The sequence below is a fragment of the Triturus cristatus genome, chromosome 7, assembly GCF_964204655.1.
Source record: "Triturus cristatus chromosome 7, aTriCri1.1, whole genome shotgun sequence".
NCBI lineage: Eukaryota > Metazoa > Chordata > Amphibia > Caudata > Salamandridae > Triturus > Triturus cristatus.
This window is the reverse complement of record NC_140590.1, coordinates 768,174,657-768,318,835: the sequence shown is the minus strand read 5'-3', so window position 1 is coordinate 768,318,835 and position 144,179 is coordinate 768,174,657. Positions and strand designations below refer to the sequence as shown.

Here is a 144,179-nt window from a genome sequence, read left to right as displayed (position 1 = left end):
CTTCCTCACACTCATTTATTCATGGCAAGGCTATAATGAAGGGAAAGACCAGAGCCCCTTATTATGTGTGTACTGGTAGAAACAGAGCTGCCCGAAAGAACTTTAGGAAAAAACGGGTTGCTGTGTTCATTGGCCTCACACAGCGTATCATGCCACGGTTCAGAGACACCCTAATTCCTTGAATTATAGATTCCACCCTAAGTCTTTTGAACACGGTTACGTCACCGCGAGCGGAATGCACTTCCCCAATGTACGAAAGAAAGCGTAGCCCACACTCCTCCTGGAGTAATGTCTCGGACCAGGCTTGGAAGTATGTACTGTTCAACTACACCCCATGGGACCAGCGGGCCACCGGGATACTCCAGACATAACAAAGAAAATTACGAGACGCTCCCCGCCTCAAGCAAGGACCACACTTATCTGTTAGGTCCCCTCGGGATTCTCCTGGAACTCTAGAGCCCTGACGTCTTCCGACACAGGAACGGGGTCCAACCCCAGGACGTGCTCCTTAAAAGCGGCAGAGACTGGAACCAGCTTAGTCTCTCTAAGCCACGAAGAAACACCGACGAACTCTCCTCTCCTCCGATCTCCGGAACGAACTCTCACGCCGGAATTACGCACAACGATCCGTGCGAACGTCGCTCCTTATGACAGCGCGACTCCTCCCCTTTTTAGTCCCTGAGCATTCTGGGGCTTGTAGTCCATGCAGGCGCGCGCTACCCGATCCTTACAGTAGGTCCCCCTCCCACGCGCCTCCTAGACCCAGGCTTGTCCGGGTGTCTCCTATGAAAGGCCCGAATACGGGCCGGGGCATGCACGTTGTCGCTGGGTTCCCAGGAATCCTCTTCTGCTGTGTACCCCTTCCAGGAGATTAGGTACCACAACCGACCCCTCCGATACTTGGAGTCCACAATGCGACGCACTTCATACTCCTGTCCCATCTCCTTATCCATCTCTGGTGGCCGCCTCTTCTGTCCACCCACCGCTGGCTTCAAAAGACTACAATGAAAGACCGGGTGGATCCGAAGAGAGCCCGGAAGTCGCAATTTGTACGCCACTGGATTGATCTTCTTTACCACCTGATAAGGGCCAATAAATCTGGGATGGAACACACTACGCAGTTTGAAGCGTATATTCTTGGTGGACAACCACACCTTGTCCCCTTCTCGGTACTGTGGGCCCTCTGCTCGGTGCCTGTCTGCCCATTGCTTGTAAGTCAACTTGGACTTGAGCAGATGATTCCTTACTGCAGCGTGACCCTTACGGAGCGCTTGCATGTGTGCCTGAACCGAGGGTTGAGTGCTCGATACTTGTGGCACAGCTATTGGCAAGATCCTGGCACTGAAACCATAATTGGCCAAAAAAGGAGAAACACCTATGGAACTGTGCGTCGCGTTGTTATAGGCCAATTCGGCCATCCATAACAGGGCAACCCAAGATTCCCTTGCCTCCTCCGCGTAACATCTCAAATATTTCTTCAACGTTTGGTTCAAACGTTCTGTTTGTCCATCCGTCTGCGGATGGAAGCTGGTGGACACTGCAGATTCAATGTGGAGAGCTCGACACCACCCTTTCCAAAAGCTGGCTATGAATTGGGGGCCTCTGTCTGACACTATAACTCTTGGCACTCCATGTAACCGTACCACATGTTGCAACAATAGTTGCGCTGTTTGGCTTGCTGTAGGCAGATTTGTACATGGAATGAAATGTCCCATCTTGGTCAGACTGTCCACCACCACCAGAACCGCTGCATACCCCTGATCCACCGGAAGTCCGGTAACGAAATCCAGACTGATGGTTTGCCACGGTGCCTGAGGTGTGGGCATGGGAACTAACTTGCCCCTGGGTTTAGATGTATCTGATTTACCTCGGGCACAGTTCTCACAAGACATCACCCATTTCCTAACGTCAGGTACCAGCGAGACCCACCAAAAATAACGTTGTACCAAAAGGGTGGTTTTGTGTATGCCGGGATGCCCGGCTACTGGAGACTCATGACACCACGCAAAAGCCTTTTTCCTCAAAGCCTTTGTAGGTAGATACAATCTTTGATCCAGGAAAGGAAGCCCCTGGCGTATCGACCGTTCAGTATCACGATCAGCCCACCTATTCCAGTTTTCCATACTCTTGTGATCTCTTATGGTATCCAGATATTTCTCAGCCTGTATCCCACAGACCACCTTGGAGGACGGAATGATCGCCGTCTCTGATACTTCGTCTTCCTCTCCGGTGCTTAGCATCCTGGACAGGGAATCCGCCTTCCTATTGTCCGCTCCCGGTCTGAAGGTAATAAAGAAGTTATACTCTTCGAAGAAAAGCATCCATCTCATTTGTCTGGGGGATAGCCGTCTGGCTGTTCTTAGGTACTGCAAATTTCGATGATCGGAGTACACAGTGATCGGAAACCGAGCCCCCCATAAGTAAGGACGCCACTCCTGGAAAGCCTTCTTGATAGATAGTAACTCCTTTTCAGCTATGTTGTAATTTCTTTCTGCGGGGAGAAGTTTCCTGGAGAGATAGGCCACAGGATGCAGCTGTCCAGTGTCCTTGTCCCTTTGTGACAATATGGCCCCAACTGCTTCGTCTGAGGCATCAGCCTCCACTATGAAAGGAGTATCCAACTTAGGATGGCGTAACACGGGGGCTGAAGTAAACGCCGTTTTTAGGACCTCAAAAGCCTTGCCTGCTGCAGGAGTCCAAGCAAACGGCACCCCCTTTCTGAGGAGACGGGTGATAGGAAGGGCCTGTTGCGAGAACCCATGTATGAAGCGTCTGTAATAATTAGCGAAACCCAGAAAGCACTGCGTTTCTCTAACGTTGCTTGGAACCGGCCACTCTTGCACCGCTTGAATCTTTCTTTCTGACATACTCAAACCCTCCGGGCGAAGTATCACCCCCAAGAATTCCACTTCTGTCACACCAAACTCACACTTGCTCAGTTTGCAGAATAATCGCTGCTCTCTCAAAACTCGTAATACTTGATTCACATGTTCTGTGTGACTTCTCACCGAATCCGAAAATATCAGTATATCGTCTATGTAGACCACAACTGTCTTATCCACATATTCCTTTAGCACATCATTTAAGAAGTACTGGAATGCCGCGGGGGCATTGCATAACCCAAACGGCATTACCAAATACTCAAAAAGACCATAGCGGGTCTTGAACGCCGTCTTCCACTCATCCCCTTCGCGCACTCGCACCAAATGATATGCGCCTCTAAGATCTAACCTTGTATATATCTTGGCCTCGCGCACTTGATCCAATAAAACTGGAATGAGAGGCAGTGGATACCTATTGCGAACGGTGTTCTTGTTCAGCATGCGGTAGTCACAACACGCTCTCAACTCCCCTTTGGCCTTAGATATAAAAAACAAAGGAGATGCTGCAGGAGATCTGGAAGGACGAATAAACCCTATCTCCAAGAAGTGATCCAGATAAGCCCTGAGGTATTTGGTCTCAGGCTCAGAGAGAGCATAGACTCTACACACCGGAATGGTGGCTCCTTCCACTAAGTCTATTTGACAGTCATATGGCCTGTGGGGTGGTAGCGACTCTGCCTGCGTCTTGCTGAACACCTCGGCAAAACAAGAATATTCAGGAGGAAGGCATACCTCTTTCTCCGCTGCAGTGGCTGCTACGAACGGGCAAGCCAAGACGGACGCCCCCAACCCCCATCCTGGAACCAAATGCTCCTGACACTCCTCCGATAAGAACAGGACCTGTCTCTTTCTCCAGTCTATGGTCGGGTTGTGTACCCGAAACCAGGGCATTCCTAGAATCACCTCATACTGAGGAGCTTCTATGATGTTTAATGCCACTGATTCTATGTGTCTTCCTTCTCCTACTCTGGTAATCAACCTGAGTTGTTCGGTTTGTTCGATGAGGAGACCGGAGGTGAGTGGTTTTCCATCTACCGCAAGCACTTCCTCTGGGATATTGCGAGACACCTTCCTGAGGTCCAGTTGAGCTACCAACCCCCTGTGTATAAAGTTTCCTGTAGCTCCAGAATCCAACATGGCCTTAATCTGATGAGACTGGTGGTCGTTCTCTAACCACATAACCATCTCTATATGTTTTTCTGTGTCACCCTGATGGGTAGTGGCAAGCGAAGGGATCCTCCAAAGCTGCTCTCCTGTCGCCTCTGTTTTTTCTTGCGATCCTTCATGCGGATCCGGACTCTGGACTGTGGCTATTGTCTTTCTATTCCGGTTATTCCCCCCCAGACGCTTGGGTCGAGAGGGACATTCCCGGACATAATGCCCCTTCTTACCGCAATACATGCAAAGCCCCTGAGTTCTTCTGCTCTCCCTTTCCACTCTGGATAGTGGAGCCCGAATGGCTCCCACCTCCATGGGCTCTGATACCACCGTGTTGCTGGTGGCTTCATTTCTGGGCCTATCACCTCTAAACCTCTCACCACCTCTATCTGCTAGGCGTCCATCCAACCGCAAGGCTAAACTGACCAAATCGTTGCACGTCTGAGGTTGAGGATCTATTCTGGCTATGACATCTTTAAGCTCGTCACATAACCCTTGGTAGAAAAGTGACATCCTCTTTTCTTCGGGCCATGCTGCTTCCGCCACCAACCTATTGAAGGTGGTCAGATACGTCACTAATTCAGTCTTTCCTTGCTTTAAGGTCAAAAGCTCTTTGTCTGCGCTGAATGACGTAGTGCGTCGGTCAAATACCCCCTCCAGGGCTGCTCTAAACTCGTCCCAATCATACAACACATGGTCATTATGTCGTACTAGCGGAACCGCCCAATTTGCTGCGTCGCCCGCCAAATAAGAAATGGCGAATGCCACTCTGGAGTGGTTAGTCGGGAACGAGGACGGCCTACAAGAAAAATGCATCAGGATTTGAGTCAAAAATACCTGTATCTTATGGGGATCCCCAGTGTACCTTTCGGGATTTGCTAACGGAATGGGTGGGGGCACAGTGACCTGAATGGGATTAGGGCCAGTGCTAGCTTCAAAAGGGTTTCGTGACAACCGGTCTACTTTCTCCCGTAAGGCCGCTGTTTCCGTCCTAGACGCCACCAATTCCTGTTGAACAGCCGCTAGTGCTTGTAAAACATCATCCATACTAGTTCCCTAATGTACCCCAAACCAGAACCGGGAGGAGATTTAATACTTGGGTGCGTAATTCTGTCAAGATTCCGTTCCCCAGATCAACTCTCCTCAGGATTCTGGCGATGCAATAAGGGTTCCACCTCTCGACACCCCCAACTCCTGCACTAATGGCACGGAAGGTTAGGGTGATCAAGCGAGGGAAGGGAAGGAAGGGAACAGCAGGGAGTAGAACCTGTAAAGCAATAAAAACATATACATACAAAGATTAGCAAAACAAAGTCATATAGACTACTCTCGTAAATTCTCACTAATGGCACTACTCGTGCATTTTCTTGCTACAAACAAACTCCCCTCCAGGAAGAAGCCTCCTTTGCCTCCTTAATAAAGTAATCACTCACACCTGTATGTTCTTTCCGATATACATAGACCTACAACCACGCACACACCCCTCTTCCTCACACTCATTTATTCATGGCAAGGCTATAATGAAGGGAAAGACCAGAGCCCCTTATTATGTGTGTACTGGTAGAAACAGAGCTGCCCGAAAGAACTTTAGGAAAAAACGGGTTGCTGTGTTCATTGGCCTCACACAGCGTATCATGCCATGGTTCAGAGACACCCTAATTCCTTGAATTATAGATTCCACCCTAAGTCTTTTGAACACGGTTACGTCACCGCGAGCGGAATGCACTTCCCCAATGTACGAAAGAAAGCGTAGCCCACACTCCTCCTGGAGTAATGTCTCGGACCAGGCTTGGAAGTATGTACTGTTCAACTACACCCCATGGGACCAGCGGGCCACCGGGATACTCCAGACATAACAAAGAAAATTACGAGACGCTCCCCGCCTCAAGCAAGGACCACACTTATCTGTTAGGTCCCCTCGGGATTCTCCTGGAACTCTAGAGCCCTGACGTCTTCCGACACAGGAACGGGGTCCAACCCCAGGACGTGCTCCTTAAAAGCGGCAGAGACTGGAACCAGCTTAGTCTCTCTAAGCCACGAAGAAACACCGACGAACTCTCCTCTCCTCCGATCTCCGGAACGAACTCTCACGCCGGAATTACGCACAACGATCCGTGCGAACGTCGCTCCTTATGACAGCGCGACTCCTCCCCTTTTTAGTCCCTGAGCATTCTGGGGCTTGTAGTCCATGCAGGCGCGCGCTACCCGATCCTTACACTCCTAGATATGCTCCTCTAGGCGATAGAGCAGGGCCTCCTCCCGCCAAACATAGATTTAGCTACCATTGTGGTTGTGTTAAAGCAAAGCTCCAGACATATGAGCCTCGTACTGGCCAATCTCTCTCATCAATGCTAATGTTAAAATATACCCTAAACTTCTGGGGGAGCGCCTGACCAATGTGCTGGGCCACTTGGTCCATCCAGACAAATATAGATTCCTCCCTCAGCTGAAGCACTAGACACTGCATCTATAGGGTCCACCTTGCCCTGGCCAGACTCCGGGAACTACACTGTGCTACAGCACTAATGCTCTGGGATTTCGAGAAGGCATTTGATTCCCTGGACTGGGCCTTACCCCAGGATGTTCTAACTAAGGTGAAGCTGAGACCCGGATTCCAGGCCTACATCTGTATCTTGCACACCAGGCCGCAGGAACAAGTGGTGAACGGCATGCTCTCCCCTAGATTTCCAATTTGTTGATGCACCAGGGAGGGAGGCCCCTTCTCATCACTTAATTTCACCCTAGCCATGGAACCCCTGGCCTCATTGATACAATATGACACCCAGGTGTGGCGGTTTGTTTGGGGGATGGCACTGGAAGACAGAATAGCTCTCTATGCCAATGAAGTCCTTCTATTTATGGCCCATCTGGAGGGAACGGGCCCCACCTTTTTTATATTCTTGAAGCCTTCGGAGACGCGTCTAGACTGGCCCAAATCCCTGCTGACCCCTTTTTGATGATACCGGGCACGGCTCTGACGATCGGTGTCTCACCTTCCGTTACCCAGGGATTCATATGTTGTGGGAGCTGCACCTGGCCTAGAGCCTCAATATTCACTCCCTCACCCAGAATGTTTAGACAGACTTCGACAGATGAACCAAACTCCTGCTTAATGAGGTTGGCAGGGTGGCCCTGTATAAAATTATGGTCCTCCTGTGCCTCCTTTACGTCCTTCAGAATTTTCCCTTTACTATTCCTTTGCAGCCATAACTTCCCGAGCATGGAAATTCCAATGGGACAATAAACCTCCCAGGATCTCCTTTGATAAATTTGTCCGCTCTACATATGATGGAGGCCTAGTAATGGCCGACATCTCTCTCTATTACTGAGCAGCACATACCGTTGTGATGAATAACTGGATGAGTGGAGGGTGGGCAGACCCAACCTTTTGACTGGAGGTCTCCCTCATAGGTTTTGACAATCTTTTGGGCGTCTCGTACTGCACACTGATCCCTCCTTCGCTCTCAGAAATCACTAAAGTGGTCTTCCTGACCTGGAGGGCTGCCCTGCAATGGAGGGATGGGATCAGAGGATGACCCTGGAGACACTATTATGGACCGGCAGATACTGGACCAGGTGACACGAAGGTTTTAAGGGATGAGACACTATTGGCAACTCCCAACTAGAGGACATATGGGAGAGCGACCACATAAAGTCCTTTCAAGAGCTTGAAACAGCGCTCTGCCTCTACAAATCACAATCAATCTTTCAGTTACCTCCAACCCCATCATGCACTCTCTGGATACCGGGAGGCACCCAAAGTCCTGTTGGTGTGTCTGGACCTGGGGGGCACTAAGGGAGATCACACTTTAGCGGGACTGGGCGCACTGCTGGCAAAAAAAGATACGGCCAAGTATTGGATATCACCTGAGGCCTGAAGGAGTGGAGTGCGGGCATGGACCGCTCCGCAAAGTTGGAGGAACCAATATACCAGGCCCGAGGATGTCCCAGGAAACATTAGAAGATAGAGGGGAAATAGTGATCGTACAATGGGCTAGACATTGTGGCTGTATTTATTCTAGGAGGTGAGGTGAGCTAAGAGTTGGTACTGTCAGAGAATGGAAAAGTGATCCCCTGTGCGGATCGGCATTGTGTGTGTTGCTCTGTACTTCAAAGAAAACCAATAAAGTGTTGTTAAATAAAATAAAAAACATCTCAGACAAACTGGGTCTTGTTACAAAATAAATTAAGAAACAAGCCCTAGGCTTCATGGTACACCAGAAATCTCAATGCTGGTAAGTAATAAATAGGAAACCTGGAGAAATGACAAATGCAGGAAGTATACTAAGCACTAATGTAACAGAGAAAACACACAAAGACCTTATACTACCTTACTAAAACAAACTATTCAAAACCAGATCAGTGAAGATGGAAACTGATCTAAGTCTCCCTTCCAAACTATATCACATTGCACCAACACATTCCAAAAAAACTAAATTCCCCAGCTTAAGTACCATCACAACAGTGGCAATTTCTTCTCTGGGAAAGCGCAAACTTACCCCACTGAACTCAAAACCAACTCTGTCAGTACATACAAATACCAAATAAATCACCCCAAAATGGCTATCCTTCCTGCAACTAGACTGCATCTCTACTACATTATAATTTCCACTAATCTTTTATGATAGGACAAAACCCTTTCCTGAAATCTTAATCAAATTAGTGCCCAGGATGTCATCCTCTAATTTCCAAAATGATCAACTCCTCATTAGAGGAAGCTATATTCTCTTTATTGCTACACAATGGACAAACCTATCACTTACTCAATAAACACAAACCTAGATTATAGCGATTTCCAAAACAAAAGACCAGTCTCCAAGCTCCCATTAACAGGAAACTGTTATGATGGTACCTCATCCATTCTAATTCCGATCCTAGAAAGTGAGGCGGCCAACACTCCAAGTGAGTCAGTTGTGCCTGGCTCCTTGAAGTGGATTGATGCCAGTTTGTGTTCCCGAATAAATTTCCAGTTTTAATACAGATCGTGTCCTGTGGTTCCTGCGAAGCTTCTTCGCAACATTTTGGTGACGATTTCATCTGAAAACACAACTGGCGGCACATTATTGAGAAACCTGTTGCAACACAACCTTTTAATCACATCTCTAACAATAACTTGCTGAATTTCTTTAAATCTAGGTTTCATCTTAATTTGGCACAGAAACTGCAACCCTCCAGATACTCAGCAATTGTCTACAGATTACTGACAAAAGTGACATATGTCTCATTGTAGCGTTAGACCTGTTGGCAGCAGCTGACACAGTCGACCATAACACTCAACTCTCTACATAATATCCTCTCCTCCAGGGTGGGAATAGAAGGCAATGTCATGAAATGGTTTCAGTCCTTCTTCATGTCATGATCTTCATTTGCAAAAATTCACTGCCTCTAAACTGTGGCGTTGCAAAAGGATCTATACTTTTGTCTTACCTATTCAGTGTACACATAGAGCTGCTAGCACTTTGCAGTGAGACAAGAACATTTATGTTAATCGATACACAGACAATACCTAAATTTACCTAGCACTGTTTAGAGATTCAAACATAACATCTATGGAAAAGGACCATGAAAAATGAAAGCTTTGAATTAAACTGTTCTTCCTGAAATTAGATCCAATTAAAGTAGAATTTCTGCACCTCTGCTCCAATTAATCTCCACTCTAAGTATTCAACTGGCAAGATATCTTCATCCCTCTAGGTTTAGCTTCCTCGCGTACCCATTTTGCTAAATTGCTAGGCTTCATGATCGAGCAGAATCTTTCCCTGATATATCTTAAGTCCAAATGTACAAATACTGAAACAATCCAGCTTCACATGTAAGATTATTCAACCCTTTATCCCTCCTTTGAACTTCGCAACAGATATTCAACTTTTAGTTTTATGATTTCTTAAGAGTGTCAGTCCAGTGCTAGCTGACCCCCTGACATTTTCTCGTGCCCCTTTCAAGGTAATCTTGACTGCAGTGACTGGACTGGACTCGGCACAAAGAAGTCAGAACATTCCATGCTATTTCCACTTTGACTGGCTTCTCTTGGAGGTCAGAATGTGGACTGTATCACAAAAAAATAAATATTTAGCTGTATACCCAAACTGTGAACCACCGGAGGTTGCAAAACCATAAGAAGCAAATCCTACTTACACTTTGAAATCCTAAAAACAAACAAAAAATCCTAACTTTGAAGAGGCATTAAAATCGAGTCCAAACTGTTATCTTTAAAAAAAAAACTCACTTCTCACTTTCAATATTAACATGTTATATTGCAAGCTATTTCTCACAGATATTTCTGTAAATGTCAAAATGTTACTTTTCTAATTATAATGAAGCAATTTGCTCCGCTTGTAGCTAGGTATACACAATAAAAAATATTGCTATTAAATATTACAGAAATAAATACTCAAAACTCTAGATGTGACTTACAGAACTGGACCCATTTGTTAGCGGTTACCCATAACTTAACACTGTCCAACCCAATATTGGACACAATATCAAAGAAGCTGCCTCCATAATTAATAAAAAAACTGCAGATTAGGCCTTTAGATTTACACACTCTACCACTAAGCAGGATTTTTCAAATGAAAATTGGACACAAGATATCACCTGTGACACAATAAACTGTTTGTTATATTCTGAAATAGATGCCGTATGCCTGATAAAGCCTCCAGAGCTGGACACGTTCCAGACATGACCTTCAGAAATGGGAGTCAAAGCTCCAGGTAATACCTTCAGAACTGGACACTGTAGTGTGTCACCCTTAGTGGCAGAGGGTATGCCCAAATGTGGGTCCCGTGCACAGTGTGTCACTGGAACCAAGCTGTACTGGGGTGATGAACCCATAACGAGTGCGAAACCAGTCCTGGGATTGCTCAAAGAGGACCTGGCCGAGCAGTTTGGGCTGGCTGGTTCCGATTGGAGAAGGCAAAAGACAGATCTCTTGACTGGTTTCACCCCTCTTTAGCCAGGATAGCTTGATTCCAGTGGCACAGTGAACCCAGGACCCACATCTGGGCATACCTGGCGCACTTAGGGCGAGAAAGCAAAAGACACACAAGTGATGGACGGAATGCAGAACAAATCAAAACCTTCACCCCCAGTCAAGATATATGGGTTAAATCCATCATTCTTTTGCTCACCATGCCACCCCAGTTTAGACCTGGCCATATGCAAATCAACCTTGACCCTGTACTTCATGGAAACAGTCCAGCCCAAACTGCCAAGCCAGGTCCTCCCTGATCCGGAAACAAGCATCCTAGGACCGGTTTCAGGGTTTCACCCCTCTTCAGCCAAGATTGCTTGATTCCAGTGGCACAGTGAACCCAGGACCCATGTCTGGGCATACCTGGCGCACTTAGGGCGAGAAAGCAAAAGACACACAATTGATGGACGGAATGCAGACCAAATCAAAGCATTCACCCCCAGTCAAGAGATCTGGGTTAAATCCATCATTCTTTTGCTCACCATGCCACCCCAGTTTAGACCTGGCCATATGTGTCACGGCTTCCAGGGTCTCCTCGGGATCTGGGCGATGCTCAAAGGGGTCCACCTCCTGACATCCCCAAACTCTGACTAAATACACTCCAGAGTGTTGAGGCGATCAGGCGAGGGAAAGGGTAGGGTAGGTGCAGCGTGGGAAGGGAAACCTGAAAGACAAAGAACATGCAATTAACATCCTCACCCAGGCTGACTACTCTCATATAGTCTCACTATTCCTTTCTCCTACCTGCCAAGATATCTCCCTGACGATGGTGCCTCTATCAAGTATCATCCGACTCTCAATGACGGCTGAGCAACCATCTATATCAAAACCCAAAACACAGAAGGTTAATGTTTCATCACCTGGCCATTCAGCCCCTCAAACTCTCACCACTTCCTTTTCCTCATACGTACCCAACACCATACCCCCTTGAAATTGTAAAAGGAAATAGGAAGATCAAACGTGAGCCTCCAAGTACTGATGCGAGAGAACCCTTACTGTCAGGGCTCCCCTCTCTTTCTTGCGGAAGAAGCACTTCCTAAAGGTACTGTTTGGTTCCAAATCAAAAGAAACAAAGGGAAGTCTTGTAAATGGTATGTTGGGCCAGGCTCCAACTACATGGCTGCCAGATGGCCTGAGAAGTCAATCTAATAAAGTAAAGTAGTGGCCGGCTCCACCCACATGGCTGCCAGATGGCCTTAATAGTTAAACGTGTAAACCAAAGTTAAACAAATAGCAGAATTTTGACACCTGCCAAGTTCCAGGCCGCAGTGCTTAACACCACGGCTTACCTGCCCGGGTTCGCAGGATTCGCAGTTCCGATTTCCAGCAGCGAGGTTGCGGTGATTGGAATCCCCGCCGCCTTTACCTCGCCCGCTCCTTCAAGCTCCTCCGAATCCCGGAAGAGACCGGCTTCTCTCCATTATCCCCGGGAATCCTCCCGATCATCCATAGCCAGACCTGAACCGCTCAAGTCTCGAAGGCTCACCACGAACCTCTCCGTAGCGGAATCGAGCAGACGCGCAGTTGTCCAGCGCTGCTCCCGAGTTCAAAATCACGAACAACGCCCTTGCGCGTTGTGCGTGTCCATAAAGACGTTAGTCCCGCCCCTCGCCTGGGGTTCCTGGGACTTGTAGTTCCGCCGGGAATTTCAGGCGCAGCTACGTAGGCGCCCTGGCCCTCAACCCCTGACAGTACACCCCCCTCCCATGCGCCTCCTTGATCCCGGTTTCCCCGGATTGCGTGCATGGAACAGGCGCACCGCCTGCGGGGCGTGTACGTTCGAGCTCGGCTCCCAAGAATCATCTTCGGACGGGTACCCCTTCCAGGAGATCAGGTACCACAATCGTCCTTGTCGATATCTTGAGTCCAGGATGCGTTTCACCTCGTACTCCAGCTGACCATCCCTAACAACCGGAGGTGTAGCTCTACTCCTGACGTTCTTGGCTGGTTTCAATAGCCCACAGTGGAATACGGGATGTGTCCGCAATGAAGCAGGCAGTTTCAGCTGGTACGCCACGGGGTTGACTCTCCGTACCACGGTATAAGGCCCTATAAACCTGGGATGAAAGATACTGCGACAACGTAAGCGTATGTTCTTCGTGGAGAGCCATACTCGATCCCCCACCTGGTAGCTAGGCCCCTCTTGCCTATGTCGATCGGCCCATTTCTTATATTGTCTTTTGGCTTGCATAAGGTTAGCCCGTAGTTTTTTGTGCATTTGTACGAGGCGTTCGACTTGTGCCATCACTGTCGGTTGGTTTTGTACTTCTCTCGGAATTACCAGAGGCAGGGTTGTGGCATGAAAGCCATGATTGGCTCTGAACGGAGTTTCGTTAATTGAGCTATGCCAGGTGTTGTTGTACAACAGCTCCGCCAACCATAACAAGGAAACCCATGATTCCGTGGCGTCCACCGAAAAACATCGCAAGTACTTCTTCAGAGTTTGGTTTAAACGCTCGGTCTGCCCATCAGTCTGCGGGTGAAAACTGGTGGACAGAGCGGCGCTCACTTGGAGGGCCTTGCACCACATGCGCCAGAAGCGTGCCACGAATTGAGGGCCCCTGTCGGAAACGATAACCCTCGGAAGGCCATGTAAACGCACCACTTGTGCCAAAAGCATCTGAGCTGTTTGCCCCGCCGTGGGTAGGTTCTTGCAAGGGATGAAATGTCCCATTTTCGTCAGGCTGTCTACCACCACGAGGATAGCCGTATACCCTTGATCATCCGGAGGTAGGCCTAAGACGAAATCCAAACTGATCGTGTGCCAGGGTTGGGGTGGCGTGGGTAATGGCTGCAATTTCCCTCTAGCCTTGTTGTGTTCTCCCTTAGCCCGCGCACAGGTCTCGCATTGGGAAACCCAGCGTTCTACATCAGAGACCAGGCCTTCCCACCAGAAATGTTGTTGCACCAAATGGATCGTCTTCTTATTTCCTGGGTGCCCCGCCAGCACCGTATTATGGCACCAATTGAAGGCCTGTACTCGTAGCTCCTGTGTGGGCAGATACAGCTTGTTCTTGTGTAACGGTATTCCGTGTGTCAAGACCCGACAGGGGTCTTGCTTCACCCAGCTCTGCCACCGCGTAGGAGAGCGGCTGTCTTTTACCTGGTCCACGAACTTCTCCGCCGAGATCACACAAAGGACCTTCTCAGGATTCACGATTGCTTCTTGAGGTCTTTGTTGCGTTGCTTCGCTCTCCCCGAGTCTCGACAACGAGTCCGCTTTCCGATTGTCTGACCCTGGCCGAAAGGTAACCACAAACTCGTACTCCGCGAAAAACAACATCCATCGCATCTGTCTCTGCGAGAGAAGCCTAGCTGTCTTCATATATTGAAGGTTCTTGTGGTCGGTGTACACGGTGATAGGATGATGGGCCCCCCACAAGTAGTGTCTCCACTCCTGGAAGGCTTTCTTGATGGCCAACAGTTCTTTTTCTGCGACCGAGTAATTGAGTTCAGCAGAGTTTAGCTTTTTCGACAGGAACGCCACCGGATGTAACTGTCCGGTTTGTTTGTCTCTTTGCGACAATACCGCCCCAACAGCGACATTGGAGGCATCAGCCTCTACGATGAATGGGATTTCGGTTTGTGGGTGTCGTAGAATGGGGGCTGTACAGAAGGCTTTTTTCAAAAGGAGGAACGCCTCCATTGCTTCGGGCGTCCACCGGAAGAGTGTCCCCTTTCTCAACAACCTAGTGATGGGAGAAGCTAGTTGTGAAAAATGAGAGATGAATCTCCGATAGTAGTTGGAGAACCCAAGAAAGCACTGTACATCTCTCACACTGTGGGGCACCGGCCATTCCTTTACAGCCTCCACCTTTCTCTCAGCCATCCTAAAACCCCACAGACTCAAGATCACCCCTAGGAACTCAACCTCCTTGACCCCAAACTCGCACTTGCTTAGCTTGCAATATAAGCACTGTTCTTGCAATCTCTTTAGAATCATTAAGACATGGCTCACGTGTTGTTCTGGAGACTCAGAGAAAACCAATATGTCATCAATATATACGATGACAAATTTGTCAATGTATTCTTTCAACACATCGTTCAAGAAATATTGGAACGCCGCCGGGGCGTTACAGAGCCCGAACGGCATAACGAGGTATTCGAAGAGGCCGTATCGGGTCTTGAACGCGGTCTTCCATACAGAGCCCGAACGGCATAACGAGGTATTCGAAGAGGCCGTATCGGGTCTTGAACGCGGTCTTCCATTCATCCCCTTTGCGGACTCGGACCAGATGATAAGCCCCTCGTAGATCGAGTCGGGTGTAAATGGTGGCCTCCTTCACCTGGTCCAGCAACACCGGGATGAGCGGCAGTGGGTAACGATTTCTTACTGTGTTCTTATTCAGCATGCGATAATCGATACACGTTCGGAGATCGCCGTTCGCTTTCGCGATAAAAAAAAGCGGAGAAGCGGCGGGGGAGCGGGACGGGTGAATAAACCCCAATGCACAAAACTTGTCCAAATACTCCCTCAGGTGTTTGGTCTCGGGCTCGGATAACGCATACACACGACAGGAGGGCATAACCGCCCCATCCACCAAGCCAATGCGACAATCGTATTCGCGATGGGGCGGCAAGGTCTCTGCCTCTCTCTCGCAAAATACTCCACGATACGATGCGTATTCCTGAGGTAGCTCGGTCTCTTTTTCGACTGCCGTGGCCACCTGAAATATCTGTGCTAGAGCGAGAGTGTGTGAGACTAACACCCTATCTTTCATGCACTGCTCTCTGCAGTCTGGGGAGTTGAAACATATAGTTTTGTTTCTCCAATCCACGATAGGATTATGTCGCCATAACCACGGCATCCCCAAGATAATCTCGTATTGAGGTGCGTCAATTATATTCAGAGCGATGTTTTCCACGTGATCTTGGGAATCGCCTTGGAGAACCAATTCTATAGCCTCCGTCTGTTCGGTGATGGGACCGGAGGTCAAAGGCGTCCCATCCACAGCTAACACTGTTTCTGGCTTGCCAACAGGTACCCGAGCCAATCCTAAACGTTGAACCAAGCCGTCATCCATAAAATTACCTGTGGCTCCTGAATCTATCATCGCGAGTATCTGATGTGTTACTGGACCGTTCTTAAGGAGCATGGGGAGGACTATATGGTTTTCCGTCTTTTTTTGCTCGCCCACCGCCAACGACGGTAACCTCCACTCTCTCTCGGTTACCTCAATATCTGTTTTTTTTGTCAGTGGTGAGTCTCCGTTAGCAGCGAGTTCCACTGACGTGATTGCCACTCGTTTCCCCGAAAAACTGGTAGTTCTTTTCTTGGGCTTCAGAGGACACTCCCTCACGTAGTGTCCCTTCTTCCCACAGTACATAGAGTCCCTGGACTCTGCGGCTCTCCCTCTCGGTTTGAGATAATGGGGGTCGAATCGCTCCCACTTCCATAGGTTCAGGACCCGAATCTCTTAAGGCATTCGAGGCACGGCTTTCTGCTTCCCCTCCGGCCACGGACCTCTCGCCTTTTCTCCGATCCCCACCCCTCTCCGAAAGTCTGTGATCCAAGCGTAACGTTAAATTGATTAGGTCCGTGCAGGTCGTGGGTTGGGGGTCTATTTGTGCCAACACGTCCTTGAGTTCATCCTTCAAACCTTGATAGTACAAGGACATTCTTTTTTCTTCGGGCCACGCTGTCTCGACCACCAGACGGTTAAACGCCGTCATATACGTGACCAAGTCTTTTTTGCCCTGGCGCAACTCCAGCAGCTCTCTATCTGCGCTGAGTCTGGTGGCCCTGCGGTCGAACACCCTTTCGAATTCTCTCCGAAAGGCGTTCCAGTCGGTCAGTAGCGGATCGTCATTTCTAACCAAAGGAACTGCCCAATTGGCGGCATCCCCGGTTAGATAAGAAATAGCAAAAGCCACTCTAGAAAGATTAGTGGGGAATGACGACGGACGACAAGAGAAGTGAAGCGTGATCTGGGTAAGGAACGTCTGGATCTTTAATGGGTCGCCCGCATACCTCTCGGGACTAGCCAAAGGAATGGGCGGGGGAACGGTCACCTGTATTTGGGGAGGACCAGCAGCAGCGTCAAAAGGGTTCCTAGCCTGTCTCTCCACCCTCTCCCGTAACGCTGCCGTCTCAGCTCGGTATGCAACCAACTCTTGTTGAACTGCTGCCAAGGCTTGCAGCACATCCTCTAACGTTGCCATCTTTGCGAATGGCCCAGACCGGGAGGAGAATATAACGTGGGTTCGTGATTTTGTCACAGCTTCCAGGGTCTTCTCGGGATCTGGGCGATACTCAAAGGGGTCCACCTCCTGACATCCCCAAACTCTGACTAAATACACTCCAGAGTGTTGAGGCGATCAGGCGAGGGAAAGGGTAGGGTAGGTGCAGCGTGGGAAGGGAAACCTGAAAGACAAAGAACATGCAATTAACATCCTCACCCAGGCTGACTACTCTCATATAGTCTCACTATTCCTTTCTCCTACCTGCCAAGATATCTCCCTGACGATGGTGCCTCTATGAAGTATCATCCGACTCTCAATGACGGCTGAGCAACCATCTATATCAAAACCCAAAACACAGAAGGTTAATGTTTCATCACCTGGCCATTCAGCCCCTCAAACTCTCACCACTTCCTTTTCCTCATACATACCCAACACCATACCCCCTTGAAATTGTAAAAGGAAACAGGAAGATCAAACGTGAGCCTCCAAGTACTGATGCGAGAGAACCCTTACTGTCAGGGCTCCCCTCTCTTTCTTGCGGAAGAAGCACTTCCTAAAGATACTGTTTGGTTCCAAATCAAAAGAAACAAAAGGAAGTCTCGTAAGTGGTACGTTGGGCCAGGCTCCACCTACATGGCTGCCAGATGGCCTGAGAAGTCAATCTAATAAAGTAAAGTAGTGGCCGGCTCCACCCACATGGCTGCTAGATGGCCTTAATAGTTAAACGTGTAAACCAAAGTTAAACAAATAGCAGAATTTTGACACCTGCCAAGTTCCAGGCCGCAGTGCTTAACACCACGGCTTACCTGCCCGGGTTCGCAGGATTCGCAGCTCCGATTTCCAGCAGCGAGGTTGCGGTGATTGGAATCCCCGCCGCCTTTACCTCGCCCGCTCCTTCAAGCTCCTCCGAATCCCGGAAGAGACCGGCTCCTCTCCATTATCCCCGGGAATCCTCCTGATCATCCATAGCCACACCTGAACCGCTCAAGTCTCGAAGGCTCACCACGAACCTCTCCGTAGCGGAATCGAGCAGACGCGCAGTTGTCCAGCGCTGCTCCCGAGTTCAAAATCACGAACAACGCCCTTGCACGTTGTGCGTGTCCATAAAGACGTTAGTCCCGCCCCTCGCCTGGGGTTCCTGGGACTTGTAGTTCCACCGGGAATTTCAGGCGCAGCTACGTAGGCGCCCTGGCCCTCAACCCCTGACAATATGCAAATCAGTCTTCACCCTGTGCCTCATGGGAACAGTCTAGCCCGAACTGCAAGCCCGGTCCTCCCTGAACCGGAAACAAGCATCCTAGGTCCGGTTTCGGGGTTTCACCCCTCTTCAGCCAGGATAGCTTGATTCCAGTGGCACAGTGAACCCAGGACCCACGTCTGGGCATACCTGGCGCACTTAGGACGAGAAAGCAAAAGACACACAATTGATGGATGGAATGCAGAACAAATCAAAACATTCACCCCCAGTCAAGAGATCTGGGTTAAATCCATCATTCTTTTGCTCACCATGCCACCCCAGTTTAGACCTGGCCATATGCAAATCAGTCTTCACCCTGTGCCTCATGGGAACAGTCCAGCCCGAACTGCCAAGCCAGATCCTCCCTGAACCGGAAACAAGCATCCTAGGTCCGGTTTCGGGGTTTCACCCCTCTTCAGCCAGGATAGCTTGATTCCAGTGTCACAGTGAACCCAGGACCCATGTCTGGGCATACCTGGCGCACTTAGGGCGAGATAGCAAAAGACACACAATTGATGGACGGAATGCAGACCAAATCAAAACATTCACCCCCAGTCAAGAGATCTGGGTTAAATCCATCATTCTTTTGCTCACCAATACACCCCAGTTTAGACGATGTTATGCAAATCAGTCTTGACCCTGTGCCTCATGGGAACAGTCCAGCCCGAACTGCCAGACCAGGTCCTCCCTGAACCGTAAACAAGCATCCTAGGTCCGGTTTCGGGGTTTCACCCCTCTTCAGCCATGATAGCTTGATTCCAGTGGCACAGTGAACCCAGGACCCATGTCTGGGCATACCTGGCGCACTTAGGGTGAGAAAGCAAAAGACACACAATTGATGGACGGAATGCAGAACAAATCAAAACATTCACCCCCAGTCAAGAGATCTGGGTTAAATCCATCATTCTTTTGCTCACCATGCCACCCCAGTTTAGACCTGGCCATATGCAAATCAGTCTTCACCCTGTGCCTCATGGGAACAGTCCAGCCCGAACTGCCAAGCCAGGTCCTCCCTGAACCGGAAACAAGCATCCTAGGTCCGGTTTCGGGGTTTCACCCCTCTTCAGCCAGGATAGCTTGATTCCAGTGGCACAGTGAACCCAGGACCCATGTCTGGGCATACCTGGCGCACTTAGGGCGAGATAGCAAAAGACACACAATTGATGGACGGAATGCAGAACAAATCAAAACATTCACCCCCAGTCAAGAGATCTGGGCTAAATCCATCATTCTTTTGCTCACCATGCCACCCCAGTTTAGACCTGGCCATATGCAAATCAGTCTTGACCCTGTGCCTCATGAGAACAGTCTAGCCCGAACTGCCAAGCCAGGTCCTCCCTGAACCGGAAACAAGCATCCTAGGTCCGGTTTCGGGGTTTCACCCCTCTTCAGCCAGGATAGCTTGATTCCAGTGGCACAGTGAACCCAGGACCCACGTCTGGGCATACCTGGCGCACTTAGGGCGAGAAAGCAAAAAATACACAATTGATGGACGGAATGCAGAACAAACCTAAACATTCACCCCCGTCAAGAGATCTGGGTTAAATCCATCATTCTTTTGCTCACCATGCCACCCCAGTTTAGACCTGGCCATATGCAAATCAGTCTTGACCCTGTACCTCATGGGAACAGTCCAGCCCGAACTGCCAAGCCAGGTCCTCTCTGAACCGGAAACAAGCATCCTGGGACCGGTTTGGGGGTTTCACCCCTCTTCAGCCAGGATAGCTTGATTCCAGTGGCACAGTGAACCCAGGACCCACGTCTGGGCATACCTGGCGCACTTAGGGCGAGAAAGCAAAAGACACACAATTGATGGACGGACTGCAGAACAAATCAAAACATTCACCCCCAGTCAAGAGATCTGGGTTAAATCCATCATTCTTTTGCTCACCATGCCACCCCAGTTTAGACCTGGCCATATGCAAATCAGTCTTCACCCTGTGACTCATGGGAACAGTCCAGCCCGAACTGACAAGCCAGGTCCTCCCTGAACCGGAAACAAGCATCCTAGGTCTGGTTTCGGGGTGTCACCCCTCTTCAGCCAGGATAGCTTGATTCCAGTGGCACAGTGAACCCAGGACCCATGTCTAGGCATACCTGGCGCACTTAGGGCGAGATAGCAAAAGACACACAATTGATGGACGGAATGCAGAACAAATCAAAACATTCACCCCCAGTCAAGAGATCTGGGTTAAATCCATCATTCTTTTGCTCACCATGCCACCCCAGTTTAGACCTGGCCATATGCAAATCAGTCTTGACCCTGTGCCTCATGGGAACAGTCTAGCCTGAACTGCCAAGCCAGGTCCTCCCTGAACCGGAAACAAGCATCCTGGGACCGGTTTGGGGGTTTCACCCCTCTTCAGCCAGGATAGCTTGATTCCAGTGGCACAGTGAACCCAGGACCCACGTCTGGGCATACCTGGCGCACTCAGGGCGAGAAAGCAAAAGATACACAATTGATGGACGGAATGCAGAACAAATCTAAACATTCACCCCCTGTCAAGAGATCTGGGTTAAATCCATCATTCTTTTGCTCACCATGCCACCCCAGTTAAGACCTGGCCATATGCAAATCAGTCTTGACCCTGTGCCTCATGGGAACAGTCCAGCCCACACTGCCAAGCCAGGGCCTTCCTGAACCGGAAACAAGCATCCTAGGACCGGTTTCGGGGTTTTACCCCTCTTCAGCCAGGATAGCTTGATTCCAATGGCACAGTGAACCCCGGACCCACGTCTGGGCATACCTGGCGCACTTAGGGCGAGAAAGCAAAAGACACACAATTGATGGACGGAATGCAGAACAAATCAAAACATTCACCCCCAGTCAAGATATCTGGGTTAAATCCATCATTCTTTTGCTCACCAATACACCCCAGTTTAGACCATGCCATATGCAAATCAGTCTTGACCCTGTGCCTCATGGGAACAGTCCAGCCCGAACTGCCAAGCCAGGCCCTCCCTGAACCGGAAACAAGCATCCTAGGACCAGTTTCGGGGTTTCACCCCTCTTCAGCCAGGATAGCTTGATTCCAATGGCACAGTGAACCCCGGACCCACGTCTGGGCATACCTGGCGCACTTAGGGCGAGAAAGCAAAAGACACACAATTGATGGACGGAATGCAGAACAAATCAAAACATTCACCCCCAGTCAAGATATCTGGGTTAAATCCATCATTCTTTTGCTCACCATGCCACCCCAGTTTAGACCTGGCCATATGCAAATCAGTCTTGACCCTGTGCCTCATGGGAACAGTTCAGCCCAAACTGCCAAGCCAGGTCCTCCCTGAACCGGAAACAAGCATCCTGGGACCGGTTTGGGGGTTTCACCCCTCTTCAGCCAGGATAGCTTGATTCCAGTGGCACAGTGAACCCAGGACCCACGTCTGGGCATACCTGGCGCACTCAGGGCGAGAAAGCAAAAGATACACAATTGATGGACGGAATGCAGAACAAATCTAAACATTCACCCCCTGTCAAGAGATCTGGGTTAAATCCATCATTCTTTTGCTCACCATGCCACCCCAGTTTAGACCTGGCCATCTGCAAATCAGTCTTCACCCTGTGCCTCATGGGAACAGTCCAGCCCGAACTGCCAAGCCAGGTCCTCCCTGAACCGGAAACAAGCATCCTAGGTCCGGTTTCGGGGTTTCACCCCTCTTCAGCCAGGATAGCTTGATTCCAGTGGCACAGTGAACCCAGGACCCATGTCTGGGCATACCTGGCGCACTTAGGGCGAGATAGCAAAAGACACACAATTGATGGACGGAATGCAGAACAAATCAAAACATTCACCCCCGGTCAAGAGATCTGGGTTAAATCCATCATTCTTTTGCTCACCATGCCACCCCAGTTTAGACCTGGCCATATGCAAATCAGTCTTCACCCTGTGCCTCATGGGAACAGTCCAGCCCGAACTGCCAAGCCAGGTCCTCCCTGAACCTGAAACAAGCATCCTAGGTCCGGTTTCGGGGTTTCACACCTCTTCAGCCAGGATTGCTTGATTCCAGTGGCACAGTGAACCCAGGACCCATGTCTGGGCATACCTGGCGCACTTAGGGCGAGATAGCAAAAGACACACAATTGATGGACGGAATGTAGAACAAATATAAACATTCACCCCCAGTCAAGAGATCTGGGTTAAATCCATCATTCTTTTGCTCACCATGCCACCCCAGTTTAGACCTGGCCATATGCAAATCAGTCTTGACCCTGTGCCTCATGGGAACAGTATAGCCCGAACTGCCAAGCCAGGTCCTCCCTGAACCGGAAACAAGCATCCTAGGTCCGTTTTCGGGGTTTCACCCCTCTTCAGCCAGGATAGCTTGATTCCAGTGGCACAGTGAACCCAGGACCCCCGTCTGGGCATACCTGGCGCACTTAGGGTGAGAAAGCAAAAGACACACAATTGATGGACGGAATGCAGAACAAATCAAATCATTCACCCCCAGTCAAGAGATCTGGGTTAAATCCATCATTCTTTTGCTCACCATGCCACACCAGTTTAGACCTGGCCATATGCAAATCAGTCTTGACCCTGTGCCTCATTGAAACAGTTCAGCCCGAACTGCCAAGCCAGGTCCTCCCTGAACCGGAAACAAGAATCCTGGGACCGGTTTCGGGGTTTCACCCCTCTTCAGCCAGGATAGCTTGTTTCCAGTGGCACACTGAACCCAGGACCCACGTCTGGGCATACCTGGCGCACTTAGGGCGCGAAAGCAAAAGATACACAATTGATGGACGGAATGCAGAACAAATCTAAACATTCACCCCCTGTCAAGAGATCTGGGTTAAATCCATCATTCTTTTGCTCACCATGCCACCCCAGTTTAGACCTGGCCATATGCAAATCAGTCTTCACCCTGTGCCTCATGGGAACAGTCCAGCCCGAACTGCCAAGCCAGGTCCTCCCTGAACCGGAAACAAGCATCCTAGGTCCGGTTTCGGGGTTTCACCCCTCTTCAGCCAGGATAGCTTGATTCCAGTGGCACAGTGAACCCAGGACCCATGTCTGGGCATACCTGGCGCACTTAGGGCGAGATAGCAAAAGACACACAATTGATGGACGGAATGCAGAACAAATCAAAACATTCACCCCCAGTCAAGAGATCTGGGCTAAATCCATCATTCTTTTGCTCACCATGCCACCCCAGTTTAGACCTGGCCATATGCAAATCAGTCTTGACCCTGTGCCTCATGAGAACAGTCTAGCCCGAACTGCCAAGCCAGGTCCTCCCTGAACCGGAAACAAGCATCCTAGGTCCGGTTTCGGGGTTTCACCCCTCTTCAGCCAGGATAGCTTGATTCCAGTGGCACAGTGAACCCAGGACCCACGTCTGGGCATACCTGGCGCACTTAGGGCGAGAAAGCAAAAAATACACAATTGATGGACGGAATGCAGAACAAACCTAAACATTCACCCCCGTCAAGAGATCTGGGTTAAATCCATCATTCTTTTGCTCACCATGCCACCCCAGTTTAGACCTGGCCATATGCAAATCAGTCTTGACCCTGTACCTCATGGGAACAGTCCAGCCCGAACTGCCAAGCCAGGTCCTCTCTGAACCGGAAACAAGCATCCTGGGACCGGTTTGGGGGTTTCACCCCTCTTCAGCCAGGATAGCTTGATTCCAGTGGCACAGTGAACCCAGGACCCACGTCTGGGCATACCTGGCGCACTTAGGGCGAGAAAGCAAAAGACACACAATTGATGGACGGACTGCAGAACAAATCAAAACATTCACCCCCAGTCAAGAGATCTGGGTTAAATCCATCATTCTTTTGCTCACCATGCCACCCCAGTTTAGACCTGGCCATATGCAAATCAGTCTTCACCCTGTGACTCATGGGAACAGTCCAGCCCGAACTGACAAGCCAGGTCCTCCCTGAACCGGAAACAAGCATCCTAGGTCTGGTTTCGGGGTGTCACCCCTCTTCAGCCAGGATAGCTTGATTCCAGTGGCACAGTGAACCCAGGACCCATGTCTAGGCATACCTGGCGCACTTAGGGCGAGATAGCAAAAGACACACAATTGATGGACGGAATGCAGAACAAATCAAAACATTCACCCCCAGTCAAGAGATCTGGGTTAAATCCATCATTCTTTTGCTCACCATGCCACCCCAGTTTAGACCTGGCCATATGCAAATCAGTCTTGACCCTGTGCCTCATGGGAACAGTCTAGCCTGAACTGCCAAGCCAGGTCCTCCCTGAACCGGAAACAAGCATCCTGGGACCGGTTTGGGGGTTTCACCCCTCTTCAGCCAGGATAGCTTGATTCCAGTGGCACAGTGAACCCAGGACCCACGTCTGGGCATACCTGGCGCACTCAGGGCGAGAAAGCAAAAGATACACAATTGATGGACGGAATGCAGAACAAATCTAAACATTCACCCCCTGTCAAGAGATCTGGGTTAAATCCATCATTCTTTTGCTCACCATGCCACCCCAGTTAAGACCTGGCCATATGCAAATCAGTCTTGACCCTGTGCCTCATGGGAACAGTCCAGCCCACACTGCCAAGCCAGGGCCTTCCTGAACCGGAAACAAGCATCCTAGGACCGGTTTCGGGGTTTTACCCCTCTTCAGCCAGGATAGCTTGATTCCAATGGCACAGTGAACCCCGGACCCACGTCTGGGCATACCTGGCGCACTTAGGGCGAGAAAGCAAAAGACACACAATTGATGGACGGAATGCAGAACAAATCAAAACATTCACCCCCAGTCAAGATATCTGGGTTAAATCCATCATTCTTTTGCTCACCAATACACCCCAGTTTAGACCATGCCATATGCAAATCAGTCTTGACCCTGTGCCTCATGGGAACAGTCCAGCCCGAACTGCCAAGCCAGGCCCTCCCTGAACCGGAAACAAGCATCCTAGGACCAGTTTCGGGGTTTCACCCCTCTTCAGCCAGGATAGCTTGATTCCAATGGCACAGTGAACCCCGGACCCACGTCTGGGCATACCTGGCGCACTTAGGGCGAGAAAGCAAAAGACACACAATTGATGGACGGAATGCAGAACAAATCAAAACATTCACCCCCAGTCAAGATATCTGGGTTAAATCCATCATTCTTTTGCTCACCATGCCACCCCAGTTTAGACCTGGCCATATGCAAATCAGTCTTGACCCTGTGCCTCATGGGAACAGTTCAGCCCAAACTGCCAAGCCAGGTCCTCCCTGAACCGGAAACAAGCATCCTGGGACCGGTTTGGGGGTTTCACCCCTCTTCAGCCAGGATAGCTTGATTCCAGTGGCACAGTGAACCCAGGACCCACGTCTGGGCATACCTGGCGCACTCAGGGCGAGAAAGCAAAAGATACACAATTGATGGACGGAATGCAGAACAAATCTAAACATTCACCCCCTGTCAAGAGATCTGGGTTAAATCCATCATTCTTTTGCTCACCATGCCACCCCAGTTTAGACCTGGCCATCTGCAAATCAGTCTTCACCCTGTGCCTCATGGGAACAGTCCAGCCCGAACTGCCAAGCCAGGTCCTCCCTGAACCGGAAACAAGCATCCTAGGTCCGGTTTCGGGGTTTCACCCCTCTTCAGCCAGGATAGCTTGATTCCAGTGGCACAGTGAACCCAGGACCCATGTCTGGGCATACCTGGCGCACTTAGGGCGAGATAGCAAAAGACACACAATTGATGGACGGAATGCAGAACAAATCAAAACATTCACCCCCGGTCAAGAGATCTGGGTTAAATCCATCATTCTTTTGCTCACCATGCCACCCCAGTTTAGACCTGGCCATATGCAAATCAGTCTTCACCCTGTGCCTCATGGGAACAGTCCAGCCCGAACTGCCAAGCCAGGTCCTCCCTGAACCTGAAACAAGCATCCTAGGTCCGGTTTCGGGGTTTCACACCTCTTCAGCCAGGATTGCTTGATTCCAGTGGCACAGTGAACCCAGGACCCATGTCTGGGCATACCTGGCGCACTTAGGGCGAGATAGCAAAAGACACACAATTGATGGACGGAATGTAGAACAAATATAAACATTCACCCCCAGTCAAGAGATCTGGGTTAAATCCATCATTCTTTTGCTCACCATGCCACCCCAGTTTAGACCTGGCCATATGCAAATCAGTCTTGACCCTGTGCCTCATGGGAACAGTATAGCCCGAACTGCCAAGCCAGGTCCTCCCTGAACCGGAAACAAGCATCCTAGGTCCGTTTTCGGGGTTTCACCCCTCTTCAGCCAGGATAGCTTGATTCCAGTGGCACAGTGAACCCAGGACCCCCGTCTGGGCATACCTGGCGCACTTAGGGTGAGAAAGCAAAAGACACACAATTGATGGACGGAATGCAGAACAAATCAAATCATTCACCCCCAGTCAAGAGATCTGGGTTAAATCCATCATTCTTTTGCTCACCATGCCACACCAGTTTAGACCTGGCCATATGCAAATCAGTCTTGACCCTGTGCCTCATTGAAACAGTTCAGCCCGAACTGCCAAGCCAGGTCCTCCCTGAACCGGAAACAAGAATCCTGGGACCGGTTTCGGGGTTTCACCCCTCTTCAGCCAGGATAGCTTGTTTCCAGTGGCACACTGAACCCAGGACCCACGTCTGGGCATACCTGGCGCACTTAGGGCGCGAAAGCAAAAGATACACAATTGATGGACGGAATGCAGAACAAATCTAAACATTCACCCCCTGTCAAGAGATCTGGGTTAAATCCATCATTCTTTTGCTCACCATGCCACCCCAGTTTAGACCTGGCCATATGCAAATCAGTCTTGACCCTGTGCCTCATGGGAACAGTCCAGCCCGAACTGCCAAGCCAGGGCCTTCCTGAACCGGAAACAAGCATCCTAGGACCGGTTTCGGGGTTTCACCCCTCTTCAGGATACCACATATTCGACCTATAGATAGACACAGAACCTGACTTACTTTTCATAAATGAATCATGGGTGGGAGAAGATATTGTGAGAAGTTGGCCTGGTATATGCTGACCACTAATTAAAGTGGGCACCTTGTACCAGTCCAAACAACACTTATTGATGATTAGGTTAAAGACAACCTTTATTGAAAGCTATCCTAGTGTTAGCTATGGAGAGCAGCCTTCAGGCTAAGTCTCGAAGGAATGTAAAGCAGCTTGTTTTACCAGATCAGAACATCCTGAATGACCAAATGAAAGGAGAACCACACAAGAGATATATAAAATATATGTATTTATTTCTAAACACTCTCTACGAACCTCTTTATGAGATTAGAGCACAAAGCACACAATATTAATTCATTAGAACGACAGTAAATTACACAATATACAGTGGGCTCCAGGGGGTGACCAAACCATATACTAAGAAAGTGGTGTAACAACCACGACTTGATTAGACACAGTGCCTAGAGCACGTAGAATCGCTGGGACCCCAAGGAACCGCCCAAAGTAGTGACACAGGGGACACACGGAGGACGGGTGCAGTGTGTGAACACAGGCGCGAGCTCCGTACAATCCTATGAGAAAGTCGCGGTTGGAATTTTAAAGATTAAGGACACTTCGGAGAGGACTTAAAGCAAACCTAGTTAAACATAGAAGGTTCTAAGGCCAGCACCCTTGAGAGTACCGAGATACCCGTGTTACCTATCCCAGAGGAGCCGGGTGCATAGGGGTCAAGTGATGTCGGAAACATTCGTCGTTTTCAATGGCGTGATGTGAAAAAGTGCTGCTGCCGGGAAGATGAAAAGAGTCCGGTGGAATTCAAGCAGGGATCCGAGGTGAGAAGATTCTGAAAGTAGAGGGGACAGAGTCTGGGTAACTTCACAGTGACCAGGGACACGATAGACGAATGACCACCGATGTTGGGTGCTTCAGGTGAGAAGAGGTGAAGCTTGACTCTGCAGCCACGGGGACCAGGAGACGTCGACGACAACCATAGTCTGGAGCTCAGCTGTCCCACGAAGGATGTTGAGTGCTGGGGGGTCAGTGTCCAGATTGAACACCAACAAGCTTTGGCAACTGCAAGCCACGCAGGCAGAGGAAAGATGCTTCGTTGAGGACCAGCAAGGTCCTGGAGACTCTCCAAGCTATGGAGAGTCAGGGCACGTCTGGCGCAACCAGGAAAGCCCACAGAAAGTTAAAGCTACCTTCACAGGGACCCACAGGCCAACAGACCAGGGATGGCATCGGGACCTCGAGCTGAATCACAAAATACCAGCCCACGGAACTCTTGTGGAGTGTAGGCCGGAAATCTTCAGTGGAATTACTGCTCGGGGTCAGGACTACAAGTAGCCCAAAGCACAGCCTCAGATATTGCCAAAAAGCATATGCTGCTGCATAAGTACGAGGTGCACAGGAGTTCAGGTTGCACGGTCCCCACGAGGGACACGGGCCCCAGAATTGCTGAGAGCGCAGATCAACCTCAGAGACCTTGGGAAGCCACCTCCCGTGTTGCAGAAATCTTTGGAGTCCTCAGGAGCTCGGGAGATGCAAACCGGTCAGATGGGTTTAGGTGCCTGCCTGGTAGGGAAGTAACTTCTTTACTCCAAGGAAGATTCTTCTGTCATCCTGCGCCGTGCAGATCGTCAAAGTACTTGGTTTCTGTAGCAGAGTTTTGTCCAGGTAAAATCTAAAGTCCTGTAGTCAGGGCTTCCTACTTTATACCCAAGGAAGGGGTGGGACAAACTCTTGGGACCCACCTCTGGGAGGGTCAGGACCGAGGCGTGGCTACACCCATGTCCTTTGTCCAGTTTCGCACCAGAGCAGGAGCAAATGACTCCTGCAACCCGTTTGAGCTGGACTATGCACAGGGACACAAAATGTGCCCCCAGTGCAGACATCAAAGCACTCTCAGAATGCACCCACCCAGCCACAATACACTAAATCCTGTCTGGGAGGTGGTCACACCTCCCTGTGACAGGAATCCTATGGTCAAGCCTTCCCCTGCTCGAGCTTGGCTCAGCAGCAGGAGGGCAGACTGTGATGCCCAGGTCGAGAAAGCTGGTACCGGGGGTACCGGTGTGTCGCATATGTCCCTTTAGGAGGGTGGAATCATACCTCCCCCACCAGTTACTGGCGGAGAGGTATGATTCCAAGGTGTTTGACACCAAACATGACATGTTTCTATGCAGCCGTTTTAAAGGTAGCATTTACCGCGAGGTTATAATGTACTTAAATATATATGGTTAGCTGCATCACAAACAACCCTGGAAAATAGGTTCCGAAGGCTGCAGAGGGGCTCTGCTCATGCAGGTTCACCCTCTCACATAAAACCCAGCACCCTGCCTTCAGGATTGATAAGGCCTGCCATAGGGGTGACTGATATGTTTATATGTGCAGTGATATAGAATAGATATAATGAACCTATATCTAAATAAGGGGTGCATGCAGCACCTTACACAGGCTGCTGTAGCAGACCTGTGGTGTCATTTTGAATGGTCTCTCAGGGGTAGCACAATACATGGTGCAGCCCCTTGGAGGCCTCTTGGGTGCCTAGGCCCTGGGTACATAGTATACAATATACTAGGGACTTATACGGGTACCCCGGAATCCAATCTGGAGTGTACCTAAAGTACATGTAATCAATTTAAGGGAGAAAGCAGATAAGCTGGGGTCCTGATTCGCAGGATCCCAGTCAGACTAGTCAAAAACCAGGAACACCAGGAAAAAAGTGGGGTTAACCATGCAGTCAGATTCCACCTTCCTACAGATATGGCACCGGTATTGCATGAAACTTTTTCACCAGAACATCAAACTGTGAAATAAAATAACATTGGCAAAAGAGGACATGGCTTAACCATCATATTTAAAGAAACAACAAATGTGACCAAAGCTGAGGATGTTTCTTTACAATGCTGTGAGGCCCTCATTGTCAGATGCAACCCTACACCAACATTTTCATGTCATTTTCTCTTCTCCACAGACCACCGCCTAGCAATGCTACATTCTCGGATGCATTTCTAGACACAATCTCAAACCTTCTTACAGTATACCCGAACTTAAGTATTAATGGTAACATCCACATATGGTTTGACAAACCTAGTATGCTACACACCAGAGCCATAGACACAAACAACCTTCAAAAGCCAACACACATCGCAGGACACACATTAGATTCCATCTTTGCCACCCCAGACCTACTCACATTCCAAAGGATTGCTCCAGTCATTATGTGGTTAGACCATTACCATGTTGCTTTTCAACACAAGACAACACAGCTCACACCAGCTAAAATCATCTTACCCACAACTACATATCAACCCGGGAACAAGTTGGATTTGGAGTAACTAGAGAACATGCTTACCTCTAGCACAAATCTGGTCACAGTAAATTCTGTACCAACACTTTAAAGATGGCTCATATCAAGTAAGTATTTGATCTCTTAAATTCTCTGAAATAAGCTACACATAACAAAAGAAAACACACCCCTTGGATGAATGCATAATTGAAAAGATCAAAAAACAAATAGCTAATCTTTACGGCAACTGGCTCAAAACAAACGACCCTCAAGACAAGATACGCCTTCATAGACATAACAGAATATACAAGTCAACATTTAAAAAAAAGAAAAACTATACTATTGCAGCCAAATCCACAATGCAAAGTGTATCAATGTTATAAAATACTCACAGGATCCCGCAAGCCAAAAGGCACAGAAGCTGCTGATCCCAATTATCAAGATTTTTATGACAAACTCAACTAAAGCAAACATGTTGGATTCCTAATTATCCAACAAAACAACCAACAAACTCAATCTGCTTTAAACAAAATCCTCCAGTGGAAAGCAAATACAACCTCTACACTCCTTCAAAGGATTATTAACCAAATGAATTTCTGGATCTGGTCAAAGTGAGCAAACCAGCCAGCTTGCCCTGACTCATCTCAAATCTTCAAAAACAGTATTTTAACAGATTCCGAAACCTTCCCAGTTAGAACACTCATGAACAACTCTTTAACAACAGGAGTTTTCCCAGAAGACTTAAAAAACATACATATGCCTGTTATTTAAAAAAAAAAATCTAACGTAGGAAAACAAGACCCTGACAACTACAGACATGTAGGGGAGAGTTATAGAAGGAGCAGCCTTTTCCCAGGATTTCCCAATGTATTTAAGACAATTCCATACTTTCCGAATTCCAAACTGGATTCCAACCAGGAAGAGGCACTGAATCAGCCACAATTTCAATCTGGGATGACTTTAAATACACACTAGACCAGAACAGGGTTGCTGCCATTGTTCTCTGGGACCTTTCAACTGCCTTTGACACAGTGGATCATGGCACACTAATACAAAGACTGGAATAAAGGGCTGAACGCTCGCTTGGTTCACATCATACCAATGCAATAGAACAAATATTATCCATACTCTTCCTTTCTCTTTTAAACCACACAGAGTTAAAACAGGAGTCTCTGAAGGCTCATTCATCGAATCCATGTTTTTTAACATCTACATGAAATCATGGTTTTGACTACACCTGCTATAACTACACAGATGACAGGCAGATACTTTTGAAATTGGAAAACCCAAAGGACATTGAAACATCCAAAATCTTCAGTTACCTCTGGGCCATGGACCGAAGAATAACATGGAGCGACCTCAAATTGAATGTGTCTAAAACTGAAATACTCAGCTGTGGTGACTGGTAAACTTATGACTCTCTTTGTGCCTGGCCTGACAATCTAGGATCACCGCAAAAACAAATCTAAGGAGGTATGAAACCTCAGAATTACCATGGATGTGAAGCTGTCAGTGAATGCCCAAGTCGATAAGGTAGTCAAATCAAGCTTTCTTACCATGAAAATGTGGCAACACATCTTCCCGCACTTAGGATTTCCCCACAGGGTTCAAGCACCCATCTCTCTTGTCTTTTCGGAACTGGACTATGCTAATGGTCTCTATATCACGGTTCACCTTTCTCAATTATGAGAAAATTACAGAAAATTCAGAATGCTGCTAGAGGATACTTCTACATGCAAAGCCACAAGCACACATATGCCCTTCCTTGAGGGCCCTACACTGGTTACCAGTTGCCAGAAGTTCAACCTTTACCCTGCATTGTATCACCCGCAAAGCAATACATGGCAAAGAACCACTTTTCATCAGGAAGAAAATCATCAAATACATATAACAAAGGAACCTATGCTCAAGAATGGCTCCCCACCTAAAAATACCTCCACACAAAAAAAACATGAATAATGGAACAGCTTCCTCTGTTCAAACAGCCAAACTATTAAATGTGTTACCCACACACATAAAATCCACTGACAACAATCTCAGCTTCGGAAGATTAGTCGAGCTGAATCTTTCCCACATTACCTCCATACTCAACACAACAGTGTACCACAGCAGTACATACAAGACATTAAAGTCTCTGTTGTATGTATTGTCTGTGTGTAATATATATAATGTGCATGTGTGTTTGTTTATGTGTGTATATCTGTATGCAATATGCGTACATGTCTACACACTTGCATGCATAAATAAATATTTATCTGCAGATACCTCATTATGTGTATGTGCATATATACGTATATGGAAATATATGGATCTACACTTCTTTCAGGGGTGGCTCTGTTATATGTATGTAAAATATTAGCATGTGTATCTTTTTTCTATGTCTACATTTATTTCAATAAACTAAATCTCAACTTCTCCGTATATATCACAAGACTTATGTACATACATTATATCCTTCACTATCTCATTGTACATAACAAATATATAATGTAGATGAATTTTCACATATCGTTTTCTACTGCTTTCTAGGTTAATACATACACATAAGAGTAGAGTATGTAAATGTGATTAGAGGGAAAAGTAACTATAGTAGAAGTGTATCACACTATATTTTACCTTAAAAAATGAAATAGATTTACAAAGAAAATATATATACAAAAATTCAAAAAAATTACTGTATAAACAGTGATTGGTATATCTGAACATGAAACTACTATTACAATTATGTACATATGACTTGGATGCAGAGACATAGGAATTTAATCCATGTACATCAGTGGTAGGTATATATATTTCTGTAAACATCATTAGATCTAGATGTGTGGGTATGCCAGAATACATGTTTATATGTATTTTAATTTATTTACAGCCAGGGCCACTGGAATTATGTGATACTGTGGCTACAGCTTTTTTGCATAATTTTGGATTCACCTCATTTGCCACCTAATCCTTGATCTGCTGCATAATCTGCAGATTTTAACAAAACAAATTTTGTTTGTAGCTTAGATGGGCCAAAAGTTACATAAAAAGTTTGCAACGTGTGTTCGCAGGCAGTGGAAGACCATTTGCCAAGGTTAACTGGTCATCCTTTAGTTGCTTATTTCTGTATTTGATTTTCAAACCTCCCCTCCCACATAATTCCATTGACCCTGGCTACAGCACAAAGGCAGAAAAAACACATGTAAAAATAAATGTATATATTTAGCACAAAAATATATATATATATATATATCATAGTACATAATAAATACATCTTATTTACTTATCACATAAGTAGAGGAGTCAGTGTAAATGGCTTTAGGCCTCTTTTCTATCAAAGATATATATATATATATATATATGTCACAGTATGTAAAAATGAGTCTAAGGAACTATTAAAATATATTTAGATTAGGAAATATACTATATGTCTTTCTGTATATCTGTAGATAGATAGATAGATAGATAGATAGATAGATAGATAGATAGATAGATAGATAGATATGGCCAGTGTATACATATTTAGACACAACAAACTATTCTTCTCCTGGCATGGAGATGAGGTTGTTGTTATACCTGTGTCATTGTACATTGAACTATGCTTCTTGTTATAAGCAGATATATTAATATCAGGGGGAAAATTGTATATTAAATCACAAGATACATGCGCATATCAGACCTTGTTGATACTGCTGCTTCTATGTACACATGGATGTATATATAGAGGTGTTTTGACTAGTTACTAAAACTTTACTAATTGTCATGTGTACATGTGTATGTATAGGTTAATATCAGTTATTTGGTGTAAAAATAAAATGTGCATAGTTGACCACAAGATCCATGTGCATATCAGAACATGTAAATATTCCTCTTTCTTTGTACTTATGGGTATATATACATATAGGGGGGTTTACTCCAGCCATTTCAATTTTACTAAGTGTCATGTGCATATATGTAGGTATAAGTTAATTTTGTTTTTGTTAAAAACAATTAAACTCCCTACAACCGTTGTCCCATCCCTCCTCTGACTCAATCCAAATGTTTTGACTTCTATGAACTCCCAAGCATCCTTTTCAAACTTCTCCCTCCTTTTCAGCCAATTCTTCCAACTAACAGGCACATATGCACTACACCCGAACATCGTTTTCAAACTCTCCCCTCCTTTTTTCATCAAACTCACTCATCTAACAGGCACACATGTCCACCTTTCCCGATAACAACTTACTACTTCCCCTTTTGAATCCTTTCCCATCATTCTCTCCCCACTCAAAACACTATTACACACAAGAGAACTCAGTAGCACAAACTTAACCCAAATAATTCACAAGGAAAAAACACATATTACTAATCTACTACTTAACTCTAATCTTGGGTTGCAAAGTAGTGTGCTACTCACTGCAAAGTGATTCAATGCCTCATCAGGGGTAGTAAGCACCATATAAATACAGTGCTCAAGTTGGGGGGTACACACGGGTAGACGGCTTCCACCCACAAATATCTCTGCAGTAGGTGCCTTAAACCCATAAAATATTTTAAAATGCAGACCTAACAGCCAATTAACAGAATAGATTTACTGCCATGTTACATACTCCTTGTTGCCAATTTCTTTGTGGCAGAGTTAAAAAAAAAATTATACGTTGAGGCCCACATTGTTGTGTCGGGTTTCAACACTTATTTTTGGCAAAGCCATGTTGCAAGATCTCATTTGCTAACTCTCGTACTGCACTCAAATATAATGATGGACCTGCGAAACATATGTGCAAGGTGTTAAGATCTGATGTCACTTCTTGTGATGTCACTTCCTCTGAGGTAATACGTTGTGATGCCAATTCCTGTGATGCAGCGCTGCGATGTCACATGCCATTATGTCACTTGCTGACTGCCTAGCTTGTTTAATTCCCCCACTTCTCTTTTTACGTCTCGCCTGAGCCAGCGCATGCGCTGCATTGGCGAGACATTTAGTAGCTGGGTTTTAAAAGTGCTACCCACAGGATTTTGCCGGCCACCAGCTTAATGTTACACGCACAAGCATGCGCGACGTGCACAGCTGCCATCTGGCATTCTGTAAGTGCTCATTAACCCTTAAAGCGTGCGCGTGAGTCCCCTCCCCACCCCTACCCCCTCCCTTCTCCCACTTCCTCCTCGTCAGCTTCATTTTCCTTTCACTTTCGTCACCTTACACATGCAGTATTTTATAAGTGTAGCAGCCAGTGAGTTTGCTTGCCACTCCATTTTTGTGTGTTTTATTTTTTTTAAATTCTCCTTCTCTCATGTTGCATGTATGGCTTATGATATGCTCCAGTAATAGGACCTTTTGTAATGATCAGGTTTCCTTTCTACTCGAAGGCAAGTGCAGATTAACATGCCCCTTGGGGATGCACTTTTCTAATTTTTCTTTTACGTCATCCCACACGGTTGATGATATCTCCTCTGCCGTTTCATCTACACGGCCGCCTCTCGCCATGTATTTTCTCGCTACATTTTCGCCATTCCAAAATATTGCGGGCCCACAGCTCATACCGCTGCCACTAGCTTTGCCGCACAGGTTGCTAAGACATGGGCCCAAGCACATTGCTCCCTTAAGAGCGGTGATTGCTTGCACTTTTGTTAATGGGAGACGGTTTTCAGGCTTTAAATATAAGCCCCAGCATGCGAAATGTTTCTTACGGGGACGCTGACAGACAGACTTCTGGAAAGGGTAAGGACACAGATGGTTTTTGTTTCTTCGTTTAGGGCGTAACAGAAGCCTTTAATTGCTACTGGGTTGAAGATATGATTCATGTTTTATTCGCATGTTACAGGGACACGTAAAGTGTTATATTTAGTATTGCTCTCGAAATGGTTGTTTTTACTTAGGTACAGGCAGGGCATGTTTAAACACTCACATTGCCACTAGGGGAGCGAAGTGTTTAAACTAGTTAGCAGAGTCATGCATGTATATCTACCGGCATGTTATACCTCAACCATATCTTACTGTGCACAGACTACAGGGGTGCTATTGTGGTCTTTACACACGCTATTACCAATACGTGTACATTGAATTTTTATCATACTCGCATAGTTAGGGGGCTTACGGAGTGTTTGTTGCCGTGAGCCCTATGCATAGTTGTCTTCCCTTGTATAATGGTTGTTACCAGTCATTCAGGTACTTATATTATGATTATATTCCGAGTCTCAGCCAGCAAGGCATTCTCTCGAATCAGGTCCTTGAGAACAGCCTGGCTGGTGGCAGCACCCTTGGATACGTCACACCATATAATTGGAAATACTGGGAACAACACTCCAAATTACTTCCATGGGGAGACAAAGGGCTGCATTCCTGGACTGCACTCAATCGATTCTGGCGAATGTTTGTGTGCAAATGTTCTGTACCCCAGTCCATTTAAACGTTTTGGAGTGGAATTTCTAGATGTTGTCCATATATCGAAGTTGCATGTGGGAATGAAAGAAACCAGTACTTTCCCAAAAAAAATTCTGCAACACCACAGCATCACTCAGTACCACCACAGCATCACTATGCACTACCACAGCATCACTCTGCAGCGCAACAGCATCAATCAGCATCACCACAGCATCAGTCAGCACCACCAAAGCATCACTAAGGGCCACCACAGCATCACTCAGGGCCACAACAGCATCACTATGCGCTACTACAGCATCACTCTGCAGCGCAACAGCATCAATCAGCACCACCACAGCATCACTAAGGGCCACCACAGCATCACTCAGGGCCAGCACAGGATCTCTCAATGCCACCACAGCATCAGTCAGCACCACAACAGCGTCACTCAGCACCACCACAGCATCACTCAGGACCAGCACAGCATCACTCACCTTCACCACAGCATCACTCAGCACCACCACAGCATCACTCAGCACCACCACAGCATCACTCAGGAACACCACAGCATCACTCAGGAACACCACAGCATCATTTTGTGCTTCCACAGCATCACTATGCGCTACCACAGCATCACTATGCGCTATCACAGCATCACTCTACAGCACCACAGCATCAGTCAGCGCCACCACAGCATCACTCAGGGCCATCACAGCATCACTCAGGGCCACCACAGCATCACTCAGGGCCAGCACAGCATCACTCAACACCACTGCTGCATTACTCAGGGCCAGCACAGCATCACTCAACGACACCACAGCATCACTCAGTGCTTCTTACACTTTTTAATTACAACTTCCAAGCATGCTGCACAGCAGACACACTTCTCTACAGGACAGGTTAGAAACATTGGCAAAGTCAATAGCTCTACCTAAACACTTATAAGGCCCCCCAATGCATAGCCAATAGGTCCGCCTTTGGGACATTATAAGTGTTTAGTTATCCAGCACAACATCCTTCATTAAACAACATCAAGTGTTGCATGGCTAATCACTTATAAGGTCCCAAAAGTGAGACCTATTGGCTATGCCAATGCTTGTTGAGACTTGTTCCCTGTATAAATACAATTTACAACTAGACACAGCACTCCAAGAATAGTCTCAAGAACTGATTACAGTATGACAATAGTGAACTCCAGACACAAAACTCCAGATGTGGCCCTTGGAACTCTGTTGTTTATTTTCTTGTAGACACATGCCCGGAAATGCTGTGAATTTTCTCTCCACTAAACATGGTCTCGATTTCCGCTTCGTATTCTGATACTGATTAGCACTCTAGTTCTTTATTTCTATAGTCTTGTGTGCCTGGGGCTTTAAGACGTAGCATCGCTCTCTCGGCCAATCCCCCCTGGTTTGCTTGTTCAAGTCCTGGTGGGTTGGGCAAGCTTCATGAATGGGGTCACATGACCAAACATCATGTGACGTCTGCGGAGCGGCGGACAGCGAAAGCGGCGTCTAGGCCTGTAGCGCCTCGGCCCGGCGGAGGTGCTCAGTGGCGGTGGTGAGTGATCGCTTGGCTCTTCTTCTAGACGACACTCCACCCACTTCTCAAGGCAACTGTACCCTCCAGTAACAACATTTTTAGTGAGAGGGGACACACCCCTTCATAGGGTAGTAAGAGTCTTCTCCGCCCCCTGGGGGAATGACATTACTAACCATATATTCACAAATATCTCGCCCAAAACAGAACACCGTTTTAATCCACCACTAAGCCAAATTAGGGAAACTCTAGTATTCTCGTGAACCCAAGCTTCAGGGAACATGCATTATCTGACGTACTCTCAGGGAGACCTCTGAAATCAACATTGTCCACCGGCGCCAAGAATTCTGCGTGCCTTGCGTCTATTAATGGCAAGTGCGTGCCTCTTATGTGACACTTTATTACAGTCAGGAAGGTGGTAGTGTGTTGGTAACTCCAGTCTTGTTTTCCCATTAGATGAGGGGACATTACGTTTTATGTTGATAATGAAACTAAAGTAGCAAACTGCAATATAAACAAAATATGATTAATTAAACTATTCACATATGACAAGTGATAGCACCCTTGGTGGATATACATTTTGCGCCTTTGCTGGTGGTGAATAAAACGAACTGGCCTGATAAATTCACAATTTAGCTACGTCAGTTGTTGATATGGGGGCTAGGGTTGTTGTTGCCTGGCAGCAGGGGGTTAGACGAAAAAGGGAGGTGGAAGGAAGGGGGCTAATGGGGTGTAAAACAGTACCCACCGCAAGTAGAAAAAAATATATATATATATATATACTATACACAGTTATAGGATACATTGGAGCTGGGTGAGAGGGACGGTGTTGTCTGCTGGAACAGAATGGAAACACCTCTTTGCTCCCCACAAAGACTGGCGTCCAGGATCTATGCCCAGCTCGCCCATGCCAATCGCCTGCCCTGTGCTCCGATCCCAGTGTACGTTTGCGATTCCTTAGCTCTTGGACACCTATTTATGTGGAACAGTGAAGCAAATCGCGCATGGCATAGTAAACATAATATGTAGATCTCAGCCAGCTCCTTATTTTTATGTTTGTGCAGGTTCCTCCATGTGTTCGTAAATCTTGCGATCCTGTAAAGTATGTGAAAACCTGTTCTTGTATTAAAGACCATCCATCTAGTCGCATTATCCATTGATTCGTCATTATTTTAGTTAAATCATTGAGTGCTTACAATTAAACGTCGTTCCTTTATATTGTATTTCTTAGCTCCCTATTTGAAGTGTGTACATATGTTGTGAAAATACACTCCTGTTCAGTGAGAAATAAATGGTCTCTACTTCTCTACATCAAGGGTCAAAATACAAATACGGTTTCGGCAGCTTGAGCACTTTTTTGACACTCTCAGCGAAATACATATATATTATTTCATAAACCTTTAAAAGCAATTACTCGTTTTGATTTACTCGCAGCCGTAGACGTTGCTCCTTTAAACATTATCTGATAACTGCGTCTCTACCATTAAACACCAGCTGGTTATGACATACCAATACCCCATACGTAGACTAGTAGATTACAGTGTCTGAAGTGGCTGTTTAGGATAATTTATATGGGAACCTGCAAAGCAATTTGGTTGTTTATTGTTTCCAGCACATTTCAAAGCTGAAACAAGTCGCACAAAGAAAATTTACTATAGAGACTTGAAAAGTATGCATTGCTAAAGTATTACTGTGCGGAGCTCCAATGAAATGTCCAGTTTGCATTAGTGTCACATGCACTATGCAAGACTCGGCACAGCAGAATGCCAACACTCTCATTCTAGGCTGCAGAATTTGTGATATATTGGATTCTTCCACTTCCATGTAAGTAAATGGGAAAGTAAAAGCTCTGCCTCTGAATCTCCCTCCTATGTGTGTTTAAGTGTTGGCTTGTAGGTTAAGATGCACCCCTGGAGACGAGTTCCTTATTCCCAGCAGTTCAGCCTTACCCCCAAAATAATCATAGAGTAAAAAAAAAGTAGCACAGAATGACACAAACAACAGAACGACACGGTGAGGAGATGCCCGACCACAGAGCAATAGAATCACTAACAATGTTCATTGAAAAGTTACCACCCAACTTCTCCAAGGACGACTTCATCCCTAAAGAAATAGGAATTTATCATTTGAGACCCCACTTCCTAGAGGAATGTACTTGGCGAATGTAGCCGGCGGCACCACAGTCCACAGGGCAGTGGAGATCACCCTTAGCACCTCAACAGAGTTAATTACTTGCTCCATCCAAACAGTAAAGTAATTAAGTAGTGTACTCACGAAGAGCTTTCAACTAAACAAGTGTTCTTTGTCTTCGGAAAACCACCGTCATTATAGTATTTGTAGAACATTGGTGACCAGAAGCAACCTAAGTCCCTCGTCCCAGTCATTTCAACATGAGGGTGACTCCAGCCTCTGCACACAGAAAACACACAGGAGTATTCTAGTAAGTTCGACTTATCCATGCTCCTCGGTACCACATGAAGCATTGGCTTACCCAGAATCCTCCCTTTTTTTTTTTTACCTTTGGATGAGGACGCACGGGACTATATGTTTGGAGGGCTGGAGACTTCCCTGCTGGGCTCTGTAGTCTCAGTTCCTCTGCTATGTCTCGCTGGGACCTACAGCACGTGGCGGCAATACACGTCCTACCCAGTTCACAAGTCCTAAAAAACAGAAGTGGGGGGACTAACCTAGTTAGGCAGTATGCAAGTTACATCACGGCGCACGACATCACGCATGGCATCACAGGAATTGACATCACAGAAAGTGACATCACAAACCACGACTTTACAGGAAGTGGCATCACAAGAAGTGACATCAGATCTAAAGTCCTCACATATATGTTTAGCAGGGCTATCGTGTACATTTGAGCGCATTGCGAGGATAATAGTACAGTGAGCTATGGAAGATGATATGTGACTTCTACACCTTGCAATCTCCAAGTTTTGTGTAACACATCCTGTACATTAATTCACAAACTTATATAATGTATTGTACATGTAATATTCACGTGTTGATGTAAAGCGCTCTGACACCCTACATTGGGATGAGTAGCCTCCTCAGATGTAGTAAGCTCTATATAAATGCAATTTACTCTGTCGAAATACTGGGAAAGACCAACACATCTGACATTCTTACAGTGTAACACACAAGATGATGGACGGAATGTGGCACATTGGCAAAACATTCACCCCCAGTCACAGATCTAGGTTTAATCCATCGTTATTTTGCTCACCACGCCACCCCAGTTCAGACATGGCCATATGCAAATCAGTCTTGACCCTGTGCCTCATGGGAACAGTCCAGCCTGAACTGCCAAGCCATGTCTTCCCTGGACCGGAATCAAGCATCCTAAGACCGGTATACTGGGGGTGAATGTTTTGCCAATGTGCAACATTCTGTCCATCATCTCGTGTGTTTTGCTGTTCGCCCTATGTGAGAAGGGTATGCCCAGACGTGGGTCCCGTGCTCACTACGCCACTGGAGTCAAGCTATCCTGGCTGAAGAGGGGTGAAACCCCGAAACCGGTCCTAGGATGCTTGATTCCGGTCCAGGGAAGACATGGCTTGGCAGTTCGGGCTGGACTGTTCCCATGAGGCACAGGGTCAAGACTGATTTGCATATGGCCATGTCTGATCTGGGGTGGCGTGGTGAGCAAAATAACGATGGATTAAACCCAGATCTGTGACTGGGGGTGAATGTTTTGCCAATGTGCAACATTCCGTCCATCATCTTGTGTGTTTTGCTATTCTTACAGTGTATGTATATCTCCTAAACAGGGACTGAACAAAGTGAAAAGCTGCTTTTCTTAAGCATGTGTGAAGTGCTAACCTTTGTTTCCTCTCCGCTTCATCTGCATCCAGGCGTGAGCCTCCTGACTGCTCCCAGCCAAGAGACTCACAAAAGGAGGCCTGATGACCCCTCAAATTTGGCTTTGTTATGGGCCCTGCAGGAATCTTATAAAAGAAAGCCCTGTCCCCGCCTGCACGTTGTTGCTTGTTGCAGACGGAAAGCAGACAACATGCAGGCACTGCTGAAAGTGTCCCGGTGTTTGGAAATGACACTGGGACGAGTTAAGCACATTATTCAGTGGGGCCCAAATTCTTGGCAGGGTGGATGGTGTTCACCCTGTGAAAATATTGGGTGGATGCCGTCTACCCGCGTGTACCCCCGACTCGTGCCCTGGTCCTACCACGTCTCTCTCCTCCAGTCGCATGTGTCCGCTCCTCTTCCTGGCCATTGTGTGGTTTGAGGGTGGGACCATCTTTATCTATTTTCCGGCTTGATGACGGGTAGCCTGGAGATTGGTCTAAATTGGCTGAGGGGCAGTCAGGGTTTCCTCCGATCCCTTTTCTCTACTTTCTCTTAAGGTGGGTCTCTGCAATTTCTGTATGGGTGGATTTATCGAAGTTCTTTATCTTCAGCCCTTCCTTTTAGTACAGGTCAGTGAGACTTATGGCGCATCGACAGTGGGGAGGTGTGTGTTTTGCCATGCCTCTTTTTGTCCACCTGCTTTTTTTCAGTTTTGGAAGGAGATTAGCAGCCAGTACAATGAATGCGCATGCTCAGGAATGGGCCGTCTGTGCATGTGTGTCCTTTATCTTCTGGCTGGTGCATTCAAAGACACCTCTGGCACACACATAAACAGTGCGCCTGGAGGCAGGTAAGCGTTGTTTGTACGATTAGTTGGCTGGTTTCTCTTGTATTTTTCCTGTGTATTTGGAGTGATTTCTATACTTTTGCTTACATTTGCCTGTTGGTGTTTGCTTTGCTACAGCTGTTGACCATGGGAAGCAAATTTCAAAGAGGCATCACACCTCTTTCCCGGTCCCCTTCCTTTTTGGCTGATTAGTCTTTCTCTCCCTCCCCTAAGAAGCATAAGCAGGGGGTAGCGGAAGTGAAGGAGAGGATTCAGCGCACTGTCATGGAAACTTTAAAGAGGACTCCAGGAAGTACTCTGCTAGAGGGGATGTTCGCCCTCCTGCAAATGATCTCCTTTCAGCAGCAGGTGTTTCCTCAGACAGTGAAACTTCTCTTCCGGCTCCTGACCTTAAAGGTGAATATATATCTCTAAGAAAGTATTGCAGGTCATTCTTTCTCGTTTTCGGGAGAATATGGGATTTCCTCCAATGGAACGACCTTTTTCATCTCTGGATAATTTACTTACGCAGTTTCTCAAACTTCTTAATGTGGGTCTTCTTGTTCACCAGTTTATTTTGGATGTCATCAAGAATGAGTGGAAAGATCCTGAGAATAATTTTTTGCTGAGATTTATGACAAAGTTGTACTTTTTGAAAGACATGGAGAATGTTCTTCTGCATGCTGTCCAAGAAAGACTCCGCTTTGGCCAATTTGATGAGGAGTTATTCCATGGCGAAGAAGAATATTCTCAAAGACCCTTCAGAAAAGAAAGTGGACTGTGCCTTAAAGAAGTTTTTTTCTGGATCTCATATTGCGCTTAGAGCTGATGTTTATGGGGCTTATACCACTCCGTCTTTGACTTAAAGCTTCTCTTTCAGGCGGTTCACATAGGAAAGATTGTCTTCCTTTATTGGAGATTTTGGAAAGACATATTGAGTTCCTCTATGACATAGCTTTTGATGTGGCAAGATCCTCTGTTCTGGCATGTGGAGCATCCATTTTGGCCAGGCGAAATCTGTATCTAAAGGACTGGAACACACATGTGGCCTAGAAAGCAACCTCTGTTAAAAGGTCTTTTGAAGGACAAATTGTTTGGAGCAGGTTTAGAGGAGAAGCTCCATTCCCTCTTCAAGGAAAGGAAGCACTCCTTGTCTTAAGAACAAAATGCCTACATCTTCCATTTCTTTCACGTCCTCTCGATGGAAATCTTTACGGCAACCATTGAGGAGACAGACATCAGATCCTTCCTCCAGATCCCAGATTTTGTTAGTTCAGGAAACAGAAATCAGATGCAGGTTCTAAGACAGAGAATTCCTTACTATGCTGGGTAGCAGAGACGTTTTCTGCGCATGGAGTTCCATAACCACAGACAGATGGGTCCTCAGCATTGTCAAGAGGGGTTACCAAATAGAATTCCAGACGCCTTCAATGTTGTCGGGAATAATCCTCACCCCTGTTCCCCGGGCTAATCAAAAGGCAGGTCTCAATGGAGGAAATTACCTCTCTTTTCAAGAGAAGAGCAATTTACCCTTTGTCTCAGAGGTAAAGAGGCCAGGGGTCTACTCTATTGTCTTCCTGATCAAGAAATCATCTCAGGGTTATTATCTAGTGATAGACCTGAAGGCTCTGAAGTTCTTCATCACAGATGTCAAATTCAAAGATGAAAACCCTTCAGAGGATAGTTTCATGATTACCCTGGATCCAATGAATGCTTACCTGCATATCCCTGTTGCTCAGCAGGACTGGTGGTTGCTGAGATTTTTGTCGGGGCTCATCATTGGCAGTTTTCGGTCCTCCACTTCGTCATACTAGCAGCCCCCAGGGCTTTTTTCCAAGATGATGGCTCCAGTTATGGCATATCTTCACTTACAGGGTAGTCCAGTTTACCCTTAGTTAGACGACTATCTTCTTCATGCACTGTTCGTTTGAGAGACTGTGGATATTCTGGATTTCACAAAGGGAGTGTTGAATTGACTGGGCCTTCTCGGTCTTCCCAAATGCCAGATGACGCCTTCTCAAGAGATCCGGTTCATAGAGGCCATATTCAAAAATAGATCTAGCAAGAATCTTTCTTCCTCCAGAAAAGATCACTCCTATGCAAAGTCTGATCAGTTCTCTTCTCTTCAGAGGTGCGGGCTCAATTCGGTCTGGAAATTCAAGGGCACATGGAGATATTTGTGTTCCTAGTCTCCTGGGCACACCTACATCTACGACTATTCCTTTGGCAGCTACACGGGTTCTACTCTCAGAAGACTCACCCTCTCTTTCACTTGGTTACTCTCGCCAGTCAGGTCAAGTAGAAATTGGAATGGTGGTAGGACACTCACAACCTGATCAAGGGCATGCATATGCGGAAGGATCAACCAGTGGTCATGGTAGGAGCAGAGGAAGTTGTCAAATTGGAGGGAACTCGTGGCAGTCTACAGAGCTCTCCTACACTTCTTGGCACTTATCAGGCTCTGGGATGTGCTGGTGAGATCAGACATCACGATCTTCATTGCCTACATAAATCATTAGGGGAGCACCAAATCCAAAACCTTGAATCAAGTACAGTCATCCATTGGTCTCTGGGCAGAGTTCAGTCTTCTGAGTTGACATCATCTCCCATCAAGGGTATAGATAACTCTCATGTGGCTCAGCTGAGCATGACATTCCCCTCATCACTGAACCTAGTTTTGTCACACAAGATCTTCCTCCAGATCTGTTGGAAGTTAGGTTGGCCGTTTCTGGACCTTTTTGCACCAAGGAACAATTTCAAGGTTCTGTTCAGGGTTTCAGAAGGAGGAAGCCCAGGGCATGGACACTCGCCTGGTGGATTGCCCAAGAGGCTGCTTTGTTCTTTCCCTTCATTTCTCTTGATCACAAATGCGTTGGCAAAGATTCAACAGGAGAGAGCCGAGATGATCTTGATAGTTCCGTCCGTTCTGGTGAAGGGGATCATGGCTTCCTCTTCTACAGCAACTGGCCACTTGGCCTCTCCTGTTCAACTCCATCTCCTTTTGCGACTCCTTGCCCTCCACATCTTCATCCCGCTCTCTGCTTGGAGGTTGAAAGGGCGAACCTGTTATGTAAGGATCTCCCGGTGGCTTTGGTCGAGACCATTCAGCATTCACGTCAGCCTTTGACTCTCAAAGCCTACTCTAGTCGTTGGGATATTTTTCACAAATGGTGTTCCCAGCATGATCTCTTGTTTTTTTCTGTTCTTTTTTGGAAGGCCATCAACTTGTTATTTTTCTCTCTACACTCACCCGATCTCTGTCAAGGTATTTAGAGAGTTTTCTGAGCCTCTGGGAGAAATTGATCAACAGAGTTTTAAAGAGTTTATTAATTTCATGACGAATGGTAAAATCCTCTCCCACTTGGGGTTTGCTGTCTGTTCACAAACCTCTCCCTTTGAGCCTCTAGGGGAAGTTGGTTTGAGATTTCTCTACTATAAGTTCTCTTTATGGTGGCTATCACATTTGTGCTAAGGATTGGGGAGATTTCTGCTTTACTCTATTGTCCTCCTTTTCTCAGATTTTTCAAGGATAGTCGTCCTACGTCTGGATGTTTCTTTTTTACCTAAGTTTCATTCTTTCATGTTTCCCAAGCGACTATTCTCCCTTCTTTCTTTCCTTCTCCTTCCTTAATGGAGGAGAATGCTCTTCACTCTCTGGATGTTATATGTGCACTCTCCATTTTATTTTGACAGGTCTCAAGCATTCAGGAAGACTGGTCGACTTTTTGTGACTTTTGGGTAAGTGGGTCAAGACAGGTCTGCAACTATAACCACGTTGAGTAGGTGGTTGAAGTATACCTGCAGACTCAACAGAGCTTGTCTGGAGGCAGCTTGATTCAGAGTTGATCTACTAGGAGCATGGCTGCATCATGGACAGAGAGCCATGATGTCTCTCTTTCAGAGATTTATAGAGCAGCCACTTGAAATTCGGACTCTACTTTGTGAGACATTACAGACTGAAAAAATTTCTGGATTGTGCTAAGAACTTTTTGGGGGTGTTAAGTTCAGTTTTGAAATTAATTGCTTGACAATCTCTATTAGTTCACAGGTTCAGTGCATCAAAACGTTGCGTGTGCATACTTGCTGTATAATGCATTTTTATCAAAGGCTGGTTATTTGGTATACCTCATGTTCTAATGACTGGACTCTTGGTCCAATTTGTCCTTGTTAGTTATTACGTTACCTCCCCCCTATGAGCCTTTGATTTTGTTTGGATATTTCAGGAGGATCCTGGGTAAGCCCATGCCTGATATGGTACCCAGGTGGATGGGTAGGGCTAACTAGAATACTCCTGTGTGTGGGATTTTGTTTTCTGTCCAGAGGGTGGAGTCACCCTCATGCTGTAATGAGTGTGATGAGTAGGACTAAGAGTAATGAGGATTATCAGTAAGTAATCATGGCAACACCATCATCGTGGTGTTTGTGGAGCATTGGTGACCAGAGGCAGCCGAGCATTGTGGCAGACAAACTCCTTCTCAACAATAACATTTTCTATGCTTTCCTAAACAGGAGTAGTTTATCTGTGTGTCATAGTTGGATGGGCAGTGTATCCAACAGCGTTGTGGCATTGGCTAATTTTTTTTAAAAAAACACCCTTCCCAGACAAAATTCTTACCTAAAGTAAAAAAGTAGCCCCCTGACATTCCCTAGGATGACGTGCAAGAAAAGGAACGTGAAACTGCCTGTTAATCTCACTAAACAATGTAAACATCTTGAGCATCCTTTGGGAAGGATCCTCTTTAAAGATGCCTAGCAGCACCTATCCAGGGAGACCACCTTCCAGAACAGACTAGAACCACACAGCAATAACCCAGGCAGGTCCCCTACTCAGAGACATATAGCTGCCTATCACACCCTAAGGAAGACCATACCCATTAAGGAAGGGATGCATCCGATGATGCCCCAGGGGAGATTCCCCCATCAACATAACGTCCCTGAGAGGTTCTTGTTAATGCATTAATAGAGGAATGAAGCAGTTCCAGAGGGAACCACATCCAAAGGGATTGACGCTGCCTGGACTGTGCTGTAGTTGAGACCTACATTTAGAGGCCAGTGAAAGCATCCAACATACCTTCTTGAGGACCTCTAACCATTGATTAAGGGAGCCATCCAATCCTGCCTTACGGAGAGACCCATACAAAGAATAACAGAATTGTGCAAATGGCTCACAGAGACCGTGCTGCCCGGAGAGACTGGGAACCATAAAATGCATCCCAGTGGAGATCCCATGCAAAAAGAATGTATCCACCCAATATTCCCCAGACTTTATTCCACTTCTCTACACAGAATCATCACTGCTGACTTATATTAATATGAGCTGCTGGCCACACTGTATTTTCTGCTATCAGGTTAACCCACTGAGCTACTTACCAGTTTATGATCAGGTCTGATTTTCCTCACTTATTCCCTGACTTATCTCAGTTGTCCCCCATGCTATAAGAGGAATGACCCTATACTGTAGTGTCTAACAACATCTTGCACAAAACCCATTGGCTCTTCTGACCCACATGAAAGACTGTGATTGTATTAAAAATAGATTATTTGGGGAGCGCTAGATGGCGCCTGATCAGCATGGCCGCTCCGCGGTGAAGCTCCGGGCGCCGGACCCCGCCAATCCTTCCTGCTCCGTCCTCAGCTGCCCTGGCCGATGCTTTCCCGGGCGCGCTGAAGCCCGGAACCCTCCTGCTCTCCCTGGCGTGGATCCGGAGCGAATCTGCCCCCTCGGCACTCGTCCCGGCGTCTCGGTGGCTGACCGCTGGGAGGAGGCTGTGGTCCCGGTCCTGGGGCGCGGGCGAGCTGCCACTCCAGCCCGCGGCGCCCACGAGGTGTCTGGGCCCTGATCTGCCGGCGACCTACACGAGGTGTCTTTGCTGCGGTTGCGGCCCCCCCCCCGAGAGAGAAACGGAGGCCCCTTGCTGAGGCCATCCTGTGGAGTCCGTGGAGGTGCGGGGCTGGTCCAGAGGATCCGATTTGCGCCGCATGACAGGCGGTGAGTGCGGCAGCGGGGAAGCGCACCAGCAGGGCTCCTTGATTTGTTGGGGGACTGGAGGTGGTGGGGACGCCCCCCCATCGGGCCGGGTGTCGACGGTCAGGGGCCGGCTCCCCCCCTCCCCCCCCCTCGCCCGCATCGCGGACCCCGGGCCTGGTCTCTTCGGCCTGCGGGGACGCCTTGGTGGGTGCGGAGCCACCTGTGGGGATCGGGCCGCGGGCCGGCGGTCGGGGGGTGTGCGGCCTCCCTTCCCCCCCCCCTCCTCCCCCCTTTCGCCTAGGGCGCTCCGGGTGCTGAGCGGGCGGCTGCCCGAACCCCCAGGGGAGGATTGACCTGAGTTGCCCTAGGAGCCCGCGGTCTCGGGCTGCATACGAGCCGTGGTGGCGGCGGACCCACCGGGAGGAGGCCTGAAGCTTGGCTGAGTGCCCCGTGATTTTGGCTGGAGCGGAGAGACCTAGCCTTGGCTGCGGTGTGCGGCGGAGGGTGACGCACCTCCCTGCAGGGCCGGGGCTGGGGGTTGGTGACGGCCCCCTGAGATTACCGGCTGCCACATCGGGCAGTGCGCCGACAATACCCTCGGAGAGGCGGGCTGCACGCAGGAGTTGCGGCCTTAGCGACTATCGATTGAGGCACTCTCGGAAGTTTCTCCAGGGACCTGGGACCGTGCTCCACGCTGCTGGACCTCGCAGTGTCGGTGGGAGGCTGTGGGTGCGACTGTGGCCGAGGGCTGGACTGGAGTTCCTGCTGAGTGGCCCGCCGGAGCTTGCCCGCGGGGGCTCGTGGCGCCCGACCATTTCCAGCCGTGGGACCCCCTGGCCGTACCTCCTGCGGAGTCCCTGTCAGCCCGAACACCCGTTGACATCCCGCAGGAGTGTCTCGCACCCTGTTGCCCTGCTTAGCTGACTGCCACTCCAGAGCCACGAAGCCGGCGTCCGGGGCCACCCAAACCAGGATGGACAAATTCACGACCTCTGAGAAGGGGTCCGGCCCCACGGGCGAACTGGCCCCGACCCCCGCTACGGACCTTGCCGCCATCCTGCAGGCCATCAACTCATCCCGCGCCTCCCTCGAGGGCATGGTGGGAGAGGTCAAGGTGGATGTGGCGCTTCTCCGGCAGGATCTGCGGAATGCCACCGCCCGCATCTCGGAAGCCGAATCCCGGATATCCACTGCTGAGGACGACATCCGCCAGTTACAGGACCAGGTTCGGGAGCTGACCACCCACTCTAAGGAGCTACACCGCCGGGTCGAAGATGCAGAAAACCGCGCTCGGCGCAGCAACCTGCGCCTCGTGGGATTCCCGGAGGGAGTCGAATCGGGCCGGGCGGACGACTTTATGGAGCGCTGGTTCCGATCCTGGATGCCGGCGGACAGCTTATCTGCCTCGTTTGTGGTGGAGAGAGCCCATCGCTCCCTGGCCCCCAGGCCCCCCGGTGCGCCCCCCCGGCCGTTCATCCTCAAGCTCTTGAATTTCAGAGACAGGGACGCTATTCTCCGCGAGGCCCGGCGCACGGAAACCCTCCACTACCAGAACCACAAAATCATGGTTTTCCCGGACTACACTCGCGAGGTCCAGGAGCTACGCCGCTCCTACACTGAAGTGAAACAAAAGCTACGTTCCCTGGGCCTCCAATACCAGCTCCAGTTCCCGGCCCGCCTCCGGGTCATCTTCCAGCATAAGACACTGTTTTTCGATACGCCACGTGCGGCCTGGTCCTGGTTGACAGAGGAGCACCCCCTGCGCCGCTCTGGGCGCGGATCGCCCACGGGGGCACGGGGGGGACGGGGGAGGCCCCGGACATCGAGGACCCGCCGGCGGCATCGCACGTTACCCCGGGAGTGCACGGCAGAGGAGGCGGTCACCACGCGCTCTGGGGGACGGCCGCGCCGGGGATCGAGAGCTTCTTCGGCCTCCTCGGCCGCACACGCCAGTCCCGCGGCTGACGGGCGGCGGGCCATGTCCCCCCGGCTCACAGGCCCTGCAACCCAGCCGGCCGAATTGGTGGACACTTCGGACCTCTCTCGCAGCCCTAACATTTGACTCTCTATGTTTCTTTGGGGGGGGGGGTGGGGGACGCCCGGGCTGGGGGTTGGAATGCCCCGCTGTCAGTGTCGCTCTTGGCCAGGGCAGATGATTCAGGCGTGATTTCAATTGTACCAGGGGTCCACTAGCACTCAAGCCCGAGCGTTTTAGCTTGGTGGTTCTTCCATTTGGTTCGGGCGACAGATGCTTCTGTTTTCGAAGTATAGGGTGGGGGGTGGGGGATTGGGGTTGGTTTGGGGTTGTTTCTTCCTCGTTGGGGAGGCTTTGTTGGTTGGGGGTGACTCCCCTTTATTTGTTGTACCACGGCATCTTGTACTCTTTGACCTGCTCCCTGGCCCGATGTCCCGTTGTCCCTCCTCTTTGGGGGCCTGCTTAGCCGCGCCTCCACTGGCCCCCTTTTCTGTCCTGGGCTATGGCTGACCCTCCTGTCCCTAGGGCCGCCATGCGCATATTATCCTGGAACGTCAATGGTCTTCTGGACCGTTTCAAACGCATGGCGGTCCTCAAATACGCGCAACGTGCGGGGATTGATGTACTCCTCCTCCAGGAGACTCACCTCTTGGGCAATAACTGTCCCTTTCTTGGCCGCTATGGTTATGACAGGGTGTGGCACTCAGGTTTTACAAGGGGATCCCGGGGGGTAGCTATTCTGCTCCGCAAGTCCTTTCCCTTTGTCCTGACCCAGGTGCACTTGGACCCCCAGGGCATGGTAGTGGTGGTGTGTGGTACTCTTGAGGGGCGACCCCTCACCCTGACGTCCCTTTACGCGGCGCCGTCCCTCCTGCCGTCGGCCCTCTCCTACACCGTGGGCCTCCTCCCGACGCTTCCGGCGGGTTCCCTCATTCTCGGCGGGGATTTTAACGCTGTCTACACGCCCCATCTGGACTCGACGGGTCCGATATCCCCGGCCCGCGCCGCCCGCGCGAAGCAGCTCTCGTCTTGGGCTGAATCTCAGGGCCTCTGCGATGTATGGAGGATCTGGCACCCGCAGGCTCGCCAATACACCCACACATCGGCGGCCAATCACTCCCATGCCCGGATCGACCTCATCTTTGTACCGTCTACCGACTGCGCAGGGGTGCAAGATGCGCGCATTCTCCCGAGGGGCCTCGCGGACCACTCACCAGTACTCCTTGCTCTTGGCCCCCCCCCCTCTCCGCCCGTCCGATGTGGCGTTTGAACGCCTGGTTCCTCCACGACAAGGCTTTCCGGAAGGTGGTCGGGGGCGAGATAGCCGATTACTACTCTCACAACGAGGGCTCTGTCCCCTCCCCTGCCGTCCTGTGGGAGGCTGGCAAGGCGACTATTCGGGGCGCCGCTAAGGGGCATCTGCAACGGCAACGGCGGGCCCAATCTCAGAAGCTCGCGGACTGCGAGGCTCAGGCCTTGGACCTGGAGCGCAACCTGGGGGGGCTGGACGACAACACACGGTCTCGTCGCCTGGCTTTCCTGCGGGAAGAGATTCGCTTACACTCCTTGGAGGCAGCAAAGACTCTGTGGCGCTCCTCGGTGGCCCGTGTATACGGCTGGGCAGACAAAAATGGCACGCTTCTCCACCGGCTGGCTACTTACCCCCGGGCAGGTAGGATCATTCCGGCCATCGCGGACTCGACGGGGGGCCTCCACACAGCCTCGGTGGCGATGGCCCAGGCGTTCGCCGACTACTATTCCCGGCTGTACCGACTCCGGAAGTCCACGCTCTCCCTAGAGGAGTTGCTAGGGACGAATGGGGCGATGCTTGAGCGGCTGCAGCCTGCGGTCTCTGAGAGCCTCGACTCACCTATAGAGCTGCAGGAGATTGAGGAGGCGATCGGCTGCCTGGCGCCCGGGAAGACCCCGGGACCCGACGGGTTCCCTCAGGAGTACTACGCTCACTATCGTGAGACTCTGGCCCCGAGGCTTCGGGACCTGTTCGCGGACGTGGTGGAGACGGGCTCGTTCCGGCCTGAAACGGACACAGCGACCATAGTTGTCCTCCCCAAGACGCAGCCCCCCTCGCGGTCCTGCTCGGACTACCGGCCAATATCCCTCATCAACACCGAAATCAAAATCTATGCCACGGTCCTCGCACAGTGGTTGCGCCCATCTCTTGCTTCTCTGGTCCACCCGGATCAATGCGGATTTATGCCGGACCGGGGGACCAGGCACTGCCTGCGGCGCCTGCACCTCGCGATGGCGCACCGCGGCCGCCTTTCCCCCTATCTGGCCCTCCTGCTGGTCGACTTTGAAAAGGCCTTCGACTCAGTGGGGTGGGCATACTTGGGTAAGGTCCTTGAGCACATGGGTTTCGGTCCCCGGTTCCGTGCCATGGTTGCGGTCCTGTACGCGAGCCCGCGGGCCCGTGTTTTGGTCAATGGGGCTCTGTCTCGCCCGTTTCCCATCGGTCGAGGTACGCGTCAGGGATGTCCGCTCTCGCCCCTCCTGTTCGCTCTGGCCATGGAACCCCTGGCGGTACTGATTCGCTCGGATCCCGCTCTTCGCGGATGGGATTGGCCAGGCCTGGCCCCTGATAAGATCGCCCTCTACGCGGACGACGTCCTCCTCTATCTCTCTGATCCAGCGACCTCGGGACCCCAGGTCCGCCGGATTCTCCGCCGGTTTGGCCAAGCATCGGGTCTCCATCTGAACCCTAAAAAGTCAGTTCTAGTCCCGCTGCACCCGTCCCGGGACTGCTTCGACTGGCAATCGGATATTCCCCTCCGGAGACTCTCCTTTAAATACTTGGGGATCTGGGTCACCCTCCTTCCGGAACTCTGTTGGGCCCTCAATGTGGCTCCTGTAGTCAACAAGACCAGATCAGACATGCTCCGGTGGCAATCGCTCCCATTGAATCCGCTGGGGAGAGTTGCCCTCTATAAAATGATGGTCCTCCCCAAATTTCTATACATGCTACAAAACACTCCGTGCTCCTTTCCGCGCCCGTGGTTCCGGGAACTGGATAAGATGGTGACTAAATTTCTCTGGGGCGGCGGCAGGCCCCGGCTGGCCTTAGATCGCTGCAGAGTCCCCTCCTACGATGGCGGCCTGAGCATGACAAACCTATATCTCTACTATCTGGCCACCCAGCTACTGGTGATCCACGACTGGTTCTCGGGTGGATGGGGCGATCCGGCTTATCGACTCGAGGTGCATTGCCTCGGGTTCTCCTCTATCCAAAACATGCTCTATGGAGCAGCGGTTCCCCTGTCGCTCCCCGGCGTCGTGCGGGCCCCTTTCCTCGCGTGGTGCGCGGCTTTGAGGCACACCCGGTGGTCGGGGACGAACACGCAACTCACACCGCTTTGGCACGGGACATGGTTGCGGGAGGTGGTGGGACTGGTGGGCTTTCGGCAGTGGGATCTTCTCGGGATCTCCACTCTGGGCGATATATGGCGTGGGAGCCACATGTGTTCCTTCCAGGAGCTTCAGGCCCGCTTCTCGCTGCGGCCTTCTCAATTTTATCGCTACCTTCAATTGCGCCATGCGGTCCGGACCCACGTCCCTCTTGACTCTAGATTGCCTTCCCATAGCCCGCCTGAAGCCCAGGTGATGTTAGGGTGTCTGGGGAAGGGGGGCATATCCCGCATTTACAAATCCCTGATTAACAATACCCCGGTAGACTTGAGCGGACTAAAACAGCGATGGGAGGCCTGGGTGGGACCCCTAGATGACGCGGACTGGAGGGACGCCCTTATGGCCCCTCGGTCGCTTACCACCTCCGCTAGGTTGCGGCTCATCCAACTCTACTACCTCCACACCGCTTATCTGACCCCGGACCGCCTATACCGTGCGGGCCTCCGCGTGGATGCCTCCTGTGCCCGCTGTGGGATGGCTCCGGCGGATTTTTTCCATATGGTGTGGTCTTGTCCCCGCCTGGCAGACTACTGGGCAGCGATTGAAGCCGACCTGGCGGAGGTTCTGGGATGGGAGGTCCCCCATGAGCCTAGAATGGCCCTGCTGGGCATCACGGACGGGATGGATGGGTCCCGTAACGACAAGTACTTCCTCACTACTGCCCTAATGGTGGCCAAGAGGGACATAGCAGCCGCATGGTCGCAGCCAGACCCGCCCAGAAGGGCTACCTGGAGTAGAGGGGTAGATTGGTGTGCGGCCCAAGAGCGGTCGTTGTACGCTGCCCGGGGCTGCCCCAAAAAATTCCGCAAAATATGGGGGAAATGGCTGGGGGGACTGCTTTGAGGGGTGGGGGCGCAGAGGGTGGGGACGGGGGCTGGGGGGGGAAGGGGGGGTGTTTACATTCGTTTGTCGATACCTTCCTGATTGCAGGTACTGATGCCATGTTCAATGCACTGTTGTATATCTTTCTTGATATTGTCCTTTATGCTGCAAAACACAATAAATTTGTTTATCAAAAAAAAAAAATAGATTATTTGATTCACAATATAATTTAAAGATATGCATGCCAGAGAGACGAAATGCAACACTAAAGTCAAGTACCAGTTCCGGGGAATATGTGATGTGCGATACCTCAAACACAATTTGGTGCTTCTCTTTTTTCCCCCGGTGCAAAAGAGGTGTGGATAAATCCTTTTCATCTTAAGAACACGGCTGAACAATGCTAGAAAATTCTAGCTGGTTACTTGACCAGTGTGAAACTGAGGATGCCTCCTAATGTCAACTACTCCATGCAAATGTATTTGACTGAGTCTTTTGTCCCTTCTTAAAGTTTTTAGAGGGGAAGTGCCGCCTATTCTTCCTCACCAAGAGCCTTTCTGCCTTCAGTAGTTTACGGTCAGTGACTGCTTGAAGAGGCAGCCAGGGGTTCAACTGACACACCCCTGGTGATGTCCAGTCAGGCCTTGGTTCACTGCCAACACACTACCGCTTTTATTCTATACAAAGAATGATGTCTCTTAGATGTGAAGTTCCAGTATTTAGTCAAGTTATGTTTGAGCTCGACCCCTCTTCCCTCATGTCGGAGAGCACCTTTGTTGGATACAAGCCCTGGCACCACCAATGTGGGGATTTTTAATTTCCTCGTGTGTGCGTAGCATACCAGCCTCTGCATATGGCACTGAAGAGACTATTGCCAAATCCTGCCCATAAGAGGAGACATGGAGAGGTGCATGCATAGGCTATTGGGGCTGTGGACTTAAGGGAAAGGGTGCCCTTTAGGCGTGATGGCTGCACAAGGTAGCCTTGGACAGCAGGTGAGCTGTACAATATCATCTCACTCAGAGAGCAGCTGTGCAGTTCTCACTGACCGAGGACGGTGCCCACCCCCTGAGTTCCCCCCACAGCCCCTTAGTTCAGCTCAATGTTGTCCCCTCAGTCAGGCCTGAGGGAGCAGCGACATGCGATGGACAGAGCAGGCAGCGGTCTTTCCCTTCACGGTTGCACATTGTCACTTCTGGAGTTTGTACTGTGGAGCAGCAAGTAGGGGTTCCTGGACCAATTGTAAGGCACCCCAAGGAGAGATGGGCTTGCAGCATTAGTGGTTCGAGTGCCTGGGAGGAGGCATTGCCCAGGATGTGAGTGGGTGTGTGAGGCCTCACAGATAGTAGGATGTGCTGAGTCAGCGTGACGAGGCGGAGGCTTCGTCCCCGTGCGCTTCCTGGTCTGACTCGAGCGGTCGCTCGCAGACCTCTACCGCCAGTGCCCGTCTGCTCTCAGCAGACCCTCGAGAGTGCTGTTAGTGTGGACACCGAGTGTGGCAGCTGCTGAGTGCCGCCCATTCTGCTATTGTTCGTTGGATTCTCAAAGGTGGGACCAGCAGTGCCTCGCTTTCTCCCTCCATTTCAGACTTATATCTCAAGTTTACTCCCGCCTTCTCTCTGCCTACTGTGTCCGTTCGTGCTCGCATCTTTCGCCTCGCTGGTGTTTACTCTCATTTACTCGTTCCTGCACTTACTCCCTACCCCCATGCACTATGACTTGGAAGGTGCACGTTTAAAAATCATAATCATAGTTTTATTGCAAATCAGAGAAACGCAGCATAAACCTAGATTCAGGAGACTCAGGTTTACATATTTTAGTGAATTCGTTTAAAAATATTGTAGGATGCAAAAATATTTCATGTATTTGTACAGCTGCAATAAAATAATGTTGTGCCCGTGACCATCTCAATACCACTGAGGTTTGTTAGGAAGCTGGAGTTGCCATGATCACGCTTACTCGAAAGCTTTTGGTTTAGGTTGATGGATAGTTTCCATATGAGATAATATACGTTTGTGTCTTTCTACATGGACTAAACGTGAAGTAATATAGTTTTACAGAGCAGTGTAAAGTTGCTACCCTGACAATTCGATTTGGGAACTAGCCGCGGGTCTGTCACTCAGTTCTCAGGGCCTGAAGTTGCATCTGTCAGTTCTTAGGCCTCTAGGGGTCTTTGGTTTCACTCTTGGAGTTCCCTGGACACCATTTTTATTGTTTATACGAAACCTCTAGATTTTGTGCATTCAAGGCTTCAATCACACCGGCATGTGATGTGGTCTGTGTGCGCTTTTTTTTTTTTTTTGTAAACCATTTTTATAAGATTTTGTCACAGTACAAGACATGAGGTATATTATAGGAACATTTATTTCAGAGGTTGCATCGTGACTATCATAAGATATTTGCAGGAGTAAATGGTTCAGTAAATCATAAACGGTCTTTAATAAACAACGTTGGCTTCAGATTGCAACAGTAGGGTCATCCTTTATGTATGTCTTAATTCTTTTTCTCATCTCTCTTCGTGGTGTTCCCCCATTGTCTCATTCTGTACCTGTTTCTACTTTATTTTGGTGTGCGTAGCCTCTCATCCTCTCCCCTCATGTGGGTGTCCAGTGGTAATGGGGGGTTATGTGACAGGGTCTGAGGCAGGGGCCATCCGAACCGCAGGGTGCTTTGTCAGAAACATCGCAGACGAATTTGGACGTGCGGCACCCTATGTTTGCACCATTAAGGCCTGCTTATCGTTTATCCTTCCGAAGCGGTATCAACTCTTGCAATATGTTCTCCCACAGCCCCACTATGGGTATTCTTTGCAGCCCCCTGACCTCTGCTCTTCTTAGTGCCACTGTCTCTGCCTTATCCCATTTTAATGTTGCAGCACGCTAGTGCTGTTCACTCGGGAGAGTATGTGCTTTCCAGTGCATTGCTGTTGACGGCACACTATAAGTACCACCAAGTCTATGAATTGGGTGGTCACCTTTTGGGACTTCCTTTGTCTGTACGGACCTAGCAATGCCCCTTCCAATGTATGTAGGTCAGTATGACCCATCAGTATTGCTATTGTGTTCGTAACCACTCTCCACAATGCCGCTGCTGTAGGGCAGTTACAGAACATATGCGCTAAATCCGCATTGTGCGTGTGACATCTAGGGCTGAGGTGACAAGCATGAAACATTTTGTGAAAGCTTGTGAGGTAAGCTCTATGAAATATGTTATATTGGAACTTAGCGTTGCGGGCCAATTTCCGTGGATATTGTGTGGCCCTTTACCACTCTTTGTGTCATTTCCCGTCCTATGTCTTTCTCTCAACTTCTAAGCGTCACCAATAGGGGTGTCAGTTGTTGTGTGCGCTACTGCCTTGGCAAACCAAGTGACCAAACGGTGGCCACCTCCCATGATGTGTAAAGTGTGCACAAGGGGATGCTGCTCTGGTTCACTGTCAGGGATGTTCGATAGACTTTCCAGCTCTGCTAAAAATCTGCCATTAACCAGGAAGTGTCCTGCCAGTAGCTCACATTCCTCCTGCGGCTGACCAAAGGGCATAAGTGCCCTATCCTGGTACAAAGCCCCAAGAGTACTTACACCAGGCCATCCCACCCTATAAATTCCTGATAACTCTTGCAGGCGATACGTACTAGATTATTAGCTTCGCGTAGAGTCCTGCCCCTAGGAATAGTGCCTCCCCTATCAACGCATGTGCTTTAGCCACTGACATTCTACCTACCTCATCAGTCTGCCTACCTGCCACCCACCACTCTAGCCACTGCAGCTGTGCCGCCAGTTGGTAATATTCAAAAGCCACCCTTATCCACTGGCAGTTGTAGCTTGCACAGTGCCACTCGCCTCCTCCTCTTGTTCCATATAAAAACTCCCATCATCACATGCAAACCAATGGAAAACCATTTTTTAGAGTGATATGCAACCCTGTACTGTAAGTGGTAGTGTACTCCAGAATGTCATCTGTGGACGAAGGAGATAATAGCCCTGGTGAAATTCTCATCTGTAAGGTCCTAGGTGTTCTGGTATATATTGGCCCCTAAATACTGGGACGTACGAGGTTACCATCTCACCAAGTGGTCACCTACAGTTCTTTCTTGTGAAGGACAGTCATCTCGAAGTGGAAAGACACATGACTTTCCCCAATTAACTCCTAGTGCCGATGCCCTCTTATATTCCTCAAGTTTTCCTGAAATTTCAGGGATCCCTGTGCGGATGTTACGTATATACAAGAGGATATCGTCCGCCTAAAGCAAGACCATGTATACTTCGTGTACTTCAATAGGATACCCCACTCCTCACCACTCTGGCAAAGCCGTTGAGCCAAGGGCTCTATAGCCAGAGCAAATAGCAGCGGTCAAAGGGAACAACTGTGATGGGTGTCCCTACTCCCCGAAAATGGGGGCGAGACTAGTCAACCTATTGTCACCCAGGCAGTGGGTGCTGTGTAGAAGAGCCTGATCAGCTTCTGCAATTTCCCGGTTGTTCCCACTTTATTTAGTATGGAAAAAAGGTAGCCCCTGTTAACGGTGTCAAATGCCTTTTTTAAGTCTAACACCGTACTGAGGCTTGCTCCATCACTCAATGATGTCTCCGGACATTCAGTGTGGTGGATCTTTTGGGGATAAAGCTGTTCTGGTCAGCGTGAATCAGACGGGTCATGTGTTTCATCAGCCGGACCACTAGTACTTTACTAAAGATTTTGTAGTCTGCTCCCAACATTGAGAGTGGATGGTAAGATGTGAGTTCTAACAGGTGTGGTCTGTGTGCTCTTAAGGCTCTACAGAGCCTGTTCTACTCGCTTGTGCATTCAAACTCTTGGTGTCCGAGGTCCTGAAGGTGGGAAGGGGCCAGTGAATTCAACTGCCTTGATCTGTGGACTCTAAAGTCATGGTGTCTACTTGAAGGTGCGGGAGGGAGGTTCAGTAGACTCCACTCTTGATTAGACCCTATGGCATGTGGACTTCATTTAGGTATCGTGACTCCCATCTTGGCATGTGATTTTAATATTGCGGTTCTGTGCACTCCACTCCTGTCAGGGTTGTGGAATTCCTATAGCCCGCCGACCTGGACATATTGTTTGGGGTCAAGGTCAACAAGTTTTCCAGTTTTGTTTGTCCGTGGGACAAGTAGGTCCAACCTCCTGCAGCACAGACACTTTGGCTGCCAGATTACAGAACCACATTATGAATGAGGGAAAGGCATTGTCTGCAGTTAAGGTAATATTTATGTTCGTATGTTAATGCTGTTTGAACTTGTAATTGTGGTTTATTAATGTAAAGCTTTTCTTATTAGGGTGACCGCTCTAAGGAAACATAAGTGCAGCCTGGACTGCTGACAGTGGTTCAAGTATAAAAATGTGTACAGTTGTTTGCAAAGGTTAACAATTTGAGGCTACATATAATGCAACCAGGATGCTCTCTGATTAGATGCAAATATATGCAAAAGTTTGAAAGCAAGATTGTTGATTCTTTGCTTTCAAAATAACATTTTCATTAAAAAAAAATGCAACTAGGAAAAAACCTTTTGTTAAACTACTTGGTAATTTTGGGTACAATTTCTTTGAAGCATCATTTAGTAAAATGTGTTGATGCATGCTAGTATTTCCCCAAAATATTGATAATGGAAAATCAGTGTAACCAGTTTCAACAAAATTATTTGAAACTGAAAAAAATCAATCATTGGCAAAGCAAATAAGTATGATATTTGTGGTCAGCCTTTTGGTTTTGTCAATGCATGTCTTGTTTTGGCATGTTTTTTGTAAACCTTTATTGTTGTGGGAGCATCCGGGCCCTAATCATTACAACAAACACTGGCAAAAGCAAAATATTTTTGGTCTGAAAAAAACACATTGCCACAGTAGTCAGTTCCTGACACTGAACAAAACTATTTTGCATGCCAATATGCTCCTTGTGAAAGAGCAGAATGCTGTCACCCGCAGTGAAGCCAGTCGGTAGATAGAGAGAGAAAGAATTTTGATTAATACCAAAGGTCTTGGTTAACCCCAGACCTAAATAGGGGCCACATTCTTAAAGAAAGTCACAAAAGTGCACCCATGGCATATATCCTTGTATTAGTGCAGATGTACAGTTTTCATGAATTCACCAGAATTTACAGAAGTAGGTCAGAAAATCTCATTCTTAGAAAATATTTGTGAACTTCATTGTAGCACGAGAAAATAGTCATGTGTTGATTTGCTTGTGCGGAAATCTGTTGTGCGGTAACAAGTTCACACTCCCACCAACCACTTTTTTCCCCAACCCTGGAGGAAGTTTTACTTTTGCCCTTATCAGGAGTACATTTCAAACCTTTCTCTGTATGGGAAAATATTATAGACAAGCTAATGAAAACCCAGAAAACATGCAAGGTAGTAGGTTTGCACAGACTCACAAGGGCATTCCAACCATGGGGAACTAATGCTTACCGCTACCTCCAGCCCTAGTATGTAGATCTGCGGAAAGGTGGCAAAATAAGGGAATTGCTAGTATTCAAACCCTACTGTGGTATAGGCTCTAGCATAATCAAAGAGGCTATTATCAGAGCTCTTATCTAATGAGATTGCTAGCATAATTTGTCTTTGCACTACATGCCACCAAAGGCACAAGTGGGTTTTGTCACTAGACAAGTAGATTTATGAAGCAACATGTTCCATGGACAAATAGATATTTTATTAAATTCCACTGCCAATGACTGTAGACTTACACCCTCTAGTTCTGTGGATCTAATTCTGCTTGCATTACCACAACTACTAAACAAGTAGCGACCAAAATATTCATATCATCACTACTGTTGGCACCATTACTCCAGGATTTGCTACTAGAATCATTGTTCTAGTTACGTGTGAAATTATACTGTTAGTCCTAGCACTGCAATTGCTGCTGCTTTGAGTACGACTCCTGTTAAGACCACTAGTATTACTTCCTGTCCTACAAGTTGCGCCTACACTACTCTGGGTTCCACAGCAGCATGTATTAATACTACTGTAAGTGGTGCATCTACTACTAAACTCACTACTATGTTTAGCCCGGCAACTAATATGTGTTTTGTTATTATGCCAGCTGAGTGAGTGCAAAGCATCGCCCTATTCCCCCTTTCCATAAAGGCCTTTGTGCGTCAAGCCTTGTGCTTTAATGCAATATTGGTAATGCATGAGATCAATATAAAAATATAAAACTTTAAAGTATGCATTTCATCCATACCCCAGCAAAAATATCTCCGGTGCTGTGAGAAGCAACACAGCATGAAGGGCAAAGCAGCATACAAGTTAGAGAGTTAGAAAACACACGCGCTCTCTTGGAGTGCCGAATGAAAAAGAAAAAATTAGTTCCCTAAATTTGAGATGCAGAATGATACAAGCTAGCTAATCAAAAGAACCTTATGCTCCACGGAACCTTATGCTCCACACGAGGGACAAACACAAGAAGGGGAAATGAAGCCATTGAACAAGAAGCGAGCAAATGAAAAAGCCAACCAATGGTAAACAGTAGGCAGGCTGTAAGTTCACAGTTGGTCTTTCACAAGCAGACCACTTGTAGACGAGACCAAAAAAATGGACAACGTAGAATCTCTTTGCTAGTGGATGACTCCGTATCTAGGTCTTAAACTCCTGCATTACGGTTTGCTGCTGCTTTTGGTTTGGCCTGTCTGGGTAAAAACCTCCCAGCCTTACTGGTTTCTTTTAAAGTTTTCACTTGAAAGCACAGTTTTCCTGTATTTAAGTAGACATGTAAACTTCCTGAAGCAATCCAAGAATGATGGGTTGCACTGTATCCGGAGTCCGAGAGAAATAATATTCTGCATGCACAGTCCTGTGAAAACTAATCTTGTTCAGTAAAGAGTTATTCATGTGGCATAGGTGGAAGATCATGCCTTGGATTTCTTTTCTTGATGTATCATGATGGTTACCTGGGACTGATCAGAAAATATTGACTCCATGATTGTCAGACCTGGTTCTTGAGTAATATGGGGTGTTACAAAACCTTTACCCCTCCATTTAATCTCCCGGAATCTTTGCTTTTTAGACTACCTGGTTTATGGACTTCTGCCGCAAGAGAGCCTCACTTAAGCTCTGTTATAATGGATTGGGAGTGCTAGCTGCCAGTGTCAACCTTTTTAAAATAAGGTCTGCAGTTGGATACCTAAGGTAAGAGGCCCTGTGCTGGTTGTACCTGAACACAAATGCGCACTTCTAAACTAAGCATGTGAGACTACGATCTAGCTAAGCTAAGTATATCCACACAGGTAGTATGTTCTCGAAGGGATCCTATAAGAATTGGTGCTGACCTGGTTCAAGCCTTATAATGTGAGTGGACATTAATAATGCGAGCAGGCATATTTGTAGTGATTACTGAAAAGAGTGTGTGGATCACTAGTTCACACTATGGGCGAAATCTGCACCAATTTACACTTCACCTTCATGAGACTTGAAGACTAGCATGACCCACTGTTCATATGGTAAGAGTGAGTTCCGAGTGCAGATCCAATGCCGCTTTTGTCGTATCTGCACTAATTCTGGCGCTTGAGGACATGTCCTATTTCTCTGACTCAGTTTCTAATGAGATTCCAAGCCTTAGTTCCCCTTGCTGGGCCAAGTCAATGACTCTACGGGCCATCTGTAGGATCAATTGCCTCACTGCACAGTACGGCCACTAGCCAATAATTAGGCCAGCTCCTGGAAGAGGAGAGGGTGGGAAAGGAATTTGCATCTGCTAATTACCACTCTCACTGCACCTGCCTGCCAAAGCTCACTCCCAAAGAAATAAAGGAGCACAGCTGGACCTCTTGAGCTAAGCGTAGAAGGGACTTCTCTTTGACGTTTTGATGGGAAGGGACTAAGCATCTGTGGCAGTTATGAGTGTTACTTCATGTTCTTAGAGAGATTTTTTAACAGACGACTTCAAGTCACCATTTTTTTTTTTTGCCCTCATTACCCAGGTTTATACCAATCGGGAAACCATGATCACTTTTCGGAGGCGGCTCTGGTGATCTTTTTACAACCTGGCGCAGTACCCTCTACATCCAACCTTCTGCACTCTACCTTTGGTGCCTTAAAACCACACAGGTGGCAACCTCCAGAGCTTATTGGTAGTACAATGTAGGGGGGGGGTTAATCATTGGATTTAGTTATTTTATGATTGTACCCACACCTCATAAGAAAGCCAGAATGCATTTCGCTTAGATTTATGTATTCTATCCAACTTATTAACATACTTAATTGAAGCCAGCCATTCTATTATGCTAGGGGGGATCGCTTTGACCCACTTTTTACAAATTTCTCTCTGCACGAGTAGTATTAAATAAATATCAGTTTTCTTGAATTTTTTTGCCAGTGAGGTATAGTTGTTAGTAAGCCTGAAAAAAACCCACTAATTCACTTACCCGGAGTGCCTCCCCAAGTATAGAAGAGATGATATGACTTACTTCTAGCCAAAAACCTTGAATCTCCGGACAGAGCATAAACATATGGATGTCATCACCTCTCTCCTTGTTACATTTTGGACATCTGATTGTTGTTCCGCTGCCCAATTTAGATAATCCATACAGAGTCCAGTACACCCTGTGAAGACAGAAGAGGTGGTTCCGCCTTAAATTTGCGAGCAGAACTGTGTTATATAATAAATCACATGATACTTGCCATAAATCTTGAATCTGTTCTCCTGGCAAGCATTTCTCCCACAGTTCTGCCGGCAGGTTGAAATCTCCCTCCGCAATCTCCATTAGCACCCAATAGACTTTTGCCACCTCTTTTTTCACAGTTCCTCTGGCTAAAAAAATCTCTTCCAATCTACTTGGTAGTCCTGCTCCACAGCCATCAGTAAGACTCCAACTTAACATTTTCAAGTACTTGAATCTCGAGAGATGGCCGTTGGATAGTGTTTGGATCTCTTCCCAGGGAATTAAGGACCCATTCTTTATCAGATGACTCCATTTAACAACTCCTGCGTTCTTCAATGGACGTACCATGCAATCTTTTGTCCATTCTGAAGATCCAGGAGAGTCAAAGATTGGCGCACAGCCACTGTAGTAACTAAGTTTTAACTCTCTTCTGATTTTATGCCACGTTTCCGCTAAACTCCGTAAGCTCTTTAGGTGAATTTTTAAAAAAAAGCGCGGGTCTCCATATTTATATATAAAGCCGTATTCACCCCCTTTATATTTTTTAGCATTGCTGTGTACATTCTCCCTATTTCTGAATCTTCTGGTCCCTTAAATAGCTCTTTCCCCCCTTTTAACCCCTTGAGTGCCCCGCCCTTTCCACGCCCTGTGCCGGGCGTTTCATTAGCGGGCGGGGCTCATGACGAGATAGTCTCGTCATGGGCACAGCGCAACCGCGGCCCATGACGAGACCATCTCGTCATGGGCACTCAAGGGGTTAATAAAAAGACCCAGGCATAGTATGTTAAGTCTGGTAGCTTTAGGCCCCCCTTCTTGTATTTACGTCTCAGTTTTTTCCATGAAATACGTACACTTTTAGAGGCCCAAATAAAGCTAGATATTTTAGATTGAGTTTTTTTGAACCACTCGTCTTTAAAGGCTAATGGAATATTCTGAAAAAGAAAGGTGATCTTTGGGAGGATAGCCATTTTAACGATGTTAATTCTTCCATAGATAGATAGAGGCAGGTGAGACCATCCTAAAAGTAGTTTCCCTATTTCCTTGTTAACCCTTTGGAAATTAACTTCAGGGATTTGCTCTATTTTCCCCATGATTTTTATGCCCAAGTACCGCATTTCTTTTTTAACACAATTTTCTTGCGTGGTAATGTTCCAGGTCATTATAACTGTCTTCTCTTGATTAATTTGATATCCTGAAATCTTTCCAAATCCTGCCGCCAGCTCATACACTTTTGGCAGTGCTGAAATGAGGTTGGGAGTATAGACCACCAGGTCGTCTGCATATAGCCCCACTTTTTTTTGCCAACCCCTAGAATAACAAGCATTGAAAATGCAATAGGTCTCGCCTTTGATTAAGTTAAAGTCATTTGCTTTGCTAATGGTATTGTATAGCAAAGCAAATGGCTTTAACTTAATAAAAGGCGAGACCTATTGCATTTTTAATGGGTTTTTTTGTTGCAATTTAATGAAAGCTTTCATGAACATGGCAAAAGTTGCAGCATGTGGTTTAAGCACACAACATGTTGCTTTTAGCTTGTAATTGAGGGTGCACAATAGATGGTGAGAAAGATAAGATTAGGAAATTAGCCTCTGAGGCAGTTGAAAAGGGCTGGAGGGCATGTGTTTGGCCCGAGTGTTTATAGCCACGTCTGAGTGTGACTAGAACTGGTATAGAGTGGAGGGAGGAGGGGTGGAGGGGGGGGGGGGATTAGGGTGAGGAAGTGAGCAAGCGAGGGGCAAAGACAATCTGTGTGTTAAGGCCCTACAAATTAACCTATGCTATAGTGAAACGTAGCTTTAAGGCATGCGTATGGCCTGTGAACAGTATAAAAGGCAAAATTATGTATTAAGGCTAAGTACAAGGTGCCGAAGTCTTTTACTAAATAGGTAATGCTAGCCTGCGAAATAATGCTATGTTGAAAGATTATTGTGGTAGCACTGTGGCTAGACGTAAAAACGGAGTGCGTGCTATGTATATAAATGTATTGTTTTTTTTGGGTAGCGGCTTGAAACCCATACAGCGTTTGTTTATAGCTACGTTGGGCTTTGACGAGCACCAGCACACAATGGAGGGTGGAGGGACCGGATGGGGGGAAGGAAGGAGTGAACGACGGGTGAATATAAGTCTGTGTACTAAGGCGTTACAAATTAACGTGTAAGGTAGTACAAAAAGTGCTTTAGGGCATGTGTCTGGCCCGTGTAAAGTACGTAAGGCAAAATTATTTATAATGGGCAAAATGAAAGTTGCAGAAGCGTATTAGCAAATGGGTAGTAAGCTACCCCGTGGGGTAATGCTCCGTTATAAGAATATTATTGTAACACTGCCGGTACAGTGACAAGTGCCGGAAAGCATGTGTGCGGGCCCTGGAAAGTATGTAAGGTAAACGTTTTTTGCTAACGGCAAAATTAAAAGCGCAAAATCCAATTAAAAAATTGTAGGACGCTACCCAGTGCGGTAATGTTGTGATAGAAGATTGTCATGTTAGCACTGCGGCCACGCTTATGGTGGGTGCTTGCGCAGTAATAAAGTCATCTATTGGTTGGCAGGAGCTTGAAACCCGCAGAGCGTTTGTGTATAGCGACGCCTGGCGGTGAATAGCACCAGCACACAACGTAGAGTGGAAGGGCCGGGCCAGGGAAGGGAGGAAGCGAGCTAGGGGGAACGGGCGTACGTGTAGGAAGACGCTACAAATTGGCCTGCGACAATAAAAAAAAGTGCTAAAGGGCATGTGTGTGGGCTGTGAAAAATATATATAGCTAAATGATGTATTAAGGGCAGGATTACAGGTGCAGTAGTGTATGTGCAAATTGATAATACGCTACCTTATTGGGTAATGTCCTGTTGGAAGAAAAAAAATGGTAGCACTGCGGCTAGGCTAAACATGCTTGCTTGTACAGTGAGAGAGCATGTCCTATGAACATTCATGTATTGTTGTGGTAGAAGCTTGTAAGCGTGCAGCGTATGTTTATAGGCATGCCCGGCTGTAACCAGCAGGAACATATAATGGAGGGAGAAAGGGCCCGACGGGGAGAGGGAGGGAGCCAGGGGCGAACGGGAGTCCGTGTATGAGCGCCACAAATTAACTTGTAAGGTAGTAAAAAGTGATTTAGGGCATGTGTGTGGCCTGTGCAAATTATGGAGGGCAATATCATTTATTAATGGCAAAAGCAACAAGCATTCGGCCGTGCGGCCGTAAAAGTAACGGCCGCGCGGCAGTGAAAACGAAAGTAATCGTGATCAAAGCGAAAGTGATCGCGATCGCTTGGACGGTAGCGCTGTGTGGCAAGCACGCGAGTGGTGCACGCGCAGCAGTGATTGGCGGCTGCGCGCGTGCACGCTCACTTGCACTCAAGCTTTAGGCCACAGGCAGCACTTTAAAAATCCCAACTACAAAATGTCTCTCCGAGCCAGCGCATGCGCTGGCCTCAGCGATACCTAAAAAGGGAGTATCTCCTTGGCCTTCCTGATTTTCTCTGCCAGCGGTTCAATGTATAAATTAAAGAGCAGGGGGGATAGCGGACACCCCTGTCTCGTCCCTCTAAAAATGTTACATTTTTCCGTTAGCCACCCATTTATTAGGATTTTCAAGTCACCATGGTGAAATGTCCCAATGTGCTGTGCAGAAGGGTTAAGGCAAGGGAAGAGTGATTTCACCCTAGAATTGGGCAGAAGTGCCTAACTTTTAGAACTTTCTACTGCCCCACTTAAAATCCTCTGCACAAGGGAGATACTTTAAGAACAGTCTCGATCTGTGGGGAAGTGACACTGGAGGAATGCCCAGCTAGAAGAAAGATTGGATTCAAGAACATCTAACTTCAGCTGTCACCCAGGGACTAAGATTTGTTTCTCCAAGGCCAAGTGGCATTGGCCCGATACACCCTTTGAAGGACAGTAGAGGGATGGCCCTGCTGGTTCTGGACACTGGAGAGCTCCTCTGGATCTTGTGTGGACTGGTCCTGCAGGAGTGTGACCTCAAGAAGAAGTGGGACCCTGACATTTGCTGCACAGGTAGCCAACAAGGAGCCTACAGGGTGCATGCCAGAGGGCACTCTGTCTTTAGGTGCTGCAGAGTAAGACCCCAGTCAGAGGAGAGTTTCCTGGTGCCCAGACAGAAGATAGGTCCTGCACAATGAGTGAATGCAGTGACTATAAGAGAACAAAAGTTTAAAGGCCATGAGACCGGTAGAAGCCTTTTCTGGTTGCTATAGTTGGCCACTAGGAGTAAAATGACACAAAAATCATCTGAATCGGCCAAACGGGCCATTAACAATATTGTATTAAGATTTGTCCCCCTGGGACAACAAGTTTGCTAGAGACCCACATGGCGATCCTCAGTCCAACTGCTTGAAGGCTTCCTGGGCAGAAAAGAAATTTGCTTGGGGTGAAATGGATTGCTGTGGTAATGATTGGATTGGAGTGGGGTTGACTGGATTGGATTTAAGTGGGTGGATTGGTGAGTCTGTCTGAATTGGGTGGAGTCGGTTGGATTGGATTGAGGTAGAATGGAGTGGAGCGGGGTACGGTGGAGTGGATTGGATTGGGGTGGAGTAGATTGAATTGGAGTGAAGTGGGTTGTATTGGATTCACTTTTCCTGAACCCTGGGTTAGTACAATTCTGTTCCCATTACATGCTTTATACATGGGTTCACACTCGAGTTTGTAGCCTTCTGTTTGCAGGGCACAAGAAGTTAAAAAGAACAAAGTAGTATCTCAGTCACGTTGGAAGCAGCGGGCGGGCGCTGATAAAGTTGAATCAATCACTGCTTGGTCCCTGCTCCACAGAAATGAACATCAATGATTCTTATCCTGTAGTGACCAATTGCTAGGCTTTTAAGAAGAATACCACATAAGCCAATAAATGATGAATAACGGCCGGGATCCAATCCCCCCCTTTTTTTTTTTTACACAAAAGTGTCTCACAAGTGAAACCCTTGCGCTAGTGCATGCTCAACCTTAAAAATGTCCTATGATAGTTGTTAAAGATCTTAATTAATCACATCCACACTAATAAAAACAGTAAGTACCAGCATGACCCTCTACTGGATGCAGTTAATCAACTCTTTGCTGATCAAGTGTGAAGTTGCAGATTGACAGACAACGGGACAGGTTACCCCACAGGTTAGCAAAAGGGTTTGTCCATTTCCGACCAAAAAACTTGAAAGTTGTTTGTCAAATCAATTGAAATAATGTATCAAAGACTATAAGCCATTTATTGATCAGGCTTCAGATGTGAATACGTGGCTTCAACACAGAAATGGCCATTCTACAGATTGTGGATGACACTCTCCTCCTCATTGACAAAAGGAGATTCCTGCCCAGGGGCGGCTCCTCCACTAAGGTGGATGTAAGTGCAGAGTGGGACAAATGAATGTATGGTTAGTGATGGGCTTGTTTGAGTGAGATTGCAGAGAGAGCAGCGAGGGGGACAGGTGAGTGGAGTGTCCCATGAGTACAGGGTGAGTAGTGTGCTCATATGACTGCAGGGTGAGGTACAGGGTGAACAGGGTAAGTGCATTGTGAGTGCAGAGTTAGAACTGTGAGTGAGCTATGAGCTCATGTGACTGCGGAGTAAGTGGAGGGAGGACGGTGTGAGTTCATGGTGAGTGGCATAATTGCTTTGTGGTCATTGTGAGTGCAGGGTGAATGGCGTGAGTGCATGGTGATCAGTGGGAGTGAATTGTGATCACTATGAGTGCAGGGTGAATTTGAAAGTGAAGGGCGTGAATGAGGAGTGAGTTGTCTGAATGCAGGGTGCATTCCCAGACACTTGAAGTAACTCAACATGTTATTGAGAGCTGGCGTAGGGTTTCAGATATCAGTTAAACTGTTGCTATCATGGCATTATTCAGGGACAGGGCTGGACTGACCGTAGCGGGCACTGGGTGTTTTCTCGGTGGGCAGGAAGGGTGGTGGCCAGCTTTGTACCAGTGGGTGCTGTTTTTGGTACAGGGGCCGGTTTTGCAGCAGTGCTGCAATAGTGACCCCCTATACCAAAAGCAGCTGCAGTGTTTTCCACGTGCACCCCTTCCCCAGCCCCCACCCCCCTCCTCCGCAGCCGATCCGACTCAATTGCCAAGGCTGGTGTTGCGGTTCCAGTCCGGCCCTGTCCAGGAACAGAGGGTGGAGGAAATAAATATTGTGCTCATCCTGCAACAAACTTCCAGTCTTGTGATTAGGGATGCCAGCTCATTATATTGATGTCCCAGACATCACAAAAATAAGCAGTCACCTAAAGCCTATTTTCTGCACTTATCTGTGCATACCTGGAACAGCAAATATACGTAGAACACATTTTTAATTGTGTTCTGGGGCTGCCTGAATGATCCATGACTGATAATTAAAGGGAACAATGACCGAAAAGTAACATTACAAATGAATACATATGCTTTTGTTTATGATCCTATTTAGTCTCAAGACAAGGCCTTTGCAGGCTCTTTAACCCCTTGCGTGCGTGCGTCAGCCAACAGCCGTCGCAAGCACTACCTCGGTAGTGCTGCGCACGTCTGTTGGCCGACGCGGCCCTGCCCGCGCCATAAATCACCCGCACCGCGGCGGAATTTACGCCGCGGTTAACGGGTTAAACAACAAATGGCTGGTATTTTTCTTCTGGCAACCCTACTTTATATTTATTTTCATGAAATGGATTCTCACACTACGGCAGTAAAAGTAAAATCCAAATGTAATGAATAGGCAAAGTGGGGGCCCAGGGGGTACTGGAACAAGACAAAAAACTAAGCCTTGTTGAAACAGTTTACAAAGGTATGTAAATATGCAAATGGTCTTTATATATGTGTGTGTGTATATATATATTACCTACTGGCGGTCGCCAGTAGGTAGTGATAGTTAGGACCTCGTTTCTATTCAAAAAGCGTTTTTTGTTTTACCAATAACTTTGGCGTCGTTTGACGAATCTTCGTGAAATTTTCAAAACTAGTGGGGCGCTCCGGTCAGCTCCTGTCTTGAAAGTTTTTATATATATATGTGTGTGTGTGTGTATGTATATATATCTAAATATATATATATCCACACGAAACCTCCAGCAAGCAGAAGGAAGAGGCCACACGGGGAATCCAGGAAAAGATCTTTAATTGGAATGTAGTTCTGGCATAATGCATTTCGACGTAGTGTCTTCCTCAGATGCCACTGCTACTCTGAATCCACCTCTCGCCACCACTTTTGAAGGATACTGCAGTCCTCCCTTGATTGGAGCGACACACCTCCCCTGCCATGTGATCGCTCACCTGATGTAGTTCGGTAAGTCCTACAACTCCCAGAATGCATCATCTCTGGGCCGGTGATGCATGGGAAAACTTGATGATGAAAAATCCATGTGGCTTCGATGTGCTGCAGAGCAGGGCGTGCTGTATTCAGTGTAAAATTAGTCCTCTGACCTCCCAGGGTCCTTGCATACGTTCCAACCCCCCAGGCACAAGTCAGCCAGGTCGTGAGCTGATTTAATAAATCAGTACTCCTCGTGAAGTCACGAGCTGCCAGCTGGCAGCGTCCCTTGCTTGACCCATACTCGGGAGGTGGGCTGGAACAATCCAATATCTTGGGCGACTAACAACTGCTTGCACAGACACCAGTAATGCCTCCAGCCAACTTGATAGAACGGGGCCCCTTAACGCGTCTCTGGCTGATGCGATAATATCCACACGAAACCTCCAGCAAGCAGAAGGAAGAGGTCACATGGGGAATCCAGGAAAAGATCTTTAATTGGAATGCAGTTCTGGCATAATGCATTTCGACGTAGTGTCTTCCTCAGATGCCACTGCTACACTGAATCCACCTCTCGCCACCACTTTTGAATGATACTGCAGTCCTCCCTTGATTGGAGAGACACACCTCCCCCGCTATGTGATCGCTCACCTGATGTAGTTCGGTAAGTCCTACAACTCCCAGAATGCATCATCTCTGGGCGGGTGATGCGTGCGGAAACTTGATGATGAAAAATCCATGTGGCTTCGGTGTGCTGCAGAACAGGGCCCGCTGTATTCAGTGTAAAATTAGTCCTCGGACCACCCTGGGTCCCCGCATACGTTCCAACCCCCCAGGCACAAGTCCGCCGGGTCGTGAGCTGATTTAATAAATCAGTACTCCTCGTGAAGTCACGAGCTGCCAGCTGGCAGCGTCCCTTGCTTGACCCATACTATATATCTCCAAGATGTCTGTAATATCAGCATGGTGTACCAACTCACTTAACCCCCTACCTCCACGTTGCAGGTTTACGTCAGACAGCAGTACGACAACATTGGACGGCCCAATAAATTTAATCAGTTAAGAAGACTGGCAAATTGTTAGTAGCATTATATGCACCATGACCAAGTTCCCCATACATTTTCCCTTTTTGAAAGCCACCACTCTTTTCGGTCAAACAGCTGTAACACCGTCAACTTGGGAGGCATGTCACATCTCATGTTTTACAGGACTGGTAACCGTATAGCCAAGAAATCATCCTTGTTTTTAGTTGCATTGATAATCAGACTCTCCATTCCATGATCTCCCCGACCTTTCAGAACCTCATATTCATGTACACCATTCATTGCAAAAAATATGTACATGTACGGTTGTTTTCTGCGGACTGCAACATATATATTTTACCTGATTTATTTTACTCTGAGAAGAAGGAAAGTGTTAATAAAACGGGCTTCAATTGTTTGTGTTTAATAATTTGAATAGGGTCTACTGAATGTGCATGGTTTTCTTAAACTGTTTTTGAATAGCACTCGGGTCTTTTTTTTAATCAGTCTGTCAAACTAGCTAGATAACATCATTTGCCTTAACTCGCCTAGTAAGCCACATCAATCAGGGAATTGTAAGCACGCTACTCACCCGTGAGGGTCTCAAGGTGCTGAGGGGGGGTCTGCAGATCTGTTTGAGCCAGGTCTTGATGGTCTTTCTGAAGGTGTTCAGGGAGGGGGCATGTCTGATGTCTGCCGGTAGCTCGTTCCAGGTCTTGGCTGCAATGTGAGAGAAGGATCTTCCGCCTGCCCTGGATGCGCGGGGTTTCGGCCAGTGTGAAGTTGGAAGATCGAAGGTTTCTTTTGGGTACGTGGAAGTTGATTCTGTCATTGAGGTATTTGGGTCCGTTGTTATGTAGGCATTTGTAGGCGTGTGTGAGGATTTTGAAGGTGACTCTTTTCTCCATGGGGAGCCACTGGAGACTTCATAGGTGTTGACTGATGTGTTCGTGTCGGGGGATGCCGAGGACGAGTCTGGCGGCAGTGTTCTGTATTGTCTGGAGTTTGGGGAGTAGGGACTTGTTGATGCCGGCGTGGAGTGCATTTCCATAGCCCAGTCTGCTGGTGAGAGTGCATGGGTGACTGTTTTCCTTGACTCAGGGGGGATCCACTTGAAGGTCTTGTGGAGGGTGTTGAAGCAGCTGGAGGTGACGGCATTGACCTGTCGGTTCTTGGTGAGTGATGAGTCGAATACGATACAGAGGTTCTTGGCGTGGTCTGAGGAGGTAGGTGGGCTTCCGAGGGCGGTTGGCCACCAGGTGCTGTCCCATGCAGAAGGGGTGGTACCGAGGATGAGGATTTCTGTCTTCTCGGGCGTTGAGCTTCAGGCAGCTGTTGGTCATCCAGACTGCGACGTCTTGCATTCCTTTCTGGAAGCTGAGTTTGGCAGTGGTGGGGTCTTTGGTGAGGGAGAGGATGAGCTGGGTGTCGTTGGCGTAGGATATGATGTTGAGGCCGTGTTGTCGGACGATGGCTGCGAGGGGGGCCATGTAGATGTTGAAGAGGGTGGGGCTCAGGGATGAACCCTGTGGGACTCCGCAGGTGATTTTCGTGGGGTTGGAGAGGAAGGGTGGGAGTCTGATCCTTTGGCTTCTTCCGGTGAGGAATGATTGGATCCAGTCCAGGGCTGTTCCTTGTATGCCTGCGTCGTGTAGTCTTGCGACTAGTGTGCGGTGGGAGACGGTGTCAAAGGCCGCTGATAGATCGAGCAGGATGAGGGCTGCGGAGAGGCCTTGGTCCAGGAGGGTGCGGATGTCATTTGTGGCAGCGAGTAAGGCGGTCTCCGTGCTGTGGTTGCTTCGGAATCCGGATTGGGACGGGTCAAGAACGGCATTCTCTTCAATGAATCGTGTCAGTTTCCTGTTGACTGTTTTCTCTGCAACTTTGGCTGCGAAGGGGAGGAGCGAGATGGGCCAATAGTTCTTGAGGTCGGTGGGGTCAGCTGTGGGCTTCTTGAGCAGGGGTCTGACTTCTGCGCGCTCCAGTCGTCTGGGAAGGTGCCTGTTTTGAAGGTGGTGTTGATGGTGCGCTGTAGTTCGGGTGCGATGGCAGCCGCAGCTAAGGGGTAGATGTGAGGGGGGCAGGGGTCGATGGGGGCCCCCGAGTGGATGCTTTTCATTGTCGAGGCGGTGTCTTCGGCCTTGATTGATGTCCATTTGGAGATGGTGGGCTGGCTGGTGTTTCTGGGGGGCAGGGGCCGTCTGGCGCCTGGTGGATGGTCGATGAAGTTGTCGTAGAGATTTTTGATCTTGAGGTGGAAATAGGTTCCAAGCTTGTCGCAGAGGTCTTGGGATGGGGTGATGTCTGTGGCTTCGCTGCGTGGGTTGGTGAATTCTTGAATGACACTGAAAAGTTCCTTGGAGTTGGTGGAGATGGCCAGGATTTTGTTGTGGATGAAGTTCCTCTTGGTGGCTCTGATCTGGTTGTGGTAGTCAGTCATGGCATCCTTGTAGGTGGTGTGGTTTTCGGTTGTCTTGGTGTTTCTCCAGTTCTTCTCCAGGCGTCTGCAGGTACGTCTGGCTTCTTGGAGAGCGGTGGTTAACCAGGCGGCTTTCCTGTGACGTTGTCTGTCGAGGTTGCGTAGCGGGGCAAGCTCGTCTGCGCAGTCGGAGATCCAGGTGTGTAGTTCTCTGGCTGCGTCGTTTGCGTCGGGTGCCCAGATGTGGTTGTCTCGGGTGAGGGTGGAGTTAAGTTGCTCCTCGCTAACCTTGCTCCAGTTCCTTCGTGATGGGCATGGGGCTGGTTTGGGTGCCTTGGGTTTGTTGATTATTTTCAAGGAACAGTGGTCCCATTCAAGAAGAGTCAAAATAAATATCACAATTACTACAGTAAGGAATTGGAATTCAAGAGAATGAACAATGCATGTGATGAAACAAGGTTTTTATGGTGATTATTAGAAAAACATAATAAGTAACACAATGAGTGAGCTAGCCGGGAGGAGGTTAGAAGGGAAATCAGCCAATTTCTTTAACCCAGGCTGGTGACTTAAAAGGTGACTTTTGAATGAACAGTGCAAATACGTAAAAGTCAGATCAACATCTCACACTCAAAAAACAGATATACAGTAAGGTTTTGAGTTTAGAGAAGTAGGTCGATGACGTTTCGATCCCCATACGGATAGTGGGATCTCTTCAGGACAAGGCGATGGTAAGGGTGCCTGGGAAGTTAGCCTGGGTAGGTGGGGGAAATAAAAAGGAAAGAGGAGGGGAAGGGAGGGGGGGAGAAAGGGGTGGGGGAAGAAATTGGGTTAACGGTATGTGCTGGATGAAGCGAGGAAGTAGAGAGAACCAATAATATATGAAGGTCAATTGGGTAAGTGCCGAGTGGAAAAACCAGAGGTGGGTGAGGATGGGTGGGGAGGGTCTGTGGAGGTAAGGGTAACAAGAAGGGGTAGTCAGAGGAGTAGGAGCAGGGAAAGCGGTCAAGAGAGGCTAGGGTGGAGGCAATAGAGAGGATGAATGTGGCCGTAAGTGGCGATGGCCAGACGAGACACGTTAGCTAGGAGATGGAGGTCAAGGGATACGATGGGGGGGGTGAAAAATTAAAAGAATGAAAGAGCCGAGGGGGCTGAAGGACAGGCGTAGTAGCTGAGGTAGAGCGAGGACTGGAAGGGCTAAGGTGCGAGGGTGCAAGTGGGCCCCGCCTGACGTAGGGTCGGACAATGAAACTTACGTGATAGCCACAAAATGATAAATGAAGGGCCGAGGAGCCTCAGGTGCTGCAGCGCACCAACGAAGGAGGCAACGGAGGGGCGTCCGGGGTCCGCACCGGGAGGGCCGAATCGCCGATTCGCGAAGTAAAAAGAGGTCCGTGTCGGGACCGAAGGACGGCAGTGGAGCCAAGGCTCCCGGATGCTGGAGGGGTAGAGGAGGGCGGAAGGGTAGTATCGTGGCAGCATGTGGAAGAGAGAGCGCTTGAATTGGAAGGTAGTGGCGTCTCTTACCTTGCAGGAAAAGGGGTGCTGGTGTATGCGGTAATTAGATGAAGCGGGAAACTCCGTGCCGCGTTAACCGTAAGGGGTAAAGGAGCCGAATCAGGGGCTTCCGGGAGCTGAGAGCGGGGCAGGTCACATGGTCCGAGCTCTCAATGGAGAATGGATAAGGCAGGCAAGAGGGGGCGGGCCAATATGAAGGGGCGTGTGGAAATAGAAAAGGTACCAAGTACAGGAAGGATGGAAAGGATACAGTCATGATGGAATGGGAAGGAAGGAGGGGAGAAATGAGGCCCTAACAAGGAGAAGTGTCTGGAGAGCGGGTGACAGCGTGTGCAGGCGGCGGTGTGGGGAGTGATGGAGAGAGTAGGGCAATCCCCAAAAGAGTAAGTAGGGGCCTCCAATCAGTGATATGGGAGCCACACAAAATCAACACAAAGGAATTGAGAGGAGAGGAAAAGGATAAAAGGGAATAATTGAGGGGATAGATAGTGAAGAGCATGAGGGTGACAAATTAAAAATAAAGGTGGAACTAAAATAACCAGGTGAAAAATTGTTGGGTTTGTTGATGGCGTGGTGTATGCAGTGGTGGTCAGTCCATGGCGGCTGCGTTGTGTGGCTGAATTGGATGCTGTTTCCTGCCGCGAAGATGGGGTCGATTGTGTGTCCTGCTCTGTGGGTCGGTGTGTTGACGAGTTGTTTAAGTCCGATGCTGGCGAGGTTTTCACAAAGGATAGTGGAGTTTGGGTCACTGGGGTTGTCGAGGTGGAAGTTCAGGTCTCCAATGAGTATGTAGTTTGTTGAGGCGATGGCGTGGGGTGCGATGAAGTCGGTGATGGTGGTGGCGAAGGCTGTTCAGGGGCCGGGGGGTCTATAGACGAGGGTTCCTCAGAGTGTGGCTTTAAGGGTGGTCTGGATCTGGAAGTGCAGGTGTTGGGCGGAGGGGAAGGTTTCGCTGGAGGTGGTAAGGCGGATGGTGCTCTTGTGGGCAATGGCGAGACCCCCTCCTGGGTGGTTGGGGCGGTCTTTCCTCTGGATCTTGTATCCGTCTGGGATGGCGGTGCTGATGTCGGGGGCGGAGGATGCGTTGGTCCAGGTCTCTGTGAAGAAGGCGATGTCAGGCGATAGAGAGTCGAGTAGGTTCCAGATTTCCATGGCGTGTTTGTGTACGGAGCGTACGTTGAGGAGGATGCATTTTAGGGTGTCGCCGGTGCTGGCGTCGGCGGTGTTGGAGGCTGGGGTGGCGGTGAGGGTCTGGCGGCAGTGAAGGCAGGAGAACTGGTCGTGTTCGGCGAGGCCTGTTGTCATTCTCTAAGTCTTCCAGGGTTGAGTGCGAGGAGGGTGGTGGTGTCGTAGCGATGGGTTGTGGGAGGTCCAGGGTTCCTGGCGCTGGCCGTGGTCGGGGACGGGTGCCGACAGGCTTGCCTTTGAGCATTCGGCGTGCCTGCTGTGCGCGGCTGCCATTAAGTAGGGGAGGTGGGAGGGAGGAGAGGCGAGGCGGGAGCGGGGGAATTCCGGGAGTGGGGGGGGGGAATTCCCGGGGGAAATTCCGGGGGGGAGGGGCCGCAGGGGCAGCAGCGGCGAAAGGAACAGGCAGGCATGAGAAAATAAAAACAGTGGTGGAATTGGAGCAAGACACAGATGGGCACAATAACAGTGGCACAACAGGGAAAATGTAAGAAAAAAACGGCTGAGAAAGGTTACGGTGGTTGCAGGCAGTCTGGTCCCAGTTGGAGCGGGCAGCAGGAGTGGACAGCTGCTTCGAACCTCCCAAGGAGGAGGTCGGGTCTGGAGGCAAGAGACAGCACAGCAGAGCTGTGGGGAGAGAATGGACCTAGACATAGTTTGGCATTCAGTGCCACATAATGTGCATCTGCTTGGTGCATAATGTGGGTCACTTGTCTTACAGTGTGGGCCGCTGCTGCTGCAATATTCCAGAAACCTGGGTTTGAGGGCAAATAATATCACTGAATCTGCTTGGTAGGAACCACTTGCGATATAGGTTTTAAAATTGTTCAGTTATCATGTTTGTTGTGAACCCTTTAAACCTTGACTGGAGCCTTGCAAACGATGCAACATGTTTTTTTTAGCTGTGCCATTATATTTAAGTGTTACTGCTGCAAAATATTTAAGTGTTACTGCTGCAAAATGTTTCTCCTGCAGACAGGGTGGTTCGGTTGGGGGATTAAGGGAGCATTTGTGTTTTGGAGAACAGTCTTTCTCTATGGAGGAAGAAAGCATGGTGTTTAGAGGCATAGCTGGATCAGTGCTCATTGCAGCCAAGTACACCCTATGTTTACCCCATGTTTGTCTGTTGGGGGTGGGGAGGGTTTGGAGCAGTATTTATGGTGTGCAGTGTTTGGACAGTTTGTTTTGAGTAAGAATGCTTGGGGTGCTTAGTGCGTTAGAACTAAGGGCAAACCCAATAATCACTGGGACCTGGGTAACAAACAGTGGAATAGAAGTGGTCCCAGAGTATACATAGAGATTGAGAAAGATCAACAAAAGGAAGAATTGCAACAATTTTAAGACAAAACCATAGTGTTATTTAATCACACTAGGAACAGGCATATAAATGCATAAAGTAAATCACACTATTTACAAATGTGCAGGGTGCCACGGGGAAGGGGAGGGAGTGAAGAATTGGGTAGGGTAGTAGAATAAGTGACTTAGACAAGTTCAAAGCAATGGTACAAATCAATTGTTGGGCACCTTAGTGTCGTGCCAAATATTCAAGAGTCATTCATTGACAAAATCAAATATTATTGCCAGGAGGCCATATACAAGTGAAAGGTCACAGTGCTCGACGCACTATTGAGGGTACTGGCATGATGGGATGTCGACGTTTCGACCCCTCTTCAAAGGTAGGTAGGTTAAATCCTTACAGGTGGGGTCTTCCTCAGGACAAAGAGGATGGTGAACCGGGGAAGGTAGGCACCAGAAAAAGAGAGGACATCAAGTCAGTGACAGCTTGGCATCTGGGCACAGAAGGCTCAAAAAGTCAGGTGGGAGTGAAAGTCACGTGTATTTTTTGAAAAAAGGGAGGAATAGAATACTCCATCAAAAACACACCGCTGTGTAATCGGTATGTAGGGTGAGACGAATCACCGAGGAAACAGCCTCTTGAGACGGCGTGCAAGACTGAACTCGCTCGACTCTACCGGTGGGGAGGGTTTGGAGCAGTATTTATGGTGTGCAGTGTTTGGACAGTTTGTTTTGAGTAAGAATGCTTGGGGTGCTTAGTGGACATGGGAGCACTGTGTTTTGGATAAGGGCTTTTATGTTCTATATTCTGATCCTCTGTCCTGTCCATCTGCTCCTTCTAGGGCTGCTTGACTGAAACGGACCTCGTGGTATGACGACCCCCAACAAAGGAAACAAAGCCTTGAAGGTAAAGTGGAGCTTGTTTTTTGTTTTTGTGCTTTCTCCACCTATATCTAGGGCCACTGGAATTATGCGGCAGTCGACTAAATTATGCTGCAAGAAAAGGCAAATTATGCTGCGCATTTTGTGATAGTATTTTACACTTAACACTGACTGGGCATTAGTTGCACCTCCTTTAGTACCATTTTGACACCCAAATATAGCAATAAGCTACAGTTAGGTGACCAGTCAAAATTAGCAGATTTTCTTCAACTGCGTGGCAATGTGTTGCAGAGTTTTTTTAGTAACTTTTGAATTGTTTGTGCTAGAAACAATTTTCTTTGTTAAAATTTGCAGATGATGGATTATGTGGCAAATGCAATGGATTTATACCCATACGAAAATCACTGTGGCCGCACAATTGCATATTCCAATGGCCCTACCTATAACTGAAGCCCTTTAAAGTGCTCAGTTCCCTAACTATTTAATGGCCTTGCAGCAAACCATTGTTGCTGTGGACTTAACCTGTGATTAAGAGCTTCAACAGGACATTAAAAAATGGAGTGACTACTGTGGACACACATGTTCGTCGAGTTTACTGAATGAAGAAAACGCAAGGCTAGTCCAGTACATGTACGGGTTGGGAGTGCCCAGCTTTGCAAGTTAAGCTGATATCTGTTGACCAGTAGTCGATGCAGAAGAATGCAGTGTGTGGTTACATTGAAGTCTTTGGAATGGTTGAGTGCACGGAAAATGTACTGATCTCTGGTAGTAAAATCCTTTCTGTAGCAGATGCCAGATTCATTGTTGCTAAATGAGTAGTGTATTTCAAGGTAATCACAAACCTGAAAAATGACCATTATTTCTAGGTTCTCTACTATACCCAACAGACTCAATAATTTATGAAATTCAACAATATGTCTGTCTCAGGCTTGCGCTTTTTCAGAAGTGGCGTTACGACATCATGCTTCAGTTAAAAGTGGATTTCAAAAGCAACGCTTTCATCGCCACCACCTCCTATGGTACAACAAGCTTTCAGAAGCCGTATTTGTGGCTCTTCCTGTGTCTCCCTGATTAGGGACAGGTAGTTGACATCCACACTTTAGGTATTGTTGAGCCATTATGGATGGCCAGATATGTAATGGCTTTAGAGGTGCTTTTAATAGCGAATGCTTGCTGCAGGTGATGCACTATATTTGTGGGATATACAGAGATTCAGGAGCAGCGAGTTGAGGCATTCCAAATGATCTTTATATCACCACGTTTCCCTAAATCTTGCGGGCAAATTTATTTAAATTTGGTATGAAACTTGCAGCTTTCATAGTGTTGTCCATAAAGTACCATGCAGCTTTTTATTTTCAGCATCTAGCAGCTTGATTAGTATTGGCTGCCACCTCTTGTAGTGGACATTTTCAATAATTTGATGAATATGTTGCTACCATGCCGTACCTCATTAAACCACAATTGGTCTAGGTATAATAAATGGGGATATCACATTCTCTTTACCTGGAGACCAGAAGACTAGTGAACAGTATCACATCGGGGTATAACAGTGAAGTGGGATGATACGGACTGCATAAGGTGACTTCTTTGCTAGGTTTGGGGATTACAGAGCATTGAGTTCAAAACTGAATCTTCCATTAAAAAGTTACTAGAGTTCTGTATTTTCAGGGCCAAGATCTTCCTATAAAAGACAGCTGTGAAACCGTCTTTGACCGTCAGTTTTGGTGTCAGTTTCCCTACTATGCAGAGTACTTGGTCTACTCTCACTGGCTCTTCTAAGCTCTCTGCTATTTCCCTCGCTAGCTTTTCTAGGTGGTCATCAATCTATGCTTGCACATCTCTTTTCTTTGTCTGCCATGCAAAGGTCTCCGTAAGATAGCGGGATGCTGCATGGGCTCCTGAGCTGGTCAGTCCTTACGTGTACTACCTGAACCCTAAGCTTATTTGTCAATAGGTTCCTGATTTTATACCCCCTTCGTAGAAGTGCTGTTTTGTTTGAAGTAAGGCACTTGTTGTATCCATGTCTAATGCTGGTAGTTGTTGGTGGAAGCCCACTACCTTCCTCCTTGTCTTTGGGGCGAGAGTTTGTATATGCTGTGTGTCGAGCTCGTTGAACTTTTTAGACAGCTTAGCTCTAACTGCTTCTTTCATTTTAGGAAGAAGTAACACAGTTTATATAAATCCGCTACTAATTGCTTTCATGGAGTTCACCTACCACACCCATCTGAGCATGTCCTGTCTCATTTTTATTAAAACAATATAAATTGCCGTTCTTTGACAGTGAGATATGGTCAAGGGAATAACTTCTATTCTATCACGGAGTGTGGCACTCTTCAAGAAGTGATCAAGGTGGGTCAGTATTTGTGTAGAGCTGTACTCCGGTTCACTTTTACAGGTCATCCTCCTAATATCTTTCAGAACCATCAGCTGGAATTATGCGTTGCCCTTGGCTGAAAGTGTCCCAGTCCCAATAGATCGGCTCCGTCTTGTCCCTGATCACATCCATTACAGTACTAAAAATCTCACCAGTGATAGTTTCTTCCTTCGTCTTGCACAAAAGGGTAGTGATTGCCTAACACATGAATGTTTCTTGGGCCTGATTTGGAGCGCATACAAGCACAAAGTGTCATGTCTTCGGGGCTGTAGACACAGTTTATTGTCAGCACCCTTCCTTAACTTTCCAAGTCTGTTCTTCTCTCCCAGGAAAGTGCTGGTCAGAGAATAACAATTTGCCCAATCTTGGCTTTCCCAGAACCGTAATGGTTGCAGGAACCATCATGACTTAGGTTAGTTCCAGTCTTTTTCAACAAATGCATTACTTTCAAAAAGCATATCTGCTTTGCTCCACCTCAGTAGCCATATAATCTAAGGGACTCTTCAGAGAGATACTTCTAGCTGCCTGCCGTGCTCTTAATGAAGTTACTTATCTTCAGTAACACTATTTCTGGTAGATGCTCTATCTTACAACAAATTCCTCCCCTTTAGAAAATCCCCAGATGCCAGACTGGATCTGGAAGATTTTTCAACATAACCCTTGCGCGCCTGTAGGTGATCTCTTGCAGCTATACACAGACTCCACTGTGCCCTGGAAGTGACAGCAGAAGACACATAAAGGCACCTCCCAAGTACAGAAGTCAGTTCATTTCTTTCCATGCCTTCGTACATGGATTCGTAACTTGCTCCAAACTTTTTCTGCTCCATTGACAAGCTTTTTCTCGACAAAATGTCTTATCCATATGCAAGGGAGCATGGCCCCTCATAAACTTGAGGATTTTAGCCTAGTAGGACAGTCACAAACAATTGTCTGTGACAGGTCTCCATGAGATGTGTCTCTGGTTTTTGAGTTCTGTTGTGCAAGGAGAGTGCTCTGATGCACCCAAAGGTGATGTTGGAATGCAAAGCCAAACTGTAGGTCTCGGAGTACTGTAGGAATTCGCATTAGGTCGCTCCCACTCAAAGTCAAGGACACAGACTCATTCCCACTCGGGCCATTCCCACAACAGGTTGTTTTCGCGGTCAAAGTGTTCGGGTACGCCCAAATCCAAAAAGAAGCACAAGAAGTCCAAGTAAGCCTTGTCTCAGCCCTGACACTTTGTCTGAGAAGTCATGAGGACATTGAGATGCCCCATTGTTTCTTTCTCGACACCCTACTGAGAAGTCGATTCTGGAGCTGACGCTGATGCACCCAGAATTTCTGTGTCCGTCGGCGATACCACAACAGATTGAGGTATTAAGGAGGCTATGCTCCAAATATTTATCACCCTACTGGCTCTCTCTGGCCCACATTCAGGCTCCATCTATCTGCAGAGGCCTCCAGTCAGGTTACTGCTGGTGGGTCCTGCCACAGCGCCGTCTGTGCCACCTGAACTCACTTCTGAGCCGACTCCGCCTCCTGCACCAGGCTGGTTCCTGCAGCAATTATGCCAGTCCCAATGCTGCCAGTACCAGAGTGGTACGCTGATCCTGTTGTTCTGTCTGACACAGAAACTAATCTCTCTCTACCTCGGCCAAAGCCACGTTCTGGACAGTTTTGATACGTCTGACCCCTTTACACTCTGAATCTGATAAGACAGTGCCTTTGCCTAGGCGCCGGCCTACAGTGCTCCAACAGGCTATTTAGATTGGACTCTGACCAGAGCCCACAAGCTTTTGGTGATGATGGTAATGGTGAAGACTAATTTGCCCCACAATATGATGGTGACAGTTTTTATCTGGACCTACAAGAAGCCAATGGGCTTGATATGTCTCCTGACAAGGGGCTGGATTCTCCCCACCCCTTCCATGAAAGAGTAAGTTTTATTCGCCTTGGTCATTAGACGAGTGGCTTGCTGACTTCTTAGATTTCCAGTTGCCCTCCATTGAGTTAAAAAACAAATCCTCACCGAAGTGTTAGAACCTAGAGAGACCTCATCTGAACCTCTACTGCAGTTCAACAAAGCCCTGACCCACACTTTCATTGGAACTTGAGCTAAACCCTGCTTCAGCCCATTTGTGAACAGACATGTTGCACGTCATCACAGACCCTCTCCGGTTGACCCTGCCTTTCTTACTCCATACCCAACTCTTTAGAGCCTGGTACAACAGGCCACCAATTGCAAGGATAACTCCAACTCTTTTCCTACTACCCACCCAAACAGAGTAAAAAACCATTGGGGTATTTGGGAAGAGGATGTTTTCTTCATCAAACCTTGCCTTGTGTGCCGTCAGCGGCAGCTGTTTGCTGGGAAGGCACTTCCATGCATCATGTGACATGGTTTCTGATATCTTGCAAGCAGTCCTAGATATATGTATGTATAGCTTTCCATATCGCAAACCTAGCTATACTGCACTGGAGCGCTGTACATGGTCAAAGGCAGGCTTAAAATCAGCGAGTAATAAGAGAAGAAGCTGAGTTGTGGTGGACTGTTAATACATTGTGATGTAGTGCTCTTTAAAGAGGCAAGTCTTCTACTCTTTCCTAAATTAGCATAGCTTTGGGGTCGTCCTGGTGGATATGGAGATTTTGTTCTTGATCCTACTTGCATAGATGGCAAAGGCCTGTTGTCTTGTGGTTTTTTTTTTTTTTACACTTACTAGTCTGCAGTCTGATGGTATTCTGACTGCGGGTGTGCCGTGAACCTCCACAGATGGTAAGCTTGTCTGCAAGAATTTCACGCCAACTTGGCACAGACCATTCAAGATGGTCAAGATGCGGCCAAGTATGTCATATGGTCAGGCTTGGTCATGACCGACAGTTTAGGCAGAAGGGTCTGCACTAGAGTGATGCTCTGGCACCATGCATGGATGAGATCCATGGGCTTTTCGGGGGACATTCAAGCATCACTCATATGCCTTTTGACAGGTCTTGCCTTTTTGGCAGGAAGGCTTACGCGACCCTCGAGTGGTTCAAAGAGATTGTAAATTGTAATCACTGAGCAATCCCTTTGTCGCTCAACACCTGCAAAACAGGATCCACAATAATTTCATCCCTTTCAAGGTATTGTTGGGGCTTTGCCTACAGATAGTGCCAAGGCCCACCCCCCAATCAACAGGCACCGCAGCCCTTCTGGGGTTAGGGTAAGGATCCAGCAGACAGTGTCCAGGCTCGCAGGGAAGCCAACCTCTCAGTTCCCAGCCCCTCTGGCAGCATCCTCCAAGCACTTTAGTTTTCCCTTAGCGTACCACGACGTGGGAGGCAGAATCACTCATTTTCTCCATGGCAAGCCATAACATCCAAAAGTTGGGACCTGCAGATTCTCCAACAAGGCACACCCTTGCATTCCTTTCTTTTCCGCCACATCTTTCACCCATATCAAAGCGGCTTTCGGAGGTCCATTTGTCAATGCTTGTTATCAGTTGGGAGTCAGCAGTCGTCCACCCTCAGCTCTGTAGCTTATGAGCCACCAACTGGACATGACAGAGTTTCAACTGGGACCACGCAGAGCATCTTGCCAGTAGGGGGACTGAAGTTTTTCGTTAGCTGATTCGGCCTGATCGGAGCAGCAGAACTAGGCTGCTACTCCATGCCTGGTCAGGCCACATCCCTCCAAAAGATTTAAAGTACATATATTGCAGTCAGTCTTCCAGGAACTGACTACTCAATGGACAGCTGCAGGTGTGTTGAAGAACTTCACGTCCGTTGTCACAGGATGTGATCACTTATTAACAACTGTAGAACCTTCCGCAGAACAAGCATGGTGCTGGACTTTATTGAATAATGTTACTTCATCTGGCCCGGCAGGAGCATCCCTTCCCTCTTCTTCCATGTTCCAATGTGATTCTGAGAACGCGTCATGCTGATGCTCTAGGTGGAAGCTGCTCTCCAGTATTCCCTAAATTGTATAGTGACATGCCTTTCCTCCTCTGGCTGAAACATTATTAGAGGTAGTTGTGCTGCCAAAATCCAGTGTGATAAAGGCAATGATCTCAAGGCTAGTTATCATTGCAGGCGTCAAGCAATCCTCCATTAGCCAAGCTTCCTAAAGAACATAGAAGATCTTCCCTGGCAACAGCGGTCGGCATTCATGCTATGCATTTGTTGACACTAGGTCTACCTTGTTCTTCCAGCTATCATGAACAAAACTCGCTAGAAAGGAGAGAACTCGATCTTTGTACTTAACACATTACTACATGAATCAGTCTCTTTTATCGTGATGGGTCATCCATCGTGATGTGCCTTCCTGACTATTAGGTTAATGACTTACATGAGTAATTGTTTGATCTCAGATAACAGTGTGGATTTCCCTTTAACCCAATTGGCGGTAAAATATAATAATACATATTTTTTCATGTCTCCTGATTGGAAATGGTTATACAAAGTCTGAATGTGAGCTGAATTCCAACAACTGCTACCAGCACTGGAAGACTAGTTTCTCTGTACATCAACTTTACCAATGGTTGCAGTGGGAGTGCAAGCCTGGTAACATGATATTTTCCGTGAAGGAGAGAACTTTGCTTACTTGTCCACTACACAGTGGTCCTCATCTTAGTGGTCAAAGCTTACATTAACATGATCCTGCTTTTACACAATGTTCTTTGCTGGGCAATGCCTCAAGTCCAACACACAAAACTAAAAGCTATAGTAGCATCATCCCATAATTCCATACCGAAATGCACTTCTTAACCTCTATCAGCACGGTGTTCAAAAATACAAACAACTTTTATCATGCCAACCACAACGTTTTTTTGTCTTTTTGAGATCAAGCAAAAGGGGGACTAACATTGCTTAATTTGAGCTGGTGGTTTCTGACTTAATCATCAACCCCAGCGCTTTTCAAAAGCACCAGGTAAGGATACATTCATTTATGGTAGGCACAGTGTGGGGGGGAGGGGTGATTACGTGATTTGCCCAGACCCACTTTCATGGTTAGTAGTTGGTTCTGTTTTAGGCAGCACTAATAGGAGAAATGGGCTGGTGCATACTCCCTGACGAGAGCCCCGTCACTTTTCTATTCACAAATGATCCACTTGGGCAGAGCTAGGCCTAGATAAAGATGGCTGCTCATCCGTAGCGCGCTAGAGGAAGTGGGGGCCTCCGGCTTGTTCTGACCGCTGAGAAGGATCCAAACGTCCACAGAATGAGGGGGTTGGCGCTCTGGAAGGCGGAGGAGCAGTTTCCTCTGCGATCTGGCTAGCTGCTGGATTGAGCGGGCTTGCAATCCTTCCTTCTGTGTGAAGTGGCCCCTCCACCCAAGTAATATCAGGGGCGCATTCACTACAGTCGCACGGCCCAGGGGGAGAGTGGCAGCTTCAAAGAACTGAAAAGGGGTATCTTTTGTAAGTGTATCCTAGCAGCAGCATTGGAGACTCTTGGAGGCCGTTACGTGGCAGGGGACACTTACTGCCATCATCCCGCCCAGGGGCAGAGCGACCTCTTCAGTGAATTGAAAAGGATCATCTTTAGAAAGTGTGTTCCAGAACTATTCAAGGCTATGGCAGGGCATATGCAAATTTAATTGCTACACCCTACTGAAAGTGGTGATGAAAGCCAATCAGGAAAATATAGATATATAATAAACGATGGAAAAGGAATGTTGACCAAACAAATCGTGCTAAGATTCGTGACACTAGGTTCTGATTATGAACCAGGCATCATGGACTTTCCATATAGGGATAGGAGTCGCAGCGGCCCTGGTGTAGAGAAGTCGCGGTGGCCATCTTAGTGACCTTTTCTGATTCTGCTAAGGTATGAGGTGGGCCCCAGGAGTTAATGTGCCTTGCTCTTGAATAGACTGCTGCAACACTGCTTCCATTGGTGAGCCATACATCCTCGCAAAGTCCCAGAGGGGTCGCATTCTGTGGGGCAGTCTTCAGGTATCATCCGCGCAAGCAGGCCTGCGGAGGCCTTCTTTCCACCATGCAGCTCATTCTTCACTCCTGAGCATGCTGCGGCCAGCTTCCTGTCCTCCCAGAGTTGCCCTCTAGACTTGTGGGCCCCTCCCCTTTTCTGAAATACTTGGGGATAGGGTCCTCATCTGCTAGTTCAATGTTGTTCCTGATTTGGATACAGTGTTTTAGTCTGCCCTCCATGGGTCGTGGATGTTACCCCCACCTCCCAGTTTTTGGCTCTTCGCCCTCGACTGAGAAGGACATTAAATATGGGTTACTGGAACTCGCTACCATGCTCATCACTTTTCAGGTCAGAACATCTTAATATAACAAACCGAAAGATCTGGAGTCCTTTTTGGATGCCTTACACGACACTAGCATAGAGGCTGCTCCCTCTATGGTTCCTTCGACCTCCTCGTCTCTGCCCCAGCAGGGTGTGACCCAAGGGGATGCCTCCACCTCCTTTGATGAACTTAAACGTTGGGACTCGGTCATACAGAAAGGGGTGCAAATTGCCCGGTTGCGTTCTGGAAAGTCCTTCCACCCAAGAGATAAATCAAGATTATCCCTTAAGACTTGATGGGACCCTCGCCTCTGGTGGCACCCGGTGGTGCTTGCTCTGTAATGTTTACTTGAGCCTTCTTTGCGTGACTGGGCAACCTTTTCCCTCCTTTGTTCTTCTCACTTTATGATTGTATAAGATCACGTAGGATAGATGTTGTATACCACCTGGTATATTGTTCATAATCCATTGCTGATGTTCTTTTTCTGGGGTGAAATCCTGGGGGGGTAATGGAGATAGTATTGAAGTGGTGAATTCGTTTGCGGCCGCTGGGCCCTGTGGTGATGCGCTCCTGCTCTTGCTTTCCAGGGCTGTCTCCCCTTCTTACTGTTTCCCCTTCCTTCACATTCTTCCCTGCCCAGCGGACCACAATGGGTTTATCTGAGTGGCAGGCAGCCACACTCCCTTCGGTCTGTAATCCTCTGCAGGATCTCTGATCATGACCATATAGAACTGCACTTAAACCTGTGTTTGCACAAACGTTCTGGGGGGCAGGGAAGGCTGTCCTTCGTGGCATGCTGACAAGGGGCTCGGCGCTGACCAAATCGAGGCTTTCAGACTCCAGATGGCAGCTGGAAGCACGGATTGGGTTCCTGACTACTGCCTTCTCCTCCTCTCCAAGTCCGACCCTTGTCTGAGAGCATCTGCTGGCTAAATTCCAACTGAATACATTCTGTATCACAGAGGCGGAGAAATGCCTCTTCCGCATAGAACAGAGACATTACGAACAGGGTGAAAAGGCCGGTAGGCTGTTGGCTTACCAACTCCGCCAACAAGACTTTTATAGGATGATGCCTGTCATCCTAGACCCTGAGGCTCGCCTCGTCACCTATCTGATGGCAATAGAAGAAGCGATCACGGAAGTGGAAATTGCCTCAGCGATCGATGCCATGCACATCGGGGTGGCTCCTGGTGGGAACGGCCTACCGGCTGAATTTTATAAAGCTCCCAAAGCCCAGACCATCCCCCATCTTAGTCTCTGTTTGTCAGGAGGCTCCAGACGGGCACCTCTCTTCAGAGTTCCTCAGGGGTCGAATTTCGGTGCTCAAGAAGCTGGGCAAGGACCCCTGGAATGCTCTTGCTATCTCCCAATTTCTTTGATAAATGCAGACGTAAACATTTTGGCAAAGGTTTTGGCAACGCACTTGAATAATGTTATCACAACCGTTATTCATCTCAGATGGGCTATGTCCCCGACGCTCTTTGGCCAACTTTTGCGCACTCTCTCGCACATTATTAGGCAGGTGAGGGACCAGGTGGCAGAGAAGGTCCTCCTCTCCTTGGATGCTGGAAAGGCTTTACACCGCGTCGATTGGGATTACCTCTTTCGAACCATGGAGAGGATGGGCATGGATCACAACTTTCCTCTTTTGACCAGGGGCGTGTACAGTGATCCCTCTGCATTTGTCACATGTGGGAGTTTCTCTTCCCTGTATTTTGACACCCACTGTGGCACCAGACAGGGGTGTCCCTTGTCCCCTGTGTTGTTTCTGTTGGCTTTGGAGCCTCTAGTGATTGCAGTTCGATCTAATGACAACATTAAAGGTATCCACACAACAGCGAGTGAGGTTAAAGCCGTTGACTATTCAAATTACATTCTCTTGACATTATCAAACCCCTCGGCTTCAGCAGCCACTCTGATTTCTCAACGGGACTCTTTTTTCAATTTTTCGGGCTATCTGATAAAATGGTCGAAATGCGAGGCCGGGCCCTTAACGACCACCACCTCTCTGGGTAATTTACCATTCAAGTGGCCTCAGTCCCATTTAAAGAACCTTGGGGTGCATGGCAATCTTGGTCTGGACAATGTGCAACCCATTGTGTATCGTATGGCGCACAATTTTGAAAGGTCATCTGCCCTGAAGCTGTCTCTGTGTGGTCTCTGTCTAGATCATCAAGGTGAAAGTTTGTTCCTGCCTGTGGAGCATCCAGCACTCCATATCCTGATTCATTCTGGGTTCGGCTAGACCAAGTATAAAGGGAGCTTAGCTCCACTCCTCATCCGATAAAGGTGACTTATGTCTTCCACATTTTGAGGGTTACTAGTTGGCACAACAGCTGACCCACTCCGTGTACTGGCTGCCTACTTCCAGGGCCACACTCTTATAGATGGAGCTGGAGCAACATATTTTGCAGTCATCCGGGGATCTTGTTGTTCGGGGCCTTTAGTTACCCTCCCTCGTCAACCCGATCATTCATACTTCTCAGTACACATGGTATAGGGCTTTTAGGCTGGTGCAAGTCCTGAGTCAGATTCACTCTTCAGCCCCATTGTGGTGTAACGCGGCCATCATGGCTGTTGGGGAGGAAATTTCACTGGTCCACCTGGATTACTCATGGTATCCACCATATTGAGAACCTTGTCTCTAATGGCTCCATCAAATCATTCCCCGACTTGAGACAGGAATTTGCAATTCCACCCTTCCAACTATGGAGATACAATCAGTTATTCCACGCCCTGTCACAGGTCCTGGGAAATGTGCATATTGACCTCTCGACCTCACCCATTACTCAATATATCCACATTTTGTAAAACTTTGGGGGAGGGGGACTATTACACGATTGTTAGCTACATTGCGGGAGCCCTGATTTTCCTCTCCCATATTCACAGCACTGCATGCCTGGTGGGGAACTCGTCTTAAAACGTAATTCTTGGATGATGAGTGGGACAGTCTACTTGCAGGCTATAATGAAGGATTAAGGTAAGCGCGCTGTTGTGCTCTGTACATGAAGACACTGGTAGCCATGTTGTAAGTTTCTAAGTTCTCTTTATTGGTTCCAGTTCCAAATTATATCAGTCTTAGTTCAGCCATGTACCAGCTCCCACACCAGCCCCACCAGGAGCAGCCTGCCTAGCTGCTCAGCCCATCTCCAACTGTCACCACTCATTCACACAGGCCCCCAGGCATTCCACGCATCACAGTCACACCAACATTCCGCTACCATCTCTCACTCTGGCTGAGCAGCTAGGAAGACCTAGGCTGATTACAATTAAATGTAATACTCAGGATATAACACGCGCCTTAAGTATTGTTTTTCTAAGATCCTTCACCACTGGCACTGGTCCCCAGCAATGTTACACAGTGCCCATCTTACCGTTGATTCTTGTCGGAACTGTGGCTTAACGGACTGCGATATAGTCCATATTTTGTGGGAGTGTGACCGACTCTGAGAGCCTTCTGATCGAAGGTTTGGAGCCATATAAGGGAAGACCTTAGGCCTTTGACAGCCCGGCTAGTGCTCCTGCACGATACATCTGCCCTCCTTTCAGTGACCCAACATGTTAATAGATGGCTCTCCACTCCCCTAAGAGTGGCTAAATTGGTGATTCTGCGACTCTGGAAACTGACTCTGACTCCCACATTACATACCTGCTTGGACAACATGTACAAAATAGAGTGCTTTAAACGTCTTATTTATAAGCTAAATGACAAATTGCAGATATTTGAAGAGGTTTGGGCCTCTTTTCTCAAAGACTAAAGGGTCAAACGCACTCATTTGGCTAAGGTGCCTATTGTGTACCTCGTCCTACTTCATGTTCCATGTACACCCCTATGTTCCTGGCCCCTTCCTCCTGAGGTTCCCCAGACTTCGATCCCTCCTTTGCCTTCGTTAATGGGGGTTCCTCTGTTTTTCGCCTGCAGGGATGGGTCACTGTGACTTGGCCTGGATAGCGCTGGGGACAGAAGAACATCTTATTTTATCTTGTGCCGTAGGGGCATTCCTCTCCCCTCCTTCACCCCACTGTGTGGGTGGGGGGGGTCCTTTTTTCTTTCCCCTCTTGATGGTTGTGTTCTTTTTTCCTCGTTTAAGTTGTTTAGTAGTTGCTAAACATTTACTTATTTCACATGTCTGTTCTCTGAGATTTATACTCTGCTGTTCTTGGTATTTCCCCTCAAGGGTCACTTTGTCTGAGATCTTTTCGATAAAGCTGTGTGGGTGCATGGGGGTGAGTGGCAGTGATGTCCTAATGTGAAGTTAAAAAATTACTGGAGGGGTGATTGGAGAATTTATTGAAAAAAGGGAGTCCCTCTGTCATTACTAAAAACCAAGAAGGTGGTGCTGCTGTGAGGGATATAATGGCCCTCTGTAGCTAGATACGTAACATACCCCTAGGGGATATGTCTGTTAGGTCGACATGGTTCGCGCTATATCACGGTCTCAGGAGGAGCTCCCAGTGTGCTTCTTCAGGACCAGGAAAGGTATTAGTGAACAGTAAGAGAGATAGTGTGTGGCCTATAATAATCTAGTGCCACTAGGAGAGAGTGGGAGTAGTACTTTGGAACGATAAAAGTAAAACAACATAAAAAATATTAAATTACTATAAACTCCAATGTATATATTAATACATAGGAAAGGACCTGGGTCCCCCATTGGTGGGCCAAGTGCTCGTGGTCATCTTTCTCTAAAATTAGCATACATCATGTGCAGCTAAAAGTGAACTATGGAGAAAACAATTTACAAGACAGGACAAACAAACATACAGGCTTGTGTCCGTTGCTTATAATGCCATGGCTAGGATATTAAATTAATAATATGGTAGGACAAACAAAAACACATAGAACTCTATCTCACTTGTCAGGACCGCCATGGTCTGTAGGCAAGCTACAAGTGCGTGTAACATATAGGTAAAATAGTAGGTCCCACCATTGATGGCAAACCTCAGATAATTGGTAAGTATCTCAATTTGGTGTGCATACCCCCGAAAAACTGGAAAAGTTCCCCAGGAGAACAGGTTCGTGGGTCCCTCGAGACATATTGTACGTATAAAATGAAGCAGTGATGGCATAAGTAGTGAAAAGTAGATTGCTGCTGTTACTCAGGCTGTTCTGGCAGACAGTGCAACAGAGAGTAGAATTGTACTTGCAGTTCCACGTAGGTAAAGGCACCGCTACACCTACCCGACCTCGCACCATCTCTGCCGGTACTTGGAATGAGCCGGTGCCGTGTATTTAAAGTGCTCTTGAGCCGGCGTGGAGGAGTGGCAGTTCTGGGTCACGTGAGCGGCTGCCAAGAGACCATAAATCCTGCGTAGCATGTAAAGCCCTTTTACACCTCAGAACATAAATCACTGTGCCACTAGACACTTGTCATAGAGATGCATAAAAAACAAATGGGATAATAATCACATAAAACACTGTGCATGCCACTAGGCACTTGTCATTAGGAAGGCACATAACACATCAAACCCCTTTGCACTAAGCACTTGTTATGAGATCACATAAACCATTTTGTCATTGTCAATGTGAGATAATATAATCTAATAAGTCATTATCATTATAACTTTGCATGAATCACTTACTCATTTGTCAATATAACTATTATTTGACCTGTATCCCAATAAGAGTACATCTTATCAAAACAAAATGCATTACTCATTTATAAATCACCCAACACATTTGGTAAGACAAATCTACCTTAACATGCTGAAGAGCATATAGCCCCAACAAACGTGAGCTTGGAAATGCATCAAACAATGAGGGAGGTGATGATTTTGGGGTCCCCGCTAACCTAGGGCGAGGAGCCAGCAGATGACTTGAACAGAAAGAGCACATCCTGCTGAATGATTCGGTGGTGGTCCCATCCTCCCACCCCAAACAAAGTTATGGGCAAAAATACGATCCAAACAAAGGCCCCACAAAGCATTACGGGGCAAGATTCCTTAGTGCAGTGAATATTGTAGTATCAGCTCTCCCACTGAGCCGGGGAGAGCCGCTGCAAGGTTTGGCTGGGTTTATCCCCGCTTCTGGGCATTTGCGAGAGGTGCCTATCCCACCGGGCACCTCAAACCATGTCTCTTGGTGGAGGGCAGCTCGGGGAGCCCAACCCGACTGTCCTCGCCGCTCCCTGCCCCAACAACACCCATGCGTGCTGCCGCAGGAGCCAGCAACTTATGTGCAGGCCCGCCTGCTCCGGCAGACAGACTGTAGCACTCGCCATTGCCTCTCTCCCCCCCCAGACACGGGCAAAGGAGCAGGGAGAGCGGACCACATGGGTTAGGCTGCGGCTCTCCCAGTCTGTACTCTCAGGGAAGCACGAAGGCACTTCCCGCATCAGGAAGCACATGGGGGCCCGGGGATGCGGTACCGGCCCCTGGTTACCATGAGCCTGCCCGGGGGATGGGGTCCCCGGTCGGGATAGAGGCACGGGGAGGGGGGACACACGCACACCTCTCCCTCAATGTAACAACCACTGTAATTCTCCCCCGGGCCCTGGTCCACCCCGGTCGGACAGCAGCGGAGCTTCAAGCACTCCAGAAATGGAAAGGTCAAAGGTCGCCAATCTTTAAAAGGGCAAAACTTGGGCCCCGTTGGGCCGATTTGGCCGATCTTGGGCTCGTTGTACTCCAGGCGACCAGCTCTATCCACCAGGGGCATCTTTCCTCACCTCTAACGTGGTGCAGCCCTCCAAAAGCTGGTCCTTCTGACTCCCTGTGCCAGTTCTCCTTTGTGGTTTTGTTGGGGGGCACAGAAGAGTCCAAGGTTTCCCCCAACTGGTCCTCAGGGGAGTAAGGGAGCCAGCACACACAAGCCCTTGGAGGTTCTTCACAAGCAGGATACCATAGCAAGGCAAAAAGAGCCAGTCCTTTTCCTTCACCACAGACAGAAGCAGCAACTGCAGGCCAACCCACCCCTCACTCAGAAAAGGCAGCACTCCTCACACAGTCTTTCGCTATTCATCGTGGCAGGGTCCTCTTGTTTCTTGAAGCAATCCAAATTCAAGGGGTCCAAAGACACATACTTATACGCCAAAATGCCTTTGATGTCTTTGTAGCAAGGGTCTCTGAACCCAGATCAAAACAGCTCTGCATGCACTGGTGCAGCATGACCACAGGGGGTGGAGACAGCATTGTGCAAAAGGAGACCCAGCCGATTCAGGTGTAAGTAGCTCTCCTCCCACCACTCTAAATACAGACCAAGACTATTCAGCCCTGTGCTGAGTCACCCAGGCAAGGCAGGGCACACCTCAGCTCCTCTCAGTGACTGTCTAGAGTGAATGCTCCTGTCACCAACACACCAGACACTGAATCCAGAAACAGCCAGAGGCACACAGAATAGTGAAGTAAGAAAATGCCAACTTTTCTAAAAGCGACACTTTCAAACACAGGATTTAAAAACCTCCTTTACCAAAAGGTGCGTTAATGAATTCTGAGTTCAGAGAGTTCAAACATGATTGTTTTATTTTGTCCTTATAGAAAGTTACCCATATAAACATGCAACACAGCAACCCTATTATAAGCCTATGGGACAGGTAGCCTTTCAACAGCGAAAAATGAAATGCACTGTATTTCACTATCAGGACATGTCACGCACACTAGTACATGTCCAACCTTTCACATACACTGCACCCTGCCCATGAGGGTCTCTTGCCCTACCATAGGGGTGCCTGACATGTAAGGAAAGGGAAGGCTTTGGCCTGGCAAGTGGGTGCACTTGCAAGGACAACATGACAGTTCACAACTGCACGCACAGACACTACAGTGGTAGGTCTGAGATACATTTACAGGGCTACTTATGTGGGTAGCACAACCAGTGCTGCAAGCCCACTAGTAGCATTTGATTTACAGGCCCTGGCACACACTGTGCACTTTACTAGGGCCTTACCATTATATCAAATATGCCAATCAGGGATAACCAATCACTGTCACAATTTATACTGAGAGCATATGCACTTTAGCACTGATCAGCAGTGGTAAAGTGCCCAGAATCCTATAGCAAACAAAAATAGGGTCAGGAAAACAGGAGGCAAAAAGTTTGGGGGTGTAAAACCTGTCAAAAGAGCCAGGTATACCACAGAGAAATAAGTCTTTCAAATGATTTGTAGCTCACTTGAAGATCATACCCAAACTGACTCCAACTCGTGAGGAAAAATCACTCTTCAAGTAACAGTTTTGGTACTGCACAGGCTAAACTGAACACCCCCCCCCCTCCTCCTCCTCCTCAAAAGAACCAAGGGCCGGGCCCTGACAGACAAGAACTAGAACAGTTTCTAACTCGACTTGTCCCTTCCCCACTAAGTACTTTGAATTGACTGCAAGGCTTTATTATGCCCATCTCAATACTCCATACAAAACTCTCCAAATCAACATTTTTAACCTTTTCACTTCTATGGACCCACACTGAATCACTACTGGAAGCCAGGGGACCCAGCCTAAACAATTTCTGCAATCCCAAAGCAATGCACAAAATACCAAAACAAGTATACATCAACCAAATACACACAATTATGAAAATATTTTGGTTCTTTCACAAGCAGAAAAGGGACAAGAATCGAAGGTTTACATTTAATATTACAGTTGGAGCTTTTCAAAATGTGATTTATTTCTAAAAGACGAAGTGACATGTTTGACTTGAGCATATCACATTTATTAGCTCTTAATGCATGCTCTCTTATTGTCGGCACTTAAAAGTGCTTAAAAGAGGCCACCAATCGTCCATACTAGATTTAGTTTGCTGCATCTGCATTTCTCCCACTTTTCAAACTATATATTCCCACTTAGTATTTAGCCTTCAGTTTTCAAGCTGTCACATTTACAGTGTTTTAACATTTTCTTTTTTTATGTACAGATACTTTATCAATCTGCTAATATTATTTAATTTTCGAAACAATCACCAACCCCCAGCACCGTCCCCCCATTAGTCGTTGTAGACTAAAGGTTAAGAATCACTGTCCATCATAAATATTGCTCTCATTAGGTGTCGCCTGGAAATTCTGAAGCTCGCAGAAATTGTTTCTCAATCATCTTAATTACAATGATAGTATTGAACTCAAGCCTATTTAGTTTTTCCCACACAGATTGGCAAAACCTTCCGAAATATGTGAGTGGATCAAAAGTTGTAAAGGTAGGAAAGCAATTAGAAATTGTTGCACAACCGCTTGCTGCTAGCCATTGCAAGGATCAAAAGTAATTCTACAGAAAAGTTTCCATGGAGAGATCACCATCCCTGTTTGAGTGGTATCTCCTGGGGTAGAATTCTAAGGCAGCCTTCTCAGTTGTCCAGTAAATGTAAGAACTGGAACAAGGAAAAGGCAATGCAAGAGAAATCTCAGTTCTTTCTTCCAATGGCAGTTAAGGACCGCATTGTTGAAGTTTCACTGTAGATGGTTTTCTGTAAGGGTATTTGTTTAAAGGCTTTTTTGTAGTGGAATCTTTGGAGGGGTTTTTCCTCAATGAAGTTAGTTTTTGTAATGGTGAAGATCCACATGTGGTTAGCTTCCATTACCTGCCAGGAGGTGAAACTGACCAACAAAAGGGAAGCTTATGTTGACTGTGTCATCTTACAGGCCGCTTTTGGGCATTGTGTGTGGGTAATGAGTGTTCATGTTGAATGTGAAAGATCCTGCCTCTATCTGGTCTCTGTGCCAGACTGCGTAAAGGTTGGTGTGTCTTTTCCAAGATAATGAAACAGCAGTTTTATATCTAGAGTATCTCTAGCTATGTACACAAAGAGCACCTCAAAATTTCAGTGGGTGGGGATCTTTAAGAAATTGATCCTCTCGCAATAGACTTGGTGCGACTGGTACTCAATGTAATATCTTGGTGACTCTCTTTGATTATTAGTTTGGTTACCTTATAAATAAATGTAGCTTTGATCTGGTTACAGGGTTTATATATTATTATGGATTCATCAGTGTAAGTATCTTTGAACTACCTTATAGGGGCACAAAAGGGCAGCCACAGTAACGATTGCTAAGAGCTAGTTGGTTTGTGCTTTCATCGGCAGTATATGGGAGTTTCTAATGGTCTACTTTCAATGTTCTAGAATTTAGCTTGTTTTCTAGCATCAGACTGTTTTTGTTCTGAAATATGTGGGCCTTTGGTATCAGGCCGCCTCATCTCTTCATTGACGTGGCAGCCAACCTGACTGTGATAAAGAAGCACAGCTGCGTAATATAAAGGTATGTGCATGAAACACACTAATCTTTCTGAAGGACCTACAAATGCCATACATTCTCATTCTGGCGTATGATGAATCTTTCAACATATTTTTGTTTCATTACTTAGAATTTAGACAAAATGGATGGGTTTAAAATCAGAGATGTCCCTTAGCCAGAGAAGTCGATATTTCAGATCTGATTACGTATTATGTTGAAAAAATGTTGTGATGCTCAAGTGCCTGGTGTTGTGGTTTTAAATTAGTGAATTACATTTATTTCCCTCTCAATAGGTGAAGCGGGAGCCAGGGGAGAATGGGACCAGCTTGACTGACGAGGAGCTGGTCACCATGTCTGTGCGGGAACTGAACCAGCACCTGCGCGGCCTTTCCAAAGAGGAGATCATTCAGCTGAAGCAGCGACGGCGTACCTTGAAAAATCGTGGCTATGCTGCAAGTTGTCGTGTAAAACGGGTAACACAGAAGGAGGAGCTGGAGAAGCAAAAAGCAGAGCTGCAGCAGGAGGTGGAGAAGCTAGCCTCCGAGAATGCCAACATGAAACTGGAACTGGATGCCCTCCGCTCCAAGTATGAGGCACTTCAGAACTTTGCCAGGACTGTGGCCCGTAGTCCTGTAGCCCCTGCACGGGGACCCATCAACTCCAGTATGGGACCTCTCCTGCCTGGCAAGGTAGCTGCTACAAGTGTTATTACGATAGTGAAATCGAAAACAGACGCAAGGTCATAGTAGGTGAAAGAAAGCTGTCATGCCGGACTGTCTTTGCTGAGAGAGCGTTTAGGCATAAAGCTATATTGGACTCCCGCAGAGCACAAATATCAACTCTTCACTTCTGCCTGGTCAAAGGCACATGGAAGGTAGCCCATGTGCTTACCCCTCCCACCCCTTGGAGATACTGTCTGCTTTAACTTCTTGTGTGCTTGTTGGTGGTTCCTACTTCCTCTTGCACCTCTGGGTAGACAAAAGTGTGTTTCTTATCTCCAGCTGAGTTTCCTAAATGTTTGGCAAACACTGGCCACTCTGCCCAAGGAGAGGTAAATATATGCTTTTGGACACTTGTTTGCTACACATCTTACAAAGCCCAGGGAAATTCTGCCTCATCGTCAACTTCTTTGAGGATTTATGCTGCCATTCCTGCATCATCGGATATCGGATTATTTCCCTAGAAGTAGTGCTTTGACCTTGTAGGCTCTGACGTTATTAACACAATACTATAGCAGCCCTTCTCAGCAATGCTGTAGCACTTGTGTTGGTAAATACCAGCCCTTCTCAGAAGGAATCCAGAATTATGAAAGTGTCTATTGAAAGTCTTTATTTTCTATTTCTCATACTGGTAACTATCAGTTCTCAACTGAAATGTATGTATAATGGAAGATTCCTTCATAGACCAGTCCTTTTATAAAGGTTGATTCTGGTCAAATCTCTATTGCTGGGCAGATTGAAGATTTGGTAAACCTCTAAGAACACAATCTTGATGGGTTTGAGGAAATAGTGCATTTCAAGCTTTCTGTTCATGTTTATGGTCTTCAGAACAAGTTGGAGAAAAGGGCCCAAATAGCCACCCAGAAGCTGCTAGGGTGTGTTTAGCTCTGTGAGACTTTGGTGGCCTCGCATATTACATTAGACTCTGGAGATGCTAGCTCTTGTATGAGATAGCCATTAGGGGTGAAAGAGGGAGGCTTTGATGGGAGGGTAAGAGAGAGAAAGCTGTGACGCAAGGCTATTGCAACTACTAGGAATGAGAGGAGCTCTGTCTAATGCAATCATGTGTAGTGTCAGGTAGACTTTGTGCCTAAGGTAAGGGCAAGATGGAGGATGAGTGGTAGGCTGCGTAGTGAGGTGGTAATCCTTTGAGTAAAGGAAAACCCATGCATACTAGAGGAGTGTAACTGAAAATATGTCAAGATGGGGCTGTTCCTAAATCTGAGCAAGGGATCTGTGTGCCCACTGTGAGTGAAGTGAATGATTAGAAGGTGTGTGCTTTATGGGAGACTGACAGGGCTAGGATAACCTGCACTGTAATATGCGCATGAGGTGGGAGTTAGTCCCCAATATGAGAGTAAAGGGAGCTGGGTGTGCATAATAGAAATGGTGATATGACTGCGACTAAGCCCGTGAGTAGGAGTACATGTGCTTAAAGTGATGGGTGATGAGGGACGCTGCCCTTAATGTGAAGTGAACTGGTGTGTGTGTCTAATGCAGATTGAGATGAAGCTTCTGCCTATAATGGGATTGTTGTTGGGTGGGTTTGCCTGTTGCACGAATGAAGAGGGGATTGCTCGTGATACAAGAGCGAGTTGGTGTGGGGGCGGGGGGGGGGGGGGGGTCTTGTGTCCAATGTGAAAGTAATGAAGAGACTTGTGCCAAATGTGGGACTGAAGGGTCGGGTGGGTCTGCTTAATGTGAAAAGAAAGGTGAGGCCTGCACCCAAGGTGGAAGCCGGAAGTCTGTATCCAAACTAATGTGGGGATGAAAAGAGAGAGCCTGTGTCCTAAGCAGGAAGTGCGGGTGGTGGAGCCGATTGCTGGAGTAGATAAAATGGTGCCTGGCTAGGAACAAGGAGGAGCTGAATTCCAATGTGGCTGTGAAGGGAGCTTATGTCTAGCGTGAAAGAATGTGGGGTGTGCCTCACGACTTGCTCTGAGCAAGCTCTGTGTTTAAACGTATAAAGTATCTTTTCGAGCTATTTATGGCGTAATCGTTTACATAACCTGTTTGTAGTTGAATATCTTTATTTAAAAAAAGCTAAAAATATTAAAGTGAAAAGTGTTGACAGAATATGTGGAAACTGAAATATCGTAACGGCAGAGGGGGCACGAGCGTCCTCGGCGGGAGTGAGCGCGAGGCATGGGTCACTGATCCCACCCATATACAGGTGGAGACAGCTGTTTGAAACTCAAACGACACTCAGGCTTCCCATTTAAGTGCATTGGGCAGAATCGACCGTACAAAGGAGTAGTAACTAATATTAGACCCAGAAGAGGGACAGTTTATTTAATGTATTTATTTATATAATTGTATTGTTCTTACTCGCTTCTCTCCTACTGTCGGAAAGTCTTCTCAGATGGCTTTATTGTCGAGCAGGTGCCGTTGATTTGTCACTTTAGGAAATTAGAAACCCAGCTGCAGAAGCCCAAGACTGGGAGATTCTGCCCACTTGTGACTCTCTCCTACTAGTCACCCATTCCAGTACTGCATCCCAGCGCTCTTGTGTTTGTATGTCGAGAGAACTGGTGGGTTGCTTCACACTTTTTGATTCCTAACTCCTGTACTTATCATATGCCTTTAAACAGTTTGGGAAAAGGACGAGGGCCTTTTCGTTCACTGACATCCATTCCTTTAGTTTGTTGTTGGAAAGTTTACACATTTCATATCGATTGGGCCCCTGAACACCTTTGTGTTTCGTTGGGCGCCAGGTGCTTTTTTGTGTATATGTTTGTATTAATATTGTGTTTGAATAGGATCTGCCAAAATAATGTTTTATACCAGCGAAATGAAGGGATAATTAGTGAGTTTGTTTGTTTTCTGAACTATCAAAACATAGCAGTGGGGGCGTCCTCTGACGTTCATGTTCACCCCCCTTTCAATGAAATGACCGGCGGTTTGTCCGAGGCACTGTCCTAAATTACTCTAATGTGATTACCTCACAAGCTTCAGTCAGAAATGACAAAACATTTGTATTAATAAGTGGTTAGAAATTCTATTCCTTCAAAACCACTGTTTTCTGTGGTCCTTACTGGGAAAGACAGCCTAAGTACATCTGCCCCTTCCCCTGACTCTGTAAATAGTGATACCACTAAAGAGTACATGGTAGACTTCCACACTGCTTAGTGACTTTCATGCTTGCTCAAAGCTGGGCTCCTCTGCTGACCAGCCCTTTTATCAGATCTGATTCAACGCTCCGTTGCTTCTGCCTCAGTTGTGTCTAATAGTTACTGCGCAGATCATTGCTCACACCAAGTTATAGATGGAGAAGAATGCTGCAGAGTTTCTAGAGTCCTGTTAATGCCACTGAATAATCGGTGTCTCACACCCATGAAGGATCCCTTTGGTGTTTTTTCAAGGCCAACAGTGCAATAACGTGCGTTGTCGGCAGCGCTTGGCCTCTGAAATGCCTCCTCATGAGGAAAATCTTTATATGGCCTAGGGAGCAAATCTGATGTCATGTGCAATAACTCTTCATGAAGCAGATTCTCAAGCCATCATGACGTGCCTTCCAAATGTGAGAAAAAATTAAGCAATTAAAAAGTTAAGTCTTGGCATGTTAAATCTTAAGCATTACATGTCATCAAACAAAGTGACACAAGGGGGCTATCTTTAGAGGCTGCCCCTGGAACACCAGCCTGCATAAAATCACTATATGTGATCAAAGAAATGCTGAAAATGGAGCCTTGGCCCTTCACTTTAATAGGAATATATGCCTTCACTCATACTCAACCACAGATGAACCGGCTATTTATTGCTTAACTGGACTAGCTAGTGTAAAAGGGCCACCTCGAGTGTGAATAAAAGCCTCCATAGACTAGTTCAAAATCCTGCTTTTCTGTTTAAATATAGCTCTATATTATTAGAGTTACTGTAGATTTAGGAATAACCCATCACGCACAATAAATGAAAGAAACATCTATTTCAATTAAAGGTGTTCTTCACCTTATCAAATGTGAATGTCGACCCCAAAAGAACCGAATGTGTCATTGTGCCCCCTTTTTCAGATCAAACACATCAAAATTTCAGGCAATCTGAATTACAATGTATTCTCATCATTAAAGAAGGGTGTACTAAGATACATTGGTTCTATTAGTGGCGAGTCAAGGGAAGAAGTTCAGAATTCAGTGAAATGTATTAGGTTCTGTGAAAAGAAAGGGGAAGGGTATTTTCCTCCAGGTACTTCACTGGATCTTTGTAAGAGTCTAGAGCTCTACAACTTCAGTCAGCTTCTCCCAGTTGACCCCTGGATGTGTTCCATAAGCCTGCAGCCGGTTAAGTTCTCTATCCCAATCTGGCCACCACATTGATTTTTCTTTTTTCCTGGTTGCAGGCTCCCATTATCTATGTGAGGTGCTACTTTTCTAGGCACAGTTCAGCATTGAATGTCTCACAAAGGTCATGGTGACAGTGGGGCAGACCGTTCAACTATGAAAACAACGCATTCACTTTTACCCGTAGTTAGAGGACTGGCTAATAAGATCATTATTTCTTGTAGAAAGTATGTGCATCTTTGATAACATTTAACGAGTAAGGATGTCTGTGATTTGGACTAAATCAACTCAGTTACCTACTCCAACTTTGCATTGCATTAGATTGTCTGTTGTTTCGTCGTTGCCTTCCTCCAGCAAACAGTGTCTCATTTTCAGAAGATGGCATCTGGGCTTTATGGCAGTATGTACTCTGATAGTGCCCGTTGCAAAATAGCACGTGATGGTGACTGCTATTCATTTTGCGATTGAGATTCATTCCCAAACTGCTGCGGTGGCTATTTCAGACAGTGTAAAAGTGGAGTTAAGTAGTGGAGTCTGTAAAGCGGTTTATTGAGGGTTCTGCCTTTCAAAACACTAGACACAAATGGGTCATTAGCTTGTGGTTCGTCAGTATGTGGAGCATCCACACTTAGTACAGTGCCTTTGATCGCCTGTCTGCAGTTGAAAGTAATTTCCATGAAGGTAGCACATGTAAGTGGACGATCTGACAGCAGTTCTTTATATCAACAAGCCAGGTAATAGACACTCGCTCCAAGCACCTGCGCTGTCAGGCCTTTCGATGACCTCTGAGAAATTAATTTGTTTATTTACAGTTTGCTTGGCAGAAGATCTGATGAGAGTGCAAATGGGCTGTGCAGGTTGCTTTCAGCTCCTCGCAGTGGTCACCACCATGTAAGACGGTCATCTCTATTCATGCCCTCTAGGACACAGCGTTTGCTGTCCTGGGCTCTTGATAACAAATCATTGCTATCAGTTATGTTAGTCTAACTAGCTTAATGAACATAACACAAAACTACCAAATCAAGAATTCATTAGGTTGTCACATGAATGGGACTGGAAACAAGGTGTCTGTGCGAGGGAACGGCTACTAAACAGGATTGGCAGTTTAAATGTCTGCCCGTAGTGTTTTTTCCAAGCTTGTTAGAAGACGTTCTACTTAAACCCCCAATGTGACACTGAGAGCTTTGGTTACCTCAGCCTTTTAAGCAGATAGCTTTCAGTCAATACATCAGTGACATGGACACCTGGGGCCGCATTATACATGCGGCTTATTTTCCTTCATTGCGCTGGGTACACCTTTTAAAAGGTGCGCCCAGCACAATGAAGGAAATGCGTCATATTATGATAAATGTGCTGCCCCCAGGGCAGCCGAGAAATCGCGCTGCCCTGAGGGCAGTTCATTTATGTGAAAAACGGAGCAGCTGCTTTGAAGCGCCTCCGTGTTTTCACAGTGCAGGCGGCACCGCCTGCACTTTTAAAGGTGATTAGATATCCCCTTACAGGCGGGTCAGTGACTGCACCCGCCTGTAAGGGGATGTCTGGAGTCCGCTCTCAGGGGGCGTTCTGACAGAGCGCCACCTTTGAACTTCTTTGCCTCTGCGTCTGTAATACAGAACGTAAATGATCTTAAACCCTAAATAGTGGCTTGTTACAATCAATTGTCGAAATGAATTATTTAGTTATACAACAAATCAAACGCAAAACTGGACAAAGCTCAACAAAAATAGCTATTCTACATGGGACTTAATAAAGTCCAAATTTATGTAAAGGACTGTTAGAAAAAAGTGTACAGATTACAATTCTCATCAAAGCAAAAGTGACTGAGATGGACATTCTTTTCTACAGATCTTTTATCATGAACACTTTTGCCATAGCCCATTTCACATATTAATTGACAGGAAAAACATCATTGGCTATACAATGTGAATTGTGATGTGAATTGTAATCTGTACCCTTTTTTATAACACAGTCCTTTACATACATTTGGACTTTATTAAGCATACACCTGTGTAGAACTGCTTATTTTTGTTGAGATTTGTCCAGTTTTGCATTTGATTAGTTGTATAACTAAATAATTCATTTTGACAATTGATTGTAACAAGCCACTATTTAGGGCTTAAGGTAATTTACGTTTTAAAATTACTGAAGACACAGATACTAAAAAGAATCCCTTGCAGGCACCTTTACCTGATTTTGTACATTACCCAAACCTCCAAGGTTCTATTGGGTTGCCCATTTCTTTTTTCGTGCGTCTGTAATACGACACGGGTGCAGAGTCAAAAGGATTCCCTCATTTGCATGGGGTATGCCCCCATGCAATTGAGGGACCACCCCTTGAAGATAGCACTGGCTCTTTATGTGTACTAGCGCTATCGTTATTGCAGAAGGGGCCGCAGATGTGTCTGCGGCCCCTTCTGTAATACCAAAGTGCTTCTGGGGCGTGCAAAGTGGGCGTAAACGCCCGTTGCACCCCCGGGGCACTTTGTGTAATACTGCGCCAGTTCTTCTAGTTGTCATGCCCTCTGTACGTAGAGTAGGTGAAATGTAATCTTGTCAGCAAAAGAAGAGACTTTAATTGCAAAACATCTCCAATGTTTCATAAGATAATCTGACTTTCCTTTCAATCAGGAGACATTTACCTACGTTTCCAGTTCTTCTTCTGAAGCAGAAATTACTTTACATTGTTTAGATGTTTAGGAAGCCCTACGTTTCTGTCTTGATAGAATAGGCTATTTTTTAGGAGGAGTTTAATTTTATTCCTGAGAGTTGCTTGTTTGCGCCGTAAGCTTAAAGGGGTCCTCTGTTTCTTATAAAGCATTTACTTAAGTTTGACTTCTAGCTTTCTGTTAACTCTATTTTCAGAATGCTGGTTCCAGAGATGAAACCGCCAGGTCAAATTGAAAATATTTCATTATTTCTTCTGGATCTATAGTATCCTCTCTTCCACGGAAGTAATTCTTGTTTGAGAATCTTTCAATTCCTAGAGTTGGAGTGACTGTGAAGGAACTTTACCAGCAAGTTATTGTTCGCCCATCATTCCATTCAGGTATATGGCTGATTTTCCTCCTCCTCTCCTCATTAGACAAAAACCAATATCATAGTAGGTGGGAAAAAAGTGGTATGTGGGAGCTTGCTGGGTAACAAGAGTAGCGAGAAGTAAATGGAGCCTTCTTCACTATCTTTTGTAGGTTAGATTTCTTAAAAATGACATTGCTGCGGCACCTGCTCTTCAGTATGATCCAGTGGAAATGTTCGCGTTCGTAGGCTTGAAGGAATGACTACCTATACATGTTGCACAGGTGTTGCTAGCCTTTCACCATGATGTAATACCACAGTGACGTTCTGGTACAGTGCTCACAGTTGAGCACACCACTTTGTCAAAACTCTGCAACAGCATTCAGTATAATGTTTAGTCGCCCATTTTCCAAAGGAAGGGGGTTGCAAAGTATATCTGGCACTTGAATGGTATAACTCATTTGATTGAGCATGGCATGGTGACTGATGCTACTTATGCTTGGAATAACTGTCCCACAATTTGTAAAGTATGTTCTTCTATTGTGGAGAGCAAGGCGCCTTGTTTTTAGGATTGCAAATGCGCAGGTAGCTCTTATTTGCCTGATTGTTATTGGGGCACCTCTTCGGTATTGAGAGAAAAAGTCCCAATGGGTTAGCATCATGGGAGACTGATACAGCACTTACATCATTCAGGCATCGCACATGAGGGTGGAATGTCCTGCTGGCATCAGTGGCTTAGGGTGGCATTTTCTACTGGTACTTCAAGCTGCAGGAAATTGGTGTACCTGTGGACTATGATAGTGGCATGTCCCTACAATTGTAGATAGAGGTGGCATGTCCCTCTGGTATTACCGTGGATTTTGGTGGTATGTGTTGCTGGTGTCCCTTACTTGAGGTGGCATGTATTGCAAGTTTCACTCTGGATGGGGTAACATTTGTCTATTATGCCGGAGAGGTTGCCTTTACTGCTGGTACCCGGTTTACCTAACATTTCCTAGAGGTATTGAAGAAAGAGTGGACAGACCCCCTTGAGGATGGGGGGAAACATGTTTCTCTGGGATCACTTTGAATGTGGTGATATGTTCTGCTGGTATAGTTGATCTGGTGCTAGTTTCGCTTTTGACGTTAAAGAGTGGGCATATCACTCTGGTATCACTCTTGATAGATGTGGCTTTTCCTCCTGCTCGCCAGTTGAGAGGAAGCCTGTGATTCCTCTTATGGATCTGCCATGGTATCTTGCTCATTTTGATGTGAAGCTTTTGTACCACAGAGATTAAAAAAGAAGTGTCAATAGAAACATAGCCACAGTTTGTTGGCAAAAGACAAAAGAAACCTTTTTGCGAAGATGCAGACAAGTCTGAATGTTTGTAATTTTTTTTAATAAACTGTAATTGTATATGCTTTGTAAAAACCAGTTACAAGAAAGATCCTATGTTGACTTTTTTTTGTAACAGTTGTACCAAAAGTGACTTACTCTACTAACTTCCTTTCCCCTGGTCGTGAGCTTGGTGCTTTTTGGTGCGTATCAGTATGTGCCTACGCGTATCTGTGTGTCAGTATGTGCAGCCCTGTGATGTGGCAATGTAGTTCCACATGCAGATATCACTGTGAAATGTTGCTCTTTATTTCCATTTAGGGACACAGAACCAGACAATGATGCGGTCTCTTTTTTCTTCGAGTTACATTATTGTGACTGGCCTTCATAACATGTGGTGCTTTCCCTCCTTGTTTATGTTACATCTTTTGTGTCTACTTGGAGAAATGTCATGGCCACTCTGTTGTTTGTGAATTGTTGCATTCAGAAAATCTGGCTACTAAAGTGTATTTTGAGGAAAGCTCAAAATTCTCCAAACTGCTACAGGACTGGAATCTACTTTCATAGTGGTCCGTACAATTTCATTAAAAAGCTTTCCTTGGCGTGGGCTTGTCTTTGCCGTTTACTGTACCTCAAAGGCATGGGTGTCAGCACTGCACATGCAAGGCTAGATTTACACTGCAGGGACTTCCCAGAAGGGAACAATTGCAGATGGCCTCATGTGGATGGGTGCCAGTACTTCCAGAATTCCTAAACCTTCATCTACTACCTCATCCATACTCCAGAGGGGTTTTTGAGGCTCTCCAGCAGGCCCTCTTCTTGTCAACTAGTACCAGTATCGTGCTTCTGCTTGTGTTAATGGCTTTCTTCCATCTTTGTCAGTACTGACACTGTGCCCAAGTCTCGGGTTATCGCCAGTCTTCCACCCTACTGCTGATTTGTATCAATGACATACTTCTATGGCAACACTGATACCATGCCAGGGCCAGTGCTACTTGAAAGCCAGCGTAGGCATCTGCCTTAAGATGGCACCTCAAATGACCACAACATTGTGACAGATTATCTCATCTGTAAGGCAAAATATAATTTTGCCTGGGGCTTTAAAAATTATTACTAGATCTTCCTACCATGAGTAAGCGGCATACCTTCATCTCAAAAACTATTGATGCCACCATGCTCTAGACTTGTGTTCGCAGAATGTTTTCACCCAACGAGTACTGATACAGTACCCTAGCTTTTGCATTTACTCTGTTCTTCCACCTTGACCCATACTTCGAATATGCTGCAGCTTGTATTAAAGACAGACTTTCATCTTTGTCTGAACTGATGCCATGGATGAGCCTTAATGGAGGTACGCTTCAATATCAGCCAATACCAGCGCAATGCCTAAGTATCACCTATGGGCTGTCTCCAGCCTTGCATTCTAGCACTGTCTGCAGCGTTTTTTTAAATTTATATTTTTACTGCCACTCCGTTGGAACCATAAGGTGGAAATAGTCTCTTCATTACTAACGCTGTGCCTACGTTTTGCGCTAGGACCTCTCTTCCAACAAGTGCTTACACAGCATTCAAGCTTTTTGTCAGCAGTCGGCAGGTCCTGGTGTGGTGTGGAATCTTCCATATTTGAGACGGCTGCTGAAACACTAATCTGGCATAGTGTTTGAGACAGCTGGTCACAAATGGCTAGGTGGTACTTCTAGCATCTTTTCTCCTACCATCTAAACACTGACACACAGTGCTGCACTGTATTCAGTGTAGTATGTTTCACATCTGAACTATTGGTGATGACCTTCATAACATTGACCTGGTGGCCCTGTGCATCTCCATCACCATGGTGGCTGCATTCGATGTTGAGGCCCATGACTTGGGAATATATTTGTTATCCGACAGTTATTTCCTCATGCATGCATGCATGATTCTCTCTCCAATTTGTGCTTCCCTAGTTTTAGTAGTCTTGGGAAACAACTATTTTTGACATAGGATGCCTGCAGAATGGACATTTATACTGAGTAAGTTGGAAGGGTTCTTTTCTTTGGTTCTGTAAACCAGAGTGAAAAAGGTAGAGCTCTCTGAACTCCACAGGATGTTCTTCCAGTGGTTTTGTGGCCACAGAGCTTGAAAATAATTGTTCATCCTTGTCGTTGGTGGAGTACGGTCCATAGATTCATCACTCATTAAGGATTATTGAGACTTCAGGAATCCGATGCGCAGCACGGACTACTACTGCCTACTCTTCTTGGGGCCGTGGTCCTGTATTTCATTGCACTGACAGATCTTCTGACTGGTGTGTCTGCCACTGTACCCCTGTCAAATGCAGCATTGCACCCTTTGCTGGTTGACATGTTGGCCACCACCTTGCTGTGCTTGTAAAGCATCACAGTGCCTACTTTGCTTGCAGCGTGCATTTAACATGAACTTTGGAACTGCTTGCCCTGCTAGCATTGCACAGATGCCTGCTATACTGGCACTGCAAGCATAACATTTGCCACTTCTAGCACTTTGCGTCTAGCCACATGTGTAGCCCTTCAAGCTCTTCTGTCAGTGGTCTCCTCATGCCTTTGGCACGTGTATCCTTGCCTTCTGGGCTGGCACAGGGCCAATGTAGCAATGCATTTCATATTTTGCTTCAGTTGTGTTCCTGGTAAGAGGTGCGCACTACCTGTTCTGCAAGTACTTTGCTTTTGGCAAGATGTGCATCACTTCCTGCTCTTCTAGCAATATTCCCACGTTTGCAGCACCATATGATCTGCATGCACGACACTTGTGACATTATTTGCTGAACTGTTCACCTTGAAGTTCTTATGCTGCTGGCATTGTGCTTGTGAACTGTGGTACTGCCTACTCTGTTTGCACTGTACATCTGGCATGAGGTGCAGGAATGCCTGCCTTGCTAGCATTTCACGCATGACTCAGCAGGCGCTATGCTCCGAGCAGATGTTGAAAGGACTGCACTGTTGGTACCTTTCTCATGATGTGTGGCACCTCTCAAGTGCGACACACCCAACTGTACTGGCACTGGAAACATGACATGTGCCACTACCTGCTCTTCTAAAAGAGTTTTGGCATCTGTTGCCTTCTCTGCCGCAACTGTGCCCCTTGTCTGCTGGCACTATACTTGGGAAGAGCAGTACTGCCTGTTTTGCTCGCACTGTGCATCAGTAGAATTGAACACATGGCTTAGCGTGTGGTCTGGACCTATATGTTGTTGAACCTGATGTGCTGGTACCTTTCCCCTGACAAGTGACACTTACAAAAAAAATGCACCACTACATGCTGTGCAGGCACTGCATATCAGGTGTTACTGCCTGCTCTACAGGTATTGTGCTAAAAATGCACCACTATATGCTGTTCAAGCATTTCAGGTGTCTCTGCCTGCTCTGCGGGTACTGTGCCCCTGGCACAATGTATGACACTCCTGCTCTTCTAGCAGTGTTGTGATCTTTTCTGTGGTCCTGCTGGTACTGTACCTCCAAAAATGTGCTTTACGCTCTCTTCAGGTCCTGTGCTCATACAATGTGACACTGCCTACTCTGTGTGCCTGGTATTAATTGCATCTTTACCTGCTCTTCTTGCACTACTAATGGCTGAGTAGGTGGTGTGATCAATGTAGGTGCAGCATTGCTTTCTCTGTTGGCACTGTACACCTTGTGTTTCCTGGTCTCCTGGAACTTGTTGAAGTGCAGTAATACCTGCCCTGCTAACATGTCACACATGGCTTGGTACTGTCATCGTTAGGTGTGTGGCAGAACCTGCTATACTTAAACAGTGCTGTGGCCCTGCCTGATATGCTGACACAGTTCTTCTGTCATTTGTTGCATTGCCTGATCTTCTGGCACTGTGCATGTGGCATGCGTAGCGCTGCCTTCTCTAGCACCCACGAAAGTGAGTCATTCTTATTTAATACTGAGTAAAACAGTTTCACTGGGCCTCCCCTCCTAATTTGGGACTATGAGAAGGTTGGTTCTGGCCTGGTGGAGTTAGATATGCTGTTAATAATTAACTAAAGATGGCGAAGCAGAAGCTAGGTCAGGCAATTAGTTAAATGTCCAGAACTACAAATCATGAAACACCAAGGCAGATATATCTAACATGCCAGACTCTGGCACGCTAGGCACTGAAGTGCTTTCACCGCCAGCCCAGCACTATTCGTAGAATAGACCATTGTTCTGACCAACACACACCAGGCACTGACCAACACACACCAGTCGCTGCGCAAACATACAACAATGCGGGACAATTGACACCAAAGTAGGAGTTTCTCATTTCTTTGGGCCCTTCAGATTCATATTTAATGTCTGTTTACTAGACCCATTGTCGCACAGCTATGTCCCGCACATGTGAGACAAATTAAATGTTAAGTTAAAATTGTGTGACTGTTAGTATGTTTCTGATTTGTTGTCCATCAGGGTTGTTTCATGTGTGTGTTTAAAAAACCCTTTGCCAAACTGGAATATTAAATGAGAAATAAAGTTCCAAGCACTTACATGTTGTGAAAAGGGCTGCCTTGGCTGCTATCGGGGTCACCCTCATGCACCAGTCTTGACCTCAAAGCTGTGGTCATATAGAGCGGGGTTGCTGGTGTATGGGAGGGGACCAGCTTTTCTTTAATGTACTGAATTTACATTTTTGTCGAGGAAGCTAAGTCAGAAATGTAAAGTATTAATAAAACAGTGGCAAATCTGTAAATATTGCGCACCAAAAAATAAATATAAATGGTACTGATGTGATATTTGGTTGACTTTCAAAATAAAATCTATTGAAGTAGCGTAATAAAGTGGCTTATTCAGCAACGTCCTTTTAATAATATGTATTTATTGATAAGTTATTGTACTGTTCTGGTCTGTTGCTTTGTATCTGGGGCAGTTTGTTCCCCACTCCAGTTGGAGGTGAAATTAATTTATTTGTGTATATAATGTATGTTTGTCAATACAAGGCGTTCTTTATTTTGTATATGACCAATAAAAGATCTTTTAAAAATCTAAAATTTTGCATCCTCCCTGGATCTTTTTGCGTTGATTACGTTGCGTTGTACTTGAAAGAGTAGGGCTTCTTTTCAGGTCTAGTGTTAGCCAAGAGCTTTTGAGATAAATATACATATCTCCAAAAAACGAAAATCGCTCTTGCCCGAGCCTCTCTTCGACGGCGGTCTTGCGGAGGGGTGGCGAGCCCCTACAGATCCAGAAGCAACCACTGCTCTCAACTTTCACAAAACAGCATTCCGCGGACTCTTGGGAGCAGTCCTGACCGAACTGCCAAGCCATGTCTTCCCATGAGGCACAGGGTCAAGACTGATGTGCATATAGCTGTGTCTGATCTGGGGTGGCAAAGTGAGCTAAAGAATGATGATGGACTCAACCCAAACCTGTGACTGGGGTGAGTGTTTGAAAAGTTTCAGTACTCCATTCATCATCTCCTTGTGAAAACATTAAACATACTCTTTCTGCAGAGTCTCAAATGCTCCTTCTGTAACCTTGGTCTCTGTCTATTCTGTTTCCATCCTGTTTTACACCTTTGCTCCCTTTATCTTTAAGAGAATAAAACAAAACAAAAAAGAGGAGTGACTGTAATAGGTAGCCTAATTTAATGCATGTTAGTGAGCAAAACGCGATCCGCAAATCATTTTTAAAGTGGTAAACGTTTTCTTATGCGGAGACATGTACCATTCAACAATTCCTTCAAGCTGTCCACCACTTGATGCTGCAGAAAAATCTACAGCTCAACTCCTCCAAGACGTAGATACTTACCTGCCGATCACACTTTAATTACGACCCTTCCTTCTTAAGGCTTCAGGAATAACTTCAGAGTAATGATGGCCACCAACCTCTCCCTCTGATCACAGGCTATTCCAGTGACCAGCCGTGTCTTCTGTACAATGAAAATATGCTGATTATTTCCTCACTGGGAGTGGTTACTGCCAACGTGTTGCACAACCAGATTTGTATGTGCTGACCAGAAAGGATAGTATGTAGGGAGATATCACATCCATGACACCAATAAAGTGTTTTGGGATTCAATATAGAATGTAAAGCGCAACACTGTCACCCCTAGTGTTATCTGGGCACTGTGTCTCCGTCGAAGAGCTAGGCCTTGAGGCTCTTTCTGAAAACTGGCAATGAGATGAGTCTGACTGTAGCGTTCTGTATGGTCTGGAGTCTCCTGAGGAGCTGGGTGGAGATTCTGGCATAGAGGGCGTTGCCATAGTTGATGGGGCCGGTGACGCATGCCTGAGAGACGTTTTTTTGGGTGTTGGGTGGAATCCATCTGAAGATTGTGTGAGGCATGCGAAGTGTGTGGAAGTAGGAGAAGGCAACTGCATTGGCTTGTCCTTTCATGGTCATTTGCCTGTCGAGGATGATGCTGAGGTTGCATGCATGGTCTGTCTGAGTAGGTGTAGGTCGAGTTTGGCAAGCCACCAGCTGTAGTCCCATGTGGAAGTGTTCTTCCTGAAGATTAGTACTTCGGTTGTATCAGAGTTGAGTTGGAGGCAGTTGTCTCTCATCTATTTGGCTACGTTGGTCATGGCATTGCGGAAGTTGGCTTTGGCGTTGGAGGGGGTCCTCAGTGATGGAGAGGATCAGTTAGGTGTAATCTGCATACGAGATTATGTTGAGTCCTCGGGATCTGATGACGTCCGCAAGGGGGGTCCTGTAGATGTTGAGCAGGGTGAGCTGAGGGATGATCCTTGTGGGGCGCCGCATATGATATCTTTGGGTGCAGAGGTGAAGGGTGGCAGTCTGATGCTGTTTGTGTGTCCTGTAAAGTAGGAGGTGATCCACTTGAGGGTGTCTTGCTGTATGCCTATGTTGTGGAGTCTGTTGATGAGGTTTTGTGGGAGACGGTGTCAAACACCAGGGTGGGCTAGAGCAGGATCAGGTACACAGTTTCTCCGCAGTCGAGGAGTGTTCGGATATCATCTGTGGCGGAAATCAGCGTGGTCTCGTGATTATGAGGCGTCCAGTAGGTGGTTTTATTCCAGGAATTTGGTGAGCTGCTGGTTGATGGCTTTCTTGAGTACTTTGGTTGGGTAAGGGAGCAGGGAGATAGGATGATAATTTTTGAGATCTCTGGGGTCGGCAGAGGCTTTCTTTAGGAGGGCTCTGACGTCTGCATGTTTTCATCTGTCCGGGAAGGTTGCTGTGGAGATGGAGGTGCTGAGGATGCTTGTGATTTCCGTGTAGATTGGGTTTGTTGCAAGGTTGTAGAAGTGGTGGGGGCAGGGGTCAGTGGGTGCCTGGAGTGGGTGGAAGACATGATGGCTGAGTTGGCCAGGGAGGTGAGCGGAGACCAGGTGCTAATTCTTTGGCTGATGTTCGCTGACTGAGGTCATTGGGGTTGAGGGCGGCAGGTTGAAGTTGTTGTAGATGTTGGTGATCTTGCTGTGGAAGTAGTCACAGAGTTCTCGGGAGGGGTGGATGGTGTTCTCTATGGCTGTCGGGTTGGCTACTTTGAAGAGTTCCTTTGTGTGGTTGGCCGCAGAGACGATGCGGTGGTGATGGATGCTTTTTTGGCTTCTTTGATGTGCCAGTAATAGTTGCTTATGGCTGTTTTGTGAGCTGCTCTGTTGGCGGGGTTCTTGGTGGTGTCATAGTTTCTCCAGTTGGTGGCAGTTGTGCTTGGTGGTCATGAGCTCTGGGATGTACCAGCTGGCATGTTTGGAGGTCTTGTTGGGTTTTGTATATCTCAGTGGGGCGATTCTGTTGGCGCTGTCGTTAATCCAGGCGGCGAAGTTCTGGACAGCCTCGTCGAGGTCTGTTGAGGCCTCAGGTTGGGAGGTGCTGAGGGCCAGAGACCACTGAGATTCAGTTACCTTGCTCTAGTTGCGGTTGGAGGAGATCTGACGCCTGTTGATGGTGTGCTCGCCATTGGTGATGATTAAGTGTACGATGCTGTGATAAGCCCAGGTGAGTTCTGTGGTGTGGCTGAATTTGATTCCATCACTGGAGTTGAAATTGGGGTTGTGTGTGTGTCCGTCTTTGTGCCTGGGTTCGAAGACCAGTTGAGTGAGGCCGATGTTGGCCAGATTCTCCAGGAGGGCGATGGAGTTGGCGTTGTTGAGGTCATCGATGTGGAAGTTGAGGTCGCCGAGTAGGACTTAGTGGTGAGCAGTTGCTAAGGGGGCAATGAGATTGGAGATGGTGTCGCAGAATGCTGCTCGGGCCCGGGGGTCTGTAAGCGAGAGTGCCTCTTATCGTGGTCTTCGCATCTGTTTGTAGTAGAAGTTGAGGTGTTCCACAAGCGCCCTGGGGTCATTGTTTGGTGATGAAGGCGACGTCTGTGGAGAGAGTGGTAATGGTTTCCCACAATTCTGTGGTGTGTTCAGAGAGAGTGGGCGTTGAACAGGATACACTGGAGCGGTTCTGAGGTGATCTCCGTCTTGTGGGCAGGAGTGGTGCGGGATGTTTCGTGGGTAGTGTTGCAGGAGAAGTGGCATTGTCGGCAGGTGAAGGGTCCCTTGGTTGATTGTGGGTAGGAGGATATTCAGCTGTTTCGTCGTCTGGGATCCAGGAGTTCCTTGGCAGTGTACCATTGGGTGGCAGAAGGGCCGGGGGTCTTGGTGCTGGGTTTTGTCCAACCGGCCAATGCGTTTGCTGCACGCATCAGTTGCGTGGCTGCACAACGGCCTCCATTTGTGGTCCTTGTAGATGGTCCTAGTGGACCAGGGCGTTGTCCAGGGATCTGGAGCGGGTAGCGTAGGGACCAGGACAGCAGGCAGTGCAGGGGCAGGGACAGCAGGCAGCGCAGGGGCTAGGACAGCAAGCAGAGCAGCACAGGGGTAGGGATAGCAGGCGGCGCAGGGGCCGGGCCGGCAGCCGGCACAGGGGCAGTAAGTGGTACAGGGACAGCAGGCAGGGCAGGGACAGCAAGTAGCACAGGACAGGGACAGAGAGCAGAGCGGGCAGGAATAGGGGCATGCACCATACCTGAGGAAGGGGTCAGGCAAAAAGGGTTGGCCCAGCCCAGCCTCCTCTAGGCTTTTACAGGCGCGGACGGGCCTGTCCTTTGCTCGGCCTTCACCTATATTCTGCAATGCGGAAGGAGGCTCCCTGTAATGAGGGCTGGCGGTGGGAGGAAAATGTCAGTGATCCTACTAACAGTAGCGGAGGCTGCTGGGAGTTGTGGTCCTGCGGGGTGGAGGGTTGCAGAGGAGTCCCTGTGAGTTATCTTGAAGCAGATAACATCAGTTGTCACAATAAAAGCATATAACATCTTTTACAATAAACAACCATTTCAAGGGAGAGCAGAGGTTCTTTGAAGATGTGTGGAATAGTAAAACTTATCTACAAATGCAAAGAGGTACAACAAGGGCGACAGGAAAGAAAAAATAAGATGAGTATCTAAATCACAGCATAATCAGCGGAAAGATAGCAATCAAGCTGAAGCAATCAGTACTTGGTCCTTGCTCCAGCCAAAGAAGAGGAAGTGAAGCCAGCAGGTGCTTTACAATTAGAAGGCAGCAAATAAGAGTGGCAATGAAGTCAAGCAATGTTGAGCAGTAGGCAGGTTGCAAGCCCCTTTTTGTGTACAATATCTCTAGCAAGCGAGAGCGCATCCAGCACATTCACTGTCACAGATGAGTCCTAAAAACTTCTGAACAGATTTACACCAAATTTGGAAGAACGTTAGATCTTTACCCGGAAAGCATGCTTTTGTGATTTGGTGTAAATCAGTTCAGTAGTTCTTGAGAAATGAAGGTTGAAAATGTATGTATATAGACATACGTTGTAGGACTTCAAGACTGACAGATCAAAAGATAAGATACGATTGGCCACCTCACATGAACCCAAGATGACTGGCAGCCACTTTAGGACTCAGCCAACTGATTTATTTTTAAGAGTACTGCGATACATCTGATCTTTTCAATTAAAAGTCCCTCGGGGCGATACAGGGACCAGGGGTGGAGAAGGTGGTTGGCAGATCGTTTATTAATTAAATATAGGGGATGGGCATGCGTGTGCTCCTCTCAAGCCATCCAATGGCCCTGGGCCCCTCAAAAAATATAATTATTTGTGGAGGGGGTGATTTTATGGCCTTAGGGATCCCATCCCCTCGGGCCTCATCAAATTAAGTGGGGAAAGGGGCATAGAGCCCTCCCCCCACCCCCCAAGGCATGTTATGACCCTGTGTCCAGAGGACCACTTCCCCTGAGATACTGCTGTTCCCTGCTCCTGCTGGACAGAGCCGCATGGGCCACCCCCTACAGCCCCCAACAGGTGTGTATGTTATGGGTGTCCCCCACTAAAAATATATATATATATTTTTTAAAGACAAGGGCTGTGTGGGAGTCGGCTTACTGTGCTGCCATTAAAATATATATATATAGGAGGAGGAGGGGCATACGCCGTTGGATATATATGTGTGTGTGTATATATATATATATATATATATCAAGTTTCACATTTGCCCAAAGCATAAAGCGCACTCCCATCAGGAAAATAACTTGCAGCAAACCGGATTCAGCGTGTTCCATGCTTTAATAAGTAGCCCAACGGGTTTCAGATATCGTGTATCCTTGATCACGGGCAAGCGGCACTAAAAGAAATACAAGCGTGACTTAGGGGCTATCCATAAATACCCACATAATAATTCATTAAACTCAGGTGAGTGCATGCTTATCCATAGTGCATGTTGGGATATATAGTACAATACTGCTTTCATCACATTTACTTGTGTCGCTCAATTCAAAGTTCATATTAGCGTTACCATGATAAGTTCCATAGTCTCCACGCTGTACTGATAAGCCAAATACTGCATCCCAATGTTCTGCCAGGCTTCCACAGTGAGAAGTCTCAGACCCGCCATTCCAGCAAGGCGGTGGTGCGCTTTCACGGCCGGACACGCTGTGCATATATCAAGTTTCACATTTGCCCAAAGCATAAAGCGCACTCCCATCAGGAAAATAACTTGCAGCAAACCAGTTTCAGCGTGTTCCATGCTTAAATAAGTAGCCCAACGCGTTTCAGATATCGTGTATCCTTGATCACGGGCAAGCGGCACTAAAAGAAATATAAGCGTGACTTAGGGGCTATCCATAAATACCCACATAATAATTCATTAAACTCAGGTGAGTGCATGCTTATCCATAGTGCATGTTGGGATATATAGTACAATACTGCTTTCATCACATTTACTTGTGTCGCTCAATTCAAAGTTCATATTAGCGTTACCATGATAAGTTCCATAGTCTCCACGCTGTACTGATAAGCCAAATACCGCATCCCGATGTTCTGCCAGGCTTCCACAGTGAGAAGTCTCAGACCCGCCATTCCAGCAAGGCGGTGGTGCGCTTTCACGGCCGGACACGCTGTGCATATATCAAGTTTCACATTTGCCCAAAGCATAAAGCGCACTCCCATCAGGAAAATAACTTGCAGCAAACCAGATTCAGCGTGTTCCATGCTTTAATAAGTAGCCCAACGCGTTTCAGATATCGTGTATCCTTGATCACGGGCAAGCGGCACTAAAAGAAATACAAGCGTGACTTAGGGGCTATCCATAAATACCCACATAATAATTAATTAAACTCAGGTGAGTGCATGCTTATCCATAGTGCATGTTGGGATATATAGTACAATACTGCTTTCATCACATTTACTTGTGTCGCTCAATGTGGTCATTAGTCCTGTTATGGTTAATTCGGTTGTGGGCAAGCGCCCCCAGAGTAGGGATGAGTTCCCCTACTGGCTTGCTGAGAAATTTGATCAACTGGAAGCGGTTTTTCTGCACACCACTCCTGTGGAGAAACACAGGATACTCACCATTACTTTGCCAAAAGACCTGGTCCCAGATATTGTCGATTGTGACAATTGGGGCAAGGTCTTTGCTGCGACCTATTCGAAGTGCTATGGCACTCCGTCTATGTCTGTACTACCCTCCGTCATCAAGAAGGTTCAGGATAATCATGGTGCGGAGGCGGCTATTGAATTGGGAATGCGGCCGGTCGACAGCTTCGATGTGGTGAGTTCCATGGTAATGGGCAACCTCAAAGGAGATGCCATGCAGTTCCAAGTAGTAAATATGTTGGATGTGGCCGACCGGCCCAGGGAATTCGCGAAAATAATTGCGAAAGCCTACAGAATGGTGGGTCGCAGCGCCTTGGGCGTAAAACCCACCGTAATCATTCCTGATGTAGTGCGGCACACTAAGGTGAGTTCGTCTACTAAAGACGAAAAGCCCAACTTTCCTAAGCAAAGTTGGCCAGCTAAAAAACAGGGGAAGCAGCAACAGAAACAGGAGTCTAGTCCTGCCTCACCCGTTCAGTCATCTAGCGACCGCACATATGATCTGCGCGATCGATCTCGTATTAAGTCTCCTGATAGATTTCAGGTTTCTGAACAACGCTCTCCTCGTTCTTCACAGGAAACATCGGCTTCATACTCCGGTGGCGGAGAACGTGGGAAAGGAAGGGGTGCCCAAGGTCGTGAGCAACCCAGTCAGACTGACGGCAAAGGCAAGCAAAACGAGTCTGCACGTCAAAGACCCCCGTTTCAAAAGAAGAAAGTGGCTGCTCTAACAGCGAGGTATGCCTCAGATGGTACGGACGCAACTTCTGAACCTGACATGGCCTAACGCTGCTAGACAGCGCGGCGGAAGTTACAGTAGTGCGACAAGCACTGCGTCCATTTCTGGCGGTGACAGCAACTAATACATTTGTAAATATTGAAACTGCTGACACTCGCGTAGCTCCCCCTGATAGGCTATATAATATAGTCCTTTGTATTGAAGGTGACATACAACGTAAAATTAAAGGTTTTTTTTGGGACAATCTGACCACTTCCTATGATATTCTATTGGCAGAGGCTGATTGGCCCCCGGCTTTCGTATTGGAAGCTCCGAGAGGGGAGGAAGTAATCCTCCCGTCCTTTGCGCACACGGTGCCGAAGGTCCAAGCTAATAAGTTCGCCGGGGAGTGGGCTCAGGTGCTTGCGCCTGCGTTGTATCGCAATCAGGTTGGATGGGATAAATTGTCTCCCAGTCATGAGATTCCGTTTCGGTCCACGCCCCCGCCACAACCCCAATACCCCATGCGTCGCGAAGCAAGACCTCACGTCGCGTCTATCCTTGAACAATTGGAATATCAAGGAGTAATTGAAACATGTGTGTCACCAATGAATAACCCTCTATTCACTGTGACGAAGCCTGATGGGTCGTACCGCCTAGTTTTGGATTATCGGCATCTTAACTCCAATTGCCGTACATGCGCGGTACAGAATACTCACAGTTCGGCTCTCGTCGATAGTCTCGTGAAAAAACGATGTAAAACGACACTTGACATTTCCAATGGCTTTTATAGCCATAACCTGTCCTCTCTCAGTGGTGAGTGGACGGCGTTTACCTCGGGTGGCAAACAAAAACAGTTTAAAAGATTGCCAATGGGCTATAAGAACAGCCTGGCGTCTTTGCCGCTCGTGTTGTCTCTCTGCTAGAGACGATAGACCCTGATGCATACTTGTATGAGGATGATATTTATCTCACAGATGACGAGTTGATGCCGCATCTGAGTCGTGTGGATCGCATAATTGTTTTGTTTGCAGACTACGGTTACAAATTTAACTTTGCGAAGTCACACATTGCAGAATACACAGTGTTGTTTCTGGGGTACGAACTCAACAACGAAGGTCGTGGGTTGGCCCCGCACTTCCTAGAGAAATGCGCATGCCTCCGTGCTCCTACATCACTGAAGAAATTACAATCCTTGCTGGGATTTCTGAATTTCGGTCGGACTTACATTCCTGATTATGCCCAGCGTATCAAGCCGCTGTACGCCTTGGTACAACCTACTTTCACCAAATTTTGTTGGCTGCCGGAGCATTCAGCTATTTTGCAGTCATTGCAAGCTGATCTTCTTGCTTCAAAATACTTACTGACACGTGACAACCACACCAACCTGGTCATTAGAATTGTGCCGGGAGCAGTGGGTTTCACGTACTTAACGTTCAATGAGGGCGACACCGTCCCCATTGCTTACAAATCACATCTGTACACTTCAGCTGAACTGCGTTTTTCTGCTGTCGAGAAAGTTCTGACAGCTGTGCAAATGGCGATTCTGAAAGAACGAGCGCTATCACAGGGTAAACGCATGTTGGTGGTAACACCGTATCCTGCCCTTGAGGCGGTGACAAAAGCTAGTGTACCAAATTCTAAAGCTTTGCATTCAAGGTGGATACAATGGGCTACTTCCTTGACATCGCCTGACGTCACATATATCTTTGACGCGGCATTACAGACTCAGGAGTTCTTACAGTATGAATTTGTTCATCCAACTCCCCTGTCTTTGCGCCCGCTCGAGGATTACTATTGTGTCATTTACACTGACGGTTCTGCGCAACCGGCTACTGGATCAAGGCATGCCTACTCAGCGGCTTGCGCTATTGTTGTCGGTACTTTCGTGAACGGTGAGTTCCAGTCCGATGTCGTGCATACGCAGTCATTGGGTGATTGTACCACTCAATTGGCGGAGCTTCGTGCTCTAGTGCTTGCACTGGAGTTTGCTGATTCTTGGGTCACTACTCTTATAGTGAGTGGCTCGTTCTATTGTGTACAAGCTTACAACGACAATTTACACTTCTGGAGTCAAAATGAATATCGTGATTCCAAAGGTAGCACAATAAAGCATAAAACGCTTTGGGTACGAGTGGCAGAACTTAAAGAAGGTCTGCCCCTTGTGAATGTTATTCACACTCTTGGTCACCAACGAGTTGGCGTCCATGCTGTCGGAAACAGCTTAGCTGATGAGGCAGCAAAAACCGCAGTGGCAACATACTTAGTAGCAGCAGTTACAAGATCCAAAAGTAAGATTGATGATGACATCTTGGCAGCTATTACTGCTACTGAGAAGGGAACGAAATTCCCGAGAGGTTTCCCTTCTCCTTACCATTATCGCTTAAGTCCCGATAACGTCCCGTTAGTGAGGATTAACGACGTTGGTGACAGATTGATTCCCAACGCGGACTGCAGACCATCCTTGATATTAGCAGCCCACGAGGGCATGGCGTCCGCGCATGCCGGCGTTGCGGCTACTGTATCTTTATTACAACAACGTTACTGGTGGTTTGGGTTATACAAACAAACCCGCGCCTATGTATTTAATTGTGACATTTGTCAGCAGATAAAGCCTTCATCTGTGGCGCACCCACCACAAACTCAGTTGTACATATCTAATATACCACTTGGTTGTGTTTACTTAGATCACTGCGGTCCTTTTACCTCTGATACTGCGTACAAGTACATCTTGGTTGCAGTGGATTCGTGCACACGTTTTCTGTGGGTGTGGCCACAAAGGAGTGCTGATGCCCGTACTGTCATCAAGGATTTGCGTGTCTTTGTTGGAAGTTTTGCATGTGGTACCTTTCATTCTGATCAGGGCCCTGTGTTCGCCTCTAAGGCGTACAAAGAAGCAATGAAAAGTTTGGGGGTCCAAGTCAAATTTTCGTCTCCATACCGGCCTGAGGGCAATAGTGTTGTGGAGCGAATGAACCGTGACTTAAAGCAATCTTTGACGGCCAGGGTTTTAGGTACTGGCCGGAACTGGCTAGCCCACTTGTATGACGTGCAACGTGCACTTAATAATCTCCCTAGAAGGTCTCTGGGTGGGCGGACCCCATACATGATGCTCTTTGGTATTCAAATGTTTGTCCCAGACCTTGACGGTCTAGACATGGCGGCGGCTGCCGCTCCCTTTGACCTAGATGATCACTGTGCTGTATTGCAGAATCTTCAAGAAGCCAGAGACACTCTAGCAAAGGAACACATACCCTCCTCACCTGACGCAGAGCTGAAGGGTCCGGTAGTCGGCTGGCTACCTCGAGTTGGTGACCTGGTCCGTGAGAAGGTGGAGAACAAAAAAGAGTTTGGCCCCTTATATCGTGCACCAGTGCCGGTGCTTGGAGTACAGGGTACACGTACAGTCATTTTACCTCCACTTCCTGGTCGCAAGGATAACAGGTACATCTCTATTGACAATGTCAAGCTATAGCGAGTGGCCGATACTTCTTAGTATGACACCAGCGATTTCTTGCCCTTCGATACTGCGAAATTCTGTTGTGGCCCCGGCTTCTATCACCTTGCCTGATGTTGCCGTCGAGATGCATACAGTTACTGGTCCTTTATTGCCGCCATCGTCTGGTGGTCTACCTGAAGATCCTGAGTACACTTATCCTGCGGATGTCCGGGTGCCTCTTTTGCAGTCCACCGCAATTAACCAGTCAGATGATTCGTTTGACACTAATTCAATGACTTCTAGTGCTCCGTCCAAAGTTTCTATTTTTGTTGCCTGGTTCAAAAGACATTTTTTAATTCCTCCTTGGATTTACATTTGGCTGGTGCTCACATGTATCTTTTTGTTTATGTCCATTGGCTTTGTGGTAGTGTTTTTTAGACTTATCAATGGACTCTACCTGAATGAAAGATCTATAATTGGATTAATTGATGGAACTTTGGCCCCCCACTCATCATCGCACATTATGAAGAGGGACCAGACTTTTGTGAACATTACTGCCTGGCCTGTGCGTGATGGGATTGCTTGGGATGCTGTAAAATTCCAAATTCATGGCCCCACTGAAGTAATCAATGTGCCAAATGTATTTCGTGTTTCTATGGGGGATGTAGGTAAACAGAACATCCAATCGGATGATTGGGATGTACAAGACATAGAAGCAATGCTTTCTGATTTAAAATATTATGCTGCATTTGATGCTGAAGATTTATATTTAGATACTGCAAATTATGATGAGCAATTTTGCTATCAACATTATGGCACACATTTCCTACACAGAGCAAATACGTTTAGAAATGTTGTACATTTTACACAATGGGAACATTGTCCAGCCCCTATGCCTGGAAGCTCCACTACGTTGGTGAACAAGTTCACATACTTTTTGGATTTTAGTGTGTCTAACCCGGCCTCCTTTTATTTTAAGGGTGCCCCTGAGTCTGCTTCCAAAGTAAGACTGACACACACCAAATTGTTGTATTCTAAGTCCTTTATGGACGAATTAGCTATCGGAGGTTATGACCTATGGAAAGCAACTGTCGATCTTAAATCGGTTTGGGGTTCTAAACCATGGCAGGTACAAGGAACAGAAGCTTTGCATCGTGCCTGCCTCATTCCGAACCATATGTTATTTTTGAATTCCTCAATTTTTCAGACCACTTGCTTTGGATTGGCTACCTCTCAAAAATTGAAATCTCCCTCTATCCCGGATCTGGGTGCTTATCCTAATTGGGCTAACCATACAGATCTGTCCCTTACTAAGTTGCAGTCATATGTTTCCAACACATCCTTCAATATTTCTGCATTGGATCCTGAAGGGTGGTTGGTATGGCAAACGAGCTCGGATTCATGTCAACATACGTTTCTGGATTTAACTCCGGGGTATACTCAGGTTCGAGTGGACCCCCGTTTTGAATCTTCTCACACAGTTACTACCTACTCCGTAGGTAAGTTATGCCAGTCATGGCTGCAACATTCTACCTTATCGTCTGTTAAACTTCATTTATCGCGACTAAACGACAAAATAGATTTGAATGATTTGGTTAAGGGTCCTGTAGTAGGCAGGTCCAAGAGATGAGTGTATGCTGTTTACAACGAAATCTGGAAACTTTCACAAATTGAGGCTGCATCCAGATTAAGAGCAATTGACCAAGCCAATATGGAAAAAGTATTGGCTGTAATTGATAATAGCATTAACACCTTGTCTTCAAGAATATATACATTAGATAATATTGTTTCATCTGTTGTAGACATTGTGCAAGATGATTTGTCTGTATTGTATCATGGTCAAAATCAATTGCGTTCTGTTATGCAGTTTGCATGGACTTTGCAAACGTTAAAGGCTGGGAAAGTCCCCTGGGATTATATGAATACTTCATCTTTGTTCCTTCCTTTTAATTTAACTGCAAAACAACAGTTCATGTCCATGAAGGATGCTACATATTCATTGCTGCACATTGAAAAATTAGAGCCTTTGCCTTTCTCCATTGCTGAATTAACTCCGCTGTGTGGCTTGTACACGGGTTGATCACGTTGCCGTTTCCCCTGTTTAAGTTCAGTTTGTGCATGAAACATTACGCCCTAGGCAGGTATGAACAACTAGGAAGTGCCTTCCTGCACGAAGTTTGGTCGCTCCCTTTCACGTATAGATGCGTGAGGGATGGCAAGGAGGTTTATTTAAAAGGTGAAGAGTGCACTACGACCCCAGATCATTCCGTGGTGTGTAGGTACATTCAGTTACATGGTGCATGTAATGTGCACGCTCCTAATTTAGCTGGCATTTTGAAAGGGATTCCGGTGCCAGTTATAACACCGTCTTTTACGCTGCTTGCTAATGGTAGTTATTTGCTGTTGAATAATGAAGCTTGCTGTGGGATGTTAGTGGGAATTCCCTACATAGTGACCGTATCACAGAGAGTAGTCTGCTGCAATAACGTCCTTTTCCCACCCCCGCATGGACGGCTCGATGTATCCATCTGGCCTTCCATCCCAACCTTGAAAGCAGAATTCAACAGATGAGCAGAATAAGGGCTCTATTGTGTCAAAAAGAAGTTGCGTTGACTTCATCCCGGGAAACATTTGTCCTTCACGTAGCAAACACGTGCACCGAGGTGCAGGCGCTTTTGAATACTGATCTCCCCCTTCATTTTGGGGCCCTGATACAGACTATCTTTAATGCCTCGTCAACAAGTGGCCTGGCTCATTTTTTTAAAATTGTGGGCTCCGGCCTCGTGTCCTCCTTTAAAACTATTTTTGGTGTGATCCCGGCATTTTTTAATTCTATTTTTTCCAGCGTCTTTGGAGGTCTCCCTTTGCTCCTCGCCCTAGTAGCTGGAGTACTTTTACTGATCTGCGTGCTACGCTATGGATGCACAACTTGCGTTGCAAGACCGCATGCCCCGGCTGCTCCATCTTCGCACCCGGGTGCTTGAATACTATGGCACTTTGCCACTGGCGACTTTAAGCGTAGCCTATGGATTGTCCTTCCGCTTTTCCTACTTTACTTGTGTGCAGCCTGTCTTTCATTGCCTAGATTGTCCGTTCCAATGGGCTCTGGTGTCTCCTGCCCCGGATTATGATTGGCTAATGAGCCCCTTAGTGGCTCATGAGTTGGACTGTTCTGGCGTCAGGATTATGGCCTGCGCAGCCGCACATGGAGTCCTTGGGAATTGGGACATCGGAACGGCTCTTGGCTGCGCAAGTTATAGTTAGCTGAACTAACTATAACAGTGGAATTTCTATGGTTTTGTAAGAGTGAAATGTTCAGCTAACTATAACGTTCCTGAAACCTATGGTTTTTCCAGTGAATTTCTATGGTTTTTTAAATGCTAATTTCTAACTATAACGTACCTGAAACCTATGGTTTTTTCAGTGAATTCAAATGGTTTTTTAAATGCTAATTTCTAACAATGACATCCCTATTAAGTCCCCTTTGAATCCTGAAGGTCCCTAGTGGCCAAGTAGCCCACCAGGTACATCCAGTAAACACAACAGAGCTGCGCTTCAGAGATGTGTTCTGAGGCCACGCCCCTTTTTACAACATGCTGCAAACATGGCTTCTGGTGCACTGCTGCACCAGCAGTGCACCCGAAGCTGCATTTGCAGAGTGGTGTAAAAAGGGGCGTGGCCTCGGAGCACCTCTCTGCAACGCAGTCCTGTGGCGTTTACAAGTTGTACCTGGTGGACTAGTTACCCCCAGGGACCCTCAGGATTGAAGGGGAATTAATCCTCCAATTTAAAACGTGCCACAGGACGCGTTTGCACTGTGGTGGAGGGAGGGGGCGGAGCCTGATGTGACAAGTGTGCAAACACACCCTTTGGCACGTTTTAAGTTGGGTGATTAAGTCCCCTTGAATCCTGAGCGTCACCAAGGGCCAACTAGCCCACCAGCTACCTCCAGTAAGCACCACAGAGCTGCGTTGGAGAGTGGTGTAAAAAGGAGGCGTGGCCTCAGACCACCACTCTGCAACGCAGCTCCCTGGCACTTACTGGAGGTATCTGATAGAGACATCTAGCTGCAGATTCCATAACTTAGAATTATCTCCAGGCGTCAGACTGGATCCGGAAGATTTTTGGAGCAGCACCTCTGCGCGCCGGGGGACAACGCCACACGACCCCGCCCTGACGTCGTCCACGGATGTGATGTCAGCGAGGTCATAGAAGTCCCTCCCGGCGCGCTGACGTCAGTTTCCTTCTTTTCTGCATGCAACGCGGATCAGGAGTAAGCGGTTCCTCTGGCCTGTTTTCAGGCCCCTTTTGATGCTGTTTGCTTCTGGAACAGTGTGCGATGCCTTCGGGCTTTAAGACATGTGCCTCCTGTTTGCGGCACATGTCCGCGACGGACCCACACCGTATCTGCATGTGGTGCCTGGGCGAACACCACGACTCAACGGATTGCGACGCCTGCCAGCAACTCAAGCTGAAGTCCCGGCGGGAGCGCCAGATGAAGCTACTTTCGACTCGCCTGTCCCGGTCGGAGTCATCACGCCCCCCGGCCTCCTCTTCTGTGGCAGGTCCCAGTAGCAAAGGGTTCTGTTTGCGGCGTCGGTCCCCATATGGTTCCCGTGTGCGTCGCTCGCCTGTCCCTGGTAAGTCCTAGCGCCTGTCGCCAAGGTCATCGACCTCCCTTCCTCCTGTTGTAGGGGGCACTAGTTCCTGGACTTCTCCGGACGTGCGCCCCCGAGAGTCTGCCCTCCCCTATCCGCCATTTCCTGGTGCGGGGGCTACTCGGACCCAGATGGCAGCTTTTGCCGCGGCCTTGCAGTCTTCCCTTGGGTCCCCTCCTCTCCCTGGGGTGTCCTCGGATCCTCCACTGCATGCGGGGTCTCCGGTGCCCTCAGTGGGTTCGCCCCCGGTGCAGACTGAGCACCTTGCCTCAGGTGATGGAGGTATTGTTTCGTCCGGGCGTGGCCCAGCTGGGTCCCCCTCTTCAGCCCATAGCACCCCTAACGCATCGCATAGTCCAGTGGGGCTCCCTGTGGCATCGCAGGTGGTCGCTGGTACTCGAAGCTCGTCTCCGAGTCCCCATCGGCCCTCCGGACAGACGGCTGCCTTTTCAGAGCCTGAGCCGGCGCCGGTCCGGCGCCGTAGACTTGCCTCCCTGGCTCCGCTCCTTACTTCGGAACCGGAGCCTGTTGGGGTTGAGGCCGAGTCGGCGCCGGACGATGCCGAGTCGGCGCAGGACGAGGCCGAGTCTGTGCCGGATGAGGCAGAGTCGGCGCCGGCCGAGGATGCCCTAGCGCCGCCTCTACGCCAGGTCGTTGACTCCTCTCTGGGAGGTCGGCGTTAGATCATCGACTCCTCTCTGGAGGCCTCCGGGGACAGTTCGGTCCTTGCCTCTCCACCCTTTGGAGTTTGTGGCTCCGGCGGATCTCCGCCTCCTCAAGAGCCCCTTCAGGACCCTCATTCGTCCATGAGGCTTCCTCCCTTTGGACATTGGTCTGCTCCTCCTTTCGTCGGACAATCTCCTTGGAGAGGGTGGCTCAGCTTACAGCTCTCACCCACGGATGAGTTACTCTCCCCTTCTCGGAGGGCTACCGAGGCTGATGTGGCCTTTGTGAGGGTTCTTTCTATGGCCGCCCGCATTCTGCGTATGCAGCCCCCTTCAGTTCCCTGCCTGTTGACCCCCTGTTGCATGTTCTCCACCATGGATCGGGGAATGTGGCGCCGCTTCTGCCTTTCGAAGCCTCCCTTTATGATGCCCTTCTGGGGACCTGGGCTCGGCTGGCGTCGGGTGATCGGGTGGCTCGTTCATCCGGACGTTCAGGGGCTCGTTCTGCAATCTGTCTTTCCTTCCTTGCCTCCGCTGTTGCTTCCTCCCTCCTGGGAGTCTAGATGGCTGGAGTTGTGGGGTCGTAATATTTTCGCCTCCACTAGCGCGGTTCGTCGCTCCCTCAATACTGTGTGTGTGTTGGCTCGGGCTACTTCTGCCCTTTGGAACTCTGCCGAGTCTCATCTCTTTGACCTCTGAGGGCGCTCGTCCTGACCTCCTCCGTCATATCCGTGACGGACGTGACCTGGCAGAATTCACTATCCAGTCGGCCCTGGATACCTCAGACTCCTTAGGCTGGGCTATGCCCGGTTCTGTTGCACTACGCCGCCATGTTTGGTTGCGGGATGGCGTCTTCCCAGAGAATATTTGAGAGCGCCTTGTTGACCTGCCTTTTGATGGGGTCCTTTTGTTTAATACCCACGCCGACTCAGCAATTCAGCGCCTCCTTGCGTGCTTTCACCCCCCCCATAGGCTTGTACTTGGCAGGTCTCAGGTCATCCTACCCTGGGGTGGTTACCCCTCCTTCCTTTCATTCCGCGTCCACAAGTTGGACTGTGCGTTTTTGGGCTGTCAGTAAGCTGCCTGTGGTGGTGTTCCACAGGTTGTTTGTGTCTTGACCTCTGATTGTGGATTACCCTAAGAGGTGTTCCCTTGTTTTTTGTTTCTTTTTTCTTTTGGGGCATGATATACCCCAGGTGGGGTACCTGTATGCTTTTGTGTAGCTCTGCTCCGCGCCAGGGGTGTGTGGAGGTCTCCTGTGCTCCTCCTGTCCCCTGGCGTCCTTATCTTACCGTTTAGGGTGGTTTTCTGTGTTGTGCCTTCTGGCACTGCCTCCCACAGGCCACAGGTTCCGCCCTGCTTGCGCCTTGAGTGTGTTTCATACTCCTCTTCCAGGGTTTTTTTTTGTCCTTGTTGCTGAATGTTCTTCAGCCACTGTCCCTTGGGACGTTTTTTTCAGTGTCCTTCAACACTCCTGTTCTGAGGCTGCCACCCTGCCGCCGGTGCGTATGGCGAGTTCCTGCTATAGCACCCGCAGCTGCGTTGGTCTTGTGGCTCGCCCTTTCTATATATACCCTCATGCTGATGATCACTGGTCCTCTATACCCGTTTTTCAGGGAGCAGTTGGGTGCCTTGTGCTCAGGGTTGCCATCGTTCTGCACGGCGGCTTTCTTCTTTGGCACGTTTTATAGTACACTTCGTTGTCTTTTCATGCTGCTTCGGCAACAAGGGTTCCCATTGGTTCCGCTCCCTGGGATGAGCCTCCTCTTTTGGATGCTCTTCTTCTTGGAGGTCTTGTCTGTCCCGTTCATGTACTAAACAGTCACTCTCTTCTGTGGGGGTGCTTTTCTCTTCCCAGTCGGAGGTGGTGGTTCCGGAGATCTGAGGTTGTGCTCCACGGCTCTGCGTGCTCTTCTTCATGGTTCCTATAGGCACCTTCGGTGACTCGGATGACACACCCTTCGGATGTGTCTTTTTTCCTTCAGGTTTCACCCTTATCTAAGTCTGGTGTGCCTGCAGGATAGTTCCTCTTCTGTGGGTCGTCCCGGGACGCCCTGCCTCTCTGTCTCTCTTTGGGTGCGTTCTTCCCCTTGGCCTTCGAGTTGCCTTGTTGGGCAGTCCCTTAATCGTCTTCCCCACGCCACTTGCTTTATCTCCGTAGCGGTCTGCTACGTACATGTTCCTCGTTGTGGTCCGCCTCGGTGTGCTTCAGCGGGTTGCTGTCCGACCCTGTCGCTTTCCTGTGACTGAGTATTGCACTTGGCGTGTCTAGTGTTTCACGCCTGCGCTTCTGGGACGTTGCTCAGTCCCTGCCTCTTGCCCTCCGCTGCCTGTCCGGCCTCCCATGCGTAGGCCCACCGGGTAGGCTCGGGTTCTGTCACTACATGTTGTCCTCTGGATCTTGGTTGGTGACAATGATGGAGCAGGTAAAACAAATGTTTGTATACCTCTATTTTTTATTTTTTTAATTACTGTTATGTTTATTTTTGCTTAAGTTGGCATTCGGGCCTACTAGGTGTGAGAAAGTGGCTCTGTATATACTGTTCCCTAATAGGTACAGGGTGTACAGAGTCCACAGTCCCCCAGGGGCTGATAGAGGTTAAAGTTAGGTATGACCTTACTCTCTAAAGTGGTAGCTTGGTCGAGCAGTAAGGCAGTACCCGAGAACAGTGTAAAGCATTTGTTGTGCACACTCAGTCAGCAAATGGTCTCACACACTCAATAACTGAACTCTAGGCCAATGGTTTATATATATAAAATATATGCTTGTTTTATTTTTAGAACCACAAAGGGAATAAAAATATACTTTCTCAGAATGAGAGGTTGAATATAAATACTTTTGCAATAAGCAATGGATTTTTGTAAATAGTCACAGTTGGTTGCAATAAACCATCCTATTTTCTAAACACAATACATTGAGCTCAATGATAAATTCAGATTATATGCAACAGATTACTTTGTAGATTACTTTTGTAATTCCAGGCTTGGATCCTAGATCCAGTCCTGGGTCAGCTCTCAGAATCAGCTGTTAAAAGTCGACTTTGGTACTGTAATGATTTTTAACTAATATTTAGCTATTTCAAAAGTGAGCACTTAGAAAATATTTCAGAGCAAACAATCAATGATTCCCTATGGAAGGAAATGTAGGTTACAGGTACAGTAGGTTATCGTTACTTTTGTAATCCAGTACGGGGTGTCTAAACTCAGTACTGGGACATTTATCCAAAACAGGTAAGTAATTACGTTTTCAGATATTATACGATTTTTGAGGAATATTTAGAAATTGCAGAAATCAACACTTAGAAGAAATTTCACAGAAAAGCAGTCAATGGTTTCCTATGGAAGAAAAATGAGTTAAAGGTAAGTATAGTTGTGGGTACTTTTCAGAGTCAGTGCTGGGCACCAAGATCCAGCACTGGGAGCTCACCTAAGAGCAGGTGAGTAAATTCGTTTTTGTCACTCGGCTGATTTTTGGTGATTATTTGAAGTTTTGAAAAGTCCACACTTAGAAGAATTTTCAAGCAAAAGCCAGTCAATGTTACCCTATGAGGAAAATGAAGTTAGCGGTTTAAGGGAAAGTACTCGACTGGCAGAGTTGAAGTTCTGGGCATAGACTCAGGGGTCCCCCAGTGTCAGGTAGGTACAGTTAGTTCACCCTCAGCGGTTTCAGGACGGCCGGGTGCAGTGAGAGTTAGGCCCAATGTTATCCTATGAGGGATAGGGGGGCCTTGGTTGGTGGCTGCTGTCTGGCAAGCCACGTGGCTGTGGGAGCTGGGCTCCTGGTCACTTACTCAGGGCAAGTGGGGAAGTAGGTTAGAGTAGAGTTTTCACTGCCAGGGCCACTCGGGCGGCTGGCTGCAGGGTGCTTTTGAGCCGTCGGGCGCTCAATTGATTTCTATGGGAAATCTCCGGTTTGGAAAAAGACTGCAGGCTCGGGGACGAGGACTCTTCGGGTGCCACCACCACTTCGAGGGGTAAGTTGGGTAGTTGAAGGATAGGTAGGTACCCCGGGATTGGGCACAGAGGGCCGTGGGGCGCCGGGTGCAGGGGTGCTTTTTGATGTCGGAAATCTTACCCTCTTGTTGATCGCGGTTGGGGTGGCACTCTGTTTTGAGGCTGCAAGCTTCTTCAGGATAGTCGAGGGGGATCCTTGGGTGCCGGACTCGGGGTCACAGTCGCTGTGGGGTCATCCTCGTGGGTTTAGTTCACTCCAGCACCGGCCAGGCTTGGCGGGTGCAGAGTGGGCTGGGATCGCGGTTCCGGGCTGCTGCCAGGGGTGAAAGGTAGGTTCTGAGTAGAGCCTCTACTCATGGGAGTCCCAGGGAATCAGAGTTCAAAGGTAGCCAGGTCCTCCGGGGTTTCTGAGGTTGCTGGCCACAAGAGATGCCGCGCTGGAGCAGGAGCAGGTTCGAGGGTCGACAGGCCGGTAGGGCTGGGGCCAAAGCAGTTGGTGTCTTCCTCTTTTTAGCAGCTGCAGGGCAGGTCTTTGTTCTTCTTGCTCTTCTTGTAGTTTCGAATCTGGGATCTGGGGAAGGAAGGTTCAGGGTGCCCCTAAATACTAGATTTAGGGGCGTTACAGGTAGGTGAAGGCCAGGGACCAATGGGTCCCTGTCCTGGGGTGGGTACACCCCCTATCCTGCCTCTCTCCTGTGGGAGGGGGGCAGTAGCCTAATCCTGATAGGGTAGGGCCTCCCATCTTCAAGATGGCGAGAGCCCGGAGATGTGCTTCACCTCACCTCCCCCACCTGAGAGGTGGGGTGGGTAGGCTGGCACATCCCCTGTCCTTGTATGGGGTTTCCGGCCAAGCTTCCCGCCAGAGTGGGGGGTGGCAGTGGCCTGGGGAAACTCCTAGAGGCGGCATGCCTTTGAAGCTTCCTTTTGCTCATCCTGGGGGAGGAGATTTATCACCTCACCCAGGATGTGCATTGTTGCAGGCCCGGGAGAGCAGGGGCTCTCCCACCCAGGGGTCCAGCAACGTGTCTGCTGTGTGGCAGTCTGGGCAGCCTCAGAGCAGACGTGGATTGTAGGTTAGTTTTAAGGGGGCATCTCTAAGATGCCCTCTGGGGTGCTTGGTACATTAAATCTCACACTGGCATCAGTGTGGGTTTAATGTGCTGAGAAGTTTGATACCAAACTTCCCAGTCTTTAGTGTTGCCATTATGGTGCTGTGGAGCTCGTGTTTGACGAGCTCTCAGCACCATGTACTCTTAAATGGCAGCACTGCACTTACAGTGCCCGGGAATGGACCTGGGTACTGTAGGGGCACAGGGCTCCTGCTCCTGTGCCCACACCATGGGCATAAGGCACCCAGCCAGAGGGGTGACTGACATATGCCTTGGCAGTGTGGGTGTTGGGCATGGCACACAGAGATGTGTGCCATGTCGACTCTTCATTTTGTCCTGCACCCAGACACTCAGCCTGCAAAGGCAGTGTGTGTGTGTAAGGGTACAGGGCTCCTAAGGGTGGCACAATGAGTGCTGCAGCCCTTAGGGGCCTTCCCTGGTCACAAGGCCCTGGGTACCTAGGGTACCATTTACTAGGGGCTGACATGTGGCCAGGGTTTGCCAATTTGGAGTTTGTGCGTTTTAAGGAAGGAACATAGGCCCTGGGCACCTGATTGGCAGGAGTCCAGGGTACACTCATTCAAAGTACATTCAGCAATTTAGCAAAAAGTGGGGGCATACCATGCAAGAAAGATGGCACTTTCTCACACTAGGCCGCAGTACTTAAGATGGAGTTCTGAAGATGCCACTGTCATGTGAGCGTGACGCATACTGCGCAGAATCGGATGGCTCTGGGGATCTCCAAGCGACCTCCAACACGAACCAGTGTTCCTTGTCAAAAATAGGAACATGGTGGACTGCCAAAACAAAGAATGGTGCGAACGATCGAGGGGACAATGAAGGACCTGTACAAGAAGGCTTGCATGTTGTTACTTCAGAACTTTTTGCCTGTGAATTACCAAAAAGAATATAATTGAGAAATGTCATGCCCGGTCTCATGGGAAACAGGAAAACCTGGGAACATTTGGGAGACTTGCAAGTTGAAATTAGTTTAGCCAATCAGAACACTTTCTACCCCTAAATTGTTGCACATTGACCTAAAATTAAGGAGGAAAAAAGGTATAAAAGTCCATGATCTGGCAGAGGGGGGTCATTCATCCGTTGGTTGATTGGTCGGTTTGTTAGAATGACCATCTTTGGCGTTGGGACTGCGTCGAACTGAAGGAGATTTCCAGGTTTACCTGGGTTTTCTTTGAATGCAAGAGAACAATTCCATCTGAAGGGTTTTGATTATTGCTGTGGGTTGACGGGTTCTTCTGGAGCTTGTCGCAGACACTGGAATAATATTCTGTGTGGTCGGAAGGTCGCCAAATGTTCAAAATGCTGTAAATATAAATGTTATGTAAAATTTTATGCTAAAGATCAAAAGATTGGAGGTCTCTTAAATAGATGAATTATTTGAACTGTAATCCTGAACATGCTAATGCAGAGTGAACTAAATTAGCTAAACTAAATTTGGATTAATAAGAAATGAGTTTCTGATTCTTTATTAAGGTATTGAAAGTTAACCGAATGTTTCCGAAGCTTTAATTTTGTTTTAGCTGGTTCTAAATCACCATTAACCAGTCCAACTAATTGGTCCATCGACCAAGTGCTGGAGTGCCTTGATGTCAAAGTTAGGATTCTATAGGTGCTAATGTATATAAAGTATATAATGTAAAGGAATTATTCTCGATAGATAACAAGGTACCCCCACATGTCCAGTGCTTCTTTTTCTCCTGTGCACAGATTCGAGTGAGACGTATGAGTGTTGGTGTTATGGGTCCCACCAATGAATGAATGTATAAATAAGTTAGTGTGGTGACGAGTCTGTGACATAGGGGGAATATGTAAATTTGATCTTTTCCGCTGGAGCAGTTTTCTGGTAGCAGAGTTATGGTTATTTTTGGCTAGTTTGGTGATTATTGATTTATGTTTTAACACTTTGTGTTGAGTCGTGTTGCGTTTTATGGTGCCAAATTGTTTGAAAGACTTCCGGGAAGTAGGGAGTTGGTTGCCCTGTATGTAGACAGGGAAATGTGTGGCAAGTGAAGTCGCACAATGCATTGTCTGGTTTCAAGTGGATAACATCGTCGTGTGTTATCGGTAGGGACATTTTCCGTATGACTGTGTGTGGGTGAAACAGCAACAGGTTCTCTCGTGAAACTCTGGCCTTAATTCTCAGGAGCATTGTAGTCTCCACATGTGTTTTATCCCAAGAGAAACGGTTAGCCTTTTTACTTGTTAGAAGGGTAAGGTAGAGGGAAGTGCTACTTTATCGGCGAAACTGAATACTTCTGTGGTAGGGTAGAGGTAAGCGCTGCCTACTGGAAATACAGAATTCTTGTGTAAATGAACAAAACTATCTCTTTGGTTTAGCGAAACAGGCAATGGTGGTGTTTTTATGTTGTTACTAACAGATTTGATTGAAAGAAATGTAAGAAAAGTGTGCCGATAAAATTTGTAAAGGAGGGATCAGCAGAAGCAGGAGTAGCGAGAAAAGCTGACGTCAGAAAGACCGCGCTTGGATTGGCCAGCCGTAGAGAGACAAAGTTTTCACGGATTGGTGCGTTAGTGTGAGCCGCACTAGGAGTGGAGAATTTGCCAGTGTGACGTAGACGCCCAGAATTGGTGCGTTGGTGTGAGATGCTGGTATTGGAGAGCATACGAAATAGCCGCAAGGGAAGTGATTTGAAAAGTCTAGTGATTCAGAACAGTGAAAAATAAAGCTGATGTATTACGATCCACCTGAGAAAGAAAAAAAAATCATTGTTTGGGAAAATGAAAAATCTATTTAAAAGGGATAAGCCAATTGTGACTAGGGAAGGACAGATACTTCCTCCACCGAAATCGCCTGCATCTTTTATGGTAGCGAAATATGGGTACCATACATGTATTTGGTTAGAGAATTGGGCAAAGTATACAAAAGAGGATGGAGTGCTAGTGTTTCCAGAAAGTGGTTCGTTTAGTTTGGCTGTATTTAGAAACTTAAGAGAAAGAATGATGAGGTTAGAACCGAGACCTAGACCTACTCAGTTCGAGGCTTTGACGGAGTGGTAAGAAGGGATGTATGAAAGGGAACGGCATCGGAGTGGAAGAAGGTATAATTACATGTTTGGTAGACAGTGTGGGCAGGAAAGTCATGATGACAGAATGAGAAGATGGCGGAATGCAAATATGACTGTTGGTATGTTTCCTCTGAGAAATACTGAAGAGACAAATGGCAGAAAGTGTACAGAAAAGAGAAACAATACAGGGTCAGAAGGTTATAAATATGGTGTGAGTGAATCAGAGGATGAAGTGCTGGAGGACATGTTTTATAAAAATCCTCCCCCGTATCAACCAAATTCTACGTTGCTGACGCCGAGTGCGCCGATAAAAGAAACCATGCTAAATAAAAATCTTGAGCAAACGCCACCCGATTTGGGAAAAATTGGTTGAACTAGCTAGAACTACTCTGGAATTAACTGAGAAAATTTGAGAATTAACCAAAAATATGGAAGCAGTGACCGTACCTGTAACTATAGGGCCGGTGATGCCTGCCTTTGATAAACAGAAAGATAGTGAGCATTGTTTAACAGTTCCCTACAATTGCGATAGACTCATCGAGACAGAAAAAAGTGGATCTGGAGGAAATGCATGGAAAAATATGGCAGGAACATCAGGTTTAAGTACTCCTAAAAATTTGACTGTAAATCGAAGTCCAGCAAGTAAGACACTGATGACAACAGAATCAGCAACAGAAACCTCAGAGAGAAATACAGATAGAATAAGAAGTGAGACAACCCCTGTAGGTCCCACTTCTGAAGAATTAAGTGATTGGTTAAGAAGTTTACAGCGAAAAGATACAGAACCTCAACCTTTGGATGTGGCAAAGTTAAAGGTAACTTTGGAAGAATTAATAATAGGGACTCTTCCAACTGAAAAATTAAAAGCATATCAGGATGAGGAGCTAATGTTCCTCTGTAAAAGTATAACTTGGAGAGCGAGGAATTTGCATGAGAAACTGTAAGAGACAGCAGATGAAATGGGTATTGACTTTGAGAAAATAAGATCATTACAGAAACCATATAGGGTACATTTTTCTGAAAAGGATATTGAAAATCTGAATACTGCGGGGAGATTGACTCAAATTAAAGAACTGATTGCCTTGTTAAGGAAATGGGGTGATGTAGATAGGTGGAAAAGTAGATGGTTCCGAAAGAGAGAGGATACGACAGATAAGGCTTTTTCGGCATTTCCGGTAAGAGAAAAGGAGCCAGTGGTAACTGAATGTCCCATTAGGGAGATCCCAGGAGGGGGTTATGTACATGTTCCCTGGACTAGGCAGTATATTTTGTCATTTACCAATGATTTTCCAAGGTTGAGAGAAAAACCAGTTAAATGGTACCAACAGGTAAACTGTTAAACTGTTGAAAGTGTTGTGGATAGTTCTGAATGGTCTTTTTGATATAATTGTACCTGCAGATTTATGGGCAGAATGTAAAATTACAATAGATTGGCCAACTCAAGAGTACCCTAGGGATCCTAAGACGGGAGCCTCTGATCCAGAGGTAATGAGGAAATATGAACAGGTAATTACCTTTTTGAAAAATAAAGTGCCGCCAAAAGAAACTGACTGGGTAAAAATTGACAGAACTCACCAAGAGGTTAAAGAATCTGTTAATGCGTACTATGAAAGGTTACTGTTAGCGTTTAAGCAATACAGTGGAGATGAGAAATTAAGTGAAAAGGACTTAAGTCATTTTGTATATCGATTTGTCTATGGTTTAAGACCTGAGGGAAGCGAAATGATCAAACAACATACAGTGGATTGGCAAATTAAAAAGATAGATGAAGTGTTACAACATGCAAAATATTTTAGTGATTAAATCGAAGCTAAACAACGTAAACTGAAAGAGAAGGCAATGTGGGCACAAGTTAAGGTAGCGGAGAGACAAGAAGCCCAGCTGATTGAGCAAGCTAATGGCATGGGCCAAGCTAGACAAAAACCTAATATTGGAAAAGGAAAGGGACAAATCAGCCTAGAGGAAACTAAAAAGAAATGGCCATGTCATAATTGCGGAAAATTAGGGCATTGGAAATCCGAGTGTAAATTGCCCCCGAGTGCTAATGGTGATAATGCATCATTGAATCCACAGGTGCAGAATGAGGTGAGTTGTCAACCGCCGCGACAGCAGCAGGTTGTTACCCAACAGTGTCAGGTTGCCAAAGCCATCTTTTCCACAGAGCGTAAATCCTCAGAGATACAGTAATGAGACCGGATTCTACACCGAGGAACAGGTAACGAAGCTACCGCGCGCTAGTGCTGTTTCGCAGTATTGGCTGCAGCGTGATCAGTGTGAGTCAGAAGAGAATTATTGACGGTGCCTAGGAGAGGAAAAGGAGTGCGTACTTGGCGCAACTCTAGAGGTAGACCAGACAGGACCCTTTGTGGGTGGAAAGGTAAATGATGAAAATATTACTTTCCTAGCGGATACTGGTGCTACTCGTTCAACTGTTAGATCAGCTGACGTTAAAAATCTTCCTCTCTCGGGTGACACTATCCAAGTAGTTGGAGTCTCAAATAGACAGATAAAAACGTATCTTACCGGTCCCGTTAAAGTTAAAATAGGGAAATTCACCGACATGCATCGATTTGTCGTGTGTGACACTAGCCCCGTGAATTTGTTGGGGAGAGATTTGTTGTGCAAAATGAATTGCACTATTTTCTGTACCCCTGATGGCATAGCTTTTGAAACTCCTGATGAGGATGTGCTGTATAGAATGACAATGGCAAACTTAGAACCTGAAACTACTGAGGCATTTGTTGTATTTGATCCGGAGGAATTGCCACAGGAATTGAAGAAAACAGTAAAACCCGAAGTATGGGATTTCACAGGAGAAGATATGGGATTGATGAAAAGAGTAGCTCCTGTGAAAATAACTGTAAAAGAAGGAGTAAACTACCCGAATATTCCTCAGTATAAACTGACACCAGAAATAATTGCAGGAGTAACGCCTGTAATAGACAAGATGATTGAACAAGGAATTTTGAGAGAAATAATGAGTAGTCCATGTAATTCTCCGATCATGGGCTTAAAGAAGCCAAATGGGACTTTCAGGATAGTGCAAGATTTGAGAAAAGTGAATAAAATTGTTGTTGTTCTATGTTGTCCCATTGTACCGAACCCTTCGGTAATCCTATATCCTATGTCAGATTCCCCATGATGCGGAATGGTACACAGTCATCGACCTGTGTCATGCTTTCTTTTCTATCCCATTGCACCCCGATAGCCAACAAATTTTTGCTTCCTGGTTCGACGAACGTACTTTGGCATGGTGCCGTATCCCACAGGGGTATACAGAAAGTCCATCAATATTTAATCAGATTCTAAAGAAGTCCCTAGAAGATTTGAAGATGCCCAAAAGTTCAGTGCTCGTGCAATACATCGATGACCTATTGGTGGCATCGAAGACGCGAGAGGCATGTGTGGTGGACACAGTTGCACTGTTGAATCATTTGGCAGATGGAGGACTCAAAGTATCCCCATCAAAATTACAATTTTGTAAGAAGAAAGTACAATACTTAGATCATAAGATTGAAAAAGGCCTGAGGAAAGTGACTGCAGACAGGATCAGAATAATAAAAGGAATGAGAGCACCAATGACTCAGAGAGAAGTGAGAATGTTTCTTGGGATGGTAGGGTATTGTCGCCAGTGGATCCGCAACTTTTCACTGAATGCGAAACCCTTGGTACGCTTGACAAAAAGTGATGTGAAAGATCCCCTTGAACTGAATAAAGAGGAGATGAAGGCTTTTAGACAACTGAGAGACAGTTTGTGTGAAGCACCAGCTCTTGGAATGCCTGATTACGAAAAGGAATTCGAGCTCTATTGCAGTGAGAGAGATGGATGTGCACTTTCTGTGCTAGTACAAAGGCATGGAAAACTAAGACGACCGGTTGCATACTTTTCGGCTGTACTAGATCTCGTAGCCGTAGCTTTGCCTGGTTGCTTGAAAGCAGTGGCTGCTACATGTAAGAGTTTGGAACAGAGTGAAGGAATTGTGATGGGATATCCTGTGGGAGTGTTTGTTCCCCATGATGTTGCAATCCTTTTGACAAGGAGGCGAACTCAATTTGCTACCTGATGCTGTGAATGTGGAAGTGAAGGATGATGTGGATCATGACTGTTTGGAAGTGCTTGATTTTTGCACTAAGCCGCGTCCGGACATAAAAGATGTACCTCTGAAAGAAAGTGACTATGTGATGTTTGTGGATGGGTCATGTCTGAGAACTGGAGAGGGAATTTTGAGTGCTGCATATGCTGTATGTACTGTAGCGGCTGTGTAGGAAGCATCTTGCCTGAAAGGAGTAAAATCCGCTCAAGTTGATGAATTGTTTGCACTGATCCGAGCATGCAAGTTGGGAAAGAACCTACAAATCACTGTGGTTACTGATAGTATGGGTTTGGAGTGGTGCATGATTTTGGACAGATCTGGTCCCAAAGAGGTTTCCTGACGTCGAGTGGAACTCCAATCAGAAATGCTGAAGTGGTTGGAAAATTGGTTGAGGCGATACAGCTGTCTAAGCAAATCGCAGTTATAAAATGGGTGGCACATTCAAGGGGCACAGACTACGTGTCAGCGGGAAACGAATTTGCGAATGACATAGCACAGTATTGTGCACGGAATTAAAATTCCTTAATCGGGAAAAGGAAATGAACTCATGTCCCTTGCATTTTACTAACACTGTGAATACATGGGATGAGGTGAGGCAGTTACAGGAAGAGGCAGGAGAAGAGGAGAAGAAACAGTGGATAAAATCAGGATGTGCACCACGCGAGGTAGACAGAGTTTGGGTTTATCGTGATGGAAGACCAGTAATGCCTGATAGCATGATCTCTACCATGGCACGGATGTACCATGGGCAGGCTCACATAGGTAGGGATGCCATGATAAGACTTTTCAAACAGACCTGGTAAAATGCCAAGTTCCAGCTTGTAGCTGAAAGCCTTTGTCAAAGATGCCTTATATGTCAGCAATATAATCCAGGAAGAAAAACGGTGGTGAGTTTGGGAACTATAGGACGGGAGGGAGGTCCTTTCACCAGAATGCAGATTGATTTAATGGAAATGCCCCTGTGTAATCGGCTAAGATATGTCTTAGTAATCGTCTGTCTGTTTTCACGTTGGGTGGAGGCTTACCCGACCAAAAGGAGTGATGGAGTTACTGTAGCGAAACTTCTATTGAGGGAGTTCATTCCTAGGTTTGGTTTCCCAGTAACGATTGAATCCGATAGAGGAAAGCATTTCCAAAATGAAATTATAAAATTGATTTGTGAAGCATTGAATATACAACAGAAACTACATTGTGCCTATCGCCCAGAGGCTTCTGGAGTAGTGGAACAAGTGAATGGCACCATTGAAAACAGATTGGGAAAAATGTGTTTGGCCATAGGTCTAAAATGGCCAGATGTCATGCCTCTTGTGCTCATGACTATTAGGTCGATTCCTGATAGGAGCACCGGTCTGAGCCCCATGAAATTATTATGGGTAGAGCAATGAGACATGTTTTCATTCCTGTCAACAAACTACTGCCTATATCTGATGACTTCGTTTTGGATTATTGCAAGGGGTTGGCTGATACCGTTCATTCTGTGTTTCATCAGGTTGGACCCGATGCAACCACCCTTGAAAAGAAGCCAGCTCATGATTTGAGTCCTGGAGACTGGGTATGAATCAAAGTACATAGAAGGACATATTGTCTGGTTCCACGCTGGGGGAAACCACGTCAAGTGATTCTGACCACAACGACTGCTGTGAAGTGTGCCAAGGTAAAGAATTGGATTCATGCTAGTCACACTCTTTGTGTCCCTGGTCCTATAAATAGACCTGAAGAAGAGTATTTGGAAGAGTCTGATACCAGTTCTGAGTCAGAATCAGAAGAAACAAGAACAAGACAAACCCCAAGAACGGGAGAAGCGGATTTGAGCCAAGTTGCGGAGCAGGTGAATATACCACTAAGGAGACGACTGGAAATTTCCGATACTAGCTCCGAATCAGAGACTGAACAGGTGGGAATACAAGAAAGGATAAAAGAAAATATTGAAGAAACTGAACAAGACATTTTTGATAAAGAAGCACCAAGTACAAGCACAAGAGAAATTCCGCCTGAAATCATAGAAATAGAAGGTGAGAAATTAGATACAGAGAGTGAGGGTAAGATTATTGTGGAAGACCCCCGAGAAGGTGTAGGGACGACACACATCCAGGTAGAAAAAGGGACAGTTAGTCAGCAGGAAGATTGCGTGGAAGAAACACGAGGAGGGATAAACGTAGATCGTGAACCTGAGGTCCTGAGAACAAAATCCAAAG

The 144,179-nt window shown here is 47.3% G+C and overlaps 1 protein-coding gene across 4 annotated transcripts; it reads left to right on the top strand.

Moving 5' to 3' along the window:
- The first annotated feature begins 38,399 nt into the window (after window positions 1–38,399).
- Window positions 38,400–105,821, top strand: MAFG (MAF bZIP transcription factor G). Of its 4 annotated transcripts, XM_085617549.1 has the most exons (5): window positions 38,400–38,503; window positions 63,319–63,440; window positions 80,410–80,474; window positions 91,930–92,020; window positions 99,488–101,570. In XM_085617549.1, exon 5 carries the CDS (start codon window positions 99,545–99,547, stop codon window positions 99,938–99,940), a length of 396 nt encoding a protein of 131 aa, XP_085473675.1. In that variant the 5' UTR covers window positions 38,400–38,503; window positions 63,319–63,440; window positions 80,410–80,474; window positions 91,930–92,020; window positions 99,488–99,544; the 3' UTR covers window positions 99,941–101,570. The 4 variants fall into 4 exon arrangements, with proteins under 4 accessions (XP_085473675.1, XP_085473673.1, XP_085473672.1 ...); XM_085617547.1 differs by lacking the exon at window positions 91,930–92,020 and having other exon boundaries at window positions 99,488–101,569; XM_085617546.1 differs by lacking the exons at window positions 63,319–63,440; window positions 91,930–92,020 and having other exon boundaries at window positions 99,488–105,821.
- Window positions 105,822–144,179: the final 38,358 nt, after the last annotated feature.

Excerpts from the sequence above, each read along its gene's own strand:
- MAFG (XM_085617546.1), top strand. The coding sequence starts at position 80,439 with ATGACGACCCCCAACAAAGGAAACAAAGCCTTGAAG. Across the intron at positions 80,475-99,487 it reads AAGGAAACAAAGCCTTGAAG|GTGAAGCGGGAGCCAGGGGA; the intron begins GTAAAGTGGAGC and ends CCCTCTCAATAG.